Source organism: Tasmannia lanceolata, unplaced genomic scaffold, assembly GCF_043159265.1.
Source record: "Tasmannia lanceolata isolate RefF3 unplaced genomic scaffold, GAP_Taslan_0.1 ptg000013l, whole genome shotgun sequence".
NCBI lineage: Eukaryota > Viridiplantae > Streptophyta > Magnoliopsida > Canellales > Winteraceae > Tasmannia > Tasmannia lanceolata.
This window is the reverse complement of record NW_027518690.1, coordinates 30343259-30487437: the sequence shown is the minus strand read 5'-3', so window position 1 is coordinate 30487437 and position 144179 is coordinate 30343259. Positions and strand designations below refer to the sequence as shown.

Here is a 144179-nt window from a genome sequence, read left to right as displayed (position 1 = left end):
GGTGGCCGGAGGTGCGGCAGAAAATGGCGTAACCCTAATCCTCTACAAATGAGGGTATTGTTTTCCTCAAAATATTAACCATGGTTAGTTTTAGTCATTCCGTTAGGTTAAGCTAACGAACCATCAACTGAGGGGATCTACTTTAAAATGTCAGAAAGTTGAGTGGGTGTCTTTGATAACTTTCAAACCATAGGGTTTAAAGCAGAATATGGCCAAACCACAGGGGGTCTATATGTAATTTTCCCTAGTTTTAATTCATTAAAAATTGATTTTCTTGAAATATGGGTTAAAATTAACTTTTCAAAGAAAGTGGTCTAAATCTTCATGTTTTTCAGAATATTATTTTTTCTAAGTTTAATTCATATTGAAAAATAACTAAAAAACCAAATTTCCAGTCATATTTGGTTTATTTTGATGTTGGCTTTGTTCTTCGAAGATAGCCAAGAAAGGGCGTATTTTTCGTAGAATAAATTCGATGTATAGTAAAATAAGTCAAAAATGGATGGAAATTTTTCTCCAGTAGTTTTTTCAGGTTTTTAGATCATACAAGAAATTTCATGATTTTTTGGATTTATTTAATACTATTTTTAATTGCTTTAAAAAGTATTTTTATCATAATAAATATCAAACGAATTCAAAAAGCTATGAAACTTTTCAGATCTTTATCTCATATGTATTTAAAGGGTTTTGTGGTATAAAACATGAAAAATCCGTTTCCTTCATTATTTTGCACCCAAAACATCGTTTTGGTGCGATAATGATTTTTTATGCTTAAAGTAATATTTTCAAAAATTTTCTTTTCAAAGCAATTAAATATGTTACTGGAATGATGTATACAAATTTTTATTAATTATCTATGAGTTTTGGTGTTAATTACTAATTTCCATGATAATTCGGCCTAAAATATTGAGGAAATTGTTGTTTCTCCAATGAATATTGAGATTTCGATCAATTACTAATTTTCCAGAGCTGAAATTTAGTGGTATAATACTTTAGTTCATATCTGACCTACCATGAATTTTTCGTAATGATTGGATAACAGTAGATATTTTTTATGATTTTGCTTCCAAATCAGCCAGATTTTGTTAGGTCTATAATAGATAGTAAATTACAGTACAAATTGTTAAAAAATTTACAGTAACTGACTGCTATTATTATCTGTAGACACCCCATTTTGACCGGACCCAAGTTCGCTATGATTGGGAGAAACCCTATCCGATCATTTCCGCCATGTTTCGCATTTTTCCGTTTAGTGTTGAGAGGTTGAGAGAGATTATTCATAAGAATCCAAGCGAGGGAGAATTTGGACCCGTTTGGTGGGCCCGCATTGAACATTTGTTTAAAATTCGAATCAACCGAGGGCCCACATTGTGGGGCCCACGTTGTGGGGCCCGCGTTGTGGGGCCCACATTGTGGGGCCTCAGTAGGGCCTCTTGTGAGGCCTCTTATGAAGAACAATAATGATGGATTCTCCACTAAAGAAACATGATGGGCCCTCCACTAAGAACAATAATGATGGATTCTCCACTAAGAAACATGATGGGCCCTCCACTAAGAAGAATGATGGTGGATTCTCCACTAAGAAACATGATGGGCCCTCCACTAAGAAGAATGATGATGGATTCTCCACTAAGAAACATGATGGGCCCTCCACTAAGAAGAATGATGATGGATTCTCCACTAAGAAACATGATGGGCCCTCCACTAAGAAGAATGATGATGGATTCTCCACTAAGAGGGACAACATGATGAGCTCTCCACCAACACATCTCTCTCTCTCTTTCTCTCCCTATATATATCTTCCTTCCCATCCATAAAAAAGAGGAGAAAAAAAGGAGAGATTTATCTTCCATTATCTTTTTCTCTTCCATTATCTCTTCCAATCACTCCCTCCAATCCCTTTCCCTATATTCTTCTTCCATTAGCTCTCCCAATCACCTCCCAATCCTTCCCTCTAAGAGAAAGTGAAGACGGCGGAACGGATCGGCGGCAACATTTTCTTTGCTAATTGAAAGGGTAAGACAAAGCGTATATCCGAGGATTACTTACCCTAGAGACAAGGAGAGCTAGCAAGGTTGGTATTCCAAAACCCTCTTTCATATATCTTAAACTAGAAGCATGCTAGGATTGAATTTGTGATTTATTTTTATTTTTTCTTATTGTTATTCAAAATATGTTTTTTTCAATCTCTGAGTGTTTTGAACATTAAGAAGTGTAGAAATCTGGAATTTCGAAGAATTTTGACTTCGTTTTGACCGTAATTTGACCTTTTGAACTTTACCCTCAAAGGGGTAAAATTCTAAAGATTGAATTTAAGAAGATGTCAACATAGATCCAAAATCAATGAAAATTTAAACATAACATAATTGTAAGATTTTGAATTAGTACGAATTTCTTTATGAATTCTTGATTTGATTTAAAGGGTTTAAAAATTCATTTAACTCTAGGGGTATTTTTGGAAAAAACCAATTTTCAAAAACTCTATAATGTTTTCAAAAGTGAAATTTGGATGAGATGCAAATTAAAGCTAATCTAATCTCCCGTGAATTTTTCAAGATTTTTGGTTTCTGTTGGATATTTGTTTATGATTTTTTACGTAAAATCATGCATGCTGTATTAAATCTGATAAAAATAGTAAATTGCAATGAAAACTTCTGAAAATATTTGTTTGATAATTACTACTGGAATTACATGTTTTCATAAAGTTTAAACTGATTTGGATTTGATTTACTATGTGTTTCTTTGTTAATTCATAATCTGGATGGATATTTGTAAAATCGTAAATTAATAGTAAATCATTTTTAAAATTTATGAAACTTTTACAGTAATCCTTTCTTATTGTAATACACATACTATAGAAATTTCATATTGTTTTGAATTGATTTGCTATACGTTACTGTGTTAATTCACAATCTGGACAGAAACTTTCAACATTGAAAAACTAATAGCAAATCACATTTAAAATCTATGAAATTTTTATTATAATCTTATATAATTAAGGAGAAGTTACTGTAAAAATTTCATCTTGTTCTGAAAAGATTTGTTATATGTTGATGTGTAAATCTACAATCTGAATTGAAACCTTTTAAAATCCTTGAGTAAATTGAATTAAAATCAAATTGTTTTAAAAATTTCCAGATCATAATATTCCATCACATATTCAATCATTAAATTATCAAAATAGAAACCTTAGGAATCACTGATTTCCTTTGTAAAATCCTGATGCTGTGATTAGTTTGTATGTTTTATTTTCTCATCACATTTACTCAAACTTAATCTAACAAAACCTGAAGGCATCATAGATTGCGCGAACTTATTGCACACACTTACATCACTTGCATCTAAACCCCTGCATCTCACATGCACACACGTCCTATTTTAGGAACCCGGAGTGTTATCTAGCATGGTTGACTGGGATTTCATCACCTGGTGCCTCTGTGCTAGAGAAGCATTCCACCCTTAGCCTAGTACCTTTATGGTACGTAAACGGATCTCTTGTTCACGTACTGATACGCCGGACACTGGTACAGTATATCGAACATGGATTCGCGCTAAGGGAACTCTTGGCCTTACCCCTAGATTAACCCACACATGCATGTAGTATACGAACACATGTGCATCACGTGTGTGAGCCTAGTTTAGGATATCCTACCCATTTGTGTCTAGATTAGGCCGTAGTCCATCTTCCAATGGCTACGATCGGTCCTAGGTACACAAACAAAGTCATGAGTCGAGATCCTTTCTCCACTCCGCTAGATTAGGGTTAGGGTTGATGCCTTCAGGTAACACTGATAAAATGTGCGAAGATTAAAAAAAACTTTTCCTTTGGGGTTAGGATGTAAATCCCATTCATTTCCAAAGATCTCATAGGATTAGTCATTCATGATCCATCCGTTGAAAGCAATCTTATGCTATCTCATTTCATCTTGATCACAGATTTTCAATCTTATATTATCTGATTTGACTCGTGTTTTCATCTCTTTTAGAGAGTCTTTGACTCATTTATCCTTTAGTTGGTGTTAGTGGAGTCTTTGACTCGTGTTTCTTTTCCTTTAGAGAGTCTTTGACTCATATATCCTTTAGTTGGTGTTAGTAGAGTCTTTGACTCGTGTTTTCATCTCTTTTAGAGAGTCTTTGACTCATTTATCCTTTAGTTGGTGTTAGTAGAGTCTTCGACTCATGTTTCTTTTCCTTTAGAGAGTCTTTGACTCATTTAGCCTTTAGTTGGTGTTAGTAGAGTCTTTGACTGTGTTTCTTTTCCTTTAGAGAGTCTTTGACTCATATATCCTTTAGTTGGTGTTAGTGGAGTCTTTGACTCGTATTTTCATCTCTTTTAGAAAGTCTTTGACTCATTTATCCTTTAGTTGGTGTTAGTGGAGTCTTTGACTCGTATTTCTTTTCCTTTAGAGAGTCTTTGACTCATATATCCTTTAGTTGGTGTTAGTGGAGTCTTTGACTCGTATTTTCATCTCTTTTAGAGAGTCTTTGACTCATTTATCCTTTAGTTGGTGTTAGTGGAGTCTTTGACTCGTATTTCTTTTCCTTTAGAGAGTCTTTGACTCATATATCCTTTAGTTGGTGTTAGTGGAGTCTTTGACTCGTGTTTTTCATCTCTTTTAGAGAGTCTTTACTCATTAATCCTTTAGTTAATGTTAGTGGAGTCTTTGACTCGTGTTTCTTTTCCTTTAGAGAGTCTTTGACTCATTTATCTTTTAGTTGGTGTCATTGGAGTCTTTGACTCGTGTTTCCGTTTTTAGAGAGTCTTTGACTCATCTGTTTCATTTGCAGTATTATTAGAGAGTCTTTGACTTCGTTATCTCATTTCAGTGTTATCAGTTGCTCTTATTAGAGAGTCTTTGACTCGTTTATCCTTTAGTCGCTTTTATTATAGAGTCTTTGACTCATTTATTCTCCAGTTACTGTCATTAGAGAGTCTTTGACTCATTTGCTCTTATAATAGTATTATTAGAGCATAGTTGATTTGCCGTAAGTGTTTGATAGGTAGAGAGTTCGTTTCGAACTACGTTGGCTTGATCCTCTTCCACGAGGTACGTAGTGCAGCTTGGGATCCACATCCCAAGTCCAGCCAAACCTTTAAAAATAAAAATTTTAAATCTTTCAAAGTTACAAAAATATTCAAACCATTTTCAAAAAGATCTTCCTCTAGAGTTAGGAGTATGTCCTAGCTGTTTAGGTAGTGTTCTAGAGTTAGGAGTTTGTCTTGATTTGTATTGATATGGTATGTCCTGTCGTGTGAGTGTCCCTAGAGTTAGGAGGCCTCGAGTCGATCGGTTAGACATTTAGTCGAACCGATGGCTAGACTAGGCATATAGTCATCCCGTGGTTTTCATTAGGTTGCACGGCCTAGTTACACATAGGATTGTAGGAACCACCTGCATTAGCTTAAGGCTAATCAATCTGCATTTAGTTAGGGCATATAGGATGTCCTAAAATCCACCATTCATTGGAATTTAAATAATAGTTCAAGAAGCTTTAATAACTAGTCCGGTCTTTTAGATCGAGTCTAGGATAGAGGTCTAGGTGTCTTAGGCATCATAATTTTGAATAGGGCATCGAACTACGTGGGCTCCGATTCTTCCCGAGGCCGGGATACGTAGTGCAGCTAGGATGGATGGCCATTCTGGTCCGAGTCCAGTCCTGCATTAGAGTTAGGACTTGTCTTGTCCCGTCATACATAGCATAGATTTGTGTCTCATGTTTTGATATGTTTTCTTACTTTCTTGTACTGATACTATACCTTTGGTTGTAGCTTGCATGTGCGTGTCCACCAGAAACTTAGACACCCATTAGGCATGTCACTCATAACCTAGCTTTGCTTAGGTGACACATTTTTCATTTCATTTTACGTGTTTATTTCTCCATTCTCAGGAAATGCATGCTTAGGTAGACGATTCCTGAGGATTGTTCCCATTTCACATGATTTTTACTCAAACTTCTTTGGAATTAATGAAAATGGCATAAGAGACCAAGTGCTTGCACTCGGGCGAATTGGGGGTGCTCTCAGACCTTCCCCATTCGTAACCAGGCACGAACCCATATATATTTCTGGTTATCCATTGCACAGAGGATTTGATTTTAGGGTTCCATGGCCTATCCATGGATGGCGACTCTGAGTTTATTTTGGGTATGTCTCGGTTTCGAACCTCGGTTCCGAATCAAGACATATCCCTTTCTTTTTATATCGCCACTCGTGCTATGCAATGAGGGTGGCATCCGTTTCGAGAGTTCCTTGGCAGAGCTCTCCTTCACATTGTGGAGATCTTAGAGGATTGCTGTGGGGACCTCGCGTCCCTCGCCGCACTCGTCCTCTCCGGATCGGGGTCCACAGGCTGGCGACTCTGCTGGGGAGTTCTTGAAATATTGCCTAACTCTATATAAATGCCATTTTTGCTAACTTCGGAGAAATTTGAGCTAAAATCATTTTAAATGGGAATTCTATCGTTAGAATCCAGGGGCACCAGGTAGGTGCGTAATTAAAACAAAGGATTCACACACTGCACATCATGCATTGTCATATTTTTTTTATTTCTTTTATTGTTTTTCATTGTTTTTCATTATTGGCTCCATGGGATAGATTCAATGCGTGCCTGACTGGGATGTTATTACATCCTGATGGTACTGTTGAATCTGTTTCCAAGCTATGCGCCAGCGCTGCAGCATATTAAGTATATTTCATACGCATAGTACCCATTAGATTGAGTCCGGAGCCCTACTTTGTTTTATATATATTATATATATACTTACTGACCTAGTGAAGCCCAACTAGGGAGTACCCGTGTGTATATTGCATTCATATAGGGTCGAACATGTGTTGCTTACACATGTGGAGCCTAGAGGAGCTTTGCCCCATTTGTAGACTAGGGTAGCTCATTTTTACATGGCTACAACATTGTCCTAGTACACTCACCAGTCTGTCTTGAGTCGAGACTTCCTTGACTCCTTTAGATTAGAATTAGGGCTGGTGCCCCTGGTTAGGATTTGTGTGTATGTGTATTTATTTATATATACTGATTATGTATATTATGGTTCTCCTCTTAGTCAGAGATTCCTTATTCCTTTCAGTCGGTTATATCCATTCCGAATTTAGATCTAGATCTAGTCAGTGGATTTTGACCGTCATTACCTTGGCCGGGTTTAGCCCTTGATCTGTTGATTATAGGGTTTGACCCATTGTTGTATATTCTCACCTTTGGTTAGTCCATCTGTTGATCACGCTTCTCTTGTAACCGTTATTCATACCTTTCGATTGAGCTAGGGTGATCCCTTGTATAGTCGTTATGCTGCCGGATTTTATCCAGAACATTTTGAGCATGACGGCTACTCTTTAGAGTCAGTTTACTTAGTCTGGACCTTGACCTCCTCGTATAGCCGTTGTGCTGCCGAATTTTTCGCAACACATGTTGAGCATGATTGCTATCCTTTGGAGTCAGTCTGCCTTGTTTTGATTCTCATGTATACATCATTCAGTAGGATTAGATCCTTACCCGTTTTGTCTTGAGATCTGGCCGATAGCTCGTTTGCTGTCCTTATGACCATGATCTACCATTTCATCTCATATTGATCGTACAGTTGTTGATATCCATCATTCAGATTTTAGATCTGGTCTTTGACCCTACTTTTGTCATTCTTATGGCCATGGTCTATTATCTGAGCCATTGATTTTTCATTGATCCATGTTTACCTATCATATATCTTTTACCCTTGGATCATATCGAAATCATTAATGGGAAAGTTTGATCTTACCTGTATTCTTTGAGTGCATGATCATTGCTGAGATCGAAACTTATTTAGATTATGGATGTTTATCGTTCCTGACTCTTTCATTCCCAAAAGAAGAGCATTTATACTCAAATGAGACTTCAAGGTGTGGATTGAGAATTCATTGAAACCCTGTTGATGTAGGTCATAATATCACTGTCTATTTCGCTTTGACCTTCATAGACAATATTTCTTTGATTTTTAGAATAAAATACCCTTTGGTGTATTTCAAGATTACTCTTTTCTCTGTTTGTTCAGAATCTTTATCCCATGACTATTGATCTAGTGTGTGTGCTTCCAAGTCAAGAGTCTATGTTTAGCGAAAGACCATTTTTTCTAAAGACTGACTATTTCTAATCATACTTGATCCAGGCAGTCTATTGTTTTACCCACATTGTCAACATAAGCCTTTTGTTGCCCCATTTAACCTAGACCTTGTGGAGTTGCCTTTTCTGTGATTTCTACTCCGGGATTGAACTTTATAGTTATCATTATCATGAGGAAAGGTGTATCACCTATAAGCTTTCAGTGTCAGTTCACTACCTTTGAAGAAGTGTCCTGTATCTTTAGATTTGTCTTTGAGCGTACATCAACTTTCTTCTCTCTAAGTTGAAAAAGTTCAGTCATGTGGATGTTAAAAGAAAAAAAAAGAAGTCATGTCTGTCAATCTTTCTTATATGGAGTCAGTATTCTGTTTTCTATCAGAACTGATGAAGAGCCCAATGAGGTGTGTCAAAAATCATCAATGTACTTACAGTCTTCAATTCAATAAAATTGTTGATTTCATATCTTTGATACTCTATGATTCACTCTTAGATCTAATGTTTAAACAACTAAAGACCCCCTTCTCAGATGAGAATGCAAACGAAATTCACCTCGAGATCTGAAAGATGGTCGAACGAGAGGAAGCGCGTCGAGCATAGCCACTTAAAGAAGAAATCAAAGCCATTGATAGTGGTATCGAAATCCGAAACTCGGGATGGATGGATTGGAAAAACTTTATCTCCTAAGGAGCGCAAAGAATTGATAAACCTGTTTAGATGGATTTGAGGTAGTTTTGCTTGATCCTATAAGGATAAACCAGGGGACTGCCCTGTCGTTGAGCAAAGCAAGACTTCATCTGCTTTAGACATCCAGTTGAAGAGTAAAATTTTAAAGAGATACGCGTCAGGCATCCTGTGGAGCTGATGAGATATTGAGAGAAGATTTTCAGACAGAGTTGTGGAATCTTGAGCATAAATTCAAGATCTTTGAGACGGGAGTGGAGCACAGTGGTTGAAGTTTTGCCAGAAAACCACCAGACTCCTCAAAAAAAAAAAAAAAAAAAATTCAAAGGCTTTGAACCTTAAACAAAAGGGCTTGTACATCAAATACATCAGGAGGCCATCCTTGATCGTTTGAGCTTTTATAGCCAAAATCCTAATGTTTTAAAATCCATTTGTAAACCCTTTGGGCCAAAAGCAAAATTAAAACAACTTCTTTTCAAACACATTATAAACCCGGGGCATTTATGCACCCGAACTACGTCGGACCTGATCCCCACCTCTTCAGGGGTACGTAGGCAACTTGATTAATTCAAGTTCGGTCAAACCTTGGGATAAAATCCCCTTTGAAAATTTTGAAGCTAAATGCTAAACCATTCTTTGAAAAATCCCAAAGCGAACTACGCGGATCTGATCCTCCATCTTTGGGTTATGTAGGTAGTCTGGCTAGACCAGATTCGGTTCAAATCTTTAGAACCTTAGGTATTCAACCCTTTCGAACCCAAGCCCACCTAGAAAGTCCTTCTGGTGAAACAAGCAAAGGTTCGAGGCGAATGAAAAGAAAAACAGAAAGAAAAGAATGAGAGTCTGAAGACCCACTAGGTTGAAAACCCGAAAGGGCGGCCTAGAGATATACATTTGCTAAGTTAACAGCCAAAAGAGTTAGCTTATGCAAAAAGTCAGGGTAGTGGTCTGCTGGATTGAAAACTTGAAGAGGTAATCCAGTCAAGGGCAAAGACTTCCCATGAATAGTTGAGTTGAATAGAAGCAGAAGGAGTTCCTCAGTTACGTAGAATTCCCAAGTTTGAGTACAAGCAAAAGTTGAGATAAGTGGTCTTTCAGACTGAAAGCTTGGAAAGCAAAAGTTATGACTTCTTTTGAAGAGAGAAATCAGGGAGACGGAGAAGCCACCTCTGCACAGGGCAGAATCCTGGAATCCGAGTAGTGTCAGCGAGACTTATTTTGACACCTTTTTAAACTAGGGGCATTAAGACCGAGCAATCCGAAAGGGGTAACAACCATGACGGAGATCCCGATGGAGGAAATTAGGTCATCTTGACATAGTTTTTGAGAGTGCTCTAAGAGTGGCTAACCTTACCATAACAAAATAACACATTTTATCTAAGGGTGAATCAAAATTTAGTCAAGTCCCTTGAATATTGTAAGTCTTCTTTGAAAGAGTCATCAGAAGTCTGTTTCTGGTTTATCATTGTTTTTCTTTTAGAATCAAAAGTGTTTGGCACTGGAGAGAATGGGTGTATACCTTCCAAAGTGAAAAGAAAATTCAAAGTAGATCCTGGTTTAAGAATCAAAGAAGGGCAAGAGATTTGTTATTCAGACCTGCCTGAAACATCAAAGCCTCAAGCACTGAGCAAAATGAAGAATTCTTACGTTCAGCCTTTGTAGAGTTGGTTTTACCACTATACCAAAGAAAGAACCCATGCAAACTCAAATTTTTTCTACTTACCTTGGTTCTGCCTTCTTAAGACTTTGTCATGGAAGCACATCATACTAGGGGCATCTTTTATGACTTGCGTCATAAAAGATATTACACAATGATAACTGGGATATCTATTCTTAGCAAATAGAAACCAGAGAAGCTTGAACATACTCTTTGAGTTGAATTCCTTGATCCAATTGTTTCTTTTGGAGTCAGTTTCAGAAACTTTAATTCCCAGCGGAGTATAAAATCTACTCCTGCATCCTTCAAACCTCATCAGAATGCTTCTCACCTGTTAAAGAGAGTCAGCACCTGAAAATCTCATCAATCTATTTGAGTTTTGCTTTCAGCAAAGATCATGCGCTCCTAGTTATTCTTGGTAAGAGATGACTGGCCCATTAGTGAAATTGATCAAAGATGGTAAATTCTTCATTCCTTTGGAAAGATTTTAACAGAGTTTGAAATTACCGAACTTGCGTTACGCGGTTTGGTCTTTTTGAAAGATTTTAACAGAGTTTGAAATTACCGAACCTGTGTTACACAGTTTGGTCGTTTTGAAAGTTTTTAACAGAGATAGAAATTACCGAACCTGTGTTACACGGTTTGGTCTTTTTGAAAGATTTTAACAGAGATAAAAATTACCGAACCTGTGTTACACGGTTTGGTCTTTTTGAAAGATTTTAATAGAGATGGAAATTACCGAACCTGTGTTACACGGTTTGGTCTTTTTGAAATGTTTTAATAGGGAAAAAATTTTCGATCCTGTGTTACACGGATTGGTCTTTTCTTCCTTCTCCCGGGTATTTAGTACCCCGATGATTAGTAGTGTAATGTCAAGTGGTGACTTACCTAATCATCGTCCCGCAATGTGCAGCTTCCTAACGTGTTAGGAGTCATGTGTATCTGCGAAGAGGTTTGTAGGGGACTGTTTAGCAGGACCTACGAATTTGGATTTACGTGGAACTGTTTAGCAGAACCGCGTGATCCGGAGTGATTCGCTACCTTGAAAGAGAGGAGTCAGAGTTACTCGGATAGTTAAACAGATTTATTTTCAGTAATGATCTGTATAACTATCGCTAGGCTTGAGACTTAGTCTCGCCTCTGGTACTTAGTACCCAGATGATTAGTAGTGTAATGTCAAGTGGTGACTTACCTAATCATCGTCCCGCAATGTGCAGCTTCCTAACGTGTTAGGAGTCATGTGTATCTGCGAAGAGGTTTGTAGGGGACTGTTTAGCAGGACCTACGAATTTGGATTTACGTGAAACTGTTTAGCAGAACCGCGTGATCCGGAGTGATTCGCTACCTTGAAAGAGAGGAGTCAGAGTTACTCGGATAGTTACACAGATTTATTTTCAGCAATGATATGTATAACTATCGCTGGGCTTGAGACTTAGTCTCGCCTCGGGTATTAGAAGTTTGAGTTTAGCTTGAATATTCGATTACCCTAATAATTGGTCGAGTCTTTGACTGATCGGCATGATTTAAAAAAAAAAAAAAAACTCTTTGAGTGTTTGGTTTTGAACTTGTTTTGGACGAGTTTCAATACATTGGTCTTTGGCCTATTTTTGCAGGTTTCTAAAAAGAAAAAAACTCTTTGAGTGTTTGGTTTTGAACTTGTTTTGGACGAGTTTCAATACATTGGTCTTTGGCCTATTTTTGCAGGTTTCTAAAAAGGAAAAACTCTTTGAGTGTTTGGTTTTGAACTTGTTTTGGACGAGTTTCAATACATTGGTCTTTGGCCTATTTTTGCAGGTTTCTAAAAAGGAAAAACTCTTTGAGTGTTTGGTTTTGAACTTGTTTTGGACGAGTTTCAATACATTGGTCTTTGGCCTATTTTTGCAGGTTTCTAAAAAGGAAAAACTCTTTAAGTGTTTGAGTTTGTGCTTGTCTTAGACAAATTGCAACGTGGTTTCTAAGAAAAAAAAAATGAAAGCTCTTTGAGTAATTGAAGTGATTGGTTTGTTTGTTTGGTTTGTGCTCTTTGAGCAATTGTTATGTTTACTTTGGCTTAGCCTGATATATAAAAAAATGGAAACTCTTTGAGTAATTAAAATGATTATTTTGTTTGTTTGGTTGATGCTCTTTGAGCAATTGTTATGTTTACTTTGGCTTAGCCTGATAAAAAAAAAATGTGTGTTTGTGTTTTTTGCAATCGTTCGTTCGTCTTTTGTTAACTAGTTTAGATAGTTGAGTCATGAGTATTAGGGAGAGACTATCTCTTTGAGATGTCTTAGTTACAGAGTTAAGAGTCAGTGAGAGGCTATCTCCCTATTGTTGGTAGAGTTTTATCTTTGTGAATATCGTTTTAAAACTGAAAACCTAAAAATTGGCTTTGTTTTCGGGTCAGTCAAAATGTGTCGTCTATTCAGCTTTGCCATTCGCGTGTTGCACACGCTCTGCCAAAGAGGGGCATCTGTAGACACCCCATTTTGACCGGACCCAAGTTCGCTATGATTGGGAGAAACCCTATCCGATCATTTCCGCCATGTTTCGCATTTTTCCGTTTAGTGTTGAGAGGTTGAGAGAGATTATTCATAAGAATCCAAGCGAGGGAGAATTTGGACCCGTTTGGTGGGCCCGCATTGAACATTTGTTTAAAATTCGAATCAACCGAGGGCCCACATTGTGGGGCCCACGTTGTGGGGCCCGCGTTGTGGGGCCCACATTGTGGGGCCTCAGTAGGGCCTCTTGTGAGGCCTCTTATGAAGAACAATAATGATGGATTCTCCACTAAAGAAACATGATGGGCCCTCCACTAAGAACAATAATGATGGATTCTCCACTAAGAAACATGATGGGCCCTCCACTAAGAAGAATGATGGTGGATTCTCCACTAAGAAACATGATGGGCCCTCCACTAAGAAGAATGATGATGGATTCTCCACTAAGAAACATGATGGGCCCTCCACTAAGAAGAATGATGATGGATTCTCCACTAAGAAACATGATGGGCCCTCCACTAAGAAGAATGATGATGGATTCTCCACTAAGAGGGACAACATGATGAGCTCTCCACCAACACATCTCTCTCTCTCTTTCTCTCCCTATATATATCTTCCTTCCCATCCATAAAAAAGAGGAGAAAAAAAGGAGAGATTTATCTTCCATTATCTTTTTCTCTTCCATTATCTCTTCCAATCACTCCCTCCAATCCCTTTCCCTATATTCTTCTTCCATTAGCTCTCCCAATCACCTCCCAATCCTTCCCTCTAAGAGAAAGTGAAGACGGCGGAACGGATCGGCGGCAACATTTTCTTTGCTAATTGAAAGGGTAAGACAAAGCGTATATCCGAGGATTACTTACCCTAGAGACAAGGAGAGCTAGCAAGGTTGGTATTCCAAAACCCTCTTTCATATATCTTAAACTAGAAGCATGCTAGGATTGAATTTGTGATTTATTTTTATTTTTTCTTATTGTTATTCAAAATATGTTTTTTTCAATCTCTGAGTGTTTTGAACATTAAGAAGTGTAGAAATCTGGAATTTCGAAGAATTTTGACTTCGTTTTGACCGTAATTTGACCTTTTGAACTTTACCCTCAAAGGGGTAAAATTCTAAAGATTGAATTTAAGAAGATGTCAACATAGATCCAAAATCAATGAAAATTTAAACATAACATAATTGTAAGATTTTGAATTAGTACGAATTTCTTTATGAATTCTTGATTTGATTTAAAGGGTTTAAAAATTCATTTAACTCTAGGGGTATTTTTGGAAAAAACCAATTTTCAAAAACTCTATAATGTTTTCAAAAGTGAAATTTGGATGAGATGCAAATTAAAGCTAATCTAATCTCCCGTGAATTTTTCAAGATTTTTGGTTTCTGTTGGATATTTGTTTATGATTTTTTACGTAAAATCATGCATGCTGTATTAAATCTGATAAAAATAGTAAATTGCAATGAAAACTTCTGAAAATATTTGTTTGATAATTACTACTGGAATTACATGTTTTCATAAAGTTTAAACTGATTTGGATTTGATTTACTATGTGTTTCTTTGTTAATTCATAATCTGGATGGATATTTGTAAAATCGTAAATTAATAGTAAATCATTTTTAAAATTTATGAAACTTTTACAGTAATCCTTTCTTATTGTAATACACATACTATAGAAATTTCATATTGTTTTGAATTGATTTGCTATACGTTACTGTGTTAATTCACAATCTGGACAGAAACTTTCAACATTGAAAAACTAATAGCAAATCACATTTAAAATCTATGAAATTTTTATTATAATCTTATATAATTAAGGAGAAGTTACTGTAAAAATTTCATCTTGTTCTGAAAAGATTTGTTATATGTTGATGTGTAAATCTACAATCTGAATTGAAACCTTTTAAAATCCTTGAGTAAATTGAATTAAAATCAAATTGTTTTAAAAATTTCCAGATCATAATATTCCATCACATATTCAATCATTAAATTATCAAAATAGAAACCTTAGGAATCACTGATTTCCTTTGTAAAATCCTGATGCTGTGATTAGTTTGTATGTTTTATTTTCTCATCACATTTACTCAAACTTAATCTAACAAAACCTGAAGGCATCATAGATTGCGCGAACTTATTGCACACACTTACATCACTTGCATCTAAACCCCTGCATCTCACATGCACACACGTCCTATTTTAGGAACCCGGAGTGTTATCTAGCATGGTTGACTGGGATTTCATCACCTGGTGCCTCTGTGCTAGAGAAGCATTCCACCCTTAGCCTAGTACCTTTATGGTACGTAAACGGATCTCTTGTTCACGTACTGATACGCCGGACACTGGTACAGTATATCGAACATGGATTCGCGCTAAGGGAACTCTTGGCCTTACCCCTAGATTAACCCACACATGCATGTAGTATACGAACACATGTGCATCACGTGTGTGAGCCTAGTTTAGGATATCCTACCCATTTGTGTCTAGATTAGGCCGTAGTCCATCTTCCAATGGCTACGATCGGTCCTAGGTACACAAACAAAGTCATGAGTCGAGATCCTTTCTCCACTCCGCTAGATTAGGGTTAGGGTTGATGCCTTCAGGTAACACTGATAAAATGTGCGAAGATTAAAAAAAACTTTTCCTTTGGGGTTAGGATGTAAATCCCATTCATTTCCAAAGATCTCATAGGATTAGTCATTCATGATCCATCCGTTGAAAGCAATCTTATGCTATCTCATTTCATCTTGATCACAGATTTTCAATCTTATATTATCTGATTTGACTCGTGTTTTCATCTCTTTTAGAGAGTCTTTGACTCATTTATCCTTTAGTTGGTGTTAGTGGAGTCTTTGACTCGTGTTTCTTTTCCTTTAGAGAGTCTTTGACTCATATATCCTTTAGTTGGTGTTAGTAGAGTCTTTGACTCGTGTTTTCATCTCTTTTAGAGAGTCTTTGACTCATTTATCCTTTAGTTGGTGTTAGTAGAGTCTTCGACTCATGTTTCTTTTCCTTTAGAGAGTCTTTGACTCATTTAGCCTTTAGTTGGTGTTAGTAGAGTCTTTGACTGTGTTTCTTTTCCTTTAGAGAGTCTTTGACTCATATATCCTTTAGTTGGTGTTAGTGAAGTCTTTGACTCGTATTTTCATCTCTTTTAGAAAGTCTTTGACTCATTTATCCTTTAGTTGGTGTTAGTGGAGTCTTTGACTCGTATTTCTTTTCCTTTAGAGAGTCTTTGACTCATATATCCTTTAGTTGGTGTTAGTGGAGTCTTTGACTCGTATTTTCATCTCTTTTAGAGAGTCTTTGACTCATTTATCCTTTAGTTGGTGTTAGTGGAGTCTTTGACTCGTATTTCTTTTCCTTTAGAGAGTCTTTGACTCATATATCCTTTAGTTGGTGTTAGTGGAGTCTTTGACTCGTGTTTTTCATCTCTTTTAGAGAGTCTTTACTCATTAATCCTTTAGTTAATGTTAGTGGAGTCTTTGACTCGTGTTTCTTTTCCTTTAGAGAGTCTTTGACTCATTTATCTTTTAGTTGGTGTCATTGGAGTCTTTGACTCGTGTTTCCGTTTTTAGAGAGTCTTTGACTCATCTGTTTCATTTGCAGTATTATTAGAGAGTCTTTGACTTCGTTATCTCATTTCAGTGTTATCAGTTGCTCTTATTAGAGAGTCTTTGACTCGTTTATCCTTTAGTCGCTTTTATTATAGAGTCTTTGACTCATTTATTCTCCAGTTACTGTCATTAGAGAGTCTTTGACTCATTTGCTCTTATAATAGTATTATTAGAGCATAGTTGATTTGCCGTAAGTGTTTGATAGGTAGAGAGTTCGTTTCGAACTACGTTGGCTTGATCCTCTTCCACGAGGTACGTAGTGCAGCTTGGGATCCACATCCCAAGTCCAGCCAAACCTTTAAAAATAAAAATTTTAAATCTTTCAAAGTTACAAAAATATTCAAACCATTTTCAAAAAGATCTTCCTCTAGAGTTAGGAGTATGTCCTAGCTGTTTAGGTAGTGTTCTAGAGTTAGGAGTTTGTCTTGATTTGTATTGATATGGTATGTCCTGTCGTGTGAGTGTCCCTAGAGTTAGGAGGCCTCGAGTCGATCGGTTAGACATTTAGTCGAACCGATGGCTAGACTAGGCATATAGTCATCCCGTGGTTTTCATTAGGTTGCACGGCCTAGTTACACATAGGATTGTAGGAACCACCTGCATTAGCTTAAGGCTAATCAATCTGCATTTAGTTAGGGCATATAGGATGTCCTAAAATCCACCATTCATTGGAATTTAAATAATAGTTCAAGAAGCTTTAATAACTAGTCCGGTCTTTTAGATCGAGTCTAGGATAGAGGTCTAGGTGTCTTAGGCATCATAATTTTGAATAGGGCATCGAACTACGTGGGCTCCGATTCTTCCCGAGGCCGGGATACGTAGTGCAGCTAGGATGGATGGCCATTCTGGTCCGAGTCCAGTCCTGCATTAGAGTTAGGACTTGTCTTGTCCCGTCATACATAGCATAGATTTGTGTCTCATGTTTTGATATGTTTTCTTACTTTCTTGTACTGATACTATACCTTTGGTTGTAGCTTGCATGTGCGTGTCCACCAGAAACTTAGACACCCATTAGGCATGTCACTCATAACCTAGCTTTGCTTAGGTGACACATTTTTCATTTCATTTTACGTGTTTATTTCTCCATTCTCAGGAAATGCATGCTTAGGTAGACGATTCCTGAGGATTGTTCCCATTTCACATGATTTTTACTCAAACTTCTTTGGAATTAATGAAAATGGCATAAGAGACCAAGTGCTTGCACTCGGGCGAATTGGGGGTGCTCTCAGACCTTCCCCATTCGTAACCAGGCACGAACCCATATATATTTCTGGTTATCCATTGCACAGAGGATTTGATTTTAGGGTTCCATGGCCTATCCATGGATGGCGACTCTGAGTTTATTTTGGGTATGTCTCGGTTTCGAACCTCGGTTCCGAATCAAGACATATCCCTTTCTTTTTATATCGCCACTCGTGCTATGCAATGAGGGTGGCATCCGTTTCGAGAGTTCCTTGGCAGAGCTCTCCTTCACATTGTGGAGATCTTAGAGGATTGCTGTGGGGACCTCGCGTCCCTCGCCGCACTCGTCCTCTCCGGATCGGGGTCCACATTATCATGTTGTCATAGAATTGTGAGCCAATTTGGAGCACGTTTGCTGTATGTTGCTATGTAACACCACTGAAACAGCCTAATTTAATTAAAATCATTAAAAATTTATTTTAATACTAAAAATAGTGAAAAATTTCATAATTTTATAATTTTTCAGAATGCAAGTAATCCTTAAATTGCTGGAAAAGAAACCTTAAAGATCATCAATTTCCTTCATAACTTGCTATTCTAGGTCATCTTAAATGCGAGGGTTGTATTCATAATCGTTTCTTCATTGCAGTCGACTCTGGACATTTTAGCATCTAAATTTAAATATATTGTTGAATCCGAGGGTTTTGTCCATGGAAATCCTGAGAAAATACCAGACAACAGTATATCATAATTTATTTGTCGAATAGTGTAAGGGTAGAAAGCACGATTTCCTTCCATAAATCCAACCCAAGCATGGAAATAGCCAACTCTTAGAGCCTTAGATCTTTTCTAAATTCTAGGTGTTAGAAAACCTTAAAAGACGAAAAATCATTAACTTAATAATTTGGGTTGGGCAAACCCAAGTTCAAATCAATTTCAGAACCTTTTGATCATGGTCACATCTCGTAGGAGTCCTTAGAGCCCCTTTAGGAACACTTACTTTACGTCGTGTTCTAGGTCTTAGGGAGTCTTAGAGTTAGGAGTCCAGTTAGCCACATCACGGCCGGATGCTATTGATAGCAACTGAGCCATATATTAGGATTCACTAGTTAACCGCTTTTCCCTATAAGACATGCCTAGTTAACCTAGGATGTAGGCCCCACCTGCATTAGTCTAGGGATCGTCTTGCACTTAGATAGGATCATATAGCATCTTAGATGTAGTCCTAGGATAATAAAAAATAATTAACTTGAAGTAAATAATCTCTCTAAAACTGTTAAAATGGTCAATCCAGTCTAGATCGATGTTCTAGATGAGTTAGGCATATAGCTTAGTTTAGGCCACCGAACTGCGTCGACTCTAATCCTAGTGAGGCTTGGGTATGTAGATAACTTGGATGTTTGGATGGCATACCAAGCACGAGTCGACCTTACACACATTTAAGTAGAGTTTTAGGATTTATTTTGTATATTTCATTATCATTTTCCAACCCTAAATTAAATTGATTACATTACTTAGGATTTATCCCAAATTAGAATTTTAGGAGGACTTTCACATAGATTGAATCTGAAAAAATCAAGAAAATCAAAAGGCATATCTATGAATCACATCGAAATTACACAATCTAGGATCCATGCCATGTAGTTTGCACATTAAGAGAGTTTAAATGAGCCTTTTAAAGAAATTTAAATGAGTTATTCATTGGAATTGAAGATCGGATTATCGGGCAAGAATGGTACATATGGTGGTAATCTTTCATACCTTCCATTCTCATAATCATGTAATAAATCTAGAATTTTGGGATCGTAGATCATTGCAGTGACACTTATGGGTCTTAGGTCCTTTACCTAGGTGGTGACTCTGGTCATTCTCTTTTGCGTGAAATTCGAATTTCTTTTGTGATCCCAAGTTCACGAAAAAGATGATTTATTTTTATAACAACAAGCACACACAATTCCCGTGGGTACAAGAGACAAAGAGAGAGGCGGGTCGTGCCCCTCTCGCGGGATCGCGTCCCACAGCTATAAATTCAAAACTCCTTTCAAGATGCCTTCAAGCCATGAACTACGCGGACCTGATCCCAACCACTTTGTGGTACGTAGGCAGCCTGACAAACCCAGGTTCGGTCACCCTTTGGCGAAGCCAACAAAACCCTTCATATTACCCCCTTCGATCTTTTCCCCACAGAAAAGCCTCGAACTACGCGGGCCTGATCCCAACATTTCTTTAGGGTACGTAGGCAGTCTGATCCTTTCAGGTTCGGTCTCATTTGGCGAAGCCAAACACCCAACTAGTTTCCCCGCATAAAGCCTCGAACTACACGGACCTGATCCCAATCCTTCTTTGGGGTACATAGGCAACCTGATCATTTTAGGTTTTGTCACCATTGGTGAAACCATCAAACATTTTCAGGATCCCCACAAGTCTTCCCAATGTCCAAAACAAGAAGATCTGAAGACCCGCTAAGTCAAAAACCTGAAAGGGCGGCTTAGGCAAAAATTAGATTCATCGTGCCTATAGAAACAAACCCAAAAACATGTTTCTAACAAAAGTTAAGGTACAAGTGGTCCTTTAAGTTGAAAATCCGCAAAGGAAAACTTAATTGTTGACAAGGCATACCTTTGAAAAGACCAGACAAAGAATTCTTTGGTCCAAAACAAGATGAGTTAATACTTCAAACAATCTAGGACCATAATTGAAAACTAGAGGCAGGGAGCACTGCCTACGCGTAAGAACATTTAAACTCATCTATTTAGGGTTCGACTTACCTAAATAAATAAAAAATATTTGTTTTAGTAAAATCGAGTCTCCCTCCTTTTCTCCCTATATGGGAATTCAGAAAAGAAAATCTCATTTCCATCAGCTGAGTCAGTTGCCCAGCAAAGGTAATCATACGTTGAAGGAAAGCATAGAGAATTCTTATATCTCAAAAGATCAAGATCCAGCTCAGTACTCCGTGTACAGAAGACCAAATCAGCATCAGCTCGGTACTCCATGTACAGAACAAGAATGTTCAGAAAGATGTCACCTCATGATCAGGAGCACTCAGAAAGACCCCCACTGTCATTGCAATGAAATTGCTCTCTCGTTTCTTACCTTTTATTAGCTTTCTCTTGTCTATGAGAATAAATACACTAGGGGCATTTTGTATAATTAGTCATAGAAATATGACTAATAACACAAAAAGCATGATCAAATCATTAAGAAACCATGCAAGAGGCATTTTTGCATTATTAGACTTCGCTAATAATGCAAAATGCTCAAAATCAATTTACCCTTCGCTAATAATACAAAATGCTCAAATCAAGTTGTTCCAAAGAATTAAAGTAGGGGGCATTTTTGTATAAATATCCACCTAGGACGGGTGTCTATTTATACAATAATACACTTTGTTTCAATTCAATAACACAAACAACTACAGATAAAAGCAAACAAACAAAACCGATCCGTGAATAAATGTATGTCTGATCAATACAAAAATCTTCAAACTGGGGGAACCAAAAAAGAAAATAACCACTAGGGTCTGTCAGAGGTGGACGACGGGTCTACTCTAGGTTGGAAAACTGAAGACTTCCCTGACTCTCGGGATCCCTCAGCCGGCCTCTTTACATGGTGGTGCTCTAGCAAGCTCACAATCAAATCAAGAAGTCTTGGAACTCTCGCCGTTTTCGGCTCATTTCATTGATGTTTCATCTATGAATTCCTGGAATCTTTCGATAGATCAATCAACTCTTTGGGCACTCCCTGAGTCTTCCAAGCACATTTATTCAGTGTCCTCCCAGCAGAGTTGAGTTGTTTTTGCTCCCGAATAACCAAGAATTCGTATATCTTTCCCCACGGGTTCTGTATAAAGCATGCTCAAGGCAACCAATGCATCCCAAAAATCTTTTCCATCGGGATTCTGAGACCCTTGTAGACAATCCAATATATCTTGCATCATCCGTGGCAGAATCCAATCACTGTAAAGGAGTCTCACACCATGTCAAAACCTAATCCAGGGCACAAAATTGTCCTGATGTCTCCCCAGCTGAGTGTATCAGCATTCACTCCCCATTGGAAATATTCCAAGGCAATTGTCTGCCATATGAAGCTTGTACAACAGAGCCCAGTTTACCCTCCAATGTCACTCAGAGACTCTCATGAGAGTCTTCATCATCGTGACACTTACCCAAAAGATTGGTAAACCCTGGTTTATCTCTCGCACGATCAAATACCAAAGCCCTTCTCCTCAGTAGAGTCAACCCTTTCTCGGGCAATACGTCAGCCAACGGATTCATCAAGTCATGCTCGAACACAACTGATTCTGACACTGATTAATGGATGTTTACATCCCCTTCAGAATCAATTCTCCAATCAGTCGGTATAACATTGGTTCCCTCGACATAGTCGAATCCATATCATCAGGATCAATTGACTCTCAGCCGATTTACGGCATCCAAAGTCATTTTCAAAAATAATTTTGAAAACTCTTGCAACCACACTTGACATTTGATCTCAAATCAATCTATACTTATGTGATCCCTTGAATGAGATATCCTTGACCTTCATGTTCATGCATGGCTTTGATCTTCACTTTGGCTTGGCTTGCATGAGGTTCACCTTGATCAATCTTTACTCGTAACTTTGAACCATGGTCTTGATTTTTGAATAATAAAATCTTGAATTGATCTATCATGCATAAGATTTGTCTTAGTCAATCTTCCTTGATTGATCTTGACTTGTTTTTCGAGTAATGTTGCCTTGAATTGTCCTTCTTGGTACCTTTCTTTGCCTGGGCATTCTTATCAAAGGTAAAACATTAGTACCAACCTACTTTGATCAATTTGAGTTTGTTATCATTAAAATCATGATTAGGGTCACACTAAGGAACCCTTAGGCCAACATTCTTCCCCTTTTTGATGATGACAAACACATATTGATCAGAGGCAAGGAGCTCCCCCTAATGGGTTGATAAAAATATATTATGCTCCCCCTCAATTTTTAATCCATTTTATATTAATCATGAGATATATGATATTCCAAAGATAAGACAATCATGTAAGTTTATGTGACAAGGAAAGATCAATTTGCAAGTAGGCATAAGCTCCCCCTAAATCTATGCACGGTAACATGATATACAATTAAGCTCAAACTCCCCCTCAATCTTTGCTAATTAGAATGATATAGGAAAGAGTAAAATTGGAACTTAGCATAGAGACAAGCACTTCAATATTTCTCCTCCTTTTGGCATCACCAAAAAGGGTGGATAAGCAAGTTAAGCACAATATATAAGCAGGTATTCAATAAGCACAATAATGAATCCATGACCCATTTAGCGATAAGTTTAGATTCATTTTATATTAATCACCATAGAAGTAATAGCAATTCAAAGTATAGCATGATGACCTCTCCATTTTCCTTCCTCCTATTTGTTGTGAATTCCTTACGGATCTTATCATGTTGCTATAGAGATATCATTTCAAGTATATCATGATAAGCAAGAATAGATTATATTCGAGTTAAATACTCCTCCTTTAAATTTTTTATTCATAAAAATGAACTTTAGTATTTCATGGTATGAATAAAAGCTTTATCATGAATATATGGTAAATAAGTTGAGGCACACATGAAAAACATTCAAATCCATTGTAATTTACATAAGCAGGATTCACTCACTCCTATGAATATTGATCTAGAATGATAAACAAGTTAAGTTCTTATCTAAGAGATTTATCATGATTATATTTGTCTTCCCTTGAATGCACATGATAAGCATATAAGCTATGATTAAAGATATTCAAGTTCAATTCAATCCTATGAGTGTATTTCTAAAGAGATACTCAGGTTAAGCTCATATTAGCATATGTATCATGAACAGTATGTAAGCATAGAAGTACATACATGATCCACATATACTAGAAATAGATTTATCATTTAAAGCTCCCCCTTTGAAAATGATTTTTACAACTAGTGAGATCAAAGGATTTTCCTAAGAGCATTTTCCAAGAGGTCATGGATAGCAATTTAGGTTTAACCTTTGGGCTTCAATGATATTTGCTCTCAAAGTATCGGTTTGTCATGATACAAGTTATAGCCATAATGAAGTTCTTCATGATAAACAGTTTTTAGCTCAAAAGATTTACACTTTTAGCTCATGCTCCACTATAATAAGATTCTTAAAACTTCAAACTTTGCTCTCTTAAATATATACCATATATAAATAACTAGGGAGAACAAATATACCTGTCTTTGTTTGAGATGTTGGCCGAAAGCCACATTGTTAAGTGTTTTAATTAATATGAAGGTACATTTCCCTTGAAGAGGGCATGAGCACCAATTGAATAGCTTTTATTTTAAAGGTTTGACATCTCATACATGCAGATACTACCAAACATGGGTGATAACTGTAAGTAAAATGTATAATCCAATTAAGCACTTTTTTTTTACAAAAGTCAGACACGAACATCATGTCTGATAGACATCCATGGCTCAAGCAACAGAGTATAAACATTCAAATCTACATGAGCAAGATCAACATATATGGATAGTGTATCATGTTGGACACAAAAAATCATGACAAATGAATTTCATTGTTCAAACATTTACATCTAAACTCACAAAAGTAAGCCTATGAAACGCATATTACCTCTTACATAGAAAACCAAAATATGTGAGAGCCAACAGCTCTCATGCCCCACAAAAATGAATGTGTGCCCAAAGATGAGTTTTAATTTTCAATTTAGTTCAAGCGCTATTTATAGGGTTTTGTAAATGAGATTCCAAATTGATTTTTTTTTAATGTTTAAAACCCTTTTTATTAATTTTCTTTATTTATCATACAATGATAGCTAAGCATAAGCCTATGAGTCAATGCAAATTCTTTTCTTCCCTTACCTTAATGACATATGATGTTCTCATTTAAGATCATTAAGATTTATACTCCATAAAAGAATAAACATATTAAGATTTATGGATATAATAGTTCAATGATTAATGAGAATAAGTCATATAAGTTTTATGCATTGAACCTAGTTTCAAGGGATCTTTCAATAACCCAAGGATCTTTATAAAATTTCCTATATATGGTGAACCTTTGTCTAACAAATTCCAACCTTGTATCTCATGAAGTAGCAAGTTAAGATCTTTAGAATCCATTTCTTTTGAACCCATATTCCTCATTTTATTTTCACAAGTGTTTGATCATTATATCCACAATACATGTATGGGAATCTATGATTTCTAAATGTATAGATATTTCCATAGAGAATTGTTTATCTAGAATAAATTTAGCTTAAACATGTCATTAATAAAGCACATTTTATATCACTTTGAGTTCAACACTTCTTGAAAATTTTCAATCTTTTATGGATCATATTTAAATTTCATTTCATATTTTCAAAGGTTTTATACATTTTAAAATTTAAAATTTAGGCTTTTTTCCCTTGAACTGTGCCATTCAAAACTGGGTCAGTCAATTGGGAGAATCTCAGTCGACTGCATATAGGCAACCACAAAAAAAGGAGGTTTTACAGTAAAAGCATAAAATATAATGCCATGATGTGCAATGAACACTCTCCCTATCTACTTATCATGAATATAAGATTATAAAGTTGAAGTATGCATGATAAGAAATAAAACATATAGATGTAATCATGAGCGATTGTAAGTCACTGCTATGTTTAGGTTGGATGGGCACATGAAAAGAGTATAAAGTGAATAAATACTTCAAAATAACTCTGTGACCCATGAAAGATGAATTATATATCAATTTAAGCTCTACCTAATGCTTATCATAAGTAGATTTAGAAGCAAAGTGAAAATAAGGCATGATAAGCAGGTTATTTTTTACATTAAGAATGTGTAAAGATTTACAGTTTATGCTCAACTATAGGGGTAATGGAGCATGCAAACATAATACAATGGTCCATATAAACATAAGAATGAGACATTTAACCACTCCCCCTAAGGATGTGTTATTGACCTTGGATGAGATACAAGAAGCAACGCATGACAAGAGAAGATGGCTAAGGATATGAAAGTGATTGCTTAGCTAGAGAAGTTTATAATGGAGATTTGATGGAAATGACTTAACAGACACATGATAAGTAGGCAAATTCATAGAAAATAAAATAATCCAATGATATGAGTGGAGTTCTAGAATATATGCTAGATTAGTCTCAAGATCAACAGGGTACTTATCAATGGTAAGGGTAATAATTAACATAAGACCATCCAAGATAAGTCCAAAAACCTAAGAATGATATGTCATTAAGGCACAAGTTTGGGGTTTTTGTCTAATACCAAACACTAGAGATACTCTACAATAGGAACACTAGACAACCTTGACATCATGAATGAAACAAAGAAGTTTCAACTAAGAGTATTTATCACATGTATGAAGATACACATATTAAAAGTCATATAATAAGCCTCAAAGACATATTTTACATGTAGCTCCCCCTTTGTTGGAGACTCAAACATGGTATGAATCTAAAGCACTATCCAAACATAGTCTCTAAGGGTTTTCATGTGACTAGTTGAAGAACTACCCTTGGGCGACAATTGCATGTTTGCCAATGATCAAAATATCAAATGAAATCATGGGATAACTTGGAAAAGCATGCTCCCCTTGGATATGTGCATATAATATATATGTATATTCTAATCAAGTAGAGTGAGATACACACACACACACACACATATATAAAATGATCTATACACCACTTTTAGCTCAATTTGTTGAGAAACTCAAACATAATGTTGTCATTAGACTTCGGAGAGATAACCATGGTTCATATGAAGGAATATACCATTTCAACTATGTCTGAGTAAGGTTAATCCATAGCTAGTTATGGATAGCCAATTCATGGTTGGACAAAGCGACTCATGACCGATGAGATGCATTGTCCAAATGCTCACATCCACACATGGAAAAGATTACCAACGAAGCATAGATTATGTGTTTCATAGAAAACCAAGTATGTGATGGACAGAGGCTCTTATTTTCACACAAAATCAACAACCATTAGATGAATATAAACCCAAGGATGATATTTCTCATTTGACTCAAGTGCCATTTGTAGGGTTTGCTACATATGCTTTCACTTTCATGCCTTAAATTCATTTTATCAAACTTGTGCCATTGGCCATCCAAAGATAACTAAGTTTTATGAACCAATGCACTTTCTTTTCATCCCTTGCTTTAAAGGCATATAGATTTTATCTAAAATCATCAAGAATTGTATGTCATAATAGAGTATGGTTATTAACGAGGGATATTTCAAGAAACCAAGGATTTTGAATAATCTTTATTAATGGCCAACCTCGGGCTAATGAATTCCAACTTATAAATTAATTTGCAAGACAAAGCTTTGGCATTCATTTATCAATGATCCATATAGTTAATCCATTTTGAAATCATGTTCCCAATGAAGGCATGAATTTACAATGACATTTAGATGTATTGGATCATACCAAGATATTTAAGCATCTCAATCCCTGAGGATAATCAATAAAATGGGATTTCCTTTTTCCTGTTTGGACATATCCTTTTATTATGGCACAATATGTATTTTCTTTTTAAAACACTTTTCTAGATTTCGCTAACATGATAGATTTTTAGCAAAATCTTATTCTTTCCAATTTGGGTTCATATTCAAGGATATCAAATCATCTCACTTGAACTCATGTGAAAGATATAAGGTTGTTTCTCAAGTATACCCAATCATGATTTTCTGATGGTTTTCTCATTTAAATTTCTATTTATGGATGATCTTATATGCATAGAACTAATGAGCACTTAGAATAGAGTTTTTCAAAGTTTTATATTCAACTAATCTCATATATAACTACAAAATGACATATACAATGATGATCAATCAAGAGGAAGCATTGGACTTTATCCAAACATGTTCTAAAGGAGATATACACATTAAGGCATACCAATGCATGGGGGTTAAAAACAATAAGCACATGTGTAGATTTTCACTTGATATGGGCAATTTAAGCTCAATATTCATTGAAGATAAGTATATGATATCTATACTATCATAAATTCAAAAAGTATATGACATCTATAAATATAGTGATTGATATACAATAGTCAAAAAATAATAAAACATGTATCAAAGAAACTTATTTTCAAATATTATGCAATTTAAGGCATATAACATGTTGATATACAAGTAGCAATTCAAGTTAAACATGTGAATCAATTTTATCACTTCAAATGATATGTTCAATGTAGCTCATCCCCAAAATCTAAGATCTTCAAGTTGGAGATTTTGGAACCCAAACCATCTTGGTTCCACCCAAGTTTGTTCTATATAGTTCATTTTTCTTAACCCAAACAAAGTTATTTGATTTTACAAATCTAAGTTTGCATTTCATCTTGTAGTGTCATATTCTACCACAATAATCACATGTGTTAGAAGACCAAGTAGAAGAGCAAGATGTTCTACAAGAATGGTTATGATGGTGAGCATATTTTGTATTTTCTTGTAATTTATGATTTTCCAAAACAAGTTTGTCATTTTCAATTTCCATCTCTTTAATTTTATTTTTCAAGTTACTAACTTCAAGTGATGAGAAAAGTTTGATCATTTTTTCTTCTTCTTTTAGGAGTTTGTTTTCATGTTTAAGTTCCTCAATTTTCACATTTAATTTATCAATTTCAAAACTAAACTTTTCATTTTCTATATTAAGAAATTCATGATCTTTTTCTAACCAACCATACTCTGTTTCAATACTAGCAAGAGAATTTTTCAAGGTTATGTTCTTGGCTAGTTGATCCTCAAGTTCTTTGTGTAAGTTTTGGAAGGCATCGTAGAGTTCTTCAAAAGTGAAGTCTACTTTATCTAGGATGCTTTCATTAGATTCATCGGTTGAAGCCATTAAGCACATGTTTTGATTGTAAAGATTTTCAATTGTATTCAAAACATTTATAGCATTGATACATGAGGACACATTATCATATAAGCTAGATGATAAGGCACAACAAATAGTGATTAGGGCTTTTGTATTTAGTGAAAATAATCTTTTATCATATTCATTCAATTTTCTAGATTTAAAGTTCAAAATAAATCCATTTTCTATTACCTTTAACATATCTTTATCTAGACTTTTTAAATAGGACTTCATATGGATAAACCAAGATCCATAGTCCGATCCATCCAAAGAAGGTAGTCTAGATCCCATCTTGTAAAGTTGTCAAATGTGATCTTTAACTCTAAACCGGTTAAGGTTATAATTCTAGAGCCCAAGATCTGATACCAATTGAATTCCTATTTGGGCAACCAAGAGGGGGGTGAAATGGATGGGTATTAAAAATTTCCCTCTTAAAATAAGCTTTATAAGATTGATTCCTAAAACTTACGTTATGGATTTCACTTAGGCCTTTTGACTAACACTTTGTTAGTTGCTTTGGAAAATCTTTGTTGGTTCTTTCTTTTAGACCTTTTATCAAATACTTAGTGGATTACTTTCAAAAACTACGTTGATTATCTCTTTTAGACCTTTCAACAAACACTTGGTAGGTTACTTTAAAAACCTTTGTTGATTCTCTCTTTTGGGCTTTTTATCAAACACTTGGTGGATTAAATAAGGTAACTTAAGAGAAAAGAACAATCACCACAATAATAAGAAGGAAATGAGAGAGAGAAAGAGATAGAGAGATACACAAAAGGGTTTATAGTGGTTTGGTCTTAAAACTCCAAGACCTACTCCTCTCTTCTCAAGTTTTGCTCCTTGAGGAAATCCACTAGTGATATTTGATTATAATGAAGATGGCTCCACGTCTTCTCCACTTGCCCATAAAGATGGCTCCGTGTCTCCAAGCACTCGCCAATACAATCTCCAAGGGATCTTCCAACTTTACAATGTATAAACCGAGGATGGCTCCGCGTCCTCCACACTCGCCCATACAATGTCCAAGGGTTTTAACTACAGTCCCCTTCCACCATTACAATGTTTGAATGTGTTGTGCCTTTCTTAAGGCTAATACACCTCTTCAATACAATCTTCTTCTTCTTCTTAAATGGATGAACAAGTTTGCTTTGATGAGAACTTCTTCAATCTAGAGTTTGAATGAGCATGAATGATCTTTTCCTTATATAGATGATTGCCAAAGAGAGCTTGAGTGGAACTTTCTTCAATAGAGATAACAACTAAGTTTGAGAGATCTTCTTCAATGGTGATTGCAAGATTAAAAGCAAGGAAGAAGATAAATCTTGGAGAAAACCCTTTTGAATGCTTGAAGACCTTTTGATAACAAGAGATTTGATTTTCAAGATTGGAAGAAGTTGTTAAATGCTTCATTTAATGTTATATTTATAGGGTAACCCATATATGACCGTTCAGGGGTAATATCGTAATTTTTCAGCCCAAAAACTCAAATTTCGAATAAGTCTAGAAGCCCAACGGTCATATTTTTAAAACTGCGTAGACGTCTATGTAGTCTGCATAGACGTCTACAAATTTTCAGGTTGTAAAAACTCTATTTTCTGGTTCTGTAGATCTTTGGTAGAGCTTTTACCAACGATCTATAAATTTCCAGGTTGTATATATTTGACGGTTTTTGTTCGTTTTTCTTCCACTTTTAATATGACTTAAAATGGATTTTTAGGGAATCATTAACATAAAAAATCACATATTTTGAAGATGTTTTGACTCCATAAAACATGATTAAACTCGATAAAATCCACTAAGTTCTAAGGTGAAGTGTTGGGACATCGAGAAGTCATTTTCAAAAACGATTTTGAAAACTCTTGCAACCGCACTTGACATTTGATCTCAAATCAATCTATACTTGTGTGATCCCTTGAATGAGCTATCCTTGACCTTGATGTTCATGCATGGCTTTGATCTTCACTTTGGCTTGGCTTGCATGAGGTTCACCTTGATCAATCTTCACTCCTAGCTTTGAGCCATGGTCTTGATCTTTGAATAGGCAAATCTTGAATTGATCTATCATGCATAAGGTTTGCCTTAGTCCATCTTTCATGATTGATCTTGACTTTCTTTTTGAGTAACGTTGCCTTGAATTGTCCTTCTTGGTACCTTTCTTTGCCTGGGCATTCTTATCAAAAGTAAAACAGTAGTACCAACCTACTTTGATCAATTTGGGATTGTTATCATCAAAATCATGATTAGGGTCACACTAGGGAACCCTTGGGCTAACAGGTCCCGACTCCTCAAGTAGCGCAGATCAAATAACACACCTTTTAGAAACCCAATGTGGTGATCCCCTGTCGTCCTACGCAACACAGGAAAAAACCGGCTCCCACAATCACTTGTTCTCACTGGACCATCCAAAGGCCTACGTTGGATATGCCTAAACCATCTTAAACGGTGCTCTCTCATCATCTCCTCAAATTTAAAAATACAGAAATGGAAAATAAGTATCAAAAGAATTAACAAATAGAAAGGGATGAATTATAATAGTAAGGAGTTGTGGGTCTTTGTAGGGAGGTAAGTCAAAAATGGAATATTAGTAAATGTCTTGTGCGATTTTCTGAATGATGGAAAATCTTCAATTCACAAAAAATAATTTAATTAAAAATGAGTTAACCATACACTTCGAAACTCATTTCCAAGGGAACAATTTTTCCAAGAATTATTTCCCTAACTAGCTTTTAATTTCTAAAATGTTATCATGCTCTAATTTGAAAAGTGTGTAATAAGTAGAGAAGTTTCATTTTCAAAAAACTAGGGGTTTGTAGGCACCTAATTTTGTCAAGGTGGTTCTAATGATAGGTTGTCGTGAGGATGAGTCCTATGACGAGCCGAAGGCACCTGTTACCTTTCTCTCGATCTCTCTCTGGTTTGTAAAATAGAAAACATTTCCCAAAAATGATTTTCTCTAGAAGTTAAAACCAAAAGCCCGCTTTTACATGGCACTCGCCTTTTACGGCACAACCGAAAAGCCTGTTTTTAAATGAGATTTAACCAAATTTAACTTTGAGTCAAAACGTACCCAAATTGCTCACACAAATTCAAAGCACGAAACTAGGTTTGTTGGATTCTCCTTGCCGCAAGGAGTCCAACAGAAGAATATACGGGATGAGAAGTCCATTGTACTTGGTAAGTTTTTACCCTCGTTTGTGCCCTCCAGCAAACCGAATGGCAACATCAACCAACCCCTGATGGCAGCTGAGAAACCCACCAAACCTAATGATCCAAATAGCTCAGGCAAGACAGTATTAAATGACAAACATGTCACTATGAAACTCGATGCCACTGATTTGTCTATTAAAAATGACACTAAGCATGATGTGACTTATGTTATGAAGTTCGGCTCTCTCTGTATTGATTCTAAGGGAGGCAACACTAGCAATTCAGGATCTGTGACAGTAAGTAATGTGACTTTTAATGTTGTCGCTGTGGGTTCCATGCCTGTCAAGGTTAGTGGGTATGGTGAACCTTCCTCTGGGATTTTAACTATAGGGACTATTCCCATCAACCCGAAACCATTGACGCTAATAAATCAGGTGTTGTTTCCACCGATGGAACTCCTCTCCAGTAGAGCAGATGTACTGTGCATTACTTTTCTTCAGCAATCTAGTTGCTAAAGTTTGCATGGGTCAGTGTATTATGGAAGGTGGGTGTGAATGTGAGCGGATCAGTGCTATATTCAATAGAGTGGGTGCAGGTGCGAGTACAAGCCTTCAACCTGTTTGCCGAACTGTACCATACTTCTGTTACTAGGTTATAGTACTACATCAATTGGAATGCCACCTAGTTTATTTTTTTTTGTTTTTTCTTATTTATTCTGCTGCAGCTGAAACTGCCAACCTTTGGGGAATATTCGGTAAACTTTTTTTGTTCTGTTCTCACTTCATCTGGTCAATAGGGATGGTTTAGTCTTGTGGGGATTCTTCATGTTGGACCTGACATTTAGTTGGAAATTTACAGTTGTAAGTTTTTTTTTTTTTTTTTTTTTTTTTTTCGTCAATAGATTTCAAATACAGATGGATTTTCTTCTGGCCCAATTGTCAATTGCTTCTCTTATTCTCTAAACCCTTTTCTATGGGGGCATAAATTGCAGTTGGCACCATTGGGTGGCATCCAGGTCCTTGTGCTCCCATGTTTTTTGTTTACTATTGTTCCTGCTTTCTTTGCTTTTTATATATGGAACATTGTAGTTCTAAGGCTAATGAAAGGCGGTTAATCATACTATAAGTACGCTTAGTCAATGATTACAGCAAAGCCAGAACCTTCAAACAAATCCTGGGCCACTGGTATTTTCTGCCTTAATTGATATGGTTGGGTGTACATTGTGCCATTTGATGCAATTGGTGCTGGATGTAGGATTTATTAACTGGGCCTGGTTCCGGTGCTATCAAAGGTTTTCCTTGTCTCTTTATGTGGAAACCAAGTTTAATAATGTACTCATGATTCGAATTTTAGTCATGAAATGAATGTTACGAGAAAATAAGTTGGGTCTGGTTCACATTTTTGTCTCTGGTCACAGAAAGCATGTGAAATATGCTGAGATGGTGATAGGTAATCCAACTCTTCTTCCTGTTGAGGTAGTTGTAGGTGGATTGGGACATTGCATCTGTAGTGATTATAATATTATTGGACACTCTTCTATATTTCTTCAGGCAAAGGCACTAAGCCTCATCTAACTGAGTCAAGAAAAACGATCAAGCAGGATTCTTCGACATATTATTATTATGACTCTAATTTTCACTCTGATAAATGGGATTTTCACACCCTTGATTCAACAATGACACTACGCACTTAGTCTTTTCTAAGTAGCTTTGAATGATTTTAATAATTTGCAGAATGCTCTTGCAAAATGCTCTCAGCAACCAAATTTAAAAAGTGTGAAGTAAAAAGTAGAGTGCCATTATTGAAAAAAAGGTATGGGAATATTATATTCATTTCACACCGAGTGTCTTGTCAAAGCAACAGGTAGCCACAAGTCCATAATAAATAGGACTTGTTTCTGGATCGGCGCATCAGCCCTTCACATTATATTTATACATAGATCTTTTGAAGTTCATTGATATATTCTTACCCTGATGCTTTCAAGTTCCCAAAATTATGTTATTGAATGAATGTGTTGAAAATATTTTGGCCTTAATTTCAAAAAGTACACACATCTCTTAAAAAAATCCTATTAAAATGATACTTCGTTGGAAAAATTATTAAAAAAATGTAAACATTTGCTGAAATTATTATTAATCAAGGGCAAAGTTCTCAAAATCATGAGAAAGGGGTGTCAGGTACTGTCAACGGTGTTTTAGGACAAGAATACCCTTCTCTTTCTTTTCCCTGGCCGGGTGCAACTTGGGTCTGGTCGGGTCAAACTTTTGCTAAAAATGAATTGGAATCAAGCAGTGTGGGATAGGGGTGCAACTCAGGTCGGGTCGGGTTGAAGCCAACCCTTACCCAACCCGAGATAGCATTCCCTCAACCCTAACCCGACCCAACCCGAGCCTCGAGTTGAGGATAGGCAACCCTAACCCAACCCGCCTCCAAATCGAGTCGGGTTGATTCAGGTTGGGTTCGGGTTGAGTCGGGTTGGGATCGGGTCATCTACGACCAAACAGAAAAATAAAAGAATGAAAAACATAATAATAAGAGATTCATGATAGAATTAGAAGACGGTGGTCGGGTTCAGGTTGCCAAGGCCTCAACCCTAACCCAACCCGAATCTAAATCAGGTTGGATTTTCCTAACCCTAACCCAACCCAACCCGAGAGAATGCCCACCCAACCCGAGCCAACCCAAGTTGCACCCCTAGTGTAGGACACTACAATTGATTGTTAGTGTTGATCCTGAGCGTAGAATTTGAATATGGGCCTTCACTCTTTTTCCTAGCAGTCCATTGGCAAGCCATATATTAACGTTTGGGATTATCTGATAAGGGAAGAGGGCACGTGGGTGGGCCCACATAGACTTATATTATAAATCTCTCTCTCTCTTCACGTGCATCATCACAGTCATGCACTACATACCAACACTCTCCGCATCCACTCTAGAATTCAGAAAGAGAGATGGGGAGAAAAGGAGTGCTTTTTCTTCATCGCCTACCAATACCATGTCTTTCGGTTTTGCTATTATTTGGATCTTATTTCCCATCGAAACTCACTCGAAATGCGTGAAAAAGCAAATCATTTTCAATTTCGGAGACTCCAACTCCGACACGGGAGGCCTGGTCGCCAGCCTCGGATTCCCAGTGAATCTACCCAACGGCCGTCTCTTCTTCCGTTGATCTACCGGCCGTCTCTCCGACGGCCGCCTACTCATCGATTTCCTCTGTATGTACTATGTCATCTCTTTCTTCTTCTTCTTCTTCTTCCATCTAGATATTATCATCTCTTTGTTATATCCACTCTCTTTTCAATAATTAATTGCCACTTTTTCCTTTAGGCGTGGGAGTGGGACCCATCTTATAAAATGTCGTTTCCGAGCCATTGCAATGCCACAAGGTTTCGATTCTCTGTTGGGCCCAATCTTTGCTGGCCACGTCATCCATGTCATTTACTTGGTGGGTCCTACGGTGGTGGGACCAAATCCAATTTGTCTACATTCATTGAGAATGGATCATCTGTTTTGGGTCCACGACAGAGCCCACTTGATGAACAGTCTGGATTGCTTGGCAATGGGCCCCATATGTGTACATTTGTTTAATCCGGTCTTAGACGGTTAGACCCACCTATATTACAACCGTTCATCTAGTGGACCCCATGTTGGAAATGCCATATACAAGAAATCTCACCTCGGATAAGCCAATTTCGGATCATCATTGATGGGGTATAAAAACAGCAGCCTATTAGCTGTGACACGTGGCCCAAGGGTGGCCCACCGCAGATCTCACGTCAGCAGGGGTAGTTTGGTAATTACAGCAGAGTAGGTGAGCTCGAACCTATAGCTGGCCGACACCTGTCCTGGAGTAATAACTCCCCAACTACCCCAGTTTTCCCTCTATAAAAGGGCTTCCAAAGCTCATAAAAAGGGTAATAACTTCTCACCCACCATTCTTAAACTCGCTCTGCACTCCTGCTCATACTGACTTGAGTGTCGAAGAGCCTGTCCGGAGTAACACTCCGGGTTGGTCATTCAGACCTCGTTTGCTCTTTACGCAGGGCTCAGCTACTCATTCCCTTCACTTCTCTTCCTCAAGACTCAGTTCCTTCACCTCGGCTCCTCGGGTCCTCCAGCTCGGCTCTTACGTCACTGCCATATCTGTTACCGATTTTAGGCCTAACAGATTGGCGCAATCCGTGGGACCCCGAACTAAAAGCTGTTTAGATCCCCTATAAACAAAATGGCAGGGCGCAAGAGTGCTCGAGTACCAACTGCACGGACAACTCGAGTCACGCTACCGCGCAGGACTCGTAGTGAGCGAATCCTCTCACAGGTGGTGGCTACTTCCGCTACAGCCGAACAAAGTCCGGCCGTTCGGATCACCTCAATCATACACCTACTCCGGATCAAGTGCAAGCCCTCTTTCAACAGATGACAGCACTTGTCGGTCAATACCAGCAACTACTCCAGGCGCCTCCCCAACATCCTCCAAAAGCTCCACGACCTGTCCTGGAAAGGTCAAATGTCCACCGGGGAGAGTCAGCGCGCCACGGTGAGGACCAAACTCACCACTCCACGAGACAAGTCCAGCACTTTAGAGCTCGGCACGCCCACACAGAACCTCACCACCGCCGGAGATCACGGTCCCGCTCTGCACGAAAGCATCGAGCCCAGGAAGACCGCTCGCCACAGGAAAAACTCCGACCTCATCGTAGGAGTCCGGAAAGCCAGTCCGGCTCCGCGACGAGCCAATCCGTGGAGAGAAACAGGTCACTAGACCGGCCAGACCGTAGAGCTGATTCGATGCTACGGAGGATGGAAGAGATGGACCACCGAATAGAAGAGCTGGCAAAGGATCAGAGCCGGCCCGCTTCTAGGGCGTTCTCAAGCAAAACGCTGTTCACCGACGACGTCATGGATGCCCCAGCACCCAGAGGATTTAAAATGCCAATCATCCAGCAATACGACGGGACCACTGACCCTGTGGACCACTTGGAGACGTTCAGGACAATGATGCTCCTCCACGGTGCGTCAGACGGCTTCCTCTGCAGAGCATTCCCGACGATCCTGACTGGTGCGGCAAGGGACTGGTACTCTAGGATCAAACCGAACTCCATCAACAACTTCGATGACTTCGAGGAAGATCTGATCCGCCACTTCATGAGCAGCCGCAGGCCAAGGAAAACAACAGCATCCTTGATGGCCTTGCGGCAGGAGGATAATGAACCTCTGAAAGCCTTCGTCAGCCGCTTCAACAGGGAGGCACTCCAAGTGCCGAATCTAGGTCCCTCAGCCGCTACAAACGCGCTTCTCGCAGGTGCTAGATCTAATGATTTCCACCGAGCAGTGGCCCGCCGGAATCCGCACTCTCTAGCAGATCTAATGGCCTGGGTAGAGGAATATATATCAGTGGAAGAAACACTGGCTGCCCTGGATTCAAATTGGAGGAGAACCTTTGAAGACAAGAACCCTACTAAACAGCGTAGGGATGAGAAGATCGCCAAAAGAGAGAAATCCCTCCAGAGGAGGGAAGAGAACTTCACCCCTCTCAACACCTCCCGGAGACATATATTGGTCGCTATCAGCAGAGAAGAGTTCGTGCAGTGGCCGACCAAAATGATCTCCAAGGGAAATAGAAGAGACAAGTCGAAGTACTGTCGGTTCCACAGGGACCACGGTCACGACACGGACGAATTCTGGCAGCTCAAGGAAGAAATCCAGCAGTTGATTGGTCGGGATTATTTGAAAAAATACATCCGAAGTGACGGCCACAGAAGTGATCGCAAGGGGAAAAGTCACCAGGGCCGGAGTTCTCGACGGTCACCGCCGCCCCCTGCCCGGGGTCAATCTCCTCCGCCATCCAGTCCACCACCAGAGGAACACAATTCCCGGCCAAGGGGAGTCATTGGCACAATTATGGGCAGACCAGCCGCTGGGGGCACATCGTCTGCTGCTCGAAAAGCATATGCACGCCGAGTCAACGCCGTGCACACATGCAGTAAAAAGATGAAGACGGAGAATGAGATCTCCTTTTCAGATGCGGATCTCGACAACCTGATACTGCCACACGACGACGCACTGGTCATAACCATGCTTGTCGCAAACTGGGAGTTGAAGAAAATCCTGGTCGACAATGGGAGTTCGGCCGATATTTTGTACTATCATGCTTTCGAGAGAATGATGATAGGTGACGACCGCTTAAGGCCGGCGAACTCCGATCTGTTCGGTTTCTCGGGGGAAGTCGTGAAAATGGAAGGGCAGATTGAACTCCCAATCCTCGTCGGAGAGCCACCCTGCCAAGCTTTCGCCATGGTCAACTTCCTGGTAGTGAGGGCCACTTCGGTCTATAATGCTATCTTGGGACGGCCTGGCCAGAACCTGATCCGCTCCGTCGTGTCAGCATATCACCAAAAGATGAAGTTTATTATGCCAAACAGTGTGGGAGAAGTCCGGGGGGACCAGCCGCAATCCAGGGAGTGTTATGCAATGGCACTCAAGGGCAAAAATGCGGTGGAATCACTGTCGATTGAGATGCCCGATCTGAGGAATGAAGCCCAGGAAACTCAGCCCGCCGAAGACCTCATCTTCATCCCCTTGTGCAAAAATGATGATGAGAAAGTCGTTCAGATCGGCTCCTCTCTAGACAGCGGCACCCGGCACAGCCTCACCCAATTTCTTCAGGACAACACAGATGTCTTCGCGTGGGCTCCCGTGGACATGCCCGGTATAGACCCGGAGGTCAGCACGCACAGGCTTGGTGTCAACCCAACCTGCAGGCCGGTGAAGCAGAAAAGAAAACACTTCGCCCTCGAAAGGCGGCAAGCGATAAAAGAAGAAGTGGAGAGGCTCTTAAAGGCCGACTTCATTCAAGAAATCCAATACTCGGACTGGTTGGCAAACTTGGTCCTGGTAAAAAAGACAAATGGAAAGTGGAGGACTTGCGTTGATTTCACTGATCTGAACAAGGCCTGTCCCAAGGACAGCTACCCGCTCCCAAAAATCGATCAGCTCATTGACGCCACTGCAGGTCACGAACTACTGACTTCATGGACGCCTTCTCCGGATACAACCAAATCAGGATGTACGAGTCCGACATACCAAAGACTTCCTTTGTGACGCATCAGGGGACGTACTGCTACCATGTCATGCCCTTCGGCTTAAAAAATGCCGGGGCCACGTATCAGAGGCTCGTGAACAGACTCTTCCGGAACCAGATCGGCCGCAACATGGAAGTTTATGTCGACAATATGCTGGTCAAAAGCCAAAGTGCGCAAGATCACGTCTCCGACTTGAAAGAGACATTTCAGGTCCTGAGAGAGCATAAGATGAAGCTCAATCCCACCAAGTGCACCTTCGGCGTCAGCTCAGGAAAGTTCTTGGGGTTTATGGTAAGCCAGAGAGGGATAGAGGCCAATCCAGAGAAGATCAAGGCAGTGGTGGAGCTCACTCCACCGAAAACCATCAGAGAAGTGCAACGGCTGATAGGAATGTTGGCCACTCTAGGGCGCTTCATCTCAAAATCCGCCGAGAGGTGCCTGCCCTTTTTCAATGCGGTCAAAGGACTCAAGACTGCGCCCTGGACAGAGGAGTGTCAGGCGGCATTCGAAGAGCTAAAGCAGTATTTGTCCTCTCCACCACTGTTAACAAAGCCAGAACCGGGTAAGGAGCTACTCCTGTATCTGTCCGTGAGCAACATGGCTCTAGCAGCTGTCCTAGTTCGTGAAGAGCACGGCCAACAAAAGCCGGTCTACTATGTTAGCAAGGTCTTGCATGATGCCAAAATCAAATACCAGCGGGTCGAGAAATTGGCATGCGCCCTGATCATGGCAGCCCGGAAGTTGAGGCCGTATTTTCAATCCCACACAATAAAGGTCCTGACTTATCAGCCGCTCCGGCAAGTTCTCCATAAGCCAGACACCTCGGGACGACTCGTGAAATAGGGTGTGGAGCTTAGCGAATTTGATATCCAGTACGTGCCAAGACCAGCAATCAAGGCTCAAGTACTGACAGACTTCGTGGCTGAATGCACCATCCCCCAGCAGATCACCAAACCCGAAATTGTCCAAACCCCAGCTGTGGAAAAGGTAATCACAAATGAGGAGCGACCAGAAGATGGAACTGAAGAAGAAATCATCTCCATACCAGCAGGACAGGATCCATCGCCTGCCGGACCGCTCTGGGAAGTATACGTGGACGGATCTTCAAACAAGGGTGGGTGTGGAGCCGGTTTGGTTTTAACCGGGCCGGACAACTTCACTATAGACTACGCCCTGAGGTTTGGATTCCGCGCATCCAACAACGAGGTTGAATATGAAGCCCTCCTAGCCGGAATGAATCTCGCAGTCCAGACCGGCGCCCAAAGACTGAAAGCCTACTGTGACTCCTAGTTGGTTGCAAACCAGATTCAAGAAATCTACGTGGCCCGCGAAGAGCGTATGATCAAATACCTCTCCAAGGTCCGTCAGTTATCCACTAAGTTAAAAAGCTTTGAGGTCATCAGAATCCCCAGAACAGAAAACACAAAAGCAGATGTGCTGTCTAAGCTGGCTGCATCCGGCTACACAACTCTCGAGAATATATGCATGGAATTTCTCCAAAAATCTAGTATAGAAAATAAGGCCGCTGAAGTGATGCAGGTGGAGCACGAGTCCTGCTGGATGGACGAGATCATCGACTACCTACGTAGTGGGAAACTACCCGAAGCCAAGAAAGAAGCCCGCAAAGTGACACAAAGAGCAGCCCGGTTTTCCCTGGATGGTGAGAACCTGTTCCAAAGGTCCTACACCCTCCCGTACCTAAAGTGCCTCCGGCCCAGCGATGCCGCGTACGCCCTGCAAGAGACACACGAAGGTATTTGCGCGGAGCATCTAGGGGGCAAGGCCCTGGCGATCAAAGTGTTGCTGAGAGGTCTGTACTGGCCCACATTAAGACAAGACGCACTGACCCTAGTCAAGAAGTGCGAGAGATGCCAGAAGTTCTCTCCCACCATTCACCAGCCTGCTGTGTCTATGGCCCCAATCATCAGCCCACTCCCCTTCGCAGTTTGGGGGATGGACATCCTGAGCCCCTTTCCACCGGCCTCCGGAAGGCGCGCGTTCGTAGTAGTGGCCATCGATTATTTTACCAAGTAGGTGGAGGCTGAACCTCTAGCCCAGATCACGGAGCAGAACTTCTTTTGGAAGTCAATGGTTTGCAGATTCGGGATCCCACGCGTCTTGATAACAGATAACGGTAAACAGTTCGACTGCCGGAACTTTCGAAAGTTCTGCTCCGACTTGAAGATCGAGCAGAGGTTTACTTCAGTAGCGCACCAACAGACCAATGGGCAGACAGAGGTGACGAATAGAATCCTATTGCAGGGGATAAAGAAGAGGCTGGACGAAAAAGCTGGCCGGTGGGCAGACGAGCTCTATCATGTCTTGTGGGCGTACCGCACCACCCCGCACACCAACGGGTGAATCACCATTCAACCTGTCCTTCGGAACAGAGGCAGTAATACCGATCGATGTAGGCACCCCGTCTCCCAGAGTCACCAACTTCAATGAACAGCTCAATGGCGACGGGCTCCGCGCAAATCTCAACTTATTGAAGGAAGCCAGGGAAGAATCCCGAATCAGAGTCGCCGCCTACAAGCAGAAAGTGTCCAACTATCATGACTCCAATGTGTGCCCCAGAGAATTCCGAGCAGGGGATCTGGTCTTAAAGAAAGCTGCTATCTCCCAACCAAAGAAGGCCGGAAAACTCTCCCCAACCTGGGAGGGCCCGTACCGAATAAAAGAGGTGATTCGCCGGGGACCAGCTACTACCCCATGCCTGGAACTCAAAGAACATCCGCAAATACTATCAGTAGTAAGCTACCCGGCGTGAAAGTGACTTTGTAAATATATACTGAAATATGAATGAAAGAGGCTCTTTTGCAAATCTCTTCGTACTCTTTGGAAACCCAGTTCGTGAAAACTTGGGTACTCATCAAATTGGAAACCCAGTTCACTAAAACTAGGGTACTCGACGCTTGGTTCGCCACGGCTCGTCTCCGTAAAGACCGGGAGCGCACTCCTGGTCCGGAACCAGTCCGGATGCAAAAACCAGCACTCTTTGGAAACCCAGTTCGCGAAAACTTGGGTACTCATCAAATTGGAAACCCAGTTCGCTAAAACTTTGGTACTCACCAAATTGGAAACCCAGTTCACTAAAACTAGGGTACTCGACGCTTGGTTCGCCACGGCTCGTCTCCATAAAGACCAGGAGCGCACTCCTAGTCCGGAACCAGTCCGGATGCAAAAATCAGCACTTTTTGAAAACCCAGTTCGCAAAAACTTGGGTACTCATCACTAGGGAACCTAGTCGCTGAAGCTAGGGTACTCGATGGTTAGTTCACCACGGTTTGCCCCCGCAAGGACTAGGTTCAACTTAAACTCGAGACGCCTGTCTAGAGTGTTATCGACACAGCATAGAACCAAACAGTATAAACCAGAAATAGACAAGTGGGGAAGGGGTGGACAGTAAAATTTACTTTCCATTCATGAAGTAGGGCCTCGAATGGCCATTACAAAAATAAGGCCTCAAAAGGCTGTTACAAAAGTTGGGCCTCCAAGGGACCATTACAAAAAGAAATCGTCAAAAGAGAAGAAAGAAGCGAGCTCAAGGCACCCCCTTGCTACCATCCCGTGCTGGATCCGCCTCCGGGGCCACAGGTGCAGCAGTAGTGGCCGACTCGTCACCACCAATCGTAGGTGGGTCAGGGAGAACCAATCCCGTCAAAACCACGGCCGGATTGGATTCCTTAACCTGCACAAGGCAGTCAAAAAACCCGATCTTGTAGGCCTCGCTGGACAGAATAAAGTGTTCGTCCTCCCGTTTCTGAACGGCCGCTATCTGCCTCTCTCGGGCTCTCTCTCTCTGAGTGTTGAGAGCCTCTGCTGCCTTCTCCTTCTGTGCGGCCAGCTAAGCGGCAAACTCTTCTATGATCCGCTTGTTTTCCTCGACCGTCTTCTCAACGGACCTCTGAAGCTCTTTTGCCTCCTGCATCAATTTCCCGTTCTTCTCCTCGGACTTTGTTATTGCCTCGAAAAACTTCTGGCTCTTCTCTCGGAGGTCGTTATAGTACAATAAAATCTGCAGACCAGCCAGTGTTAACACAGGAAAGCGAGGCAAGAAATAAAGATAAACAAGCACTCGAGGGCCATCTCACCTGGTAAGCTGACGAAAAGATGGCCTCATCAGCCGCAGCTGGAGGTTCGTTGAGAACCTGAAGCTTGTCATTGCTAAGGAGAACTTTGCTGAGGAGCTCCTTAGCTACTCGGCTCTCACCAAGGCCGGTGTCATTTTTTTGAACGGCCCAATTGGGCCGAAAAACATTGTCTCCGATCCTCACCGAGGGAGGACGGGCTCCAGCAGATGTCCACCCCGACTTCGAGGACGCCGCGCCCCGGCCATAGGCGCGCACCAACCTCACTGTAGTCTTGCCTTTGGGAGGCGGTGGTGCGTCCTGGGTTTGTGCCGGACTCACCATCTCTACGGTCTTTCTTTTCTGGCCCTGCTGGGCCTTCCCGAATGCCCCCTGCCTCATTCTCTCTACCATGGACTACTGCTGCATCTCTGAAAGTCAACATAGACAAACAAAACCAGTCAGAAGCAAGAAAAAGAGGAAACGGAGTTTTAAAGCAAGACTAGCCACATACGTGCCGAGGTCGTCGTACTAAGGCCAAGCCCGACCAGAACCGCTTCCCCAAAAAACTATGAGCAATGAATGGGGCCCCTCGTTCCACCTCCTCGCGGATTAAGGCAAACATCCTCACATCCTTGCCCTCAAGTAACGGCTTGCGGCTCAGCGCAATTGTGTCCGGGACGTCCCATCTTAAAGGAACGGGCCAGGGCTCGGTGGACTCCCTATCTTCGATGTAGAAGAACCTGTTCTTCCATAAGTGAATGGAAGAAAGAATGCCAGTGATCATTTTCACCTCCGGACGCTGGCTAATGTAAATCTAGCCCCCCTCCTTATGCCTCTTCAAATGTGCACAAGCGCGGAATAGCAATACCGACACATTTCTCTCAAGCCGGCCATGGACGAGGTACATGAACCCAGTCAGCATCCTCCATGAGTTCGGCGCAACTTGGGCCGGAGCCAGTCCATAATGTCGGAGGACCCCGGTGAAGAACGGGTGCAAGGGGAACCTGAGTCCAGCCCTCAGCGATTCATCGTAAATACAAACATCTGAGCTTTCATTACAGGCCCTATCTCCCTCTGTCGCCTCCCTCAGCCCAAACCTGGGGGGAACACAGTACCTATCCCTGATGTCCACCATCATGGACTCATCAAGGGAATTCTCCTCATGAAGAGCCCGTACGTTGTATTTAGGATTGGCGTCCATCCGGGCCCTAGCTACGACCTCAAAGGCCCGGCCAGGAAAAAACATTGTGGACGCCTCGGCGGTATCACTACCAACACTCCCCTCTGCTCGGAGTAGCTATCCGTTGGGAGCGGAGTGGTGTTCAGATCCAAAATCACTTCGTCCCCAACCACCTCGTCATCACTATCTACGATATTCACACTGACATCAGGACTTGCCATTTGTGGGGCTAGTGTCCAGATCGGCCTATCCTGGGTACTAATCGACGACCTAGACCCTGAGCTACTCGAAGACGACCCTGAACCGGACTCAGAACTAGAGCTACTACTTGACATGAAAGCAGGAAAAGAAACGAATGAAAGGCGCGCTCAAGAAGATTACCAGACAGAATTGAAATCTCCGTTTCGAACTGAAAGCCCCAAATCCGCAGCCGTTCACAACCACGAACTACGCGAGCCGAACTGGCAGAAGGAGAGTAAAAAGTGAAAAGTAGGAAATGAAGGGTGAAAACCCTCCTTTTATAAACCTTGGCAATGGGGGTCTGCATTTAATAAAGGGCACGCGCGTCGAGGGTGCCTACATGGTGCCACGTGTCTTTCATTAATGACGGGCACGAACTTCGAGGCAAGGGCGTAGGTAAAAATACGCGCGTATCTCCAAAAGACTAAGGGCATCCGTGAAGGTGCTCGTGTGAAGGATAGCTCTCGAAAGGGGATAGCTCTCAAAAGGGGATTGAGTCCGGCCCAAGCCGGACTGGATATGATGCGTCTCGCAAGACGACAAAAATCAGTCCGGCCCAAGCCGGACTGGATATGACGCGTCTCGCTACACGACAAAAATCAGTCTGGCCCAAGCCGGACTGGATATGACGCGTCTCGCAAGACGACAAAAATCAGTCCGGCCCAAGCCGGACTGGATATGACGCGTCTCGCAAGAAGACAAAAATCAGTCCGGCCCAAGCCGGACTGGGTGAGACGCGTCTCGCTGGACTGACAAATTCTGGACTGACTCCCAGGCCGGACTGACAAATTCTGAACTGATTCTCAAGCCGGAATGACAAATTCCGGACTAACTCCCAAGCCGGACTGACAAATTCCGGACTGACTCCCAGGCCGGACTGACAAATTCCGGACTGATTCTCAAGCCGGACTGAATCCCAGGCCAGACTGACAAATTCCGGACTGACTCCTAGGCCGGACTGACAAATTCCTGACTGATTCTCAAGCCGAACTGACAAATTCCGGACTGACTCCCAGGCCGGACTGACAAATTCCGGACTGATTCTCAAGCCGGACTGACAAATTCCGGACTGACTCCCAGGCCGGACTGACAGGTTTCCGAACAGAGATGTAACTCACCACACTTCCCCAAGTCACCACTATGGCTTGGAAAACTGGGGGGCAACTGATGGGGTATAAAAACAGCAGCCTATTAGCTGTCGACACGTGGCCCAAGGGTGGCCCACCGCAGATCTCACGTCAGCAGGGGTAGTTTGGTAATTACAGCAGAATAGGTGAGCTCGAACCTATAGCTGGCCGACACCTGTCCTGGAGTAATAATTCCCCAACTACCCCAGTTTTCCCTCTATAAAAGGGCTTCCAAAGCTCATAAAAAGGGTAATAACTTCTCACCCACCACTCTTAAACTCGCTCTGCACTCCTGCTCATACTGACTTGAGTGTCGAAGGGCCTGTCCGGAGTAACACTCCGGGTTGGTCATTCTGACCTCGTTTGCTCTTTACGCTGGGCTCAGCTACTCATTCCCTTCACTTCTCTTCCTCGAGACTTAGTTCCTTCACCTTGGCTCCTCGGGTCCTCCAGCTCGGCTCTTACGTCACTGCCATATCTGTTACCGATTTTAGGCCTAACAATCTTACTAGTGTTATTCTTGGGCTGGCTATGGCATCTCCATGGTAGCACTCACAGATCAACAGTCAGATCTCCTGATTGGGCCAAGAAGATCTTAAAATCCAATTTTACTCCTATTATCAGAGGTGGGATTTCTCAGATATGGCATTTCCACCATGGGGTCCACTAGATGAACGGTCCATATCATGCTCATGCCAGATGAATAGGCTCAGTCACAGGGTTTGTCAAAGCCATTTTTCTTTCTTTTTGATATATATATATATATATCTTTTAAGTATTGTTAGGTCTAAAATTGGTAACAGGTTATGGTAGGGCCGGAAGGGCTGATCTGGGCCTGAAGGGCTGATCTGTGCCTGAAGGGCTGATCTGTGCCTGAAGGGCTGATCTGTGCCTGAAGGGCTGATCTGTGCCTGAAGGGCTGATCTATGTCTGAAGGGCTGATCTGGGCCTGAAGGGCTGATCTGGGCCTGAAGGGCTGATGGAGTCCTGCGCTGCACAAGGGCACAGACAAGAAGACAAAGGGTCAGAAGACCAACCCGGAGTGGTGCTCCGGACGGGCGCTTCGACACTCAAGTCAGTATGAGCAGGAGTGCAGAGCAATGTCAGAGCAAAAGCTTAGGGTATTGATTTTTCAGATCCCTCACCTTAGCACAAGTGAAGGCTATTTATAGTGATTCTGAGCCACCTGTCCAGGACAGGTGGTGGTTCTGAGCCACCTGTCCAGGACAGGTGGTGGCCTCTGTATGGACCAGGTCTCATACCTAGGAGGGGCAGGTGGAAGTCCCTGATTGGTCCAGGTGTCACACCTAGCAGGGACAGGTGTTGGCTTTGCAGCGGTCCCTGTGAGGGCCACGTGTCAACAGCCAATTGGTTGCTGAGTTCGGACCTCATCAATGCTGAGTTCGGACCTCATCAGTGCTGAGTTCGGACCCATCAGTGCTGAATCCGGACCCCATCAGTTGCCCCCTGGTTCTCCGAGTCGTGACAGCGGCTAGGGGAAGCAAAAAGAGGGTTAAAGCAGCATCTGGCCGGCCTTGAGGCCTCTGGGCAGCTGAGGCCGGCGTCAGGCAGGGGCCAAAAAAAACCGCGGTGGCCAGGGGCCTCTGGGCGGCCTGGTCCGGCCTTGAGACTTGGCCTGAAGTCTGGTCGAAATTTGAACCAAAAGTCTGGCCGGCCAAACCTCCTGGGCGTTGTGGCCGGGCAGATCTCCTGGACGGGGCGGCTAGGCCGGGCAGGTCCTCTGTCGCCTAGTGAGTGCGCCGTATCCTGTCCGGCCCGAGCCCTTCTGGGCGGCTCGGCCGGGCAGACTTTTTGTCTTCTTCAGATGACCAGATTTTCTGGTCGGCCTGAGATGACCTCATTTTCTGGTCGGCCCGAGCCCTTCTGGGCGGCTCGGCCGGGCAGACTTTTGGCGTCTAGCGAACGCGTCATATCCTGTCCGGCTAAGCCTTTTGGGCGGCTCGGCCGGGCAGAATTTTGTCTTCTTCAGATGACCAGATTTTCTGGTCGGCCTGAGATGACCTCATTTTCTGGTCGGCTAAGCCTTCTGGGCGGCTAGGCCGGGCAGGTCTTTTGTCGCGTAGCGATTGCGCCATATCCTGTCCGGCTTCGGCTAAGGCGTTGGACGGCCAGGACGGACAGATCTTTTGTCTTCTAGCGAACGCGTCATATCCTGTCCGGCTAAGCCTTCTGGGCGGCTAGGCCGGGTAGACTTTTGTCTTCTTCAGATGACCAGATTTTCTGGTCGGCCTGAGATGACCTCATTTTCTGGTCGGCCCGAGCCCTTCTGTGCGGCTCGGCCGGGCAGACTTTTTGTCTTCTTCAGATGACCAGATTTTCTGGCCGGCCTGAGATGACCTCATTTTCTGGTCGGCTAAGCCTTCTGGGCGGCTAGGCCGGGCAGGTCTTTTGTCGCGTAGCGATTGCGCAATATCCTGTCCGGCTTCGGCTAAGGCGTTGGACGGCCAGGCCGGACAGATCTTTTGTCTTCTAGCGAACGCGTCATATCCTGTCCGGCTAAGCCTTCTGGGCGGCTCGGCCGGGCAGACTTTTTGTCTTCTTCAGATGACCAGATTTTCTGGTCTGCCTGAGATGACCTCATTTTCTGGTCGGCTAAGCCTTTTGGGCGGCTAGGCCGGGCAGGTCTTTTGTCGCGTAGCGATTGCGCCATATCCTGTCCGGCTTCGGCTAAGGCGTTGGACGGCCAGGCCGGAAAGATCTTTTGTCTTCTAGCGAACGCGTCATATCCTGTCCGGCTAAGCCTTCTGGGCGGCTCGGCCGGGCAGACTTTTTGTCTTCTTCAGATGACCAGATTTTCTGGTCGGCCTGAGATGACCTCATTTTCTGGTCGGCCCGAGCCCTTCTGGGCGGCTCGGCCAGGCAGACTTTTTGTCTTCTTCAGATGACCAGATTTTCTGGTCGGCCTGAGATGACCTCATTTTCTGGTCGGCCCGAGCCCTTCTGGGCGGCTCGGGCAGGCAGACTTTTGGCGTCTAGCGAACGCGTCATATCCTGTCCGGCTAAGCCTTCTGGGCGGCTCGGCCGGGCAGAATTTTGTCTTCTTCAGATGGCCAGATTTTCTGGTCGGCCTAAGATGACCTCATTTTCTGGTCGGCTAAGCCTTCTGGGCGGCTAGGCCGGGCAGGTCTTTTGTCGCGTAGCGATTGCGCCATATCCTGTCCGGCTTCGGCTAAGGCGTTGGACGGCCAGGCCGGACAGATCTTTTGTCTTCTAGCGAACGCTTCATATCCTGTCCGGCTAAGCCTTCTGAGCGGCTCGGCCGGGCAGACTTTTTGTCTTCTTCAGATGACCAGATTTTCTGGTCGGCCTGAGATGACCTCATTTTCTGGTCGGCCCGAGCCCTTCTGGGCGGCTCGGCCGGGCAGACTTTTTGTCTTCTTCAGATGACCAGATTTTCTGGTCGGCCTGAGATGACCTCATTTTCTGGTCGGCTAAGCCTTCTAGGCGGCTAGGCCGGGCAGGTCTTTGAGGTGGTTTTCCACTAGGGCGGGTCCATGGTTGGAACTGATCTCCACACCAAATTGGACACGCCGGAGTGCACCACTGCCGCTCTCTAAGTCTGCAAACACTTAGGCTGAGAGCTAAGTCTGCAAACACTTAGAGTCTTTTGGCGTCTAGCGATTGCGTCATATCCTGTCCGGCTTAGGCTATGGATGGCCAGGCCGGGCAGGTCTTTGAGGTGGTTTTCCACTAGGGCGGGTCCATGGTTGGAACTGATCTCCACACCAAATTGGACACGCCGGAGTGCACCACTGCCGCTCTCTAAGTCTGCAAACACTTAGAATGAGAGCTAAGTCTGCAAACACTTAGAGTCTTTTTGGCGTCTAGCGATTGCGCCATATCCTGTCCGGCTTAGGCTGTGGACGGCCAGGCCGGGCAGGTCTTTTAGGTGGTTTCCACTAGGGCGGGTCCATGTGGTCGGAACTGATCTCCACACCAAATTGGACCCGCCGGAGTGCTCCACTGCTGTTCTCTAAGTCTGCAAACACTTAGAATGAGAGCTAAGTCTGCAAACACTTAGAGCTGAGCTGAGGAGGTCTAAGTCTGCAAACACTTAGACTGAGAGCTAAGATTGCAAACACTTAGAATCTTCAAGGTGGGTTTCCACTGGGGCGGGTCCTTGGTTGGAACTGATCTCCAAGCCATTGCGGACGTGCCGGAGTGTACCACCGCTGGGCTGCAGAGGTCTAAGTCTGCAGACAGGTTCTACACTCGGGGGGGCCGTGGCTGGAACTGACCTCCAAGCCATTGCGGACCGGCCGGAGTGAACCTCTGCACCGCTGCTGAGTCTGCACTGCAAACAGGTTCTACACTCGGGGGGCCCTTGGCTAGAACTGACCTCCAAGCCATTGCGGACCGGCCGGAGTGAACCTCTGCACCGCTGCTGAGTCTGCGCTGCAAACAGGTTCTACACTCAGGGGGCCCTTGGCTAGAACTGACCTCCAAGCCATTGCGGACGGGCCGGAGTGAACCTCTGCACCGCTGCTGAGTCTGCGCTACAAACAGGTTCTACACTCGGGGGGCCCTTGGCTAGAAGTGACCTCCAAGCCATTGCGGACCGGCCGGAGTGAACCTCTGCACCGCTGCTGAGTCTGCGCTGCAAACAGGTTCTACACTCGGGGGGCCCTTGACTGGAACTGACCTCCAAGCCATTGCGGACCGGCCGGAGTGAACCTCTGCACCGCTGCTGAGTCTGCGCTGCAAACAGGTTCTACACTCGGGGGGCCCTTGGCTGGAACTGACCTCCAAGCCATTGCGGACCGGCCGGAGTGAACCTCTGCACCGCTGCTGAGTCTGCGCTGCAAACAGGTTCTACACTCGGGGGGCCCTTGGCTGGAACTGACCTCCAAGCCATTGTGGACCGGCCGGAGTGAACCTCTGCACCGCTGCTGAGTCTGCGCTGCAAACAGGTTCTACACTCGGGGGGCCCTTGGCTGGAACTGACCTCCAAACCATTGTGGACCGGCCGGAGTGAACCTCTGCACCGCTCCTGAGGTTTAAGTCTGCAAGCACTGCAAACACTTAGACTCAGGACGCACATGCCTGTCCCGGAGGCTGTTGTCTCATCTTGTGAAATGACGAGTCTGATTCCGGTCCGGGGGCGTGTGCTCTCTGCAGGAGCTTCCCCTCCTCTGAGTGGGCTGAGAGGCCTCGGCTGGGTGCTGCTGGAGTGCGGGGGCCGGATTCCTGAACTGCGCAATCACAGCAGTCATTTCCTGGAAAAGGGCCCGCATCTCCCTCGGGGTCGGGGTAGGGTCTGAACGGTCCGAGCGAGTCGGACTGCGCTCCCCTGGCGCCCCGACCTCTATCTGCGAGGCCAATCGCTCACTTCTTCCTTCGCGGGGGGCCGTAGCCCGGGTCGTCCGGGAGGTTGGCACATGCTTTCCGTTTTTTCCTACCATTGCTTAAGTGAGGTTCCGAACAGCTTTTTGTTGCGGGGTCCCACGGATGGCGCCAAATCTGTTAGGTCTAAAATTGGTAACAGGTTATGGTAGGGCCGGAAGGGCTAATCTGTGCCTGAAGGGCTGATCTGGGCCTGAAGGGCTGATCTGGGCCTGAAGGGCTGATCTATGCTTGAAGGGCTGATCTGTGCCTGAAGGGCTGATCTGTGCCTGAAGGGCTGATCTGTGCCTGAAGGGCTGATCTATGTCTGAAGGGCTGATCTGGGCCTGAAGGGCTGATCTGTGCCTGAAGGGCTGATGGAGTCCTGCGCTGCACAAGGGCACAGACAAGAAGACAAAGGGTCAGAAGACCAACCCGGAGTGGTGCTCCGGACGGGCGCTTCGACACTCAAGTCAGTATGAGCAGGAGTGCAGAGCAATGTCAGAGCAAAAGCTTAGGGTATTGATTTTTCAGATCCCTCACCTTAGCACAAGTGAAGGCTATTTATAGTGATTCTGAGCCACCTGTCCAGGACAGGTGGTGGTTCTGAGCCACCTGTCCAGGACAGGTGGTGGCCTCTGTATGGACCAGGTCTCATACCTAGGAGGGGCAGGTGGAAGTCCCTGATTGGTCCAGGTGTCACACCTAGCAGGGACAGGTGTTGGCTTTGCAGCGGTCCCTGTGAGGGCCACGTGTCAACAGCCAATTGGTTGCTGAGTTCGGACCTCATCAGTGCTGAGTTCGGACCCATCAGTGCTGAATCCGGACCCCATCAGTTGGGGGGCCCTTGGCTGGAACTGACCTCCAAGACATTGCGGACCGGCCGGAGTGAACCTCTGCACCGCTGCTGAGTCTGCGCTGCAAACAGGTTCTACACTCGGGGGGCCCTTGGCTGGAACTGACCTCCAAACCATTGTGGACCGGCCGGAGTGAACCTCTGCACCGCTGCTGAGGTCTAAGTCTGCAAGCACTGCAAACACTTAGACTCAGGACGCACATGCCTGTCCCGGAGGCTGTTGTCTCGTCTTGTGAAATGACGAGTCTGATTCCGGTCCGGGGGCGTGTGCTCTCTGCGCCAATCCGTCCTACCATTTTTGTCTGAGTGAGATTTCGAACAGCTTTTTGTTGCGGGGTCCCACGGATGGCGCCAAATCTGTTAGGCCTAAAATTGGTAACAGGTTATGGTAGGGCCGGAAAGGCTGATCAGCCCTTCAGGCCCAGATCAGCCCTTCAGGCACAGATCAGCCTTTCCGGCCCTACCATAACCTGTTACCAATTTTAGGCCTAACAAGTATCATTCCTTAACTATAATACAACAAGTTGGGTTGACTCAACAACTCAGTGGAGGTCTCAACAATTTTACTTTAATTTTTAAATTGAAGATTAAAGGAACAATTTTACTTTATAGAATTATCAGCCTATTTAGTTGACATTATTATTAACAATTTATTGAAATTATTCCTATCATTTTTCTTGATAAGATATTTTTTTTCTTACAGGTGAAAGTTTGAATATGAGTTATTTGAGCCCATATCTAGAGTCTGTTGGTTCAGATTTTTCAATGGGAGTAAATTTTGCTGTTATTGGTTCAGCCACTCTACCCGAATTTGTTCCCTTTTCATTGAATATTCAAGTCCTACAATTCCTTCGGTTCAAAGCTCGCATTCTTGAAATTGGACGAGGTGTGGCATTACTGTCTGAACTCTGAACTTTTTTAAATATCAGTCAGTATTATAAATGTAGCATTTCAGATCCCTGAAAGTATTATTTTGATACTTTTAGAAGAGTACAACTGATTACTTCACCATACCAACTCTTCTAATTGGATGATAAAAATTGAAAAATTAATTTTTTGAACATGGGCTTGTACATCTTTACTGCATCTTTCAGTTGTTTTCATTTGCAGCACAGCTTGTGTATGTTGGTCAAAACAATTTTTGGAAAATATTTTCTTTAAGTGTGTTTTGGAAAAAGAAAAACTTTTCTTTGGAAATAGTTGCTTTTTGCAAGAGAAAGATAATAGTGTAATGTAGTTAAAAAGATAATCCCAAACCGGATGAGAGAAAAGAAAGAGAAGGGCTTATAAAGCACTACACTTTTCTATTACTTGTTTGATTGCACATTGGGTTGAACCCATGGTTGGACCCGCGGGACGGTGCAACGCACCGTTCGCGCACGCGCACGCGCACACGCACGCGCGGCGTGGGCAATGGGCTATAGGGCGCATAGTGGTGCTTTATTGGCGCTTTTTAAGGTGCACTTTGCACTTCGCACGCCGCATCGTAGCGATTGGAGCCTTTAATTTTTCCAGAGGCTCTATAAAAGGTGCAGAACCCAACCATTTCAAAGTACAATCGAATTTACCCATTTCTGGATAAATTCTTAAGACTTCTAGTGCATTATACTCTCTTTCTTGCTCCCACCCAAATTCATTTTACTAAACTATTTTCTTATTGTTTATCTAATTATTGTTATACTGCAGTAACAGAAATTAGACTGATTCTCTCAGGCTTGTAAGATTCTAAGGGCATTTCGGATTTGACTCCGCTTGTGCATAGCGTCGTCAAATTAGTAGGACATTCCTACTGGCTTCATTGTATCTTGGAGGCAGTTCGCGGATCCCCTTTGCACACTTCTAGTGGGGGCGAAATCTGTCTTAAGGAAAGCGATTTCGCGCCTTGAAGCAAACTGGTTACTACTTTTTCTTTCCAACAGATACAGAATTATTTCTCTAACAGTGTATACTGACTCCCTGTTCGTAATGCCTTAATCAAAACTTGTGTATACTGACTCCCTGTTCATATGTAGAATAAAATGTTTCAAGGCTTGTTACCATCGTCGCTTTCCTTAAGGTAATTTTCACCCCCACCAGTTGGAGAAAAAGGTGTTCACCGGGTTTCCTCGAATTGCCTCCAAGATACAATGACTGATTTCTATCAGCGTAATGCACTAACAAAGATAGAGCCGAATTACCGTATTTAGCTATTATACATTTTCTGACCTGCTCAGTGCTTATCCCACCTACAATTTATTCATAAAATACTATTTATGTATATATACAATTTTCTCTGTATTTTTTTAGTATTTACAGAATCCACAACCTTTTACAGAGGTGCTTTATGTATCTTGGATATTTCTCTATCCTAAAAGATTAAATTTTGAAAGTATTTGTAAGTTATATTTCAGATTCGAGATATTTCATTGATGATGGAGCGTTCCATAATGCACTTTACTCGTTTGACATCGGACAGAATGATCTCACAAGTCACAAGTCATTGGAAGAATCCCATCCACCCTTCGGGAAATAAAGAATGCTGTTAAGGTGAGTTTTGGCTTTTCTGGGTAGTTATTGATCGCTCATGCTGTTTTTCCAACTACTGCATCAATCATAAGTTACTTCTCATAATTGTTAGAAAACCAAAACATAGCTTCTTCTTTTTTTATGAAGGTGTCCACGCTTTGTATAAAAGATTTGAAATAAATGCTTAGGCCATGTATGACAACCATGAAAAAATATTCCATGGAATATTTGAGGGCCAATTGTGAGAGATGGATCGGAAAGAAAGAAATTTGAGAAGGTGGGAGTGAGGGGGCATGAAAAGCTCCTAAAAATCAGGAAAATAAAAAAATCAATTTAAAGTGTAGGTAATTTTTCACTATTGTTTAGGGATTTTTGATGCTCTATCTACTACTAATTCAAGTCTCCCCTCTCCCACTTTTTCGGCTCCTCTCCCACAATTGGGGCCACCAACATTCCAAGGAAAGTTTTTCGTGGTAGTCAAAGATGGCCTTAATGAAAGTTAAAGATATTGATGCAGGTAGTCAATGTAAGTTGAAGAGCATGGCAACACATCTTTAGATTGTTTATTGAAGTCGGAAGGTGAAAGATCATGCAACTCTCCCGTTATGGTTGGTTAAGTGAAGTTAGATGCTTGCTATTTTTTCACTAGGATGATTGTGATGGATATTTTCAAAATATTTTATTTTTAATATAAAAATTTGAAGTATTCAAAGAGATACTTTTTCGCAGTTAAACTTGGGCTGCAGCCCTAGTTCAATACTTGTGGGCATGGTGTCCTCGGAACTTTATTTCATGTAGCCACCTACAAAAGTAGGGGAGTAAAAGTCTTTAAGATAAAGCAGTGTTTATAGAGACATCACATACCCACCTCCAGGAAATCAAGTTAAAAAAGCAGCTACATAAAATACAAAAAATAAAAACTCCATGAATAAAATTCAGGAAGAATGAAAAGAGAAAGTTGGGAAAAAGCTCAATAAAAATAACCCCCTTACCAGAGAAGAGGTTGAGCCATGAAAGGATTGGCTGTTTGGCTTTATTCAGAGCACTAAAAACTTGTTTTTATTTGCTTGATCATAGATTGTACAATATTCTAAGTTCTTTTCATGAGCATGAATATTGAAACAAACTAGCTCTCCTGAGAAGCATTCCTTTTTAATGGGTTTTCTTACACCCGATCGGTACATGAAATTTACAAATCCTCTAGCACTGCTGTTGAGGAAATACTGGCAGATTTTTTTTATTAGATGGGTGTTATTTTCTTTCTCTCTTCAATGCAGACCATATATGAAAATGGTGGCAAGAAATTTTGGATACACAATACCGGGCCCTTGGGCTGTTTGCCTCAAAAGTTTTCCTTATTTAAGAAAGCTAAAGGAGATCTTGATGTGTGTGGATGCATTAATTTTGATTATGTGTGTATGTGTATGGTTTGGGGGTGTGACAGCCTGTGTATAAGGAAATCGACTCAAGCGAGTCGAAAATTCCAGTTTTTACTAACTCATCCTTAAAAAACTAGTCATCAATGGGAAGATACTCAAGCCCTTATAAGTCCATCCACATCTCTCACTTTTCTGATGTGGGATCTTTTCTTTTGCTTGGAACACCAACAAAAATTCGGACTTAAACAAGAACACAACCAAGGTGAAGGGGAGTAGAATCGAATCCCCAATTTTTAACCCTAAATAATCACTCCCTAATCAAATATTTGGGTTTGTACGATCGAATATAATCATCATAGCTATTACGTACATCTTCATGGCAGAACCTCCTATGTCAATGTAGGTGGTGTCAATCACTGGATTTCCATGTGATTTTCCCATGATAAGATCATTTAGTTGTATACGTGTATTCCCACGTTCACCTCCCTTGCATTCACCCTCTCCTCTCCATTTCTGTATCCAAATAGAAATAGGTAACGTGAATGAGAAAAAATGAAAAAATGAAAAAATAAAAAAAGTTTACTAGGCATGAGTTTGACTTCACGTGCTTTATAGATAAGCGTTGTATAAAAAAGGACTTCACACCTAAGCTATCGGAATACTAAGAAACTTATTTTATTTATCAGCCATGGTTGATATAAATTGTATCACTTATTTAAAACTTGAACTCGAAGTAGAACTCAGCTAATTGAGGTAAAATTGAGTCAACTCCGATGGGTGATGACGCAATCAACTTTTCATTTACTCAGGTCAGTCAAAGGAGTTTTGATTGACTTGGCATCAAGGTTTTAAATTTCAGTTTTCAGGGGTAATTTCGGACCTTGCCGAAACCGAAATTTCAGCCGAAATTTGTTAAAGAGACATGAAATTTCGATTTTTTTTTGGGCTGAAATTTTGGCCGAAATTAAAACTCCTTTGATTGACAGTCAAAGGAGTTTTGATTTTATTTTATTTTTAGTAATTTCAGCTGAAATTTGGGAAAAGAATAAAAAATTAATATTTTTTCCAAATTTTGAAGAAATTTCTGAAATTTTCGACCGAAATTTGGTACATTTCGCCAATTTCGGTTTCGGTCTTGATGGAAATCCGAAAAAATTTCGGATTCGGACAAAATTTAAAACCTTGCTTGGCAGAGCATAAGACAGACTCGATGAGAACTAGGAATCGACTGGGTCAACAATGATTGGCTCAATCCACTTATCATTTACTCACACGAGTCAAAGGAGTTCCTGAATGGTCTAGTAGAGCTAACTAGGAGCTGAATGTGAACTCGCCCAATGTAGAAAGGAGTCAACTAGTGCAAATTGATGATTAGAGAGTTTTTAAACAATTTTTTATTTGTATTATTTGTGTTCGAAGGGACCAACATGTTGTACCATATTTAGACCTGGCAAACGGATGGGCCGGGCTGGGTCAACCCGCGGGTGATGCGAGTGCGGGTCACACGGGTCGAGTCAGGAAATGACCCGCATTTTTGCGGGTCAGAATTTACGTGACCCGCGCCCAGTGCGGGTGGGTCGGGTCAACATGTGGGTCACCCGCAAAGTCAAAGCATTATTTAATTTATTATCACTTCAAGGAAAACAAATTTGTCTGAAAAGATGTTTCTTTTATCTGAAATACATTTGGCTCCAGTAGCATCATAATCACTTGTAATATTGAAACAACGTCCTTATTTTACATGGAAATGGCATCTCAAGGACAAGTAAAACTTGTAATATTGAAACAACATCTTTATTTTCCATGGAAATGAGTCATTTGAAGAAGGACTAAAGGACAAGAACTCACAAAGAACAACAAGAAACGGTAAAAGGCATAAAAGACTTTGGATCTTTTTTAGTTTTTTTAAAGAAATAATAAAAACAAAAAAAGGCATAAAACCCGTGGGTTGACCCGACCCAACCCATGTTTTTACTGGTTTGGTGGCCCGCGGGTCGATTTTGGCGGGCCACTAAAACCCGGGCCCGTGCCGGCAAATTTGCGGGTGAGTCAGGTCGACCCACGGGAACAGGTCGGTTTTGCCAGGTCTAACCATATTCCACTGGGTATCTATATTATGATCCAAGTGTAATTTTATCACTTTAAGATAGACTAGCAAGACAATCTCATCGTGATTAACAAAATCGGGTGACTTCATGTACATCAGTACATGTGGCACATATTTTGTGTTTGGAATCTTTGGTACGAGAGACAGCGTTGGGCACTCCAGTAGTGGAGATACCATTCCTTAGAATTGAGGCTTGGAAACAATCAGGGGCTTAAAGACATTTTAAAAAATGTCTTCTTCGATCATCGCCATTGATAAAGGATTTAATCATGTAGTGAAGGTGGGATCAGAGGACATTAGGTTGGACTTACGATGGCTGACGAGATTTATAGACCCAATTAAAGTAGTTCTGGATGTGGGTCCATCTGTACCATGGCCATTTTCATCGAGGAAACGGTGCTCCTTAAGAAAGATATGAGAATTAACGGGAAATCGAACTCAGGTGTGATGCCAATTCTACAATCAACGACTTATCTGATCAAGTTATGTCATCTACAAATTGGATGGTCTCAACTGAAAGATCCGGATCATGCTGACATAATGTGGGTGGGACCAGGTCCAGCTTCTCATCGGAGTAATCCCCCTTTTAATGGTGTTTGAACAACAGGGTCCAGAATCAGGGTTAGAAGCGTTAGAATCACGGGTGTGCAAAGCTGTTCTTTTTTCTGTTTTAAATGACATAAGGAGAGGCCAGAATCATGGCACATGACTGTATTATCACGTTGGTTAGGTCAATTGGTTTGTTAAAAAGATCGTGGTGCTGTCATGTTTCCCTTGAAAAATTCAACCTTTATAATACTACCGACGACCCCCCACCAACCCACTCCCCTTGTTTTATTTGGATATTAAACATGCATTTCATATGGAAGATGACACTCTACCCCCTTTTGCTTGTCTTTTTTCATGAAATTAAGCAGTGGAAATGCAGCATTTTTGAGAAAATAAACAAGAGGGGGGGAATGTTTGAAAAGTTCACATTCCTTATCAGATTGGGATGCCATTATATATGGACTCTCAAACTGATGAAGCTACGAACTCAACTATGTCCGAGTCTGCGTTGAGGTGGAACCAGATTCAGCTCTTCCTGATCAGATTGAAATCAAGAGACTCCCATAGGAACAATCACACACTCTGTTGAGTACAATTGGAAGCCTTTATCATGCCACTCATGCAAAACTTACAGTCATTCACCAGCTTCCTGTCCGAAATTAGAAATCAAGAAAGATCATCCCACCAAAATGGTATGGAGACCCATCCAGAGGAAAGAAATCCATAGCTTTGATGTGGTAGACTTAGGTAAGCAACCAAAACCAGAAAAGAAGATAGCTGATGCAGAGAAGAACATAAAAGTATTCTTCTACATGATAGCCAATTTCTAGGGAGGAATTTGGGCGTTTTCAGGAAGAACATAAAAGTATTCTTCGACATGAAGAGATATCCTGGAGGCAAAAGTCGAGGGTCAAGTGGCTAAAGTAAGGTGATAAAAATACAGCTTACTTTCATGCTATGGCAAGTGCTAGAAGAAGGGGTAATAGGATTGTCTCATTGATGGTGGACGTGTAGACACCCCATTTTGACCGAACCCTAATAGAGTCGTTAGGATAGAAACCCTGTCAAACTAGTGTTTTAATATCCCAAATTTGTTCCCAAGCTAGGTTAGGGTCCCACTAAAATTCCCGTAAATTTTCGTTCGAATCCGAGCACGTTTGCCTATTAAACGAGCCGAGGTAAGTGTCGTGGGCGATTTAGCCAGAAAAGGGGGTGCGCTGGAACCTGGAAAATCAGTTCAAATTTTCCTTAATGGGTTGTCCAGGGAGATACGGGGGGGGTACACGGATTAGTGTGTAACAAAATTAGTTAGGGGAGAATTTTAGGAAGCTTCCTTGGAAGCTTCCTTCCAAGGTGGTTAGAGAGCTTTTGATCTCAACCCTTCATTGATAAAGGCAGTTTGAAGGGTTAAGATCAAAGGAGGAGAGATATTTTGCACAAATTTTCTTCCCCCTGTTTTCTATTTGGTCCCCCCTGCTGGTATAAAAAGTAGTTATAAATACACTAGGGTTGGTTGTCCATGGAAGGAGAGGGGGGGGTCTAATTCATTTTATTTTTTGCTTGGGTTTGTCTTACCCGAAGCACCCCCTTGTAGAATCAAGGTAGGGGGTGGCTTGGAAAGAGAGGGGGAGATCAAATATACCATTTCCTTTGATATAAAAACCTAACGAAATAGGGTTTAGAGAGAGGAGCTCATTTTTTTTCGAAGAAAAATAGAGGGAGAAGAGAGATTGCAGAGAGGAAGAGGGTTTTTGGCTTTCTTCTCCGGCATCAACTCCAGCCGGACCCATCCACCCACCGACCAATTCCACCACCATAACAGCCACCTCCCTTATCAAAACCCCATTTTCTTCTTCGTTCTTCTCCCAGCCACCACCCATCTTCTCCGGTGGGCTTGCCGGAATCCGGCAAAGCCATCAGAACCACCATCCCCTCCACCTCCCAAGACCTTCTCCTTCATTTTTTCTCCTCTTCCCTGCAAAATCCAAAACTCCAATACCCATTTCATTTCCTCCATCAAAGCCACACCCAACCCACTTCCCTCTCAATCACCACCATCCGATCAAACCCCTTCAAATCCGGTCATCCACAACTATCCAAGCCGCCACCATCACTTTCTTCCATCTACATCCATCACAGCCAACACCATCTCCACCTCTGAGAAAACCATCAGAACCCGGCCAACCCCATCACCCTTTCTCTGCAAATCCATTACAAAACCCTCTTCATCATCCTCAACCCCATTTTCTTCCAAAATCTCTCCGACCACCATCAAACCCCATTCCCATTTCTCTGCAAAATCCAGAACCCCAAAACACCCATTTCATCTCCTCCAATCTCCACCTCCAAGAAACCCATCGGAATCCGGCCAGCCACCATTCCGGCCGAATTCATCCATCTGCACCACCACCACCGCCTCTGCAATCCGACCAAACCCCCATCTCTACCATCCGGCCAAGCCACCATCTCATTCCCATCTCTGCAATCCACCATTTCCATCTCCATTTTTGCAATCTCTCACCACCGGACACCATTAAATCCGGCCAGCCACCAATCCCACCCTCATTTTCACTTCTCAAAATCCTCTAAACCCATTTTAAAACCCATCCCCTGTTTTATTCAAAACCCCCATAATCTTCTTCTTCTATATTTTTACCTCTGCAAACCCCTTTTGACCCATCAATAAACCTTCACTATCACCATTTCTACCCAAACCCCAAATACCCAAACCCTAATCCCTTTTCTACAAATCCTAACCCTTGTTAATCTCTTCTACCCCGGTCACTTCTTCCGGCCAAAAGACTCTTTCTTCTGGCAAGCCTTACCGGATTCCGGCAAAAGATCCGCCATTACAATCTTGATTCATCAGTTGGTACGATTATTTGACCATCTCGATTGTGCTCAGGTAACATCTGGATTTTGTCTAATTTCTTTTTATCTTCTCTTTGATGGAATGAGGTTTAAAGTAGGATTAGGTTTCAGGTTATCTTGTGGTTACCGAATGGTTTTCATATTTTGATTGAATGCATGAGGCTCACTGAAATGTTCTACTGATCTGAATCCCTATGCGCTCATTCCTTTCAACCCTATTTTGTTCTCAGTATATTTTCCTGAGCAGGTTTAGATTTCAGTTTCTATACTGGATTTTCATGCTTGCATTTTATGGTTTATGACTCCCAATTCAAGCATGGTGTAGACACCCCATTTTGACCGTACCTTGAGCCTCCCGTGTTTGAGCAAAAAAACCCCATCAAATCAACTAAGTAGGGTCCCAAACTTCACCCTAAGCTAGCTTAATGTCCCACTAAGGTCCCTACAAAATTTTGTTGAAATCCGAACGCATTTGCCTAGCAAACGAGCCGGGAGAGTGTCGTTGTAATAACCGGTAAAATATATATATATATATATATAGAGAGAACGGTTCCTACACATATGTGTAGAGAGTTCTCTACACACTAGCTTAAAATACAGTGGGGGCCCACATTGTTTGGGCGATCCAAGCCATCCATTTTAAAGGCCCTCACATAGATAGGGTGTGTACAAAAAATCAGATCCATAGGATCATCCCAACCCAACGATTTGTGGAGGTAAAATGGATGTCTTTAAACCTTCACAAATTAGTCCATTTTTTGCCTCCACAGTTCGAATGGTTAGGATGATCCTATGGATCTGATTTTTTGTGGACACCCTATCTATGTGAGGGTCTTAAAAATGAATGGTTTGAATCACCCACATAATGTGGCCCCCACTGTATTTTAAGCTAGTGTGTAGATAACTTATCTACACATATGTGTAGGAACCGTTCTCTCATATATATATATATATATATATATATACAAATAAATAAAAATGGCCTCATAGGTGGCTAATCATCGGCCATTATACATTTTTCCCCGAGTTAATCGGGCATGAGGACATCTGGCATAATGGGGCGTACGCGATTCGAACCCAACGCTGAGCGAGGATTGAACGGCTTCCTACCACTAAACCACCGCCCCAGATGTCAACTAAAAATGAGTAGATACTTACACATATTAAAAATTACCAATAGTCACTATTCATAATTACTATTCACAATAGTCACTATGCAAGATTACTATGCAGAAATACTACGTAAGATTACTATGCAGAAATACTATGCAAGTTCACTATTGAGATAAACTATTCAAAATTACTATTCACAGTAGGACCCACCGAGTACTATTCACAAGCGGGTCCCACCAACAGTGGGTCCCACATCAGCGGGCCCCACACAAGCGGGTCCTACCACCAGTGGGACCCACAACAAGCAGGACCCACAAATAGCGGGACCCAACGCCAGCGGGACCCATCACTAGTGGGAACCACTACCAGAAGGACACACCGTAACCACTTTCATTAACTCATTGGTTAAGCGGGTCACTCCACAACCACTATCATTAATGAGTAGTTGCGCTTCACCGACGAAAATAATAATTAAATAATATTAACCATCCTGTTACTATTCAAGCAGCCTTTACTATTCATTTATTTATACCTTTACTATTCCTATATTTTTGTAAAAGCATTTAAGAGAGTAGTTGTGAATTTAAGACTGTAGTTGAAAAAAAAATACCTATAAATAGAGGAAGAGAAGAAGAAGAAAAAATAAAAAAAATAAAAAAAAAGAGAGGGAGAGAAAAGAGAACGAAAGAGAAGAAAGAGTAAGAGAGAGAGGAAAAAAGAGAGAGAGGAGAAGGAAAAGGAAATCCACTTCATCACTACCAAGGTAAGTCTTTCATATAGATAGTTAAAGTATTTATTATGGGTAATATGGTTGATTCTACCACCTATGTAAATATTAGGATAAAGCATGCATAAGAGGCGATAACTCGCTATAGATTATGCAAGTTTTATCATCTTATTTGAACGGTGAAATGCTAGCATAGTAACCGTAAAGTAAACTTTAATCAAAGAAAGGCGAACTGCTGAGCATAGTAGCCCATCTTATTTGAACGGTGAAATGCTAGCATAGTAACCGTAAAGTAAACTTTAATCAAAGAAAGGCGAACTGCTGAGCATAGTAGCCAAGAAATAAACTAAATCAAAGAATGGTGAACTGCTGAGCATAGTAACCTGTGGGGTCCACATGAATAGTAACATGTGGGGTCCATATGAATAGTGCATGCTGGGCCCCATGATCTTAAAAATTTAATAGAAAGAACACTGAACACAGGGAACATTATTTTGGACATAGATGGACATTACCTGGACAGAAAGGACACTGCCTTAAAATATGAATTTGATAAAATTAGAATATATTTACAGGTTATCCACTCCAAGGTGTAAGCTCAAACAAACCTGTGACCAGAAAACTATATGTAAGGGTTTTCTTCCATTGATTCTCTTTTGCTATATGTAAGGGTTTTCTTCCATTGATTCTCTTTTGCTATATGTGAGGGTTTTCTTCCATTGATTCTCTTTTGCTATATGTAAGAGTTTTCTCCATTGATTCTCTTTTGATATACTGGATGTGAATATTTCATATTCTTTGATTCTCTTTATACGCAATTGCTATAAGAGTTTATATCCTTCTAAGATCCACAACTGATGAGAATCCAAGGGGGATCCTTTTTTTCAGACCTCATTCCTTTCAGATAAATGATTTTACTGATAAAGCTATAATTCTATTTTGTATCCTCGAAACTTGTTTCCGTGAGATATGTTTATGTTTAGAGTTTATCTTGTGATACCCTAATTCTGAATATGGACTGAGTTATGATATGATGACGGGTGGACGCGTTATAGTTCTCCATGTGCACGTGGGTAAAGACGACTCTAGAGAGTGTAAATCTAGAGGATTATGAGCCGAAGTATGGCTATGAATGGGCCGAGATATGGCTATGAATGAAAGCATCTATGCTTAATGAAGTCTATATATATAATTCTATATATATAATTCTTGATATCAAGTTCTGTAAGTTTTCTCTATACGTTTGGAAAGTATGTTGTGCTTATTCTTTCTTTCCATGTTTATAATGTGAGATGTCCTATCTGCAAAATATCATGTTCTTATGAGCTTGACAATTCTACATCACTTGTTGTTTATACCCTACTGGGCTATTTGAGCTCACCCCTTTTCTTGTTTTATTGTTCCAACCCCCAGGTGAAGTATAGATGAAAGATGAGGAATGCTAGAGTTAAATACAGAACTGTTATAAAGGGCAAATATGTTTTAAATATGTATCAACTATGTCTTGAATTAAGATGTAATAAGTTAGACCTAATTTCTGTAAAACCTCTAAACGTAGTTGTTGTATTTGAGATCTTGGGAATAATGAAAGTTTTTGAGAAAGATGATGTAATATTCTTCTACGTACCGAGTTGGTATTTCCAAAAATCCGGGGCGTTACAATCGTAGTATAAATTCAAAATGGGGGTGGATTATCCTGGATGGGGCCGAACCTGGGCCGAATAGGACAAAAGTTACCGGCGCGACTTATCATTTTTTTTGTGCGCCCATCAATGGGGTGCCAATATCAATTCTGAAAATTTTCTATAAATACCAAACTCAAGCTTTAAAAAAGAGAAAAAGAAAAAAAGAAAAATTCATTTCAAAAAGAGAGAGAGAGAGAGAGAGTGGGTTTTGCTTGTCTTCTCCGATCATTTCTCCTCTTCTCCCGCTATTTCTCCGGTCGGATCTGTCTTGTCCGGCTAGATGTCGATCACTCATGCCGGAGGTGGGAGCCCTATTTCTTGCTCCGATCAAGTCTTTTCTCCTCCGTTTTGTTAGATTCACGAGATTGCAACAGTTCAAGAGTTTTTATAGGAGATTTCAAGCATAATCCTAACCTATGCCTTTTCCGATCCAAGTTTTTCTTCTCAGGCAAGCCTCCGATCGGACTTCCGGTTTTACTCCGAGAGAGATCTGCGAGCAGAGAAGAGAGAAAGGAGATCTGTGCGAAAAAAAAGATGAGAAAGAGGGTTTTGAAAAAAGGGGAAAATTCGCAGAGATAGAGAAAGAAAATAGATCTGGTTTTAAACTTGAATCTTCCGATCATTTTCCTCCAAATCCCGATCATTTTCCGGTAGGTTTTCCGGCCGTTCACATTCACCGGTAAGAATAATCTATAATCGGCTTATCTCCTTCATCTTTTCACTTCGAAACTCTTATATTCCTCTGTTCCTCTGTGTAAACCCTACCTTTGTTCGTCCTTTCTGATCGTCTTCTCCGGTGGAAATCTGGCGAGATTCCGGTCATGCACCAGCCTGATTCTATTTCTCCAACTAGATGTTCTGGTTTTCCATTGTTTTTCTTCTTCTCTTGCTCTTATTTTTTAAAATTTCTAGTATTATAGAAATCTTAAATCTCTGTTGAAACCCTAGCTTTGCTAAAATCTTAGATTCATTTCATTTCTTTAAGAAATCCTAGTCCAAAGTGTAAATCCATTGTGTTTCATCTTCAGAAGTTATAGATCTGTTCTTTTTTGTGACTAATTAGGGGTTAGTTCACCTTAATAATCCTAGATCTGATCCGATTCTATAAAAAAAAAAAAATCATCTTCAGCAATGATGAGCTCAAACTTCGTTTATGAGATCTTCATCTTCAGCAAGCTTTTCTGAGTTTTGATCTCAAGTTATTTGGTGGATTCTTTATCTACACATTCAATTCTTTGTCAAAGAATTTCAGTAGAAGACTCGCCAGAGCTAATGCAAATTTCAACCAAAAGCAAGCTAGATCAAGCCTTTTACACTTCGATCTGTATATTTCGCTTCAATTCTCAGTTGATCTGTTCAATTAAATTTTGCAGGAGCTCAGGTATGTGTTTTATCAGCTATACCTTTGTAAATAAGGTGTTTTTGTTCATGTTTGATTATGCTTAATGATTTATAAAGTATATCAATGAGCTGATAATTAAGATTTGCAGATTTTTTTTATTTATTTTATTTTATTTTTTATCAATTTTGTTAGAGCTTGTAGTGACGAATCTGCAATTGAGTGTGATTTTAGTCTTGATTAAATAGAAATATTGCTTATCGTGAAAATGAAATTTTGTGATCCAATCCATGATCTGATAATGGCCTCTGGTTCATAGATGTTCAGTACTTTTTGTTGGCTGCGTTAATGATCTTTCTTTATTTCTGTTGCACCCAGATGTTATAGTCATTATGAAACTATAACTAGATTGTAGGGGGTTTTCTTATTTTGGAAATTGAAATAATTCGTTTGATGATGCTAATGGATGAAGTCAGATCATTTTAAATGTGATTGCCAAAGCAGGGCAATGTTGTTATCATATGTTTTTTTTTAAACTGGTATTAGCACTATCGTATTTCGGGAATGGTCTAGCTTTGAACCTATCCTTTCTCTTCATTTCACTTACCAAGGAATTTTGAGTGTTGTAGTTACATTTTAGAATGAAATGATAGCCTTGCTCTTTTTCAAAATGCCCTGACTTATATTGCACTTGTTTGGGTTGGGTAACATGTTATTTTGCTGTTCATTTCCATCCTTACCTGTTTCATAAAACTAGTCAATAGCTATGCTCTATGTTGTTTTCTAGGGCTTTGTTAAGCTTCACAAAGTGTAATGGTTAGTTTAAATGGCTGTGCGAAAGTTGATTCTCACCTGTCATTTGGTGTTGAGTCTTCAATGGTCATAGGTCATAAGCTGCTTGAAATTCCCATCAGCACCATTTCCACCCCTTTTAGAGAGACAAGCTATGTCTCACGAAAACATAATCAAATCCTTTGGAGACAAGCTTTGTTTTATTAGCGAGTCATACATAGGAGACTATCCAAGTCTCAAATAGAACACCTCCTTTAGGTTAAGGACCGACTTGGTCTGTTAAAAATCATACCCTTCTTATCATTGCAAGGGCGATGAAGGCGCTAGCCCAAGCCCATCCTTTGGGGGACGTACACAGTCCTTATAGCGTTCCCCTTTTTATTAGGTAGACTTTCTTAGTCTTTTAGACATCCTTAGACATTGGTCCTCTAACATTGCAAGGGCAATGAAAGAGTTATCTGAAGCCCTCTTAGGAGACAAGCTATGTCTCGTGCAAAAATGTGTTACCCCTTTAGAAGACAAGCTATGTCTCATGTAGAAATGTCACACCCTTTGGAGGAGACAGGCTATGTCTCATGTAGGAAAATTCAAACCTTTTGGAGACAAGCTTTGTCTCATTGGTCCTGCTTTTATTTTAGGAGACATGTCATGTCTCATTAGAGCCCTTCTCAGAGTCATTAGCATAAGAGTCAGTCCTTAGCATAGGAGTCTCTCCTTAGCTAGAGAGTCAATCCTTCATGTTTCAGGAGTTAGTCCTATCATCATAGGGGTTAGATTTTCGTCCAACCTCTTATCAAGTCATATGATTTTTATCCGCTCCTGCAAGGTATAGGATGCTGTCCAACCCTTGCAGAGTTGTTATTCTTTTCATTCCCCCGCAAAACATAGGATGCTGTCCAACCTTCGCGGGATATCAGGAGTTCGTCTTACCCTTATGATGATAGAATTCTATCCTCTTGAGTCAAAAACTCAAAAACATTCAGAAATTTCAAAAATATCAAAACATCTTAAAAACCAAAAATTCTCAAAAATCTTGAGTCCATAGGAGAGTAGTTAGGAAATTATGTTCCGAACTACGTTGGCTTGATCCCTTTCAACAGGGTACGAGTGCAGCTTGGGATTCATATCCCAAGTCCAGCCAAACCTCTAAAAATAAACATTTCAAACCTTCCAAAAATACAAAAATTCTTCAAAACCTTTTTAAAAAAAGATCTTCCCCTAGAGTTAGGGGTCTGTCCTAGTTGTTTGAGTTGTTTTAGAGTTAGGAGTCTGTCCTGATTTGTATTGCTATGGTGTGTCCTGTCGTGTGAATGTCTCTAGAGTTAGGAGGCCTCAAGTTGATCGGTTAGACATTTAGTCGAACCGATGGCTAGACTAAGAAGCATATAGTCAGCCCATGGTTTTCATTAGGATGCACAGCCTAGTTACACATAGGGTATAGGGCCCACCTGCATTAGATTAAGGCTAATCAACTTGCATTAATTAGGGCATATAGAGAGTCCTAAAAATTACAATTCACTTGAATTTAAGCAATCGTATAAAAAAGTTTTAAAAATCAGTCGAGTCTAGTGGATTGAGTCTAGGATATCGGTTCTAGATGGTTAGGCATTGTAGTTTAGAATAGGGCATCGAACTACGTTGACTCCGATTCTTCCCGAGGCCGGGATACATAGAGCAGCTGGGATGGACGGCCATCTTGGTCCGAGTCAAGTCGCATTAGAGTTAGGATTTGTCTTGTTCTGTCATATATAGGATTGATTTTTGTTTTATGTTTTGATGTGTTTTCTTACTTTCTTGTACTGATACTATACCTTTAGCTGTAGCTTGCATGTGTATGTCTACCAGAACTTAGACACCAATTAGGTATGACATTCATAATCTAGCTACTTTTAGGGGACACTTATTTTATTTCTTTTTAAGTGTGTTCATTAATCGTCTCCGAGACATGCATGATTAGGTAGACGTCTTTTCGGAGATATTCGTCCCCATTTCATATGACTTTCGCCCAAAACTCTTCAAAATCAATAATAAATGGCATAAGAGACCAGGTATTTGCACTTGGGCGGATGAGGTGCTCTTTAGACCTTCCGAATTCGTAACCAGGCACGAACCTTATTTTATATCTCTGGTTATCCGTTGCAACAAAGCATAGTATGGGATCCTTGGCCCACTTCCTTGGATGGCGACTCTTCTTTGTTTAAAGGTACGCCTCGAATCTGAGCTACTCCCCGAATTGAGAGGTATCTCACCTTTGTATCGCCACTCATGCTGTGAGAGGCATTCTTCTTTCGAGAGTTCCTTGGTAGAGCTCTCCATTCACGTGGATGATCCATAGAGACTAGTGTGAGGCACGTCCCCCGCCCCTCTCTCAGATCGGGGTCCACATATGGCTATTGGTTTTGTGGTTGCATGTTGAAACTTCCAGGATACCTTGGTTATCTGTCAAATGTTTTGTGAACAAAGGCTTGAATGCATGTGGTAAAATATCATCCACTAGAACACTTGATGGGAGTTGGGCATGATGATTTTGCTTGCCGGTTGAGTGGTAGAAGGTCAAGAACTACTTTGATAAATTCCTATTAGAACTCAACCACTTTGTTTGCTCATAGTATTACTTTTGGTTTCCTTTTGAGCTTTAGAAAGATCATTAAGTGCAGAGATACTACTAATTAATTCCATCCCTGGCTTTTGTCACTCCTATTTCATTTCTCACTCTTTTCCCTTACAAATAATTATGCTTCTGCAATCTAATATAAACCAGCAGTATATAGAAGCTCCCCATTTTTAACAGCATGCATCATCTCATGATTTAAATCTTCTTAATCTTTTAAAAGGAATGTAGTTCATGATTTTTTTTATTTTTATTTTATGTTCGTTTGTGAAGCTGGTGACATTTCTATTACTTCCAAATGCAGTTTGTGAGAATCTTTTTAGGAGCAGTAAGAACCCGGATTCCGATTGTTGTTATAGCATGCGAGTTCAAAGAAAATTGGGATAATTCTTTTGTGTTTGGATTATTTATACTATTTTGTCTTACCTCCCTTCATTAGAAAATGGAAATAGTCCATCCATGTTTTGAGTGGCTTTCACTGAAAATTTTAAGTTTCGCTCATCATTCTCTTGTTAATAGCTGAGTCTACAAAATTTTTAATTGGTGCATAAGTTAATCCTTAGCTGTGTGACCATGTTCATGTAGAATTTTTGTGTAAGTGCTTGATCCTTAGATTTTGCAGTCGCGTTTTGGTGTTCGCGCGATCATTGGCTATTCCTTCCTTTCAATGAGCATGCAAGGGTAATGGGAATTGTAATAGCGTTTTAATCATCCTTTAGTCATTAAAGGGTAGATTATTCTGGTGTATGAGTCAAAGAAAGGGAGTGTTTACATCTTTTCATTACCAGTACCATCACATTTTTTATACCAATTCAGCCCATTCCTGCCCCTGTTTTGGCACAATACTGTGATTGGTTATGCCCCCTGTTTTATGCACATTCCTAAGCACATTTCAGTCCCATTTTTTAAGCACATTTCAGCCCTTGTTTGAAACACATTTCAGCCCCTGTTTTAGCATATTTCAGCCTCCTCACTGAGCTATAGGTGTTGTCACTAACCATGATCACCTTTTTGACAGCCCTTGAGCAAATGTCTGAGTATGTATATCACCTTATCCCATTCTTATATTTCTCAGATGTGGGTCTCTTAATACATGTATATCCTTTGATGGTATATCCTGATGGCTTAGATTATATTTTAATCTACTGCTCTGTCATACAAGATGTTGCATGCTTATATATATATATATATATATATATATATATGAGGAATATGATTGTGAGCTTGAAGCTCATATAACTTATATGAGCTTGAGGCCCAAACACATGTGGCCCCACATTGTTAGGATGATCCAAAGCATTTATTTGAAAGGCCCTTACATAGATAGGATGTGTACAAAAAATCAGCTCCATAGGATCATCCTAACCCATCCAAAAGTGGAGGGCAAAATGGACAGACACCGTTTGCCACAAATCTGCCCATTTTTGCCCTCCGCTTTTGGAGGGGTTAGGATGATCCAATGGAGTTGATTTTTTGTACACACCTTCTCTATGATGGGGTCTTGTAAATGAATGGTTTGGATCACCACAAAAAATGTGGGACCCATGTGTTTGGGCCCTCACGCTCATATAAGCTATATGAGCTTCAAGCTCACAATCATTTTCCTCTATATATATATATATATATATATATATATATATATATATATATATATGCGTCTGCGAATTATTTTAATTGGCAGAGTGATGGTCATACATTTGTTGCCACTTATGTTTGATTAAAGGACATTCGTTAAAAGATATTTAGGAGTGTGGCAGAATTTGGTTGTTACTAAATGATGTAGTGTTCATATCATTATTCCGCACTGTCTACTTTTGACATGGGCATCAAGTTATCTTTACTTTATGCATGTTAGAAATATCTTTCATCAGGTGAGGGTCAGAATTTTAAGGATAATGACTGAAACAGAGGATGTAGATCAAGCTGAGTGTGTGTACTGTATAAAAAAGTGGTGATGCTCATAGCAGCTTATCTGACGAGAGCACTGTCATGCCTCGGTAGTTTTTCTTCATGGTGATAGCTTCAAATAGAGAGTGGGTTGTGTGATGCTTGAAGTCTTTAAACATAGCTAGAAGTTCTCTACTCCATCTCAGTTTAGTTCTTGGGTATTCTCTTGTTTTCTTGTAGCTATTTGCAATAGTTGGTAGTAGTGAGCCTTTGATCTTTGGAAATGGCGATTTCTCCATGTTCTTTAAGTGGTTGTGTATAGCGGCTTCCAGATCTAATTATGCTATTAGAAGTAACAACCCCCTAATGACTTGGCCATTGGATGTGTCGATGACAAAGTGCTTTTGCTGAATTGGATCAAAGACTTTACCTCAAATTGATACCTCTCCTATTATCGATCCCGGCCTCGCAAGATTCTCTGGTTCGTTACTTATCCGTGCCCAATAGTTTAGTCCACGCAGTGGAGTCTTTGTCAATGTTGAGGTGTGACGAGAATCAGAGACAAAGGGAGGATAAAACATGAGGTGGATTGAGAGGAAGGAAACCTTTTACTTATCAAAAAGTAGTAGTGGGCTGAAGCAAACTTCATCAAATCCCATTCATTTTACCTCTTGAGATCATCATGACCTCTTCCTAGATACAAGCAAATAATGTACAAATCAACTCAGAAGCTACAACAAGAAGGGAATAATGGCGATAGTCGGAGCCTCCCCTTTAGAGAGACCATTTATGTCTCTATAAAAAAAGCCCATCCTTATGGGACTTGCTCAGTCCAAGTAGATCTCCTCTCTGTATTCTAGTAGACTAGCCTCAGTCTTTTAGACACCTGTAGAAATTAAAGCTCACCCTTTGGGAGATGAGCCATGTCTTCCATAAGTAAAATCCCTTTTTTTAAGGAGACAAGCTTTGTCTCATTTAGAGAGAGTTCCTTTTAGGAGGCCTACCTAGCCTCATGTTAGAGTTTTTCCTTTTCTAGAGCGAGTCTTTGACTCATTTCCCCTTTTGGTAGAATTATTAGAGGGTCTTTGACTCAGTTGTCTCTTTAGGTAGTTATTAGAGAGTCTTTGACTCATTTGTTATTATTAGAGAGTCTTTGACTCATTCGTCTGTTAGCGGTATTATTAAAGAGTCTTTGACTCACTCGTCCTTTAAGTGGTGTTATTAGAGTCTTTTGACTCATTTGCCTTTTAGCATTTTTTATTAGAGAGTTTTTGACTCATTTGTTTTTTTAAGAGGTATTATTAGAGTCTTTGACTCATCTATCTTTGTAATGGCATTAGTAAGGAGTCTTTGACTCATTCGTCCTTTTGATAGTGTCATTTGAGAGTCTCTAACTCATTTGCGCCCTTTCTTTAGTATCAGTAGCTGGGTGTTTCTCCTTAGTGTTGTCGTCACTCTTATTCTTTAAAGAGTAGCACAGTCTCATTAGAGCTTTAGCTTTTGGGATCTTAGACCATTTCTTTATCTTTGATAATTAGCTTACCTGGTTTAGGGGTTTCCCCTATTTGACCCTAGGGTTTGGCTCTAAGGTGTTGCTTTGTGTATTCCCTTAGGTCTTTGACCAAAAGGGTGAAAACTCTTTAAGCTTCAAAAACATTTGAAAAGCTTTAAAACCCAAAACAATTGAATATTTTAAAACTCAAAAATATTAGAAATCTAAAACATCAAAAACATTGGAAACCTTAAAAAAAAATCTAAAGTGTTGAGTGTTTTGAAGTAGTAATTAGGAGAGTTCTTTCGAACTACGTTGGCTTGATCCTCTTCCACGAGGTACGTAGTGCAGCTTGGGATACATATCCCAAGTCCAGCCAAACTTTGTAAATAAATCATTTAACCATTTTACAAATACCAAAAATCTTCCAAAACATTATTTTTCGAAAAAATCTTCTTCTAGAGTTAGGACTTTGTCTTAGATAGAGAGTTTTAGAGTTAGGGTTTTGTCTTTGATTTGTTGTCTGATTGTTGTGTGCTTGTTTTAGAATTAGGAGTTTGTCCTAGAGTTATAGGAGCGCCTCCGTCCAGTCAGCTGGAGATCTACATCGCCGACTGATGACTAGAATAGGATGCGTTAGTCCCCCCTTTATTTTTCTTAAGAAACACAGCCTAGTTACACATAGGTTGTAGGAACCACCTGCATTAGCTTAGGGCTAACCTGCATTTAGTTAGGGCATATAGGGTGTCCTAAAATCTACAATCCATTGGAATTTAAATAATCGCACCAGAAGCTTTAAGAACTAGTCCGGTCTTTTAGATCGAGTCTAAGATAGAGGTCTAAGTGTCTTAGGCATCATAGTTTAGAATAGGTGCGAAGAACTACGTTGCCTTGATTCTCGTAGAGGCGGGGATACGTAGGCTTCTTTGGATGAACATCAGACCATCCAAGGACTCGGGCTAAATCGTTTGGAATCTTAGGATTTGTTGTGTTGTTATATTGTATATTTTATTGTGTTTTCTTACTTTCTTGTGCAGACCTATACCTTTAGCTGTATCATGTATGTGTTTGTTCACCAGAACTTAGATACCAGTTAGGCATGTCACTCATAACCTAGTTGTCATCAGGTGACGCATCTTTTATTTTATTTTGTGTGTGCTTATTATTTTATCCCCTGGTCATGCATGATTAGGTAGACGTCTTCCCGGGGATATTTTGTTCCCATTTCACATGATTTTGCCCAAAATTCTTTGGAGTTAATGAAAATGGCATAAGAGACCAAGTGCTTGCACTCGGACGAATTGGGGGTGCTCTTCGGACCTTCTCGATTCGTAATCAGGCACGAGCCCATATATATTTCTGGTTATCCATTGCACGGAGGATTTAATTTTGGGGTTCCATGGCCTATCCATGGATGGCGACTCTGAGTTTTTTTTAGGTATATCTTGGTTTCGAGCCTTCGCTCCGGATCAAGATGTATCTCTTTCTTTTTTATATCGCCACTCGTGCTATGCTATGAGAGTGGCACCTATTTTGAGAGTTCCTTGGTAGAGCTCTCCTTCACATGTGGAGATCTTAGAGGATTGCAGGCGGATCTCACGTCCCTCGCCGCACCTGTCCTCTCAGGATCGGGGTCCACAGGATGGGGCGGTGGTTTCCAGAAAGGAAGATATTTTGAGTGCTATATTGAGCTTTTATAATGCCTTATATACATCAGATGGTATATTGAAGCCTATTCCGGAGGGGGTGGATTTTAACCATTTAGAATGTGATCAGAGTAGGAAATTGGAGGATCCGTTTGAGGTCGACGAGATTGAGAGGGCTGTTTTCTCTTTGGGCTATAAGGCTCCCAGGCCGGATGGATTTTGGGAATATGTCAAGGGTGACCTAGTGATGTTTTTCCATGAGTTCCATCAAGGTATGGAGTTGGATAGAGGTTCGGGGGCTACTTTCATTGCTCTAATTCCTAAGGTGGAAGGTGCTAGTAGGATATCCGAGTTTGGCCTATCAGTCTTGTGGGATGCCTTTATAAGGTTTTGGCTAAAGTTTTAGTGGATCGCTTAAAAAGGGTACTTCCATCAATCATATCGGATTATCAATGTGCTTTCGTAGAAAAAAGACAAATTTTAGATTGCTCCTTGATTGCAAATGAGGCTATTGACTCATATCGCAAACTTCGTAAGCAAGGCATCTTGTGTAAGTTGGACATGGAGAAAGCTTATGATAGAGTGGATTGGGGATGTCTGGATTACTCTCTTGAGCGTATGGGATTCGGATGTCTATGGCGTTCGTGGATGAAGAGTTGTGTGTCATCTGCTTGGTTTTCTATTCTCATTAATGGATCTCCAAAGGGTTTCTTCAAGTCATCTAGAGGGCTTAGACATGGGGATCCTTTATCCCCTTTCTTGTTTGTCATTGTGGCGGAAATCCTTAGTAGGTCACTGGTGATGGGAAGCAGCCTTGATCTTTTTAGAGGATTCAGGATCGGCTTGGAGGAGGTGGAGGTCTCCCACTTGCAATTTGATGATGATACATTATTATTTTGTGAGCCGGAGATTGGGCAAGTGAGAAACTTAAAAGCCATTTTGAGATGCTATGAGCTCATTTCGGGCCAAAAATCGAATTTCCACAAGTCTAAAATTTTTGCTTTGAATATTCCCGAGGAGAGGGCTCAGGAAATTGCTGTGATTCTGGGATGGTAAACCGAATAAAGATCGGTGAGTTCCTATCGTTGAGAGGATCGAGAGAAGATTAGTACATGGAAAAGGAATCTTGTTTCTTGTGGTGGTAAGCTTGTGCTGGTTAAGGCGGTATTGTCCAATATACCTATATACTTCATGTCTTTATTTAAATGTCCTGTTAGTGTCTCCCTTAGGATTGAACAGATCCAGAGGAGATTCTTGTTAGGTGGGAATGAGGATAAGAGAGGAATTGCTTTGGTCAAATGGGAGGGGGTTTGTGTCCCCATCAAGTTGGGTGGTTTGGGTATCAGGAGAATTAGAGATTTTAATCATGCGCTCTTGGGTAAATGGTTATGGAGATTTGGGGATGAGCATGATTGTTGGTGGGTCAAGGTCATTAGAAGTAAGTATGGATGTGATATGGGAAAATGGGAATCCTTGGACTTGTTTGCAAAAAAAGGGTTGTCGGTTTGGAGAGACATTCTAAAAATGTCTTTTCTTTTCATGTTAAATGTTAGATTTAGAGTGTACGGGGGTGCTAGAATATCATTCTGGCAGGATGTGTGGTGTGGGGATGTGTCCTTTAAGTGTCGATTTCCGAGATTATTCAGTATGGCTTCAAATAGGGAGGCCTTTGTTAGCGATTGCTTTGAGTGGAATGAGGGTGTTCTTGTGTAGAACCCTGGGTTTAGAAGATCATTTTTTGAATGGGAGGTGGAATTGGTCTCTAGCCTGCGGGCCCTTCTTGAGGGTTGTTACATTAAAAGGAATGGGGAGGATAAAAGGCTTTGGATTGAGGAACCTTCTGGGACTTTCTTGGTTAAATCTTTCTTTAAAAGTATTATGCCCATTTCTAACCCTTCATGTTCGGCAAAGGTATGGAAATTTCATTGCCCACCTAGAGTTTGTATCTTTGGTTGGGCGGTTTGTCGTGATAGAATACAAACTATTAATTTTCTGAGAAACCATGGTATGTGGCTTATTCATCATTGCCCACTATGTCTGCATGATGGGGAATCTGTGGATCATTTGTTTATGCATTGTTCGTTCACTAGGATCATATGGCGATTCATCTTCATGAGATTTGGGATTTGTTGGGTTTTTCCAAAATCTATTCTGTCGCTATTGCACCAATGGGGAGGGGTTCCTTGGAAGGAAAAAGGAAAAACCTTGTGGAATTTTTGTTTACTAGCTACGTGGTGGTCTATATGGAAGAGAGGAACTCTAGAGTCTTTGAGGGGAAAGCCATGAATCCTCATTGGATTTACTTGAAGATCATCACCTTGGTTATATCTTGGGTGAGATGCCTCCCATCCTTCCGGTTTGTATCGGCTTTTGATCTTTGGGAAGGTTGGCGGGAGGTGTGCTTTAGTGTTGAGCGCAGATATCTTATTTTGCAAAGGTGGAAGCCCCCTGCTCAAAACATGTATAAGGTTAATTTCGATGGTGCGAGTTCCGGCAATCCGGGTCCGGCAGGAGTGGGAGGGGTTTGTCACAATGATAAGGGGGATGTTGTGTGGGCATACTACGGCTCTATTGGTGTGTCTGATTCCTCAGATGCAGAAGTGAGGGCGGCACATTTTGGCATTTTGAATATCGATAGAAGGTTGATGGATCAGACAATTGTTGAGGGAGATTCGTTAAATGTGATTTGTTGGCTGAAAGGTGGGGTGGCTCCTCCGTGGAGATTTCTTTCCATTTTTGATGAGATTGAGGACTTAATTGTAGGGTCCGCTATAGGCTTTCAACATGTTAGAAGATCAGCAAATGATAAGGCGGATGCGCTAGCTAAGCGTGGTGTCTCCGGTGGTTCTATTATGTAGTTCGACCACCTTCCTCCCTGAGAAGGGGTTTTCTCTGTATTTTGTTTTTTCTTCGTTCCTGTTTCTTTCTTGCTTCCTATTGTAGATATGGGTGGTCCATCTCAGCCTCCTAAATTTGCTATATATAATTATTGCCATTTCAAAAAAAAGAAAGATAGCTGATGCAGAATCGAATGTCTGAGCCATTCAATTAGAAAAGGATGCAAATCCCCCATATATCCAAATCCACAAGTCATACCTATCCTAGGCATGCTAGAAACCCTGGAGGAAGGGATACCCCACATCGAAGAAGAAAATCAGAATATGGAAGTACCATCCTTCCAATTGGAATCCAATCCCAGTGAAGAAGAGGAAAACATACCTCCCTCTTCTCCCAATCTTCATAGACAGGTGGGCCATTTTGTCATCCCCCAATGGTTCAAGAGTCGAGGAAAAGTCAAAAAATAAGGAAATATAGCTAGAAGATGATAGATCTCCTAGATCACAGTAAACAGGGCTTCACCTAAGTATGGAGTCCTGCTCTAGGGATCACATGTCCATCTCGTGTATTCTCTTTTCTCTTGATTGTTTTGAGTTTGTCTTCAGTGGTACCATGACCCCTGTTATTCTGCCCTTTACCTTAGACTTTGTTCTAAAGATTGGACAATGGTCTCGTTCATGCTATTATGTCATCTTTCTTTATTTAATATACTAGTAGGGGTCCGCCTAACCCTAGCTTACTCATCAAAAAAAAGTTCTTATTCCTCGTAAGAAGATTAAAGAGGACTGACATCCGCACAAGTAGAATTAATGGCTCTTGGCCGATGGTGGCCCTACTCACTAGAAGGAGGTGAATAGAATACCATGTACAATAATGGATGTGGAATATACACTGTGACAAGTGGGCCCAAAACCTTGTGGTGAAAATGAGAAGTCAGGTTATGTGGGCCCCAAACCTTGTGGTAGAAAAATGAGCAGTCAGGATATGTGGGTCTCAACCTTGAGATCATAGCTTCAACCCCATCTCATCCACCCAAAGGGTTTCGAAGGTAACAATGATGTGGGACTCCAATTAAGTGGTGGGGCCAATAATTGGATGGCAGTTGATGGTATATACACCGAATTCTGAGTATATGTTCCCATCCGCAAGTTTCTGCCCTGAATTTGGTCTATTGGGTCCTGCTTTCGGTTTCTTTACTTTCGAATATGCATTTTCTTTTTCTAGGGTAATGATATTTCCACTACTTTTGTTTGTGGTTTCCTAAAATGACCACATTTCCACCCTTTTATTTTGTTTCCTTCCTAAAAATGAATTTCTTTTCCAGGAAAAGATAAACAAAAGGGGGTGGAATTATCATTTCCCCTACTAGGAAATTTTTCGGAGGAGGAATGTGGGTTCATCGAGACCGTTGATCTCGTGGACTACCACTAGAACATCACCGTTCATAGGACCTTTGGGTCATGCCGAAGGAAAATCGCTTTTGTTCAATCAACACCTACAAATATCAATGGTTGAATTATGGGGGAAAAAACTCCGGCCCGTAATTTTATCGAAGGGCCAAGATTGTCACGCCACCTAGATGAATGGCCATGATCACCATGCCCACCTTTGCCACTTGGAAGATGTAGCCCGATAGAGAATTACAGTGTGAAACACTTCTTTTATCCACACGTTTAGGAGATCGAGCCTGCTCATTTGGTGAGTCCGATTAGCAATCCAAACTTTGAATTGGAGGATTGCAAATGGGGGCTTAAAAAAAGAAACATTAACTAACGGACCCTTATTCAATAGGTAAAGGGAATTGTTATTAGCACTACCATATTTTGATGATCGCACTCTTCACTTTATTAAAAAGTAAGGTGTGGTCTGCACCATAGGATGATCCAAACCGTCCATTAGATGGGCCACAGCTTAAATAGGTTGTGTCCCAAAAATCATTTCCACAGGTTGATCCTAACCCTCCAATCTATTGAGGGACTGAATCTTTGAGGGTAGATCCTAACCCTCTATAGATCAGAGGGTTAAGATCAACCTATGGAAATGATTTTTGGGGCACAACCGATTTAGGCTGTGGCTCATCTAACGGACGGTTTGGATCATTTTATAGTGCGGGCCATTCTGTACTTTTTAATAAATTGAGGAGTGCCATCATCAAAATACAATAGTGCTGATAACACTTCCCTTTATTTGTCTTTTCTTCATTTTTAGGAAAAGACAAACAAATGAAAGGGGGTGAAAATATCATTTCCTATTTACTTTTTGGGAATATTACATTTACACCCCCTCTAGTTTCTCACACATCCACTTCCACCCCTATAGTTTAAAACGTGACAAATACACCCCTGTAGTTTCAATTTGTTTAAGGTAGGCCCCCTCAGCTGAAGGTTCGTCATAGATTGAAGGGTTAGGATGATCCGATGGAGCTGATTTTTTGGGCACACCCTATCTATGTCAGGACCCATCAAATGAACGCTTTGGATCATCCAAACAATGTGGGCCCACATTATTTGGATGATTTTTTGGTAGTGTTTGGATTCAGGTATGGGCCCACATTATTTGGATGATCCAAAGCGTTCATTTGATGCGTCCTGACATAGATAGGGTGTGCCCAAAAAATCAGCTCCATCGGATCATCCTAACCCTTCAATCTATGGACGAACCTTCAGCTGAGGGGGCAAACCTTAAACAAATTGAAACTACAGGGGTGTATTTGTCACGTTTTAAACTATAGGGGTGGAAGTGGATGTGTCAGAAACTAGAGGGGGTGTAAATGTAACTATCCCTTAATTTTTTATCTTTCAAAAGGTCTGAAAATACCCTTCACATTGACTGAGTAGAGGGGTATTTTGGTCATCCTAAAAACAACCTAACCCAGTTTTTATTAAAAAAAATACAGTAGAAGATGGTTGGCTACTTCCAGCCAGCTTATTATGGACTGGCAAGCTTTTGAAGCTCTACAGATCCCTCTTTCTCCCCATAGCCAGAAAAAAAAGTCTCAGTTCTTTTTTCTTCTTTTTTTAGACCCATAGAGTATATGCATTCTACATTTCCATTCACTAAAACCTCCTGCTTTGTCAAATTTTTCACTTCTTTTTTCTTGTTTCTTTTGGGGTCCTCATTTTTCTAATGTTTTTGCTTTTGTGAGTTGATAGTGAAGTTTTTTCATTCCCTTTTGACCATACTGCACTCACATTGTCTCTGCATCAAATCTACAGTTACCTTTTTAACCTTTTCAAGCTTATATATTTGGAGCTTTCCTCTCAGACCTCTATAGTTTTTCATCCTCCATTGATTAAAAACTTCAAAGTAAGCAGAAGGGTTGGTTTATTTAGGGTTGAATCATCCAATGCTGATGTGATTTTTAAATCTTCTACATTTTTTGGGTTTTGGGTTTTGAAGCTTAGGTTGTCTTATTGAGCAGAAGTCTAGTGTTCTTGAGTCAGTGGTTCTTATTCTGGGCATCTTGTCCCTAAATATTTTCTTTTGTTTCTTATGTGTCCTTTCGCTTTATAAGATCCAATGTATATATTTTCTAAGAAGTATCCTCAATTCAAGTGACCCATAAGCTACTCTTACAACTTGACATTACACATCTGATTCGTTCCCTCTAGGTTGTGAGACTCAAATAATGTAGTTCATCACCTTTTCATTCAAACCAATAAAGAAGGATATTCTGTTGTCTCAATTAATTAATCATGGAGGAGACATTTGTACCATTCCGCGGAATCAAGAATGATATTCAAGGAAGATTGATGTGTTACAAGCAAGACTGGACTAGTGGTTTTAGTGAAGGATTCAGGTACTAGTTTCTGCTATGAAGAAACAATCTATATTTATCTGGTATCTCTAGAGTAGGTGTTCATAAGAACACCATATTATCTGAATTCTAGAATAATAGTATTCAAATAGATGGACTGTGATTTAAACCTGGTAAATGTTTAATTTTATCCTACGGTCATGGCAATATGGGACTGGTATGTATAACTATTCAAATCAGCCATGTTCTTCGAACTTTTCGTATTCTTAAGAAAATCTATCTGTATGCGGTGAAAATGAACATTTTCATGTTCTGCATAATATATATGAACAAGGAAGTGTTTGCAGGATGGCTGCGAGGGTGGAGGGTTTATCGCAGATTGCGGGGTGCCATTGATGGTTGTGGTCTGGACTGCGGTTTCTTATATACCTTCCGGTAATATTCCAAGTGGTATCCCTAGGCACCTTTTCAGCCCAAATCCTTGGTCACCTGGTGCATATGCAAACTGGACAGTCATAAAGGCATGCCCTTACTTCTATTCTTTATTCTTGATAGAAATGCCTGATCTGTTGATCTTGGGCCTAGTAATTTCCATAAAATGGCAGATTTCTCTCATTCTACTCGATAACCTATTAATATTAGAAAGAATGACTTGATAATTTCACATTTAAACTGACAGGAAATGCTAGATGTTCCCGTTCTCTATATTCTGGTAGCTTTTATTCCAGCAACGATGATTGCAGTTCTGTACTATTTTGACCACAGCGTAGCATCTCAACTTGCTCAGCAGAAAGAATTCAATTTGAGAAAGCCATCTTCATTTCATTATGATTTACTTCTCTTGGGGTTTATGGTATACAAATATTTCTCTATTTTTTCATTCAACTTGATTGAGGCTAGAACGTATGGTTTTGAGTGTTGTTCTTGATCATTACATTTCTTTGGAGCCAATTTTTAAAAAACAGAACCATTTGTGGTAGATTGAAAATCAATGTGTGATCAGTTCGTTTACTATTTTGTAAAAGTCACGTGATCTACAATATAATTACATGATTGGCTTATTGTGTCAGGTAATATTGTGTGGTCTGCTTGGAATCCCTCCATCGAATGGTGTCATTCCACAGTCTCCAGTGCACACAAAGAGTCTGGCTACTCTTAAGCACCAGGTTAGCCATCCAAACCGCCAATGTCTTGGCTGAGCCAATTGATATTTAAGTTCTCACATAAGTAATTTCTGCAGCTGCTTTGTAACCGGCTTGTCAATACGGCACACGAAAGTATGAATAAGAATGCCAGCTTGGGACAATTGTATGGAAGTATGCAAGAAGCTTATAAACAAATGCAAACCCCATTGATCTACCAAGAGCCATCTTCCCGAGTATGGAAACTATATCATGATGGAGTTGAAAGATATAATTAAATTCAATGCTTTGTTTTATCTCTAAAACATGAGTTTCTTGAGCAGGGACTGAGGGAGTTGAAAGATACAACAATCCAATTGTCTTCGAGCATGGGGAATATTGATGCACCAGTTGATGAGTCCGTATTTGATGTTGAGAAGGAACTCGATGATCTTTTACCCATAGAAGTTAAAGAGCAGCGCGTGAACAACTTGTTGCAGGCTATGATGGTGGGAGGCTGTGTTGCAGCCATGCCATTTCTTCGAAAGATTCCTACCTCTGTACTTTGGGGTTACTTAGCCTTCTTGGCCCTCGAAAGCTTACCGGGTAACCAGTTTTGGGAAAGGATATTATTGCTTTTCACTGCTCCAAGTAGAAGATACAAGTAAGTCTCAATTCTGTTTTCTTTCTCTTATTGAGTTACATTTTGAAAGAGTTCAACGTATATCAATACTGGTTTGTGATTCTAAATAATCTTCGCAGGGTGCTTGAGGAGTATCACTCAACCTTTGTGGAAACTGTGCCTTTTAAGACGATCGCAGCATTTACTGTTTTCCAAACAGCTTACTTGCTGACATGTTTTGGGATCACATGGATTCCTATAGCTGGGGTTCTGTTCCCTTTGATGATCATGCTACTTGTTCCTGTAAGGCAACACATTCTACCTAAATTTTACAAAGGGGCACACCTTCAATATCTAGATGCGGCTGAGTATGAAGAGGCGCGGGCTTTCTTTTCATGAAGGGTTCCATGAACAATGTCTGATTGAATGCTAGGTATCTCAACAAATATGAACCTACGAAACTAAAATAAGTATTATTACTTGTTTCCATAAATTCATGCCCAGTCTTTGTTTTTCTTCTATGTGTCTTGTTTTGCATTTTACTGATAGTTCTATCTCCAGTTGATGTCTTGAACCCCCTCTATGATGAACCCATAATTACTCTAGAAATGCTATAAATCATGTTAACCTCTTTTTTTCAATTATTTTACTATTTTTGGCATTCTTACTTCACTAGTTGGACTGTGCATGCTGGGTTTGGATCATTTTCATTGATTGGTGGCAAGGATGCCTTATTGAAACACACACAATTTATTAACACTATGTAATGTCACTGGCATCGCTTTGTTAGCTTATCCTTGTTACATTTTTCCTCTGTTCATAACAGGAGGGAACCAGAGGTATGAGAGTTTCTTTTGCAGATGATGGAGAGGTTCTGGATGAGATGATTACTCGAAGTCGCGGAGAGATCAGGCATATGTATAGTCCAAAAGTAACTAGCTCAACTGGAACCCCAATTGCAGATTCGAAAGGCCTTCACAGCCCACGTTATTCAGAGAAAGCATACAGTCCCCGTGTCAGTGAGTTGAAACAAGCACAAAGTCCTCGGATCAGTGGAAAGGGACCATACAGTCCCAGCACTGGAGAAGTGAAACCATATAATTTGGGAAAGGATACTCGGGATTCGACTCCGAAGTAGAATGGAGATCCCATTGTTGCTGATATGTTGATACTTAGGCAGCATGTCACATGTTTTCATCTGTGTAGTTTTTGTGTGGGCTTTGTGATTTGGAACTCCCTGTGGTTGAATCTACTGCTATCTCTTTTTGTTTCTCGTTCTATATATATTAGGGAGATGCGGTACTCATTAAATCAAATTAATAATAGAGATCATGCTGAGAATATTTTTTTCTGAATTTGTTTCGCATTGCAACATAAACTCTCTATTACACGGGAACTGGTTTAGTCCTTTGCAATTCTACAGAACTGATCCAAGGTGTTGAAATGCACTCAGATACAGAACCTTCTGGTATCTTAATCTGGAATGAAAGCATATATCAAGTTTACCTGTGATTTTCTCAACATGCAACAATATTGAGGATAATGTCTAACTAGTTTTTTTTTTACATCAAAGAAATTAAATATTTTAAAGAACATACTTATATTACATCAAAGAAATTAAATATTTTAAAGAACATGAATATCAATAGTTTTTTTTTTTTTTTTTTGACTTGTAGATGCATTAAGCAGCCAAAAACAGTCCAAGCCCGAGGTGGTCCAAAGAGAAACAAAGAAAGCACAACAACAAAAACACAAACACAAACAAGAAATGTCTAACTAGCCTGAAAAGTCCAAGATCAAGGTGGTATGGAGAAACAAAGAAAGAAAAACAACAAAAAGCAAAAAAGTAAATAGGAAAAGAAAAAACTAAGCCAAAAAAGGTGGGCCCTGCACAACACCCATACATGCCGAAAAACACAAGGTGAGAAATCAGGAGGGAGAAGAAAGTCGAATAGCATCATCTCTTCCCTATCAAACCTCGTTCTACCGAGTCGATCTGCCTTGTTATTATCCAACTGTCATACGTGTCAAACCTCAACATCGTGCTCTACCGTTGCCTAAAGAATCTTCTTTTCAAAAAAAAAAAAAAATCCCTCAAGACTCTCCTCTATAGCTTCCACAAATCCCCCAAGAAAAACCAATACCCCTTAGACCCATCTTACCACATTTAGAGAGTCCCCTCAGTGATGAAACTATCCTTCTAACTCTTACCCACCTGACATATATCTCAAAAAAGAGCTTGAACCTCTGCTTTGTTAGTCTTTGAAACCTATAAGCCTAGAGAATGTCCGCTGACCACATTCTATGAGCGCCTAAGCAGATTCGAACTCCCACTGGACCTGGAGTGCCAAGACTTGAACCATCAAAATTCAGCTTCAAGAACCTTGGAGGAGAAGGGATTCATATGGGGCGCGGCTTCTTCTCTACAACCGCTCATATGAATCCGTTCCCAGGATCTGCAGAAAGTAGAAACCGAAATACCTATGAAGCTGCGTAGGCATGAAAAGAGTTAGCTACAATAGTTTTTTTTGGTAGGTAAGTTGGGTTTTGGAGGGGATCCCTACCGGTTTATTAAAAAAAAAAAAAAGATGTCACATTCAAGTATGCTAAACACCAGCCCTATCACAGAAACACAGAAGATAGGGAAGAGAAAAGGACTCTGATGAACCCAGAAGAGTGCACCAATGAACTATGAGCTTACCAATGACATAGACTCAGATCTTATAGGCGTTAAGATCATCTACATAGTATCAAATATGCACAATTATCGGAAATTCTTGTTAGCCTTTCTTCATGTCTGCTTGAGCAATTTGGGGGAGGCTTCGAGAAGTACATTTTTTCCTTGGAACCTTATAGTCTTATACCAGATTCCTCCTTATGTGACGTTGGAGTCAATAGTGTCTACATGATCATATCATCCAATCCTGTTCACTTCATGCATTTTCTCATAAGTAGATTTTCCCCATCGTCCCTTTCTGGAAAATTCTCTGTTCTTTCTTCAACAAACAGGAGATTAGATCTTGCTATAAGAAGAGTAAACTTAAAATAATTTTAGGGGACTGATTTCTGCAGAACCCTGTTTTGATAATGGGACGAACTCATCTTATTTTACATGTTGTAACCAGCTGTCAAAGGTTATTGCAATTCCCAAAAAAAACTCTCAGCAGCCAATCAGAGAAGTGTAAAACAAAGTGAGTCGCTTCATTATCCAAACATGGTCGTGCGGATATCAGTAGCCTAATTTTATTTGCAAATAAGCATCAATATCCAGTAAGAGTCTAGTCTCCATACAATCATCTTCTACATTTTCTGAAGAGCATCTTTCTTGCTTTGCAAGATTTTTCTGATTAGTGAGAGCTCATAATTGCATCATTCTCCTTTTCTCCTGATTTTGACTTGGGCATTCTTCATCTGAGGAGGGTGGCTCTGTGAATGTAGCATTACATTACTTTTTATTTTAATCAGATCTACATGTTCACTAAAAGTAAAGTCATTCAGTGGAGATTCGGACTTGTAACAGCCACACACTTGTCAAAAATTGACCGAAGGATCAACTGTTTGTGCCATTATCAGCAGTAGAAAATATGCTCGTAGAGACAGCAACCTAATAAGCTGAAAGCATCAAAAGCAGTATGTGGGAGAAGCTCCTTTATATAACTCATCCCATCCATTAAAAAAGCCACATAAAGAGAAGAAATGGAAATCCTTCTCTTCATGCTAGTTCCTCTCCATCCTACTCTAATGGCCCTAAAGTCCCAATGCAAGGCTTCCATGTGGAATAATGTAGCTTTTCACATCACTCACTTCTTAGTGGAGCATTCTCCATAGTTGTTGAGGCTTGTAGTTTGAATAATGTAGTTTTCACATCATTGACTTCTTAGTGGAGCATTCTCCAATCTCCATACTTCTTGAGGGTTGTAGGCCCCTTTCTAATTATTTCAGTATCCAACAGCTTGCTTTTGAAATACTGGTTCTCTAACTTCATCAGTGAGAAAATTGAGTAGCTAATATCACTCTTTGTTGGACTCTGAATTTGACTGATTTGAATGAATTTCGTACACTAGTTGATCATACTTGTCTCTTATTCTCTCCCTCCTCCTTACATGTATGTGCTTTTACATGTGCTTTCAGATATTATCCTTTATGTATCATGTATGTACTTTTGTCTATTCTTACAAAGAGATTACTTGTTCAGTCCTTTAGATTTATACCATCTAATATAACCACTTACAATTTCTGCTCTTAAGTCTCTAACAGCGTGTTCTGGCTACGCTTATCCAATGTTTGGTAACCCATTTTTCAGCTAAACATTTGTGATTAAAAAAAAAACAGGCTATAGCTATCTCCTTTTTCCTGGGAAGTATTATTCATTACTTTTTTAAGAAAACTAATTTTTTTCTGCCTAAAGGTTGATACTTTCTTCTTAATACAAAAGCATCTGCTATTTCACCTTTTCTATATTGGACACTTATTTCTAGGACCAAATGACTACTAATTCACATCAATAGACATTAAAAAACAAATACACTTATTTTGCCAAGTTCTGCTTAGTTCTTTTTACACTTTAAAATTTTGGGTTTTTTTTCTCCATTACAGAAAACCAGCTGCACTAAACAATTTCTATATGAGGTTGGCTTGATAGCAATCTCGAAAGTGTGACAGTATTTAAAAGCTATTTGAAATGGTTTAAATAAAGAGGGGTGAAATTATTGACAAAGAAGTGCCGATGTCATTTCCCATATAGTTTTGCATAAGTTGGGCTATATTTTCACTTAGGAGTTGGGTACTTAAACATCAAATGTTTCATTTTAGTTAACATCTGATGCTGTGATCTACAAATATCCTAATGGATTTTTATTTTCCCTTATTAACAACTAATAATTTTCTGTTAACAAACGATTTCGGGTGCGGGGGACCCGCAAGGAATATTTTCAGGTAAATGCTCTTTGCCATTGTTGGACAGTGATCGTGGGCAAGCTTAATTACATTTGAACTCTCTTAAAAAAAGATTTTGATTGGCTAGCATGTGTGTGCTTTGTAGAAAAAGAGGAAGAATCAATGGATCATTTATTTAAAGAATTTGTGGAAGATATTGTCTTGTTTTTTAAAGGAAAAAAAAGTCTCTAAGGTCCGATTGGACAGATCCTCATGTGATAAATTGATGGTCATTTGATGTATGTCATGTCATCGCCACATGGACTTCTTGATCACAATGATAGAGTTTTGACAGGTCTTTACCTTCATCTTACTTGTTCTTCTTCCTCTGTCACAAAAATCGAATGGGAAAGAGACCCTATGAGTGTTGTTATTTTCATCAAAGAATGTGTATTATTATTATGTTCATCAAAGGTTCTTTTATTTTTCTCCAACCAAATGAAACAACATTGAGCAGACAATGAAATTTTATCTAACAATACAATTAAGCCCAACTTGGATGGTATCTCATGTGGGACTGAGTCCAACTCATTGGGAATATAGAGGCAAGGGATGCAGAGGTAAGATCTTAGGCCCCAAGCGTTTTAGATTTTGAGAATTGATTTTGAGTTCAGAACTTTTTATTGGACTCAAAATTGCATTTAAGTAGTACAAAATTGATTATTGGATTCAAATTTCAGTCTAATAATCAGTTTTGGACTCTGATCAATTCTCAAAATCTAAAACAAATAGTGTTATCAGCACAGCCATATTTTGATATTTGCACAAACCTGGCCGTCTTTTCTTCATTAACTGGCTTTGAGAGCTTTTTGGGAACAGAAGTGATATATTTGCCCCTTTTGATTTCCTAGGACACCCAGTGCCAATGTACATGGCAATCAGCCCCATTGAATTCTTCTGACATGTACATTAGCCCCACTTTAGTCAGTGATGCACTGGCTCTGGGTGTCCTGGTAATCAAAAGGGGCGGATGTCACTTCCCTTTGGGAAATGCAATAACCTTTTGACAGCTCTTTATATACTAAAAGACAGATTGTGAAAATATCAAAAATGCATGTGAGGAGAAGATGATGCAAATTCATATGAGCCATTATGTTCTCAGAATATTCTTTTTGATGAATGTTGATTGTGATAGTTTTAAGGTTGCAGAACATTTATGGAATTCCACACAACATGAGCACTTTCAATATTCACTGCGTAAGCAGCTTCGAGTCACAGGCCACTATTTTCACTCTCCCAACATTTTCCTGAGTTTCCTCGTTCTTGAAAAATGCATCCTGTAAGATGAAGGTCCACACATTGTCGCAGAACCTGTAGGTGTGCAAATGTCCCTGTAACAAAGCAAGCAACGGAGTTTAGGATCGACATATGCTCACCCATCAACAACCAAAGAAAAGATAAATAGATAGAAAACTGAGGGTCAGCAAATACTATGTTGACTTTCACAAAATGCAATACAGTTGGGGCTCTAACAATTACTATTGTTAGTGGCCGCATTTTATATAAGAAGTTAGAGAGAATTAATTATCAGATAAGATAGGTGTTCCCTCACCGCCACCCCTGACCCCAAGCCGCACTTCCTTCGATTAACTCTTTTTCCTTGCCCGGCCTACGTTTCTAGTGTGCTAGGCTTTATACATGTGTCTAGCAAGAAGAAAACCATGTGACTTACTACCATTGACAGACAACAGTCTTGCTACCTACATCTTCCATGGGTGCTGCTGTCATTACCAAGCCAGACTCCATGGATGTTGCGACCGCCTCAATGGATACCGGTGAAAAAACTGATACGTTTCCTATGTACCTACCTAAACACAGTATGTACTTAAGTACTTTGAAGTTTGAACAGTATTAATGTACACCTGTATGTAATTTGAACAACATTTCCTAATAAGATACCTTATTATATCTTTGTAATGAGTTTAGAAATAATAGGGTATAAAATATCACAGGAACAGTTTTGGTTCCTAGTCGAGCAATAAGATAAAAGATATTATAAATTTATGAAGCATTAATTATTAGAGCCCCAAATGTAGTTAGTTGATGGAGAAATCATGCTAAATCACAAAAGTTACATTATTTAAAGCACACATGCACAAGCATAATTCGTGCCAAAAATATGCTTTTACGACTAATGTTGTTTTGTGGGGCCAAATACTCTGGCCTTGGGTCCCACATAGCACAGTGGGACCAAATGATTGTGACTCCCACAAAGCATATTTGTGTGGTCCCACCGATTGATGTACATGGTCTTGATCCCATTGCCACATTAATGCCCCATCTAACATCATTAGAAACAAAAAACCACAGTTTAACTTTTCTAGGCAGATACTCAAAGACGCTCTAGGATCATACAATCAGGATGGGACAAACTGCAATGGGCTAGACTCATGGTTGCCAACCATATCAATGAATGTGTATGTACATGTGACATGCATGGGGTTTACAGGCTCCCTTTTTTTACTTGCATCTATTTCAATCACACTTTAGTATAGTTTATATATATATATACATATATATGAGAAAAGTGTTTCTAAGCACGTGCTTAGATAAACTTATCTAAGCACCTGCTAAAAAACACGTGGCCCACATTTTTTGGAGAAAAGTGTTTCTAAGCACCTGCTAAAAAACACGTGGCCCACATTTTTTGGGAGATCCAAAGCATTCATTTGGAAGGCCCTTCTATGGATAGGGTGTGTACCAAAAATCAGCCCTATAGGATCATCCTAACCCAATCAAAGTTGGAGTGGAAAATGGACAGACACTGTGTGTCCATGTTTCTGCCCATTTTCCCCTCCACAAATGGCAGGGTTAGGACGATCCCATAGGGCTGATTTTCGGTACACACCCTATCCATGGAAAGGCCTTCCAAATGAATGCTTTGGATCCCCGAAAAAATGTGAGCCATATGTATTTTTGAGCATGTGCTTAGATAAGCTTATCTAAGCATGTGCTTAGAAACACTTTCCTCTCTCTCTCTCTCTCTCTCTCTCTCTCTCTCTCTCTCTCTCTCTCTCTCTCTCTCTATATATATATATATATATGAATGATAGATACAAGGGAGTCCTTGCATAAAGAGCTGCAAAAGGGCTCTTGATTTGATCCACGTCATCCTAATGTAACTGATTTTACTTTTTCAATTGATTTTAAAATGCAACTGAAAATGACGTGGATCCAATGAAAGGCCCTTTTGCAGCTCTTTATGCAAGGGCTCCCTTGTATCTATCAATGCTCATACATACATATATATATATATATATATATATATATATATATATATATATATTCCGTTTGTGACTAAGGGTTTCAATTTTGGCTCGGGCTCGGAAGCTCGCTCGAGCTCGGCTCAGAAAAAGCTCGGCTCGAATCCTTAACGAGCCGAGCCAAGCTGGCCAGGCTCGTTAAGCTTAACGAGCCGAGCCCGAGCTAGGCCAGGCTCGGCTTGGCTCGGCTCGTTAGGAATTTAATGTATTTAAATATATATATTATATATTAATATATACACTAAAAGGGTTGTCCAGGGAGTGAAAGGGGGAGGCAAAATATGTCACTTCTTTTTTGGAACCCCATTTGTTACTTGGACCACCCCCCGTAGTGTAAAAAAAGAGTAGTCAAATTACAATAGATACGGCTGTCCAAGGAAGATGAGGGGTGTGAATTTAATATAACCCGAGCTCGATAAGGCTCGCGAGCCTGACCGAGCCGAGCCGAGCCGAGCTCGAGCGTGGTTCGAGCCCGAGCCGAGCTTTTGAGCTTAACGAGCCGATGCCAAGCCTGGCCAAGCTCGGCTCGGCTCGGCTCGTTTACACCCCTATTTGTGACTGTTGTGTAAGGTATTCCATATCTAGAGAAATTATTCATAAGGTTTTTAATAACCTCCTTTTTGTTATATAAGTATTTAAAATATAGAAAAGATTTACATTTATAACGTTTTAAATAACCTAGGAGCATGCGTGCATGATACCCAAGTTTTCTCATTTCTTTCCTTTCCATTTGGTATTAAAGATTCTGGGCTGTTCATGCAACCCCAGTTTTCTGGTTAGATATAGTATAGATATGCAAATGGATTAAATATAAATATGATTTTTTATTTTTTGAGTTTTATTTGTTTGAGTTTTAATATAAATATTTAGCTGAAATATTTTATTACAATAATTTTAGATTAAATTAAAATAACCTTATTTGCAAATAGGAAACAAATCGAGTGGCATAAAAGAGGCCGTCTTGGTGCTTTGGCATTTAGAGATTAGGGAGTATTATTTCTTTGGGAAGGCCCAAAATGAAATCCTCAGTAACTTGACATTGTGGGGTCACATTATTTCCAAGGTTTTAAATGCCGGTTTTGGTGTTGATGACCACCACCAAAACAGAAATATTTCAGTTTTGGTGGAAATTTCAGCCGAAATCATGTAAAAATTGGACAAAATTTTGGGTTTTCATAAAATTTCCACTGAAAAGTACAAAATTTCGGTGGAAATTTCGGACATTTCGGTGGGAATTTTAATAATTTTGGTGGAAATCTTTTACATTTCGATAGAAATTTTGTAAATATGGGTGAAAAATGAAATTTCCAAAATTTCAAATTCGGCAAAATTTCGGGAAACTCATGTAAAAATCAGATTCAATGTAATTTCAGTTTTGGTCCAAACCGATTTGTTTCGGCAAAAAATTAAACTATGATTATTTCTTCAAATCACGAGAAACTAAGGCTACTTTTGGCTACGGTCCTAATTCTAATCTTGTTTTGATTCTAGTCTTGATTCTATTTGTTATTATGATATAAAGAATTAGAATCATGTTTCATACCCTAGATAAAAAATTTATTTCTCTTCTTTTTAGAATAGAATCGAGCTGATAAAATTGATTATGAGCTACAAGTAGAGAATCAAGAGTAACACATGCTTACAAGAGTGTGACATAAAAAATGAGGTCGGTCCAAGTGTTAGTATTATCAATCAATCAACCAAGTAGTAGCGAATCAAGAGTAATAATACATGCCTTACTATCATCAATCACCGAAAGTTAATAAAAAGTCAAAGGAAATGTATGCTCAATATCATCCAAAAAAAAATATTTGCAATCATCTAAACCCTGGTACCCCTTCGGATATACCCTGTTCATTCGCAAAGAAGTCCCTAACAAGTGACATCTCCTGACCGACGTGTTTCATTGGAAAATGACCAAAATATCCATATCTCTAAAAAAAATTGTCAAAGTACCCCTATCTAATAGAAAATAACCAAAATACCGTGAATCCCTACAAGGTGAGGGTGAATGAAAGATGAGAGTATTTTTGGTCATTTTCTATGAGCTAGGGTATTTTGGTAATTTTATGAAAGATGGGTTTCATGATCATTTATGATGAGATATGGGTATTTTGCTAATTTCTATGAGATAAAGGCAGTTCATTTTTTATGATGTCGGGCATTTTGGTCTTTTTTCATGAGATAAGGATATTTTAGTCATTTGTTATGAGAATGGGTACTTTGGTCATTTCCTATGATAGAGTATTTATGTCATTTCCAATGAAATAGTGGTGATTTAAGATTCCCTTTTCTTTTTTAAGATGTTTTAATTTTTTCTATTAGCATCATTTTTCAAATTTACACTGATTTGTGGATACAGACACAAGTGTCGGGTGTCGACACTGACGCAGAGTGTCGAGCACGGCAAACCCCCAAAAATTAGAAATGGGAACACAGCTAAAATAGAAAGCATATATAGTCATGATTTGTTGATACGGATTCGTGTGTCGAGTTCGACACGGATAAGAGTCTGAGAGGATAACATCTAACTCAACTACTTAACAAAGCCTTTTATCCCAACCAGTTGGGGTCGGCTGATAGGATAACATCTAAAAATCTAGAAATTGTGACACATGCACACACATAAATAATTTTATGTGTATGCACGTGTCACAATTTATTACTATCATAATTTGAAACAATATAAATATGGTATTTATTTAATAAACTAATAAATTTTAGAATTAATCATTCTGGGAAAATGAAACTTCGATGGAAAAGAAGCAAATGAAACACTTTCATAAAAATTCTTGTAGAATTGAGAATGAAGTTTTCATTCTGCACATGCCCAGATCATCAGCTTGAAGCCTGACACCATTGCTTGGTCTGGACTTACTCATCCTAGTTCTTCTGGTGTATTTGGGGAGGTACTCCTTGAAGCAGGTCTATCAGCGCAAGCTTAATGATGACGATTACATTCCGGGATAACAATTAGAGAAGGTCCTTGAAAGCCAGTCCCGTTCATCTCTGACCAAAGAAATGAGGTTACGTAGACCAACACGCAGCTTCTATCTCAATACACACTTGCTTTCCTTCTCAGGTTCGGTATTCTAGCCAGCTAAATATAATCTAAAAGTCTAAAACAAACATGAGATAATCAAATAACAACACTGTTTAAGCTTAACTTTGCTTAACTATGACGGCTCAAGCTTGTTAGAGACTCAAGTGGTAACATCATCTCCGCCTTTTCGGGTCTTATTGGGAATGCAGACACCAGACACAAGTGAGGCGTAGGTTAGAGCCGTTTATCAGGGTATAAAATGTATGGACAAAGCATGGTTGGATAAGGTGATCGTGGAGGGTGATTCCAAGAACATCATAGGGTGGTTGTGCGGACCAGTAGTCCCTCCGCGGAGATTTGCCCATTTCTTTGACAAGATTTCAGATCATGTGCTCATCTATTATACTTAAAACACATTAGAAGATCTGCCAATTGTGCGGCGGGCAGGCTTGCGAGGGATGGTGTGGGGAAGTTGGGGCTTGAAATGTTTGATTTCCTCCCCTTGGTCTTATCTTCTTTTTTCTGTCATTGTATTTTAATTACATTGGTGTTCCATGTTGTATCCTCATGCGGACCACCTCAGTCACCATGGGAGGTTCTAAACAAAGATTTAGGTCAAAAGAACAAAATTTTCTTGGACAAAGGATTTCTACACCAAACTTGCAAACTTTAAATATATATAATATCATATACACCAAAACAAGCAGAGAATGCCTAATGACGAGAACACCTTTATGGAACAGGAAAAGTGTTATTACAACAAATTAAATAGATTATAATAAAAACAAATCCCATCTCAAGACAATGAAAGGATAAAGGATAAGTATATCACAATGAGTTAATGAGAATCGCAAGGGCCCACTGAAAGACACAAAAGGTGAAGTAAAATTGAATGAGAGATGGGCGTGTTCCTTTTTCTTCTCAAAAAAATAAGATATGGAAGCAACGGCGCACCATGTAACATGATAGCCATAATTCTGCTTGAGAAACTATCAGCAGCAAACAGATAAGGAGCTCCCAGTTGCTTTGATTATCTTTTTATGACATTATCAATTAAGATCATATGAGAAAATTTGAAGGACCAGACAGACCTCAGGAGATTATGGTCATTGGTTAAAGAACTAAGATTAATAAGTGATGAAGACTATTGTCATAAATAAGAACAGATACAGGGTATGTAATTTTAAGTTTACAGCCAGGCTTGTTGAAGCCCATGTGGGACACATCACGGAGCCATGGGGTGCACATCATGGTGTTTTGATCTAATAATCAACGTCACTATGTTCTAATCTAAAATCACAAATATAAAGAGGAACTCACCTTCTGGAAAACCTGAAAATGGTTTTTGCAGATTTTAACTCTAATATCTCCAAGGATTTATTCTATTCCATTGGCTGCACATCATGGTGTTTTGATCTAATAATCAACGTCACTACGTTCTAATCTACAATCACAAATATAAAGAGGAACTCACCTTCTGGAAAACCTGAAAATGGTTTTTGCAGATTTTGACTCTAATATCTCCAAGGATTTATTCTATTCCATTTCATTAATCCAGACACACACATGAGAGCATAAAATGGAATTTCTTTTTTAGAGGCAGATTTTGTTATGTGGGAAAAAAAGGGTTGTCCAACTCAACCACCAGCAGAAAGCATTAAAAAGCTTCAATGACTTAATCATATAAAACATGGATTACCCGTTTTCAGTCACTCTCCACTGGTACCATCTATCTTTCAAAAGAATGAGTATTTTTTTTTCTTTTTTGAATGATTTCAAAAGAATGACTATTTGGTTGCCTAATTCCTCCTTTAGAGCCAACATGGATGTGTTTAGGATTTGAACGTGCAATGATTAACCACATTATGGGTCATTTCTCTAACATCCTAATTCCAGATATAGGTTTCCTCCAAGTCACCAAAACTCCATGCCACCTGATTAGGATTTAGAAGGGCTCTTTTTAAGACACACACTCCTCGATTTTTCACATTATACGAGGGTGCACGTATCGTCAGTTACACAAAATGACCACATACATCTTATTTTATCCATTTCATTAGCAAGTACTTTAGATTGTATTGGTATTTTGGAAACCCTTTAAGCTGGTATGTTGGATAATATGACCATGGCTAGGGTCATCCAAGGCACGTTAAAAAAGAAACCACCTTCCAGTACAGATATTTTGAGAATATGGATGATTGCAATATCCTACTGCGAATGCTCACAGGGTATATTTAGAGAGGGAACCCACGGGATTTGAGAATGTAGAGCCTGGATACTCCACAAAGAAAAGATGCTTAGGGAAAATAATCCAATTGTAACATACTAAAGGATGTTGATTAAATCCAAATCTACGGCTGAAACTATGGACCACTTAACAGGTGTGAGATTAACTTGCTAATAATTTCAAGTTTTCAACCATGATCATGTAAAAGCTAGAGAGAGGGCATCCATTGCCACAACCTTAAGGCATATTGAAGAATCTAAACAATGGTGCGCTATAGGGACTAATGAAAACAATCTTGTTGAGAAGCACGCTTTAATCCAACCACAATGTAGCTTTCAAAATCCTGCATGATTTGTCGTACATTCCATCCGCTGAGAAGCATGATTTAATCCATCCACGCCATAGCTTTCAAAGACAACATCAAAAAACAAAAATTAAATAAGTCCCTCGGGGGGAGCTGATCAGACATCGACATCTCATCCCTCTTCAGTCTTCACTCCACTCCTAGCCATGGAATCCAACACGTTATTGGCAAAGCAAGGAAAATGTTGACATATCGTCACATACTAGTTGACCAAGAATCTCCTCAAAAGCAACCGAAAATCGCCACAAGAAATCAATGATGCCACTAGCCTAGTGGATGATGTTGAGGGAGTCTCCATCGACCACTAGGACATCAGGGAGAGAAGAGTCTATGAGACAGATCCCCTATCCCAAAGCACAGATCTCAGCCTTGTTGGAATTGGCAACTCCTATAGGGCCACTGGCTGGAGAAGGCCCAACTTACCATACCGTCAAAACTATGGAGTAGCCCACAAATGTTCGCACATTTGCGCTCTACATTCACACTTGTGCATCTTCCCCTTTCTACTAATAATTATTTCGACTCTATATTACTATGAATAAGGTATAGAAACCTCTTTCCAAATGACCAAATAAACATACGTTAACCTTTTGCTTCTCTGCAGGAAAAATCAAACAATGCATTGCTACTTACGATGTTTGAATCAAAACAATGAAATAAAATATAATAATTAATTTACAAACATTGCACTGGTTACCATCATCCTAGGAAAGATGAGAGGATTTTTAACCATGAGGATAATCTTGATAAAAGATGCTCAATAACTAGACTATACCATGCTCTAACAACATGCCCTTTTTAAGTGGACAACCTCACTGCCGGAATAAATGGAAAGGTACTACCTAGTGGTACAGTCAAAATAGGAGATCTCAGCATGCGAGTTACGAGAAGTGTAAGCTATAGAGGAGTTGATGGACCACATTTTTTATTCATTTCACAGTGGTAAAATAGTATGCACCCTAAAGGTGGCAAAGTTGATGGGAAGGTCGGGCGGGGCGGGGTATTGGGTGACTTGGGTGACATCTTGCATTGAGGATATATCATGTAGACGATGCTCCTACTCGTAATTGTGTAGGAGATTTGGAAAGGAAGAAACAAAGGATATTCAAGAACCAGCTTGTGTCAAAGAAGATGGTGGAGAAAATAAAATAAAATAAAATCATCATACAACGGCAGATAACAAGGTATCTTGGGGTATCACAGTTAGTGACATGCTAAGAGACTGGAAGATAGTGAACACTAGCGGAAGGAAAAAAGAATGCACTGTTTTTGTCAGCAAACCCTTCAATTTGATCTTTAAAGATTGATGGGTGGTCAAGCAGGGTTCTGAGGGCTTTTATTACTGGTGATATCATTAGGTGAGGGGAAATTGAGGTGCTATACATGGGCAAGTTGAGATTAATAATTCAAATGAGATCGAAGAGATCTATTTGAGGGCATAAAGATTTTTCTCATCATCATTGCCCAGACCCATTATATAGAATAGAAACCAAGTATATGTGATGCAGACATAGTCAACGGTACCAATGTGCCATCCCTTGGAGGTTAGCTTTCATTTTTATTTTTATTTTTCTGAATGGTTGGAGGTAAGCTTTCATAATCAAGAAATGTCTAGATTAGGCAATGACCCTTGAGGTCTTTCTCCTCTGTTCTAAGAGAGGTAAAAATCCCACCAATAACTTCTAACTCTCGTTTAGGGGCTCATTCAACAGTAGGGGACAGAGAGAGGGGCTAATCATTTCCATTTTCCTGATTAAATTCTTTCTTTTGCACAATTTTCAATTAGGAGAGGATCCCTTCTTTCGGTCCCTCACCCCAAATGAGGATACGTAATTTCCATGGAAGAAAGTGCGGAAATATGCACGTTCTAAACAAAAGTGTGGAAGAAAATTTATACACATGACAGAGGTTGAAGCCAAGGATGCTCCATATGGAAATCAGGAGCATCATATGTAAGGAGGAAGACGAACGGAGCATATGACTGATTCAGGATGGAGAGGGTTCAGCCAAACTCGGTACAGAAGCTCCTGGAAAGTTGGAAGTGTCAACGCTTAGGCGCTATGGGGTGGATTGGTGGAGGCGGTAAGGAAAGAGATCATAGACTATTCCATTGAGATTATATTCTAGGTGGAGTGAGATCCTAGTGGGGAGAGCCCAATACAAGCTTTCGTCTAGACAGCAGTGCTGCAAAAAATTAATACCAGGACAGGATGAAGCAAAGGAGGTTCCATTTGGCTCGTAGGTGCATCACATAAAAGGAGGAAGAAGAGAAGAAGGTATGTGACTGGTTCAGGATGAATAGGGCTCAGCCAAACTCGGTAGGGAAGGTGCTGGAAGGATGGAAATGTCGACACTTAGGCCCTGTGAGGTGAGCATTGTGGGCCATGGTCACATTTTGCAGTTTCGTGGGGCATAAAGAATGAGTGTAATGCACGTACATTCAAAAGAAAAGTCTGCTCCTCCAACTGCATGGAAGATCAAGTTCTCAATAGTCCAGGCATCAGTTAGGAAAGAGTTCATGGAGTATTCCTTTGATATTACCCCCAGGAAATGGAGTGAGACACTAGTGGGGAGATCCCTAAGGAGAAAATCAGGTTCAGATGGATTCCCCCACCCCCAACCTCATCAAGCAAAATTCTGACGGAGGAATCACAGCTCGCATCGAGGAATCACGATTCCGAATAGGGAATCTCAATACTTCCCCAAAAAGTGGGAATCGCGCTTCCATTCATGCTTCCCCTGACGCTTCCCCAGACATTTCACGCTTCCCACTTCCACCATCCAGGGAGCCTTCGCTTCCCGCTCCGCCAACCTTGGGCTGAACAGACTTAACAGAGGTGACGGTCAAGGTGTTCTTCATTGGAATCAGACTGTTCTAGGCATAACTGACTCGAGGTTAATTGTTGAGGGAGATTCGGCAAATGCTATTACATGGACAAAAGGAGATAAAACAGGTTCTTGTAGACTATATCAATATGTTAGTGAAACTACGAGTCTTGTAAGGGCCGAATTGAGAACTTCATTCAAATCTCAAGGAGTGCCAATGAGCGTGCTAATAAGCTCACAGAATCCGGGGTGCCTAGACCTGCAATGCACTCACGGAAACTAGGGGTCCAACAATGGTCTAGTTGGGTCGGGTTGAAACCAGCTCGAACCCGACCCGAAACTCTACACTGTCAACCCAAACCAGACCCGACTCTCAACCCGATGAAGGTGAACCCGACCCAGACCGAAATATTAATATCTCAACCCGAACCCGACACGATTTCCCAATTCGGGTCGGGCTGAGTTGGTTATGGTGATATCTTTCCCCTTTAGGTATTTATGTTCTAAAACAACATAAAAGAAATATCATTATACAAAAAATGTTGGGTTTTGATGTGGGTCGAGTCAACCCGAACCCGACTCAAACACAGCACAACACGTGATTTTTCCAGGTGGAAGCAGAACCAAGATGCACCCCTAACGAAAACTACTGCTTGGTGAGCTTTGACAGTAAAACTTAGCTTAGCTATATTAACAAATTTCTACGTTTTCAAAAAAAAAAAAAAAATTGTAGGAGAGGATGTACTACTTTGAAGGAGTTTCAATCACATTTTAGTAATGCCAAACCAACCAAGTTCGTCAAGATGTAGCCTCTTGCACACCTAGGAACTCTGTTCTTGTAAAGCGCCTCAATCCTGCAGAAGATTAAAGACCTTTTTCCTTGCATTCTTACAAAATGGAGATACTTGAGGATGACATGTAAATGCAACACACATAGCACATAGCAAGACAACTCTTTTTTCTAAAAGGGGCTAATCTTCATACATCTAATCAAGGATGATCACTCCTTGGAAAAAATGGTACAAGTATACGAAACTCCACTGTGTTACTCATATTATTAATGTGGCGTACAACCTTACTTATTAGGGCTACCACCACAAGATGTTTTTGTGATTGCAAGAACATATGAATGGATGTTAATTCATAAGAACTCAATATATAAAATTACCAACAGCAATAACAACAATAGATAAGAATTCCCTCCAGTAGTTATAAAAATATATAGAATCAGTTCAAAACACAATTCCAAGGAGCCTGCCCAAACGCTTACCTTAATAGTAACCTTGCTCTTCACTTGGGTTTCCAGCGCTTCCGTCATAGACTGCAATCCACCAACAAACAAAACTAAATTAGACAAAACAAAATTTGCAGTTCCCCTATAAGGAAAACTAGCCATGATCTCACCTTGTCAAATTGAACCAGAACTTGGATCGCAAGCTCCGGACTTAGAGTTCCATTAGAGACCATCTCATCCAAGGTCTCCGTCAAACACATGCCAATAGTTGACCGCCGGTACAGCTCGAACGTCGCCATCTCTTCACTCGATCTGCCAATTGCCTACTAAAAACTCAGAACATTCCATCAAATTTACATTCCCGTCTATGTAACCCTATAATTATCAGAAATTCAAATAAAACAACAAAACAAAACAAAGAAAAAAATGAGAGAAAATCCAAGGGAACTGACTTTTCCTTAAAGTATCAGATCAATTTCTCAAATTTACATTCCCATCTACGTAACCCTATAATTATCGGGAAGTCAAGAAAAACAACAAAACAAAAAAACAAAAAAGAGAAAAAAATCCAATGGAACTGAACTTGCCTTAAAGTTACAGATCAATATCTCAAAACAGAGTACAGGAACCTTTTATTCTGATTGAAGTACCGTGTGTGCAGAAATCGAAACCCTAGAATTTCAGAGAAGTGTAGAAGGTGAAAAAGATAGAAAAGTTTAATGGAACTAAAATTGCCTTGAATATCAGATCAATATCGCATGATAGAGTATGTGAATCTTTTAATTTATTTGGATTGAACTATAGTCAGTTCAGAAATCGAAACCCTAGGAATTCATAAAAGTTGAGAAGGTGATTAAAAAGAGGCAAAAATAGAGAGCGGGGAAAATCACCTCGAAAGTCGTTTGAATTTCTGTTGATGGCAGTTGGAAGATAAGGAGAGGGAGAACAGAATTTTCTTCTCGCCCTTTTATAGTCTCGGAGATCTTAAACGCTCCTTATATATGCATCCCAGAATTCCCCTGCTTATGTATGGGGGCTTAATTCTCGCAAGAGTCACCTGACAGACCAAATGCTTGTGTAAACCCTCTTACCTCGTTACACGTGGCAAGTTGTTAGGCACAGCGCTCGTGCAGCCGAAAAATGAAGTGGGGCAGATGTGAATGAATGATCTGAACCATTCACTTTTGGGGCTATTGGATGATCTAACCCTTCGATTTGTTAGTCCCATATTTGGATGGCACCATCATGAAAACTTCTGATATCCAATCGTTTAGGATCATCCAATGGCCCTCATTTTTTTAAGGTACGGCTTATTTACTATGGAGCCTGAAAAAGAAATGGTTTTCTTCGCATAGAACTAAGAAATTATAACTCAAACTAAAAAGGAAGAGTCTACATAAATAAACCTAACCTTAGAAAGTGTATTGAAAAATCATATTGGGCTGACATAGCAGCAAAAATAATGGCCAGAAACTCAAATAACTCTAGGGAAAAAATGAAAATTTAAACAGGGTGGCAAAGGACCTCTCTGATAGACGGCCCGCAGAAGGAAGATGCCAAGGCGGAGTGACAATGGTTCGAACTCTCGCCCAGCATTCCTCCCCGAATGGAGGCCTCCTGAAGTGCATGACGCCATCTCCTGAAAAGACCACTTAACATCTTGTCAGTATCCAGCGCTGCCACCGCCAGCTATTGTGTTAGATCCCGCACCTGCTAGCCACCAACGTGTCACCACATGGAGAGGCACAGCAATATCCCGTCGAAATCATCCTCTAGGGTCGTACGCGCATAGCCTGCAACGCCGGCGTCTCCAGCGATATTCACAGCTCTATTCTAAAAGGCGGCCGCCTAAGCGCTGGGAACAGAAAAAAAAGCCTCGCCCAGGCCCTGGGCGTTTAAAAAAGCGGTCTCACCACCTGGGCGTTATTAGGCGGCCGCCCAGGCGATGAGGCGGCGCCTAGGCGCTGAGCGTGAACCTGGGCGGGTTTAAAGACTTGGATGAAGATAGAGTCTTGGTCTTGGAGGGAGAGGACAATGATTGGTGAAGACTGAAGAAGTGCTTCAATTTTAATCTTTTTTTTGTCATGGATTTGTGTTGTATTGTTAAATACTTAAATTATTAAGTACTTTATGCTTAATTTCTTATTATGTTTTTGACTTTTTGTTATTATTTAATATTTAGTGCTTATGCATAAAATGGTTTGGATTGTTATGTATTCAAGTATTTATATTTTATATAAAAAAATACAAGATATTATGAAAATATATTAATATCTAAAAAAATGAAAAACGCCTAAAAATGCCTGGGCTTCGCCTTTTATATTAATAAAAATGGAGGTCAGTCAGCCGTCCAGCGCTTTTTAGAACACTGATACACAGTGCCACGTTACTGTCACTTCGCCCAAGAACTCAAAACCTCCATAGTAAGGAGAACTCCCCCTTAAAAGAAAGTAGAGAGGGACAACATAGCTCTCTCTCTCTCTCTCTCTCTCTCTCTCTCTCTCTCTCTCTCTCTCTCTCTCTCTCTCTCCAAGAAACTTCACTCTACAAGTCTACAGACTAACCAGGCAACTTCCCTCCGTAAACACATTCTCATGCGTGCCCCCGCCCCAACATACGACGATTTCTCGTTTCTCCTTTGTTTAGCTCTCCTATTCTGCGTCTCAGTCTGACTTGGGTGTCAAAGGATGCCCCGAAGTTCCGACTTTGAGTGGTCCTTAACCAAACTAACCTTCCTACCATCGGAACCAGCACATTCGGACCATTCGCACTCACGCACAAAATTCGAGTAGCATCAGGAAACAGTAGTACGACATGACCTGTGTCGATACCAATCACTCTCGCAAAAAATTCAAGCAGCATCATGAAACGATAGCACGGCATGAGACAATCCGTTCCTGTAACCAAATTAGGAAGATTCTGCTTGCCAGCTCTGTGTCGATACCAATCTTCATCACGAGGTCCTGCAAAGCTGCAACCGTGAGTGGGGTTGAATGATCAATGTTAAATTTTCATTTTTTCCCCAGAGTTATTTGAGTTTTTGGCCATTATTTTTGCTGCCCAGTATGATTTTTCAGTACACTTTCTAAAGTTAGGTTTATTTATGTAGACTCTTCCTTTTAAGTTTGAGTTATAATTTCTTAGTTCTATGTGAAGAAAACCATTTCTTCAGGCTCCATAGTAAATAGGCGTACCATAAAAAAATGAGGGCCATTGGATGATCCTACACGATTGGATATCAGAAGTTTTCATGATGGTGCCATACAAATATGGGACTAACAAATCGAAGGGTTAGATCATCCAATAGCCCCAAAAGTGAATGGTTCAGATCATTCATTCACATAAGCCCCACTTCATTTTTCGGTTGTAGGAGCGTTGTGCCGAACAACTTGCCATGTGTAACGAGGTAAGAGGGTTTACACAAGCACGTGGTCTGTCAGGTGACTCTTGCGAGGATTAAGCCCCCATACATAAGTAGGGGAATTCTTGGATGCATATATAAGGAGTGTTCAAGATCTCGGAGATTATAATGTTGTGTTCTTTTGTTTACTTTTCCCCCTCTTTTCCGTGGAAACATGCCTTTTATCTGCAGAAAACCCAAAAAAGTGTGTTTCGTTAGTTTCCACAGAAACTAACTTAAATGACGTGGAATTTGAAAAAAAATAAGTGTAAAATCCACTTTCGGACTTTACCCCTTCTCGTTCCCGACCTTTGCTATCGGAAACCCCATCTTTCTCTGACGTTTCCACGACTCAAACCCTTGAAAGCCTCTCTCGCTTCTCTCTCTCACAACGAACGAAGACCTCCCTCGACGGCTTTGGCTCTCCGGCTCTCCCTCGACGGCTCTCGGCTCTCCGACTCCAACCCTCTGGTACTCTCGCTCCAGCTGTCTCTCTCTCTCTCTCTCTCTCTCTCTCTCTATTTGTGCGTAGGGTTTCAAAGATTTTTTTTGGTCTGTGATTTTGTAGTCTCAGATTTGGGGTTTGTGATGGGTTTCGAACTAGGGTTTATGATTTAATGGGGTTTCTGATTTATGGTAGGGTTAGGGTTTCGAATTTTGGATGGTAGGGTTTATGTTGTGCTAATTGGTTATTTCTAGGGTTTTGCTAAAATGAGTTGGTTATTTGTAAGGTTAATTATATTTGTAGGTTTATGTAACTGATTTGTTTGGTCTGTAATTTTTTTGGTCTGTTTTTTTGTAGGTTTATGTAAACTGATTTGTTATTTGTAGGGTTTATGTTAAAATCAATTTTAGGATGGTAAGAAATCATTATTTGTTTTTCATGTTGGGTTTATGAGAAGGGACTTGTGCTAACAATTTTATGGGGTTTATGCTATTGATGCTAACTGTTAGACATATAGATTTGTGAAAACTAATTTGGGTTTCAGATAGGTATGGATTTGGGTTTCGGATATGTGAGTGATGTAATGTTTTTGGTTATGCCATTCTCCTGTTGCATTATCATCTTTCTTAATCAAAGCCCCCTTCAACCCTTGTTCTTGTTAATCATATTTTTTTGTTCTTTTCCAGGTAACCATCCTACTGTCGATTTCCCTCCTATATTTCCTAAGGTTTGTTCTAAATTTCCTTTTTATAGTCTTGATTTTTTCTATAATTTTTCTTTTGTGTTACAAGCCCCATTCCATGTCGTGTTTGGGGCTTGGTATTGCGTTTAATGTATTGTAAGCCCCATTCCATGTCATGTTTGGTGCTTCTTTTTTATTTGCTAGGTGGTATTTGTGACAACTTGATTGGCATTGTTATTTTTCATCTTTTGTTTGTGATAGTTTTCTTATTTTGATATGCAAATTGTAAAACATATGTTGGACCCACTTATTTTAAACTAGGTTTTATGTAGGCATCATTCTGCATGTTAGTTTGTCACAGTTTCTATTTAACAAGTTTCTATTGAGTTTCCCTGCAACGAAACACATATTTCTGTTAGTTTCTGTCAGCTTTCTGTTAGGTTTCTGTGCAACGAAACGCTCATCTGACAGGTTTTCTATCAGATTTCTTTTCCTTTCCTTTCCTTTCTGCCACGTCAGTTTCCTTCACTTCCCCCTTCCCTTCCCTTTCCCGACAAGAGAAACCGAACTTGCCTAAAAGTTACAGATCAATATCTCAAAACAGAGTACAGGAACCTTTTATTCGGATTGAAGTATCGTGTGTGCAGAAATCAAAACCCTAGAATTTCAGAGAAATGTAGAAGGTGAAAAAGATAGAAAAGTTTAATGGAACTAAAATTGCCTTGAATATCAGATCAATATCGCATGATAAAGTATGTGAATCTTTTAATTTATTTGGATTGAAGTATAGTCAGTGTAGAAATCGAAACCCTAGAAATTCAGAAAAGTGGAGAAGGTGATTAAAAAGAGGAGAAAATGGAGAGCGGGAAAAATCACGTCGAAAGTCGTTTGAATTTCTGTTGATGGCAGTTGGGAGATGAGGAGAGAGAGAAGAAGAGAATTTTCTTCTCGCCCTTTTTATAGTCTCCGAGATCTTGAACGCTCCTTATATATGCATCACAGAATTCCCCTACTTATGTATGGGGGCTTAATCCTCTCAAGAGTCACCTGACAGACCACGTGCTTGTGTAAACCCTCTTACCTCGTTACATGTGGCAAGTAGTTCAACACAACGCTCGTGCAGCCGAATAATGAAGTGGAACCGATGTGAATTAATGATCTGAACCATTCACTTTTGGAGCTATTGGATGATCTAACCCTTCGATTTGTTAGTCCCATATTTGGATGGCACCATCATGAAAACTTCTGATATCCAATCGTTTAGGATCATCCAACCTCATTTATTTAAGGTACGGCATATTTACTATGGAGCCTGAAAAATAAATGATTTTCTTCACATAGAACTAAGAAATTATAACACAAACTTAAAAGGAAGAGTCTACATAAATAAACCTAACCTTAGAAAGTGTATTGAAAAATCATACTGGGCTGACATAGCAGCAAAAATAAAGGCTAGAAACTCAAATAACTCTGGGGATAAAATGAAAATTTAACATTGATCATTCAACCTCACTCACGGCTGCAGCTTTGCAGGACTTCGTGATGAAGATTGGTATCGACACAGAGCTGGCAGGCGGAATCTTCCTAATTTGGTTAAAGGAACGGACTGTCTCATGTCGTGCTATCGTTTCCTGATGCTGCTCGAAGTTTTTGCGTGAGTGATTGGTATCGACACAGGAGCTGGCAGGCGGAATCTTCCTAATTTGGTTACAGGAACGGATTGTCTCATGTCATGCTATCGTTTCCTGATGCTGCTCGAATTTTGTGCGTGAGTGCGAATCGTCCGAATGTGCTAGTTCTGATGGTAGGAAGGTTAGTTTGACATGTGATCTGAGCTCACGGACAAAGGTTAAGGACCACTCAAAGTCGGAACTTCGGGGCATCCTTTGACACCCAAGTCAGACTGAGGCGCAGAAAAGGAGAGCTAAACAGAGGAGAAACGAGAAATCGGCGTATGTTGGGGCGCGGGCACGCATGAGAATGTGTTTAAGGAGGGAAGTTGCCTGGTTGGTCTGTAGGCTTGTAGAGTGGAGTTTCTTGGAGAAGATGGAGAGAGAGAGAGAGAGAGAGCTATGTTGTCCTTATCTACTTTCTTTTAAGGGTGAGTTCTCCTTACTATGGAGGTTTTGAGTTCTTGGGCGCGAAGTGACAATGACGTGGCACTGTGCATATCGCTGGAGACGTCGGCATTGCAAATCATGCGTGTACGACCCTAGAGGATGATTTTGACAAGATATGCATTGTGCCTCTCCATGTCGTGACAAGTTGGTGGCTACCAGGTGTGGGATCTTGTACTATGGGGGCAGGATCTAACACAATAGCTGGCGGTGGCAGCGCCGGATACTGATTAGACGTTAAGTGGTCTTTTCAGGAGATGGCGTCATGCGCTTCAGGAGGCCTCCATTCGGGGAGAAATGTTGGGCGAGGGTTCGAACCAATGTCACTCTGCCTTGGCATCTTCCTTCTACGGGCCGTCTATCGGAGAGGTCCTTTGCCACCCAGTTTAAATTTTCATTTTTTCCCCAGAGTTATTTGAGTTTCTGGCCATTATTTTTGCTGCTAAGGTTAGGTTTATTTATGTAGACTCTTCCTTTTAAGTTTGAGTTATAATTTCTTAGTTCTTTGTGAAGAAAACCATATCTTTTTCAGGCTCCATAGTAAATAGGCCGTACCTTAAAACAATGAGGGCCATTGGATGATCCTAAACGATTGGATATCAGAAGTTTTCATGATGGTGCCATCCAAATATGGGACTAACAAATCAAAGGGTTAGATCATCCAATAGCCCCAAAAGTGAATGGTTCAGATCATTCATTCACATCGGCCCTCACTTCATTTTTCGGCTGCACGAGCGCTATGCCGAACAACTTGCCACGTGTAACGAGGTAAGAGGGTTTACACAAGCACGTGATCTGTCAGGTGACTTGCGAGGATTAAACCTCCATACATAAGCAGGGGAATTCTAGCATGCATATATAAGGAGCGTTCAAGATCTCAGAGACTATAAAAAGGGCGAGAAGCAAATTCTCTTCTTCTCCCTCTCCTCATCTTCCAACTGCCATCAACAGAAATTAAACAACTTTCGAGGTGATTTTCCCCACTCTCCATTTTCGCCTCTTTTTAATCACCTTCTCCACTTTTCTGAAATTCTAGGGTTTCGATTTCTGCACTCACTGTACTTCAATGTAAATAAATTAAAAGATTCACTTACTTTATCATGCGATATTGATCTGATATTCAAGGCAATTTTAGTTCCATTAAACTTTTCTATCTTTTCACCTTCTACACTTCTCTGAAATTCTAGGGTTTCGATTTCTGCACACACGGTACTTCAATCCGAATAAAGGTTCTTGTACTCTGTTTTGAGATATTGATCTGTAACTTCAAGGTAAGTTCAGTTCTATTGGATTTTTTCTCTATTTTGTTTAGTTGTTTTTCTTGACTTCCCGATAATTATAGGGTTACGTAGATGGGAATGTAAATTTGAGAAATTGATCTGATACTTTAAGGAAATGTCAGTTCCATTGGATTTTCTCTCCTTTTTTTCTTCGTTTTGTTTTGTTGTTTTATTTGAATTTCTGATAATTATAGGGTTACATAGATGGTAATGTAAATTTGATGGAATGTTCTGAGTTTTTAGTAGGCAATTGGCAAATCGAGTGAAGAGATGGCGACGTTCGAGCTGTACCGGCGGTCAACTATTGGCATGTGTTTGACGGAGACCTTGGATGAGATGGTCTCTAATGGGACTCTAAGTCCAGAGCTTACGATCCAAGTTCTGGTTCAATTTGACAAGGTGAGATCATGGCTAGTTTTCCTTATTGGGGAACTGCAAATTTTGTTTTGTCTAATTTAGTTTTGTTTGTTGGTGGATTGCAGTCTATGACGGAAGAGCTAGAAACCCAAGTGAAGAGCAAGGTTACTATTAAGGTAAGCGTCTGGGCAGGCTCCTTGGAATTGTGTTTTGAATTTCTGATTCTATATATTTTTATAACTACTTGAGGGAATTTTTATCTATTGTTGTTATTGCTGTTGGTAATTTTATATATTGAGTTCTTATGAATTAACATCCATTCATATGTTCTTGCAATCACAAAGACATCTTGTGGTGGTAGCCCTAATAAATAAGGTTGTACACCACATTAATAATATGAGTAACGCAGTGGAGTTTCGTGTGCTTGTACCATCTTTTTCAAGGAGAGATCATCCTTGATTAGATGTATGAAGATTGGCCCCTTTTAGAAAAAAAGAGTTGTCTTGCTATGTTATGTGTGTTGCATTTACATGTCATCCTCAAGTATCTCCATTTTGTAAGAATGCAAGGAAAAAGGTCTTTAATCTTCGGCAGGATTGAGGCGCTTTACAAGAACAGAGTTCCTAGGTGTGCAAGAGGCTACATCTTAACGAACTTGGTTGGTTTGGCATCACTAAAATGTGGTTGAAACTCCTTCAAAGTAGTACATCCTCTCCTACAATTTTTTTTTTTTTTTTTGAAAACGTAGAAATTTGTTAACATAGCTAAGCTAAGTTTTACTGTCAAAGCTCACCAGGAAGTAGTTTTCGTTAGGGGTGCATCTCGGTTTTGGTTCCACCTGGAAATATCACGTCTTGGGTTGTGTTTGAATCGGGTTCGGGTTGAGGTGGCGGGTTGACCTGACCCCACATCAAAACCCTACATTTTTTTATAATGATATTTCTGTTATGTTGTTTTAGAACATAAATACCTAAAGGGGAAAGATATCACCATAACTGACTCAGTCCGACCTGAATTGGTAAATCGGGTCAGGTTCGGATTGGGCTCGGGTTGAGATATTAATTTTTCGGTCTGGGTCGAGTTCACCTTCATCGGTTTGAGAGTCGGGTCGGGTTTGGGTTGGCAGTGTAGAGTTTCGGGTAGGGTTCGGGCTGGCTTCAACCCGACCCAACCCGACCGGAGTTGCACCCCTAGTTTCCGTGAGTGCATTGCAGGTCTAGGCACCCGAATTCTGTGAGCTTATTAGCACGCTCATTGGCACTCCTTGGGATTTGAATGAAGTTCTCAATTCGGCCCTTGCAAGACTCGTAGTTCCACTAACATATTGATATAGTCTACAGGAACCTGTTTTATCTCCTTTTGTGACTCTGTTCTAAAAGGCGGCCGCCTAGGTGCTGGGCGCAGAAAAAACGCACCGCCCAGGCCCTGGGCGATTAAAAAAGCGGTCTCACCACCTGGGCGTTATTAGGCGGCCGCCCAGGCAATGAAGCGGCACCTGGGCGCTGAGCGTGGGCCTGGGCAGGGTGGGTTTGAAGACTCTGATGAAGAAAGAATCTTGGTCTTGGAGGGAGAGGACGATGATCGGTGAGACTGAAGAAGTGCTTAGATTTTAATCTTTTTTTTGTCATGGATTTGTGTGGTATTGTTAAATACTTAAATTATTAAGTACTTTATGCTTAATTTCTTATTATATTTTTGACTTTTTGTTATTATTTAATGTTTAGTGCTTATGCATAAAATGGTTTGGATTGTTATGTATTCAAGTATTTATATTTTATATAAAAAATACAAAATATTATGAAAATATATTAATATCTAAAAAAAAATCAAAAAGCCTAAAAATGCCTGAGCGGCCTGGGCGCTGGGAGGTCAGTCAGTCGCCCAGCGCTTTTTAGAACACTGCTTTTGTCCATGTAATAGCATTTGCCGAATCTCCCTCAACAATTAACCTGGACTCAGTTATGCCTAGAACAGTCTGATTCCAATGAAGAGCACCTTGATTGTCACCTCTGTTGAGTCTGTTCAGCCCAAGGTTGCCGGAGCGGGAAGCGAAGGCTCCCTGGATGATGGAAGTGGGAAGCGTGAAGGCTCGGGGGAAGCTTCAGGGGAAGCATGAATGGAAGCGTGATTCCCACTTTTTGGGGAAGTATTGAGATTCCCTATTCGGAATCGAGATTCCTCGATGCAAGCTGCGATTCCTCCGTCAGAATTTAGCTGGATGAGGTTGGGGGTGGGCGAATCCATCTGAACCTGATTTTCTCCTTAGGGATCTCCCACTCTCACTCCATTTCCTGAGGGTCATAGCAAAGGAATACTCCATGAACTCTTTCCTAACTGATGCCCCGACTACTGAGAACTTGATCTTCCATGCAGTTGGAGGAAAGATGCTGACTTTTCATTTGAATGTACGTGCATTACTCATTCTATATGCCCCACGAAACTGCAAAATGAGGCCATGGCCCACAGTGCTCAACTCACAGGGCCTAAGTGTCGACATTTCCATCCTTCCAGCACCTTCCCTACCGAGTATTTGCTGAGCCCTATCCATCCTGAACCAGTCACATACCTTCTTCTCTTCTTCCTCCTTATATATGATGCACCTACAAGCCAAATGGAACCTCCTTTGCTTCATCCTGTTCTGGTATTAATTTTTGGCAGTACTGCTGTCTAAACGAATGCTTGTATTGAGCTCCCCACTAGGATCTCACTCCACCGAGAATATAATCTCAATGGAATAGTCTATGATCTCTTTCCTTACCGCCTCCACCAATACACCCCATAGGGCTTAAGCGTTGGCACTTCCATCTTTCTAGCAGCTTTTGTACCGAGTTTGGCTGAACCCTCTCCATCTTGAATCAGTCATATGCTCCGTTCTTCTTCCTCCTTACATATGATGCTCCTGATTGCCATATGGAGCATCCTTTGCTTCAACCTCTGTCCTATGTATAAATTTTCTTCCACACTTCTGTTTGAAACGTGCATATTTCCGCACTTTCTTCCATGGAAATTACGTATCCTCATTTGGGGTGAGGGACCGAAAGAATGAATCCTCTCCTAATTGAAAATTGTGCAAAAGAAAGAATTTAATCAGGAAAATGGAAATGATTAGCCCCTCTCTCTGTCCCCTACTGTTGAAAGAGCCCCTAAACGAGAGTTAGAAGTTATTGGAGGTATTTTTACCTCTCTTAGAACAGAGGAGAAAGACCTCAAGGGTCATTGCCTAATCTAGACATTTCTTGATTATGAAAGCTTACCTCCAACCATAAAAAAAAATAAAAATAAAAATGAAAGCTAACCTCCAAGGGATCGCTCATTGGTACCGTTGACTATGTCTGCATCACATACACTTGGTTTTTATTCTATATAATGGGTCTGGGCAAGGATGATGAGAAAAATCTTTATGCCCTCAAATCGATCTCTTCTATCTCATTTGAATTGTTTATCTCAACTTGCCCATGTATAGCACCTCAATCTTCCCTCACCTCTAATGACATCACCAGTCATAAAAGCCCTCAGAACCCTGCTTGACCACCCATCAATCTTTAAAGATCAAATTGAAGGGTTTGCGCCGACAAAAACAGTGCATTCTTTTTTCCTTCCGCCAGTGTTCATTACCTTCCAGTCTCTTAGCATGTCACTAACTGTGATACCCCAAGATACCTTGTTATATGCCGTTGTATGATGATTTTATTTTATTTTCTCCACCATCTTCTTTGACACAATCTGGTCCTTGAATATCCTTTGTTTCTTCCTTTCTAAATCTCCTACATAATTGCAAGTAGGAGCATCGTCCACATGATATATATCCTCAATGCAAGAAGTCACCCAATACCCCGCCCTGCCCGCCCATCAACTTGGCCAACTTTAGGGTGCATACCATTTTACCATTGTTAAATGAATAAAAGATGTGGTCCATCAACTCCTCTATAGCTGTCTTCTTCGTGTAACTCGCATATTGAGATCTCCTATTTTGATTGTACCACTAGTTAGTACCTTTCCATTTACTCCGGCAGTGAGGTTGTCCACTTAAAAAGGGCATGTTGTTAGAGCATGGAATGGTCTAGTTATTGAGCATCTTTTATCAAGATTATCCTCATGGTTAAAAATCCTCTCATCTTTCCTAGGATGATGGTAACCAGCGCAATGTTTGTAAATTAATTATTATATTTTATTTCATTGTTTGATTTTTCCTGCAGAGAAGTAAAAGGTTAACGTATGTTTATTTGGTCCTTTGGAAAGAGGTTTCTATACCTTATTCATAGTAATATATAGTCGAAATAATTATTAGTAGAAGGGAGAAGACGTACAAGTGTGGATGTAGAGCACAAATGTGCGAACATTTGTAGGCTACTCCATAGTTTTGACGGTATGGTAAGTTGGGCCTTCTCCGGCCAGTGGCCCTATAGGAGTTGCTAATTCCAACAAGGCTGAGATCTGTGCTTTGGGATAGGGGATCTGCCTCATAGATTCTTCTCTCCCTAATGTCCTAGTGGTCGATGGAGACTCCCTCAACATCATCCACTTGGCTAGTGGCATCATTGATTTTCTTATGGCGATTTGCGGTTGCTTTTGAGGAGATTCTTGGTCAATTAATATGTGATGATATGTCAACATTTTCCTTGCTTTGCCAATAACGCCTTGGATTCCATGGCTAGGAGTGGAGTGAAGACTGAAGAGGGATGAGATGCCGATGTCTGATCAGCTCCCCCCGAGGGACTTATTTAATTTTGCTTTTTTGATGTTGTCTTTGAAATCTATGACGTAGATGGATTAAATCATGCTTCTCAGCAGATGGATCGTACGACAAATCATGCAGGACTTTGAAAGCTACATTGTGGTTGGATTAAAGCATGCTTCTCAACAAGATTTTCTTCATCAATCCCTATAACGCACCACTGTTTAGATTCTTCAATATGCCCTAAGGCTGTGACAATGGATGCCCTCTCCCTAGCTTTTACATGATCATGGTTGAAAACTTGAAATTATTAGCAAGTTAATCTCACACCTGTTAAGTGGTCCATAGTTTCAGACGTAGATTTGGATTTAATCAACATCCTCTAGTATGTTAGAGTTGGATTATTTTCCCTAAGCATCTCTTCTTTGTGGAGTATCCAAGCTCTACATTCTCAAATCCCATGGATACTCTCTCTAAATATACCCTATGAGCATTCGCAGTAGGATAATGCAATCATCCATATTCTCAAAATATTTGTACTAGAAGGTGGTTTCTTTTTTCACGTGCCTTGGATGGCCCTGGCCATGGTCATATTATCCAACATACCAGCTTAAAAGGTTTCCAAAATACCAATACAATCTGAAGTACTTCATAAGAATACGCATCTCTTTCTTGGCAAAAAGCCGACTGAAAAGCTTGGTGAAAGACAGCCCCATCTTTGTGTCTGATGGGAAAAAAAATAAAAAAAATCAAATCCATCAAATGTTAATTATACAAGTAACGTGCATTCATGGTTGTGCATGAAGTTTTTTAATATCTTCACGACATACAATGAGAGATTGCCGTTGCTTGTGAGATAGATTTATAACACCAGCTTTTAGAGGTTCAGCTCCCCATCTTTGTGTCTGATGGGAAAAAAAATAAAAAAAATCAAATCCATCAAATGTTAATTATACAAGTAACGTGCATTCATGGTTGTGCATGAAGTTTTTTAATATCTTCACGACATACAATGAGAGATTGCCGTTGCTTGTGAGATAGATTTATAACATCAGCTTTTAGAGGTTCAGCTCACATCTCAATTGGACAGTACTCCGTGTCACAACTCACAGGACTCACAACCTTGAGGCCATGAGTTTGATCGCATTTTACACCCGGGGGGGGCACTGTACTGAGGCAGCCAGTTGAAACAGTTTCTTAATAATGGACAACTTTGGCCTTTCAAACATTCTCTCCTCAAAAACAGATAGTGCAGTGACCAAACTCAAACAAAAATCAAATCAGCACATATACTCTGATTTTATCTAATTGCAGGCAACAAATGAGCATGAGGTATAGTGATTGCATGAGGAATATCAATTAAACACGACACTCATATGCATCAGCTCATCCTTGAAATTTCATATACTATTCAATAACAAAAAAAAAGGAAGTTGAGCTAGTTAATGAATGAATATAAATGTAAATTGCAAATCAAATCCTAACCATTGCCAATGCATGTAAATGTTAGTAAATGAATGCACCAACCAAAACTTAAAAAAATGGAAAAAGAAAACAAGAGGAAAGTACTGGAATCTAAAATCATAGAGAAGATAAACGACAGGTCAAATCTAATTACAAAGAAAAATCATTTCAACCAATGACTTGCACAAAGGAACAGCAAGCAAGATAAATTTTGCCAAACATTATAATTAGAGTGGATTTCACCTCCGTCGTGACTAAGTGTGTTGCATGAAATCAGTCCATTCACTTTCCCATGAATGACTGAGATTAAAAAACCTGCTTTCAGTAAGACTAATCTCAGCCATGCAGGTGAAAGTGACCGGGTTGATTCCTCAAGACGCACTTAGTCACAACGGAGATGAAACGGCCTCTTACAAATAATATAATTTAGACGTCCAATTCTATACGACGACGTATGGGAATAAAAAAAACAATTAAAAGTCATTTCATATCTTACTCTATTAAAAAAAAACCTGTTACACCCTGAACAGAAGTAGATCTTCAGCAATTGAAGTTTTAAACAACATTGATTGAAAATTTTTTTGTTTCTTAAACAAAAAGAAATTTAAAAACATAACTTGGACTAACAATTTGAAAAGGACAGTACCTATTAATGGATCTTTATAAATTTAAAAACAAAAAAAACCGATTAATTAACGAATAATAAATAACATCGATTAATTAACGAATAATAAATAACATCCATCCCGAAACATAAAGAAACCATCAAAAAGTATTATTTTTGTGCACCAGCTTGCAGAAAAATCAAATAAAAAATACAATCTAACAACATGCACCAAATCCAACAAGAAAATCGACATCCTTGTATTCAAGGCATCAAATCATGCCCAAAGAATTGAAGCTCATCAACATGAACATAACATGAAAAATAACATTGCCACACAATCACCAATTACGAAAAAAGCCTTCAAAACACCAAATCAAGCCCAAAATTAAACCTCGTTTGCAGCAATCAAACAGTCAAAACACCATTTCGTCCATCAAAAAGAAAATCAAGCGACTAGACAATAAATTCAGTAAAATAAAAGAATAAACAACGGATTTTACACAAAATAAGACCTCATCCCACAACTGAGGGCTAAATATTCATTCCAGACCCTCGGGTAATACAAAAGAATCAAATCAGGCAGGAAATCCCACATACACAAAAGAAAAACCAACCAAAACCGGATCGAGCATGAAATTCAACCACAAACATGCAAATCCAGCAATAAAAAAACCTCTCCGTCCAACAAAAAGCAAATCAACTGAATCCAGCAAAAAATTCGATTAGATCAAAACAAAAATCCTAGCATAAAACCGAATCAGCCACGTAATTCACCTCATTTCCACAGATCGAACAGTCAAAACATGATTTCCAAACATTCCAAACACAAATCAGGCATGAAATACAATCAGATCGATATCCTTACACAGAATAAAGCACCAGATCTCAACGGGATATGCTTGAATAGAATTGCAAAACCCTAGAAATAGCTAGAAAAAAAAAAGAACGGGAAGAAAGCAGGAAAGAGATCTAGGGCTTACATGAGAGAAAAAGAAATTACAGGCGATCCGGGAGAGCAGATCTGAAAGAGCTGTCCTCTACAACCAAATTCTACGCAAATGAATGGGGGAGATTTTATAAGAGATTGGCCTAACGGCCGTTAACTCACCGTAAGTATTACTGGCCAAAACTGACGTACTACCCGACGGTCACCGTTAGCATTTGCTGGCTATCTTACGCTTCGCTTCAATAGTGTTGAAGATTCGAAAGTTCCAACTTGAGAAACTTTTTTTGGAAAAATGTCGAAAATGCCACTACTTGTTTTAAGGCTGGCCCACTGCCACGTGTTCCGTGATAGGATCTACGAATATAATTGGCTTGCGAAAATAAACAGCTGGACGCACTGCCACGTATTCCATGATCTCCGTGAAATCTTAAGCCCCTTTGATTGCCCCACCAAGATTTGCCATTACTCATAGATAAGTTTATTTTAGGGAAAATGACTAAAAAATAGGGCTTTCTACTGGTTATGACGTGGCAAGGGGACACTTTTCCAAATTACAAATTTGAAGTAATGTTGACTAGTTTTGATGGGTTTGGGACAAAAATGCCCTCACTGTAAATTACGTTAGTTTTATTCTCTTTTTTTTTTACATTCTCTCTCTCTCTACAAATACCTATTGCAGGCGAAAAATTTTCGGTAACTCTCTCTCTCTCGCTGCGAATACCCCTTGCTGGCGGGAATTTTCTGCCAACTCTCTCCCTCTCTCGCTACGAATACCCCTTACCGGCGGAAATTTTTTGGCAACTCTATCCGTCTCTCTCTCGCTGCAAATACCCCTTGCCGGTGGAAATTTTCCGGCAACTCTCTCCGTCTCTCTCTCTGCAAATCTCACCGGCAAATCTCTAAGAAAAAAAATTTCTCGGAACTCCGATATTTCCTCTCGGAATTCCGCAGTAAACAACACAGAAAAAAAAATTTGTTCGGAAGTCTGAGCTTTTCTCTCGGAATTCCGCAGCAAACATCACAGTTAGAAAAAAAAAATTTGTTCGGAAGTCTGAGCTTTTCTCTCGGAATTCCGCAGCAAACATCACAGTTAGAAAAAAAAAAGTTCTCGGAATTCCGAGAACTGTTCCAGGCGTGTTTAAAGCCCTGGTACGTGCGATTTTTTTTCAATTGCCCCTTCTATTTTTCATTCTTTTTTCCTTCTCTCTTAAACCCTAACTCCATTAACCATTTTCCCTCAAAATCTAACCCTAATACATCATCTTCTTCCTCCAAAACCCTCTTTTTTACTAAAAAACTCAAAACCATTGGTAATCCTAAATAAACAACTTATAAACACTCTAAAACCACTGCTAAGCCTATATAAACCACTTACAGACATTCTAAACTACTGATTACGTTATATAAACAACTTGTAAATACTCTAAACCACTGCTTGCCCCTATATAAACCACTTACAAACAATATAAACCACTGCTTACACTGTATAAACAACTTGTAAACACTTTAAACCACTGCTAAGCCTATATAAACCATTTACAAACACTCTAAACCACTGTTTAGCTTATATAAATCACTTATAAATACTATAAACCACTGCTTACACCTATATAAACCACTTACAAACACTATAAACCACTGCTTCACTTTGTCAACAACTTATAAACACTCTAAACCACTACTAAGCCTATATAAACCACTTATAAATATTCTAAACCACTGCTAGTCTTATATACCACATATTATACACTTATAAACCCTCTAAACTACTGTACGCTTATATAAACCACTTATAAACACTGTAAACATTGTTTACCCTATATAAACCACTTGTAAACACTCTAAACCACTGTTTATCATATATAAACAACTTATAAACACTATAAACTACTGCTTACCCTGTATAAATCACTTATAAAGACTCTAAACCACTGATAAGCTTATATAAACCAATTATAAATACTCTAAACCACTGCTAGGCTTATATAAACCATTGCTAGGCTTATATAAACCACTGTTTACCCTATATAAACCACTTGTAAAAACTCTAAACCACTTACAAACACTATAAACCACTGCTTACACTGTATAAACAACTTATAAACACTCTAAACCACTATTTACCCTATATAAATCACTTGTAAATACTCTAAACCACTGCTTACCCCTATATAAACCACTTACAAACACTTATAAACAACTTATAAACACTCTAAACCACTGTTAAACCTATATAAACCAGTTATAAACAATCTAAACCACTGTTAGGCTTATATAAACAACTTATAAACACTCTAAACCATTGTTTACCATATATTATACACTTATAAACTCTCTAAACCACTGCTAGGCTTATATAAAACACTTATGAACACCCTAAACCACTGTTTACCCTATATAAACCACTTGTAAACACTATAAACCACTGCTCACCTATATAAACCACTTATAAACATATAAACTACTGTTTATCCTGCATAAACCACTTATAAACACTTTAAACCATTGATAAACCTATATAAACCACTTATAAACACTATAAACCACTTGTAAACACTCTAAACCACTGCTTACCCTGTATAAACCACTTATAAGCACTATAAACTACTCCTTATCCTGTATAAACCATGTATAAACACTCTAAATCACTGATAAGCCTATATAAACCACTTATAAACACTTTAAACCAGTGATAGGCTTAGATAAACCACTGTTTACCCTATATAAACCAGTTGTAAACACTCTAAATCACTGCTTACCTTATATAAACTACTTATAAACACTATAAACTACTGCTTACCCTATATAAACCACTTATAAACACTTTAAACTATTGTTAAGCCATATAAACCAATTATAAACATTCTAAACCACTGATAAGCATAAATAAATCACTACTTAGGATTATAAACCACTACTGAGGATTCTTAACCAAAGAAACTATATAAACCACTTATAAACACCCACTTAGTGACCTTCAATAGTGGTTTATCGTAGTGAAATAGTGGTTTAACTTAAGAAATTAGTGGTTTACAGTAAAATAACAATGATTATAAAGTGTTTAAAGTAATTTAAATGTGATTAAATAGTGATTGAAGGCTTTGTGCAATGAAAGATAGTAGTTTAACGTGGAGAACTTTTATTCAAGTTTGTAAACATGCCTTATAATGGAAAGAGAAGGGAGAGGGCTAGAAATACACACATTTCCATTGAATGGAGGCTTTGTGCAATGGAATGGTGGTTTGAAGTGAAGATTTTTGCGATTTCAGAATCCAATGACGTTTTTTTGCAATAGTTGTTGCAAATGGAGGCGTTGTACAATGCAAGGAAGGGTTTGACATCTAAAAATGAGGTTTTCAGTAATAGAATAGAGCTTTTTGCATCTAACAATGGAGGTTTTTGGATTTTTCAGACGTATGTTTTTTTTTTGTAGGTGGGAGGAAGAAGAAGAAGAGGGAAAAAGGTGGGTTTTGGGATTTGTATTGTAAATGTAATCATTTCAAAAAAGGTGATTTGATAGGGAGAGAGAGAGAGAGAGAATCAAGGGCACTTTAGTCATATGCACTCTTGATTGATGATTTAGAAAACACCTCTCTTGAAACGTCATAGTCAGTAGAAAGCCCATTTATTTGGTCATTTTCCCTTTATTTTAATGAGAACGACCAGAACACTAAGGCTTGATGGATAACCAGATCAAGGTAATCTCAAAGTCATTGAAAGAACAGATTTGATTACATAAACAAGGCAGAGTTGGGGCCATAAATATCTTTAGAAATTAGCAGAAAAGTAACTTTCTTGTTAGCAATTTGCTACTTTAATTTGATCATAGGCATTATAGTCTCCTTATAAGCAATCATTATTTGCAAATAATCATATTCTACTTTAGAGGATTGATACATTTTTTTTAATGATATTTAGAGGATTGATATATCATTTGCATAAAATATTAAAATCTTAGGGAATTCGACTATTGGACTCAAATTGAGTTTAATTTTGAGTCCAATAATCAGTTTTGGACTATAAAATCAATTCTCAACTGAGACCAGCATCTCTTCTTCTTTAACCCATGTCACAGAGGAAAATAAATGATCAAAAAATCCCCAATTTCATATTTTTCAAACCTACCACAGCCTTCATGTTGCCTCGCCATATCCTGGCTGGCTTGGGACAACCAGATTTTTGTTGTCTTGTGCATGCGCCATATCCTGGCGTATACACATACGTCTATATACGTATGTATACATGTATACATACGCGTCGCCTCGTGCCTTGTGCCCTGCTCCATTAATGAAAGGCACGTGGCAGCCCTGGGTTCGCGAATGTGAGCCGCCTCAAGCCTTCAAGGCTATAAGAGGCGTTGCTTACCTACTCATTCTTCATTTTCCTGTTGCCTCATTTATGCTCCGCCTGCTCGGGTTTGTGATTAGCTTTGGGGTCGTGGTCGTCGCTGAGTTAGGTGCGTTTCCCTTCGGACCGGTAACCTTCTTTCGGTGGGTCTTTCCTTTATTTGTCTCTATTTTTTTATTTTTTTTGTATTCTTGATGTTCAGTAGTAGTAGTTCTGGGTCTACGCCGAACTCTAGATCGTCCCCAGTGGGATCCGCTTCTCCTAGTAGTTCAGGGTCTAGTTCGTCGGAGAGGACCAGATCCAACCCGATTAAGATTCCCGGCCCTTACATGGCCGGTCATAGGGGAGATATAATTGACCTTGACGAGTCCGTAGATATTGGGGACGAGGTGATTTTAGATTTAAACACCACTCCAGTCCGAGTAGATAGCCCAGACCGAGCAGAGGCAAGTGAGGGGAGTTATATAGCCGAGGCGTCCACATCCTTCATCCCGGGGCGGGCAGCTGAGGCTTGGATGAATGCCAATCCGCAATATGATATTCAGGCTCTGTACGAGGAGAACTTCCTTGATGAGTCCAAACTAGGGGAGGTTAGGGATAGGTGTTGTATCCCTGAGCGGTTCAGATTGAGAGCGGCAATCGAAGGAGATAGGGCTAGTAACGACAGTTCTGATGTCTGAGTGTACGAGGAGGCCCTTAGAGTCGGACTTAGGTCCCCCTAAACCCATTCTTTGCTGAGGTTCTCCGATATTATGGTATGGCCCCGGCTCTGGTGGTGCCGAACTCATGGAGAACGCTGATCGGCTTTATGTACTTGGTTCGAGGTCATCTCCAAAGGAACTTATCCATACCCCTGTTCCGTATGTGCGCGCATTTGAAGAGGCATCAGGACGGAGGTTGGATCTATATCAGCCAACGGCCTAAAGTGAAGATGATCATAGGCATTCCAACCTCCATACACAAGTGGAAAAATAGGTTCCTGTATGTCGAGGACAATGAGCTTACTAGGGTTTGGCCGGTTCCTCTAAAATGGCCCACTGCAGATACGCTTGCCTTAAGTCGCAAACCACTCCTAGAGGGTGAGGACAAGTCGACGTTTGCCCAAATCTGTGAGGAGCTGCAACGAGAGGGCTTGATTCATTGTGCGGAGTTTTCTAGGGAGGATATTCTGGTCGGGCTTGGCATTAGTACTACAACCCGAGCACGTAAGTGGCTTTAGGCTAGCCTTCGTATCCCTTTGCTTTCTTTCTCTTTCGTTCAGTTACTGATGCTGGTTGTATTCTTGGTGGATTTCAGAGATGCAGAAGCAGTCAGCACTGGAGAAGGTGAGGCAGATAGCTCTTGGCAGGGGCCAGAAAAGGAAGGCCCCGGAAACCTCTAATCCCGTTGCTGCCCAGGACGTTAAACCCACGGTGAAGATCGTCGACACTTATGGCCGGGGAAGTGGGTCCGACCAGAACGTGATTTCTGCCATTGTGTCCTCCACTGCACGGCCCGGGGACAACGTTTTCTGCCCCAACTGGAGCGTTCAGAAGAATGAGACCGGCTTGGGAGACAGTCGGGTGCTAGAGAGATTATCACCAAGGGCTTGCTGACGGAGGACAAGCTCAAGGTTATGAGCGAGCCTCCGGGCACGGCGGAGGAGGCTATGTTCACTTCCATCTACCAAGTACTTCAAATTTTAATTTAGCTCATATTCATTCATTTCCCGGCCTGTTATTCATCTCATTTCCTTTTATTGGCAGATCAGATGCTATTATAATGATATTTACGAGAAGGGCCGGGGCTTGTCCAAAGTGATCACCCAATCCGAGATAGAAATTGGCAAGCTGAAACAGGAGGCCGTAGAGCTGAAAAAGCCCATTGAGGATAGGGGCAAGGAGATCAGAAGGCTGAATAGTAACATGACCACCCAAGGGGAGAAGGCCCTCGACACCCTCAACAAGCAGAGAGAGAGGTCCCAAAAGCGGTAGAAGGAGGCCGTGCGGAAAAAGGAGGATGAGCTCGTCAACCTGTCCATTAACTCCTACATGCTGGGTTTCACAGATTGCCTTGAGCGAGCCAAGGAGGCCCACCCAAATGTCATCCTGGACGGCATTTCCCTGCCTGAGCTGGGACGGAGGAAGTGGGTGAGCAGAGCGCCCTTCCAGTCGTGGATGCTTCAGATGCAAATGACCCTCAAGGGGACAGTAGTCACGAAGATTCCTGATCTTCTTGTTTCCCCTTTTTTGTTTGGGACTAATTCTTTTTGTTAGTATAGCCCTTGGAGGCTTATTTTTTGTACACTTGCCCGTCTGGGCTTTTATGAATAGAGATGGTTATATTTTCTGAATGTCAATCATTATTTTTGCTTGTGTTCATCTCTGTTTGAAACAAACTGTGCTTAATTTCTGGGTTCTTTGGGCTCATGGGCTTAGATCTTTACCTAGAACAATGGTTTTCTACCCCGGTTTGTTCCCGACTAGAAGTGTGCTTCCGGTTTTGTTGGGACGACCCCAGGTGAACCAGTTAATCTTTAACCCGAGCTTAAAAACTAGGATTTTATTTGAAGCATTGGTTTTCTACCCCAGTTTCTTCCCTACCAGAAGTGTGCTTCCAGTTTTGTTGGGACGGCCCGAGGTGAACCAGTTAATCTTTAACCCGAGCTTAAAAACTAGGATCTTATTTGAAGCATTGGTTTTCTACCCCGGTTTCTTCCCTACCAGAAGTGTGCTTCCAGTTTTGTTGGGACGGCCTTAGGTGAACAAGTTAATCTTTAACCCGAGCTTGAAAACTAGGAGAGCTTGCAAAAGATGTGGTCTTTTCCATTAACTACAAAAGTCTTGCATGATTACAATGGTGTTTGGGGCTTTGAGGATGATGAGCTATTGGTAGTATCTCCTCAGGTTTTTGGAGTTCCAAGCGTGGGGGAGCTGGTGCTCGCCTAGCGTCTCCAGTTTTTAGCTTCCTGGGCGTATGACTTCTTTCACCCGATACGGTCCCTCCCAGATCGGGGAGAGTTTGCCTACCCTTCTTGGTTGAGATACTGCCACTTTCCTTAGGACTAGATCATCCACGTGATACTCTCTTGGGTGTATTTTAGCGTCGTGGTAGTTGGACACTTTCTGCTTATAGGCCGCCGCCCTTATGCTGGATTCTTCTCGGATTTCTTCTAGCAGGTCTAGGTTCGCACGGAGTCCATCCCCGTTGAACTGCTCACTGAAGTTGGGGACTCCGGGAGATGGGATGCCGATGTCCACTAGGATTACTGCCTCCGCTCCAAAGGCTAAGTTGAAGGGAGACTCTCCTGTCGCGGTGCGCGGTGTGGTTCGGTATGCCCATAGGACATGGTATACCTCGTTCGCCCATCGTCCCGCTTTCTCATCCAACCTCTTCTTGATCCCCTAGAGTAGGATCCTGTTTGTGACCTCTGTCTGTCCGTTGGTCTGGGGATGTGCTATAGACGTAAATCTTTGTTCGATTTTCAGATCTGAATAGAATCTTCGGAAGTTCCGGCCGTCAAACTGTTTACCATTGTCTGTTATCAGTATACGGGGTATCCCAAACCTGCAAATCACCGACTTCCAAAGAAGGTCTGTATGCTTTGCTCTGTGATTCTGGCTAGAGGTTCAGCCTCCGCCCACTTGGTGAAGTAGTCTATTGAGACTATGACGAATTCGCGTCCTTCGGAGGCTGGCGGGGAAGGTCCGAGAATGTCCATCCCCCATACAGCAAATGGGAGCGGACTTACGACCGCAGGCATGGGTACAGCCAGTTGGTGAATAGTAGGAGAAAATTTCTAACACCTCTTGCACTTTCTAACATGGTTCAGCACGTCTAGCCTTAAGGTTGGCCAATATAGGCCTCTTAGAAGCACCTTGATTGCCAGGGCCTGTAGACACCCCATTTTGACCGGACCCAAGTTCGCTATGCTTGGACGTGTAGACACCCCATTTTGCTCTGCCTTAAGAAATTAGGGTTTTTCCATCGGTTTTCCAATGTCTTTCCTTTCCGCGTCCGTTTGTTACATTTCTAAATATTTTTGGTCGTTTCCGCCATGTTTCGTATTTTTCTGTTGAATATTGAGAAGGGTTATTCATGAGAATCCGAGCAAAAGAGAATGTGGGACCCACTGGTGTGGGACCCGTTTGTGTGGGACCCGTTAGTGTGGGACCCGTTTGTGTGGGACCCGCTGATATGGGACCCGCTGGTGTGGGACCCGCTTGTGTGGGACCCGCTTGTGTGGGACCCGCTTGTGTGGGACCCGCTGATGTGGGACCCGCTTGTGCGGAACCCACAAAGTGGGACTCACCATTAGCATGACTTAACTTTCTCTACCATTTCCACTAACTTCATTTTTCCCTTTAAAATAACATCATTATCTCCATTACCATTATATATTCCATTATTCCCACCACCATTCCCACCATTACCATTATATATTCCATTATCCCCACCACCATTCCCACCATTACCATTATATATTCCATTATCCCCACCACCATTCCCACCATTACCATTATATATTCCATTATTCTCACCACCATTCCCACCATTACCATTATATATTCCATTATTCTCCACCACACCCACCATTCTCATTATTTATTTCCACCTCTCCACTAAGTTTTTCACTATATAAAGAGAGGTGATGAGGAGAAAAAAAAGGAGGAGAGAAGGAAGAGGGGAGAAAAAAAAGAAGAGAAAAAAAAAGAGGAGAAGGAAAAAAAAAGAAGAGAAAAAAAAAGAGAGAAAGAGAGAGAGGAAAATATAAAAACAAAGAAGGAAGCGGAGCGGATCGCACGTCGGCCGGATTTTTGGATTTCTTCGGCTCTTGGATTCGGCGAGGAACTCATCACAGGTAGGTACACTGTTTTCGGAATTTTTTAGAATTATTTGGTATATTTTCGGATTTTTGCATGATTTTTAACAAAGAAAACTAAAAGATATACTAAACAGATTCCACAAATAATGAAATTTCGTGGGAAAATAATATGATAATGATACATTCTACCATGAATTTGTGAGAATTTTTGGATTTTGTTTGGTATATTATTTTATGCATTCTTTGAAAATTATCAGATTTTGGGAGAATTGTTACTGATGTCAAATCACAGATACAATTCTCCAAATTTTTACAGTAGTCTTAAATTCTATACTTCTTGCTTCTGTAAAATTTTCAAGTGATTTTGATCTTGTTTCATATGAGCTGTAGTGTTAATTCATAATCTGGTTTGAAATTTAAAAAATCCGAAACTGATAGTAAATAGTTTTCTAAATTCATGGAAATCTTACAGCATGCTATTTTCACTTATATCTTACTAATGTAGAAATTTCATGGAATTTAGATTTCTATTTCTAGTAGTTTCTGTGTTATTTTTGCAATCTGGTCTTATTGTTGTTAAATCAAAATTAAATATGAGCTTAATGTACAAATCCACAAAATTCATCCCGTAAGCTGCATGGATACCCATCTTACTGCTGTAGAAATTTTGATTCATTTCGAATTCGTTTGCTACAGTTTCACTTGTAAAAACACTCATATGTTTAAAATTGATAAAATCCATTGAAAATCCGAAATTAATTGAAAATCATCTGAAAATTTCTAAAGAACCTTAAATCTCTGTCACATGTTAACTCATTAATCCATTGAAACAGAAATCTTAGGGTCTTTAGATTTCCCTCGAAAAATGGCCAGTGCATCCATAATCGTATCCCAATTGCAACCAATCTTTGACAATTTAGATATTTAAGCTATAACATGTTATTGGCTCCGAGGTTACTGTCCACGGAAATCCTGAGATCTGCCAGGCAATAAGATGCTATAACCTAAGTATTAAATTGCGCAAGGAAAGAGCGCACGATTCCCTCCCTTGGATGCCATTCTGGGCCGAAATTGGTGTACCCATAGGAGGCATGCTTTGCCTCATATAAAAGTCTTTGACTCATTTGTTTGTGTGATGTTGTTGTCAGTGAGTCTTTGACTTGTGTTTCCATCTCTTTTAGGGAGTCTTTGACTCGTCTATCCTTTAGTTGTTATCAGTGGAGTCTTTGACTCGTTTTTCCACCGCTATTAGAGAGTCATTGACTCATTTGCTCATTTGTACCCTTCTTTAATATTTTTAGTTAGGAGTTTCTCCTTTAGAGTTGTTGATTACTTCGCTTTAATTAGAGGCTAACTCAGTCTTATTAGAGCTTTGCTTGCTTGGGATCTTGGATCATTTTCTCTCTTCTTGGGACGCTATCTTTCTTGTTATGGTTCGTCTCTTTGAGACGTTAGTTGTTTGTTCGGGGTTTCCCCTTTTGGATTTAGGGCTTTGCCCTAGTTTGTGGTTGTTCTTGCGTGTTCCCTTTAAGATTGAAAACATCTAAAGGTCCTGAGCATTGGAAAAGCTTTAAAATCCAAAAACATTAGAAATTTAAAACTCAAAAACATTTGAAAACTTTAAAAATATCAAAAACATTTGAAAATATAAAAAAACCTTAAAAAATCTGAAGTGTGAGTGTTTCTTTTAGAAGCGTAGTTTGAGAGTTCGTTTTCGAACTACGTTGGCTTGATCCTCTTCCGAGGTACGTAGTGCAGCTTGGGATTTATATCCCAAGTCCAGCCAAACCTTTTTTGTAAATAATATCTTAAACTTTCTTCAAAAACCTTTAAAATCTTATTTTCAAAAGATCTTCCTCTAGAGTTAGGAGTTTCTCCTAGATAGAGAGTTTTAGAGTTAGGGTTTTTCTTTTGATAGGTAGTTTGATTGTTTGTTTGTTGTGTGCTTGTTTTTAGAGTTAGGGGTCTGTCCTAGAGTTATAGGAGCGCCTCCGTCCGGTCAGTCGGCGATCCATATCGCCGAGTGATGACTAGAGTAGGATACGCTAGTCCACCCTTGGTTTTCCTTAGGAAATACAGCCTAGTCACACATAGGTTGTAAGAACCACCTGCATTAGCTTAGGGCTAATCTGCATTTAGTTAGGGCATATAGGGTGTCATAAAATCCACAATTCACTGAAATTTAAATAATCGTACAAGAAACTTTAATAACCGGTTCGGTCTTTTAGATCGAGTCTAGGATAGAAGTCTAGGTGTCTTAGGCATCCTAGCTTAGAATAGGCGCGAAGAACTACGTTGCCTTGATTCTCGTGGAGGCGGGGATACGTAGGCTTCTTTGGATGAATACCAGATCATCTGAGGACTCGGGCTAATCACTTTTAAAACTGTTGAAACAATCAAATCACTTAGGATTTTCCATGAAATTAGAATTTTAGGAGAACTTTCACTTAGATTGAATCCAAACCAATTAAGAAATCAAGATACACATTTAGGATTCACATTGAAATTAGATCATAGGATGCATGTCACATAGATAGCACATTAACAGAGAGTTGAATGAGCCATTAAAAATGAATTTAAAAGAGTTAACTTTTGGAATTGAAGACCGATTATCGGGCAGGAATGGTGCATGTGGTGGATAAATCCCCATACCTTCCGTTCTTGTAACCAGGTAGCGAGTCTAGATTTCTGGTTAATTATGGGTCCTAGATCCCACATCTAGGTGGCGACTCTGTCAGTCTCTTTTGTGTGGAATTCGGATTGCCTTAGTGATCCCAAGTTCACATAAAAGATGAATTAAAATTAATAATAAAAGGCACACGCCAATCGCGTGGGTACGAGAGACCAAGAGATAGTGCGTGGCGGCTCTCGCGCCACCACCCCTCTCGCGGGATCGGGTCCCACAGACTGGCGACTCTGCTGGGGACCACCTAACTTCATTACAATTCCAAAGGATAACTCATTTGAATCTATTTCAACTGGCTCATGAAAACTCTATCTCTTTTATGCTTGTTAGATTAGTTTGTATGCTTTATTTTCTCATCACATTTACTCAAACTTAATCTAACAAAACCTGAAGGCATCATAGATTGCGCGAACTTATTGCACACACTTACATCACTTTCATCTAAACCCCTGCATCTCACATGCACACACGTCCTATTTTAGGAACCCGGAGTGTTATCTAGCATGGTTGACTGGGATTTCATCACCTGGTGCCTCTGTGCTAGAGAAGCATTCCACCCTTAGCCTAGTACCTTTATGGTACGTAAACGGATCTCTTGTTCACGTACTGATACGCCGGACACTGGTACAGTATATCGAACATGGATTCGCGCTAAGGGAACTCTTGGCCTTACCCCTAGATTAACCCACACATGCATGTAGTATACGAACACATGTGCATCACGTGTGTGAGCCTAGTTTAGGATATCTTACCCAATTGTGTGTGTGAGCCTAGTTTAGGATATCCTACCCATTTGTGTCTAGATTAGGCCGTAGTCCATCTTTCAATGGCTACGATCGGTCCTAGGTACACAAACAAAGTCATGAGTCGAGATCCTCTCTCCACTCCGCTAGATTAGGGTTAGGGTTGATGCCTTCAGGTAACACTGATAAAATGTGCGAAAATTAAAAAAACTTTTCCTTTGGGGTTAGGATGTAAATCCCATTCATTTCCAAAGATCTCATAGGATTAGTCATTCATGATCCATCTGTTGAAAGCAATCTTATGCTATCTCATCTCATCTTGATCTCATCTTGTTGTTGATATCCATCATTCAGATTTTAGATCTGGTCCTTGACCCGACTTTTGTCATTCTTATGGCCATGGTCTATTATCTGAGCCATTGATTGATCCATGTTTATCATATATCTTTTACCCCTGGATCATATCGAAATCATTGATGAAAAAGTTTGATCTCACCTGTATTCTTTGAGTGCATGATCGTTGCTGAGATCGAAACTTATTTTGATTAGGGATGTTTATCGTTCCTGACTCTTTCATTCCCAAAAGAAGAACGGTTATACCCTTAAGGAATAGATTGAGGATTCTTTCCAAATTAACATACCCGTTGATGTATTTCAAGATTACTCTTTTCTCTATTTGTTCAGAATCTTTATCTCATGATTATTGATCTAGTATGTTAACTTCCAATCAGGATTCTGAAAGATAGCAACCATCGCTTCAAAAAAGGGCACCCAAGCTAAACCTACCTGGTCTAGACCTACCTCAATATCTAGACTTGTTCGTCACTTTGATCCCACTGTGTCACCAACAGCACCTTTACCATCTTCACCAGAGTTGTCAGGTTCTTTTGAAGTCAACCAAATGGCTAATGATCCAGTGGACCCCATGATAACTATACAGGAAATGTTGAGAAATATGTGTCAAGATATAGCAGGGTTGAAAGATGAGGTGACTCATCTAAAAGACCAGAGTACTCAAAAGGTCTCTACTTCTAAAGATCCCGCCATTCAGCCTCCTCCGGCCACATCTCCTAACCTCACCAGACCAGTCATCTCTCCCGTAGAGATCGATCTAAAAGATGAGCAATATGCTGGGGAATACTTTGTCCCTCCGGTTAACAAGGAGAATGAGTTGTTCGATAAGTATGAGAAGATGGCTCGTGACATTGAGAGCATGAAGGTTCAAGCGTCCAAGGGATTCGATATTTCTGAATTTCTGATGTCCCCTAATGCCATATTCCCGCCTAAGTTCAAGGCACCAGACTATGACAAATATGATGGAACTGGGTGTCCGAGAAACCACGTCAGATGGTTCATCACTCTTTCCCAGCAGCATGGCTTAAGTCGAGAGCAGATGGCTCATTTGTTTCCTATGTCTCTTATAGGGGTAGCCAAAAGATGGTTTTTGAGGTTGAAACCAGAAGAGATTAGGACATTAGAAGAAATCTCTAACCGATTCGTAGAACAATTCTCCATGGAGGAAGGGATCGAGGTCACTAAAAGAGATCTGAAGCTGTTGAAGCAGAATCCTCAGGAGACATTCACATCTTTCATTAGGCGCTGGAGGCGCAAGTCTGCCCAACTGAGCCATAGAATGTCAGAGGAAGACCAGATAAAGTTGGTCCTCAAGAGCTTGTCCCCGCAGTACTTTCACTTCATGGCGCCGCAGCACTATCAGAATTTCGATCATTTGATTAAGACCGGCACCCAGATCGAGGATGCTATTGCTAAGGGCCTCCGAGCCAAAACGCTATCTGATGTCCGAGAGGGGAAGAGGCCTATGATCCAACCGAAGGAAGTACAAGCAGTCAGTTATACCAGACCAGTGGCCAAGCCTGTTGATGAAGTTGTTAGACCAATGGTGACGAAGCAGTTCAGGCAGTTTGACCCATTACCATTTCCACTGCCCATGATACTTAAGAAGTTGATCAGAGACAAGAAGATCAGACTTCCGGATGTCAAACCTGTACCTAATCCGCTGCCCGGAAACTGGAGAAGGGATCAATACTGTGAATATCACAGGGGCCCGGGACACATGACTGAGAACTGTTTGGCCTTGAAGCACGCGATTCAGAACATGATCGATAAAGATGAGCTTGCAGTTGAAAGGCCGAATATCACTCAGAATCCTCTCCCCAACCACCGTGCTGTTGCTCCTCCCACTACAAACGCTATCTTTGTAGATGAGCCCATCCTTGATCCCTCTGCTCTCATTTGCGCTATTACATCTGATAAAACATATGTTTTGAACTTTGACGATGAAGAGCTCAGAGAATTCAGAGAAAAAGAACCTTATGTGCTGTCGTTTGACGATGCTGAACTCGCTGAGTCATCTTCAGCCCAGTCATATGCGCTTCAGAATGTTGGTCTGGAAGAAGCAAAGGAAGCCACCTATGTTCTAAGGATGGAGGACTTTGAAGAGGATGTCAGTAATGCACCTTATGTTTTCAGAACGGACGAAGACGAACTGCTATTGCTGGATGATCAGTGTAACGAGATGCGTCACATGACCCGAGGTGGGCGAGTGTTCAAACCACCAGAATTGAGTGTAGAAAACCCGGCAGGGGTTGCAAGAAACTCAGAAAATCAGAGGCAGAATAAAGTGAGCGCAGACGAAGAAGATGAGAGCCTGTTAAAGCAGCTGAAGAAGACTCAGGCTAATATCTCGGTATGGGGTTTACTAATGGCCTCATCGAAGCACAGAAAGCTAGTCCTTCAAGAGCTTAATGCAGCACAAGTTTCTGTTAATACCTCACCTGACGAGCTTGTCAGTCTCGTAGCCATGGCCAGAGCTGCGAAAACATTGTCATTCGCTGATGACGATTTACCTCCTGAGGGCCGAGACCATACTAAGCCTCTTAAAATCACAGTCTTCTGTAACAAGAAGAAGGTGCCAGAGGTGTTGGTTGACAACGGCTCTGCACTGAATGTTTGCCCATTAAGCACCGCAGCAACCCTGGGGTTCAGTCCTGAGAATTTTATTCCATCCGAGCAGGGTATTCTAGCATATGATGGCACTCGCCGAGATGTAATCGGGACTTTGGTCACTGAGATACAGATTGGCGGAGAAGACTTTGAGGTAGAATTTCAAGTCTTAGATATTAAGGCTTCATTCTTACTGTTGCTTGGCCGTCCTTGGATGCACAAGGTCGGGGTTGTTCCGTCTACTCTCCACCAAAAACTGAAGTTCATTCGCAGGAACAGAGTGATAACAGTAAAGGGGGATCCTGATCTCGAGATAGGGCAGATCACTCCGGACATAACTGGGGAAAGATCCAAAGATGTCAATTTGACGGGGTTTTCACTAGAGGTAACTACGATCACTTTCAAAGAGGCTTTGAATGAGGAAATTTGTTTCCTGACCAGTACGAATTCGAATGTCATCAGAATGATTCGCCGACAGGGCTATATGCCAGGCGCCGGGTTAGGCAAATATCATCAAGGTTTGACCGAGTTTCCTGTGTTCAAAACATTCAATGGTTTGTTCGGACTGGGTTACAAGCCTACAAAGAAGGAAATTGTAGAGATGAAGCAGTTGATGCTGAAATGGGCAGAAAACCGTCGTCGGGGCTTGGGGCTACCAATGGCACCCATTGATTTGAAAATGAACGGTCGATTCCGAAAAGAAGGCGCAGCCTTTCCTTTCTGTGGCTTTGCAGAGTTTTGGTTGGATGAGAGCACAGGTCAGATGCTTCCGGGGTTTGAGATTTTCTTCGATCTTGAGCTAGAAGATGAGCCAGTGGGTATGCAGATTGTAGAGACAGAGTCTGAGGCTGATTGGACAGAACACATAGAGCCGAGTCTTCTGAATTCACTTTTCCAAGAAGGGTCACAGACTGTGGCCGTGATTGGCAGGAGCCCGCTGATACTTGACCCAACTCGTCTTATCACCCCGGCTGAGGAACCTCTGACTAACTGGACTTCTCAAGTCCTACCCCAGGTTATTTTTCAGTACAAACGAATCCCTTCAGAAGAGTCAGTCGTCCATAAATACGTGTCAGTCTCCGGGTTTGATTCAGAGTCTATATCTTCTAATGAGTCTTTTGATGCAGGTACCATAGAGGACCATTCACCTAAGATCGGCGACGTTTCTTCCTTTTCAAGCGAGATTGAGTTGGAGTCTGTTCATAATAAAGCATCTGTTGCTGTTTCCTTTTATAGTTCTGAGTCAGTTGACGCAGGTGTCAACATTTCCATCGAGTCTGTAAAAATGAGTCCAAAGTTCATTGTACCCCCCGATGAGGGTAATTCGTCTGTTGATGTATATGATTCAAATTTCAATGAAATGAAGGATTTTTCTTTTGAGTACATTCCTGTCTCTATTTCATCTGCTGAATCTGCTATAAAATCTGATAATCTTAATAATAACAATCAAGACTCCCCCTCTGATGAGGATGCCGACAAAACTCCCCCTGAAATCAGACATATGATCCAACAGGAGGAGAGTCGCCGAGCAAAACCACTTGATGAGGAAGTTGAAACTGTGAATATTGGTGATGAAACCTCAATTAAGGAAATAAAGATTGGCAAAACTTTATCCCCTGAAGAACGCGAGGAATTGATCACCCTGCTTAAAGAGTTCAAAGAAGTTTTTGCTTGGTCTTACGATGATATGCCAGGATTAAGTGAGGAAATCGTCCAGCACAGATTACCCTTAATCCTTGGTGCTAAGCCAAAGAAGCAAAAACTCCGAAAGCTCAAAACAGAATGGGAGTTGAAAGTCTATGAAGAAGTGAAGAAATTGTTAGAAGTAAAATTCATCCAGGTGGTGGAATATCCTGAATGGCTCGCTAACATAGTACCGGTGCCCAAAAAGGACGGGAAAGTCAGAATGTGTGTTGATTTTAGAGATTTAAACAAAGCAAGTCCTAAAGATGACTTTCCTCTTCCAAGCATTGATCTCCTGGTGGATAACACTGCTGGGCATGCTCTTTTATCCTTTATGGATGGATTCTCAGGGTACAATCAGATTAAAATGGCACCTGAAGACATGTTGAAGACAGCGTTCATCACTCAGTGGGGTACATATTGCTACAGAGTGATGCCGTTTGGCTTGAAAAATGCTGGTGCTACATATCAGAGAGCCGCCACGACTCTTCTTCATGATATGATTCACAAAGAGGTTGAAGTTTACGTTGATGACATGATCGTAAAGGGGAAGACTCGGCCTGAGCACACTGTTGCCCTGAGAAAGTTTTTTGAGCGGATCAGGAAGTATCAGCTTCGTCTGAACCCGAGTAAATGTGTATTTGGCGTTACGTCAGGGAAACTCTTGGGGTTTATGGTCAGCGAAAGAGGGATCGAAGTGGACCCGCAGAAGATCAAGGCGATTCAAGAAATGCAGCCGCCGAAGACAGAAAGGCAGATCAGAGGTTTCCTTGGCAAAGTTCAGTATCTGAGACGGTTCATAGCACATCTGACGATGACATGTGAACCCATTTTCAAGCTTCTGAAGAAGAATTCCTCGAAGAAGTGGAATGAAGAGTGTCAGGAGGCTTTTGAAAAGGTTAAGCAATGCCTATCCTTGCCCCCTGTTCTTTCACCAGTTATTCCAGGCCAGCCGTTGCTGTTGTACTTATCTATCACGGATACAGCGATGGGTTGCATGCTTGCTCAGCAGGATCTTGAGTCTAAGAAAGAAAGACCCATTTACTACATCAGCAAGAAGATGCTAGAGTATGAATTAAAATACACTGTTTTGGAGAAGACTTGTCTCGCATTAGTTTGGGCAACCCAGAGGCTTAGACATTATTTGCTTTCAAACAAGGTTCTTCTGCTTTCACGAATGGACCCTCTAAAGTACTTGTTTGAGAAACCTGCCCTTACAGGAAGGACTGCAAGGTGGTTATTGTTATTGTCTGAGTTCGACATCAGTTATGTCACTCAGAAATCAGTTAAGGGGCGGGTTATAGCTGAACAATTGGCCGATGCTCCAGTTGAGGAGAATGCTGTTCTAAGAGCCGAATTCCCTGATGAAGAAATTATGGATATCGAAGAAGAAGAGGTTCTCAGTACCAAGTGGTTAATGTACTTTGATGGAGCCGTAAACAGTCGTGGGCAAGGAGTAGGTGCAGTCTTGGTCTCTCCGAAGAAAGAATACATTCCTATCTCCATCAAGTTGCAGTTCGAGTGCACCAACAACATGGCAGAGTACGAAGCCTGTATTGCCGGACTTGAAGCAGCCTTAGCATTGCAGATTCAAGATATTGATGTGTTCGGGGATTCCATCCTGATCATTTACCAGATTAATGGGCAATGGAAAACTCGAGAAGATAGATTGATCCCTTATAATATGTATTTGGAATCTCTAGTCCAAAAATTCAAGAGCGTCACATTTACTCACTTATCAAGGACCAGAAATCATTTTGCTGATGCTTTGGCCACTTTGGCCTCGATGTTAGATATCTCCGCTACAATGGAAGTTCAACCGTTAGCCATCAGACTGCAATGGGCCCCTGCGCACGTAAATGCTATAGAGATTTCAGCTAGATGTCCAGATGGGAAGCCTTGGTACACAGATATCAGAAACCTCATTTCAGGCAAGGGTCATCCTCCGGAAGCTTCAAGCAAGGAAAGGAAAACTCTCCAGAAGTTATCTGCGAATTTCATCATTTGCGGTGGAGAGCTATATAGAAGGTCATTTGATGGCATACAACTCCTTTGTGTTGATGAAGATAAAGCTGCAGAACTTATTGAGCAGACTCATGAGGGTGTTTGTGGACCTCATATGAACGGGAAGATGCTATCTAGAAAGATCCTTAGACTTGGATTCTATTGGCCTACAATGGAAACAGACTGCTTCGCATTTGTAAGAAAATGCCATAAGTGTCAAGTCTATGCGAATCTTATTCATGTTCCTCCTTCGGAGTTGCACTCCCTGACTTCGCCGTGGCCGTTTTCGGTATGGGGAATAGACATCATTGGGAAGATTTATCCGAGATCCTCGAGCGGACATGAGTACATTCTGGTGGCTATTGATTATTTCACAAAGTGGATAGAGGCTGCATCTTATGCTTCCATCACTTCGAACACAGTTGCGAAGTTCATCCGTACCAATATAATTTGCAGATACGGAGTACCTCACGAGTTGATTTCAGATAATGGATCACATTTCAAGAAAGAAGTGTTACACCTGTGTGAAGAGTTCAGGATAAGGCATCACAAGTCGTCTCCTTACAGGCCGCAGACGAATGGGGCCGTTGAAGCAGCAAATAAGAACATCAAAGTCATTATCAGTAAGATGACTGAGACATATAAGGACTGGTCGAACAAACTTCCTTATGCCTTATGGGCTTATAGAACATCGATCAGGTCTTCAACAGGCGTGACTCCGTATTCTTTGGTGTACGGAATGGAGGCTGTTCTCCCTGTTGAGTTAAGAATCCCCTCTTTGAGAGTGATGGTGGAGGCCGATCTGCCAGAGTCAGAATGGGCGAAGGCCAGACACAATGAGCTACAGATGATAGATGAGAAGAGGCTGAGAGCCTTATATCATATCCAAGGATATCAGAGACGGATTGAGAGAGCTTTCAATAAGAAGGTTCGTGTCCGAGATTTGAAGCCTGGAGATCTTGTATTGAAGTCCTACAGGGCACCGGTATTTGACCCAAGAGGAAAGTTCAGGCCAAACTGGTCTGGTCCTTACATTGTTGATGAAGTCCTGCCTGGAAAAGCCGTAAGACTGCTCAATGAAAATGGAGAAAAATTAAATGAACCTACAAACCTGGATCAATTAAAAAAATATTATGCTTAAGTACACCAGGAGGCCATCCTTGGACGATTTGAGCTTCAAGCCAATACCCAAATGTTTTAAACTATTTGCAAACCCGTTGGGCCTAGAAAAAAATGAATAATGAAACCCCTTTCCGCTGAAAGAACCTGTGAGCCAAAAGCAAAATCAAAATTTCTTTGTTAAACTTAAACCAGGGGCATCTTTTATGACTTTCGTCATAAAAGATTTTAAACCCGAACTACGCGTGACCTGATTCCCAATTTCTTTAAGGATACGTAGGCAGTCTGGAGGATCCAGATTCGGTCCAGATACATGCAAACATACCAAAGTCTAACCGGTTTGAACCTAAGCCCACCCGAAAGTCCTTCTGGTGTACTCAGGCCCAGGTTTGTAGAGAAACAGAAAGAAAGAAAAATGATGGAGTCTTAGACCCGCTAGACTGAAAACCCGCAAGGGCGGTCTAGGCAAAAGTTAGGGTCATTCACCCGCTAAGCTGAAAACCCGAAAGGGCGGCTTAGGCAAAAATCAGGGTGCTGAGCCTGCTGGATGGAAAATCTGCAAGGGCAGACAGTCCAGGCAAAAATTAAGGCATATGGTCCGCCGAATCGAAAACCTGAAAAGGCGATTTGGTCATGGCAGTGACTTCATGGAGAGAGGACAAGGCTTTAAAAAGCCAGCTAAACTTTCGATTTTCTCTGGCACCTTCTCAAAGTCTAAGTAAGCACCATCAAGACTTCTTTTGGTACTCTTTGAGCCAGAGAAGTTGAAATCGAGCAATCTGAAGGGAGGATAACCATGGCAGAAATCCTGAAAAGAGGGTTGAAACACCTTTAAACACGGTATTCAAAAGACTCTAAGAGAGTGGCTTTTACCATTTTTTTTGTTTAAAAAAAAAAAAAAAAAAAAAACCCTATCAGACTAAGAAGCAGATTTCAGTCTATCTTGGTATTTGAGTCAGGTGTCCGTCAATGTCCTCGTTCGTTGTTTGTCAAAGTCTTTCCTTTGTCAAGTCGAGTTCAATTCTTCAGAGTCCTGTTCCTCCCCAAGCCGGGGTGGCAAAAAAAAAAAAAAAAAAAAAAGAGAGAGGAGGGAAAGCAGAACTCTCAGAGAAGCAGAGAATTTATGGCCCCTGTGAACAAGTGCAAAGCAGAGCAATTCAGAGGTTGATAGGCTTTCAGCCCAATTCCAGCATTAGCAGATGGTAGTGATGAAGCAGGATTTTGAGCAGAACCATGTTCTTGTATTTTTAAGAGCCTTATAAGCCCAAGTGTTCATCAGAAAAGTTTGTAACCCCAAGTGTACATTAATGAAAGCCTTTGGCCCATTTTTCTTGTGTTGCTCTCCAAATGAATTTTGTTATGGAAGTAATCATACTAGGGGCATCTTTTATGACTCACGTCATAAAAGATGTCAAATACACATTGATATTTGAAATGGACATTCTCCTCAAATAAGACTAGAGAGTTTGAACACGCTCTTTTTGTTCAAGCTCTCCTGTCGAGTATTTGGCTCGTGTTGCTTTGGTAAAGCTTCAATCTCTAAAAATAAAAAATAAAATAAAAAAAAAATAATAATAATAATAAGAATGACTCTTTGAGTGTGGCATTTGGGACTTTTTAAGTGTCCGCAGCGTGTCCCTACCTAACAAGTTGGGAGTCAGGCATACCTGCGAGGGGGTTTGTATGGATCCGTGTTGCATGACGGGCATACAAATCTGGATTTATATGGAACCGTGTTACACCACGGGCATATAAATCTGGGGTCTTATGAGATAATTTAGCAATTCCTTTGTTGATGTGAGACTCTTTGAGTAGTTGAGACCCTTCGAGTGTTACAGACTCTTCGGGTAGTTGAGACTCTTTGAGTATAAATGTTTTGTGTTGATTTGAGACTCTTTGAGTAGTTGAGACCCTTCGAGTGTTACAGACTCTTCGGGTAGTTGAGACTCTTTGAGTATTAAATGTTTTGTGTTGATTTGAGACTCTTTGAGTAGTTGAGACCCTTCGAGTGTTACAGACTCTTCGGGTAATTGAGACTCTTTGAGTATAAATGTTTGGTGTTGATTTGAGACTCTTTGAGTAGTTGAGACCCTTCGAGTGTTACAGATTCTTCGGGTAGTTGAGACTCTTTGAGTATAAATGTTTTGTGTTGATTTGAGACTCTTTGAGTAGTTGAGACCCTTCGAGTGTTGCAGACTCTTCGGGTAATTGAGACTCTTTGAGTATAAATGTTTGGTGTTGATTTGAGACTCTTTGAGTAGTTGAGACCCTTCGAGTGTTACAGATTCTTCGGGTAGTTGAGACTCTTTGAGTATAAATGTTTTGTGTTGATTTGAGACTCTTTGAGTAGTTGAGACCCTTTGAGTGTTACAGACTCTTCGGGTAGTTGAGACTCTTTGAGTATAAATGTTTTTATGTTGTAATTTGAGACTCTTTGAGAAGTTGAGACCCTTTGAGTGTTACAGACTCTTCGGGAAGTTGAGACTCTTTGAGTATAAATGTTTTTTTTGGTGTATTTAAGACTCTTTGAGTAGTTGAGACCCTTTGAGTGTTACAGACTCTTCGGGTAGTTGAGACTCTTTGAGTATAAATGTTTTTGTGTTGGTTTGAGACTCTTTGAGTAGTTGAGACCCTTTGAGTGTTACAGACTCTTCGGGTAGTTGAGACTCTTTGAGTATAAATATTTTCGTGTCGGTTTGAGACTCTTTGAGTAGTTAAGACCCTTTGAGTGTTACAGACTCTTCGGGTAGTTGAGACTTTTTGAGTATAAAGGTTTTTTGTGTGTATTTGAGACTCTTTGAGTAGTTGAGACCCTTTGAGTGTTACAGACTCTTCGGGTAGTTGAGACTCTTTGAGTATAAATGTTTTTGTGTTGATTTGAGACTCTTTGAGTAGTTGAGACCCTTTGAGTGTTATAGACTCTTCGGGTAGTTGAGACTCCTTGAGTATAAATGTTTTGTGTTGGTTTGAGACTCTTTGAGTAGTTGAGACCCTTTGAGTGTTACAGACTCTTCGGGTAGTTGAGACTCTTTGAGTATAAATAGTTTCTTTGATGTGTTTGAGACTCTTTGAGTAGTTGAGACCCTTTGAGTGTTACAGACTCTTCGGGTAGTTGAGGCTCTTTGAGTATAAAGGTTTCTCTATGTAGTTGAGACTCTTTCGAGTATAAAGGTTTTTGCATGTGTTTGAGACTCTTTGAGTAGTTGAGACCCTTTGAGTGTTACAGACTCTTCGGGTGGTTGAGGCTCTTTGAGTATAAAGATTTCTATGTGTTTGAAGCTCTCTGAGTGTTTGATTTGAGACTCTATGAGTGTTACATACTCTTTGAGTAATTTGATTTGATATTCTTTGAAGGGTTGATTTACGTCTGCATCGATAGTGGTCTGCTTTCTTTGAGGTAATTTTATTGGGTTCGTTTTCTTAAAAGCTTTGTTTTAACAGAGTATGTTTGTGTTTGCTTTAATAGAGTCTTTGCGTATTGATTTAAACAGTTGAGTCATGAGTATTAGGGAGAGACTATCTCTTTGAGTTGTCGTTGCCGAGTTAAGAGTCGGTGAGAGGCTATCTCCCTATTGTTGGTAGAGTTTTATCTCTGTGAATATCGTTTTAAAACTAAAAACCCAAAAATTTGCTTTGCTTTCGGGTCAGTCAAAATGTGTCGTCTGTTCAGCTTTGCCATTCGCGTGTTACACACGCTTTGCCAAAGAGGGGCATCTGTAGACACCCCATTTTGACCGGACCCAAGTTCGCTATGCTTGGACGTGTAGACACCCCATTTTGCTCTGCCTTAAGAAATTAGGGTTTTTCCATCGGTTTTCCAATGTCTTTCCTTTCCGCGTCCGTTTGTTACATTTCTAAATATTTTTGGTCGTTTCCGCCATGTTTCGTATTTTTCTGTTGAATATTGAGAAGGGTTATTCATGAGAATCCGAGCAAAAGAGAATGTGGGACCCACTGGTGTGGGACCCGTTTGTGTGGGACCCGTTAGTGTGGGACCCGTTTGTGTGGGACCCGCTGATATGGGACCCGCTGGTGTGGGACCCGCTTGTGTGGGACCCGCTTGTGTGGGACCCGCTTGTGTGGGACCCGCTGATGTGGGACCCGCTTGTGCGGAACCCACAAAGTGGGACTCACCATTAGCATGACTTAACTTTCTCTACCATTTCCACTAACTTCATTTTTCCCTTTAAAATAACATCATTATCTCCATTACCATTATATATTCCATTATTCCCACCACCATTCCCACCATTACCATTATATATTCCATTATCCCCACCACCATTCCCACCATTACCATTATATATTCCATTATCCCCACCACCATTCCCACCATTACCATTATATATTCCATTATTCTCACCACCATTCCCACCATTACCATTATATATTCCATTATTCTCCACCACACCCACCATTCTCATTATTTATTTCCACCTCTCCACTAAGTTTTTCACTATATAAAGAGAGGTGATGAGGAGAAAAAAAAGGAGGAGAGAAGGAAGAGGGGAGAAAAAAAAGAAGAGAAAAAAAAAGAGGAGAAGGAAAAAAAAAGAAGAGAAAAAAAAAGAGAGAAAGAGAGAGAGGAAAATATAAAAACAAAGAAGGAAGCGGAGCGGATCGCACGTCGGCCGGATTTTTGGATTTCTTCGGCTCTTGGATTCGGCGAGGAACTCATCACAGGTAGGTACACTGTTTTCGGAATTTTTTAGAATTATTTGGTATATTTTCGGATTTTTGCATGATTTTTAACAAAGAAAACTAAAAGATATACTAAACAGATTCCACAAATAATGAAATTTCGTGGGAAAATAATATGATAATGATACATTCTACCATGAATTTGTGAGAATTTTTGGATTTTGTTTGGTATATTATTTTATGCATTCTTTGAAAATTATCAGATTTTGGGAGAATTGTTACTGATGTCAAATCACAGATACAATTCTCCAAATTTTTACAGTAGTCTTAAATTCTATACTTCTTGCTTCTGTAAAATTTTCAAGTGATTTTGATCTTGTTTCATATGAGCTGTAGTGTTAATTCATAATCTGGTTTGAAATTTAAAAAATCCGAAACTGATAGTAAATAGTTTTCTAAATTCATGGAAATCTTACAGCATGCTATTTTCACTTATATCTTACTAATGTAGAAATTTCATGGAATTTAGATTTCTATTTCTAGTAGTTTCTGTGTTATTTTTGCAATCTGGTCTTATTGTTGTTAAATCAAAATTAAATATGAGCTTAATGTACAAATCCACAAAATTCATCCCGTAAGCTGCATGGATACCCATCTTACTGCTGTAGAAATTTTGATTCATTTCGAATTCGTTTGCTACAGTTTCACTTGTAAAAACACTCATATGTTTAAAATTGATAAAATCCATTGAAAATCCGAAATTAATTGAAAATCATCTGAAAATTTCTAAAGAACCTTAAATCTCTGTCACATGTTAACTCATTAATCCATTGAAACAGAAATCTTAGGGTCTTTAGATTTCCCTCGAAAAATGGCCAGTGCATCCATAATCGTATCCCAATTGCAACCAATCTTTGACAATTTAGATATTTAAGCTATAACATGTTATTGGCTCCGAGGTTACTGTCCACGGAAATCCTGAGATCTGCCAGGCAATAAGATGCTATAACCTAAGTATTAAATTGCGCAAGGAAAGAGCGCACGATTCCCTCCCTTGGATGCCATTCTGGGCCGAAATTGGTGTACCCATAGGAGGCATGCTTTGCCTCATATAAAAGTCTTTGACTCATTTGTTTGTGTGATGTTGTTGTCAGTGAGTCTTTGACTTGTGTTTCCATCTCTTTTAGGGAGTCTTTGACTCGTCTATCCTTTAGTTGTTATCAGTGGAGTCTTTGACTCGTTTTTCCACCGCTATTAGAGAGTCATTGACTCATTTGCTCATTTGTACCCTTCTTTAATATTTTTAGTTAGGAGTTTCTCCTTTAGAGTTGTTGATTACTTCGCTTTAATTAGAGGCTAACTCAGTCTTATTAGAGCTTTGCTTGCTTGGGATCTTGGATCATTTTCTCTCTTCTTGGGACGCTATCTTTCTTGTTATGGTTCGTCTCTTTGAGACGTTAGTTGTTTGTTCGGGGTTTCCCCTTTTGGATTTAGGGCTTTGCCCTAGTTTGTGGTTGTTCTTGCGTGTTCCCTTTAAGATTGAAAACATCTAAAGGTCCTGAGCATTGGAAAAGCTTTAAAATCCAAAAACATTAGAAATTTAAAACTCAAAAACATTTGAAAACTTTAAAAATATCAAAAACATTTGAAAATATAAAAAAACCTTAAAAAATCTGAAGTGTGAGTGTTTCTTTTAGAAGCGTAGTTTGAGAGTTCGTTTTCGAACTACGTTGGCTTGATCCTCTTCCGAGGTACGTAGTGCAGCTTGGGATTTATATCCCAAGTCCAGCCAAACCTTTTTTGTAAATAATATCTTAAACTTTCTTCAAAAACCTTTAAAATCTTATTTTCAAAAGATCTTCCTCTAGAGTTAGGAGTTTCTCCTAGATAGAGAGTTTTAGAGTTAGGGTTTTTCTTTTGATAGGTAGTTTGATTGTTTGTTTGTTGTGTGCTTGTTTTTAGAGTTAGGGGTCTGTCCTAGAGTTATAGGAGCGCCTCCGTCCGGTCAGTCGGCGATCCATATCGCCGAGTGATGACTAGAGTAGGATACGCTAGTCCACCCTTGGTTTTCCTTAGGAAATACAGCCTAGTCACACATAGGTTGTAAGAACCACCTGCATTAGCTTAGGGCTAATCTGCATTTAGTTAGGGCATATAGGGTGTCATAAAATCCACAATTCACTGAAATTTAAATAATCGTACAAGAAACTTTAATAACCGGTTCGGTCTTTTAGATCGAGTCTAGGATAGAAGTCTAGGTGTCTTAGGCATCCTAGCTTAGAATAGGCGCGAAGAACTACGTTGCCTTGATTCTCGTGGAGGCGGGGATACGTAGGCTTCTTTGGATGAATACCAGATCATCTGAGGACTCGGGCTAATCACTTTTAAAACTGTTGAAACAATCAAATCACTTAGGATTTTCCATGAAATTAGAATTTTAGGAGAACTTTCACTTAGATTGAATCCAAACCAATTAAGAAATCAAGATACACATTTAGGATTCACATTGAAATTAGATCATAGGATGCATGTCACATAGATAGCACATTAACAGAGAGTTGAATGAGCCATTAAAAATGAATTTAAAAGAGTTAACTTTTGGAATTGAAGACCGATTATCGGGCAGGAATGG

General features: G+C 40.5%; 3 protein-coding genes and 1 pseudogene across 8 annotated transcripts; 3 read left to right on the top strand and 1 right to left on the bottom strand.

The window, feature by feature from the left end:
• Window positions 1–34663: 34663 nt before the first annotated feature.
• On the top strand, window positions 34664–74759 carry LOC143891154 (GDSL esterase/lipase LIP-4-like; annotated as a pseudogene).
• Window positions 74760–74914: 155 nt separating this feature from the next.
• On the top strand, window positions 74915–76066 carry LOC143891153 (uncharacterized). The gene is made up of 2 exons (XM_077395792.1): window positions 74915–75405; window positions 75571–76066. The coding sequence occupies exons 1-2, from the start codon at window positions 74915–74917 to the stop codon at window positions 76064–76066; spliced, it is 987 nt and encodes a 328-aa protein (XP_077251907.1).
• Window positions 76067–81293: 5227 nt separating this feature from the next.
• Window positions 81294–83961, top strand: LOC143891395 (putative boron transporter 2). Its single transcript, XM_077395968.1, has 5 exons — window positions 81294–81801; window positions 82019–82114; window positions 82189–82326; window positions 82414–82733; window positions 82832–83961. The coding sequence occupies exons 1-5, from the start codon at window positions 81631–81633 to the stop codon at window positions 83088–83090; spliced, it is 984 nt and encodes a 327-aa protein (XP_077252083.1). The 5' UTR covers window positions 81294–81630; the 3' UTR covers window positions 83091–83961.
• A 4733-nt stretch (window positions 83962–88694) lies between these two features.
• LOC143890004 (transcription initiation factor IIA subunit 2) lies at window positions 88695–116748 on the bottom strand. 6 transcript variants are annotated; one of them, XM_077394475.1, is made up of 4 exons: window positions 116591–116748; window positions 100754–100909; window positions 100620–100670; window positions 88695–88957 (listed from the first exon to the last, which is right to left on the bottom strand). In XM_077394475.1, the coding sequence occupies exons 2-4, from the start codon at window positions 100880–100882 to the stop codon at window positions 88817–88819; spliced, it is 321 nt and encodes a 106-aa protein (XP_077250590.1). In that variant the 5' UTR covers window positions 100883–100909; window positions 116591–116748; the 3' UTR covers window positions 88695–88816. The 6 variants fall into 6 exon arrangements, with proteins under 6 accessions (XP_077250590.1, XP_077250592.1, XP_077250591.1 ...); XM_077394477.1 differs by having other exon boundaries at window positions 100754–100895; window positions 116591–116742; XM_077394476.1 differs by having other exon boundaries at window positions 100754–100906; window positions 116591–116741.
• Window positions 116749–144179: the final 27431 nt, after the last annotated feature.

Excerpts from the sequence above, each read along its gene's own strand:
- LOC143890004 (XM_077394475.1), bottom strand. The coding sequence starts at position 100,882 with ATGGCGACGTTCGAGCTGTACCGGCGGTCAACTATTGGCATGTGTTTG. Across the intron at positions 100,671-100,753 it reads TTCTGGTTCAATTTGACAAG|TCTATGACGGAAGCGCTGGA; the intron begins GTGAGATCATGG and ends GGTGGATTGCAG. Across the intron at positions 88,958-100,619 it reads AGAGCAAGGTTACTATTAAG|GGACATTTGCACACCTACAG; the intron begins GTAAGCGTTTGG and ends GCTTTGTTACAG.
- LOC143891395 (XM_077395968.1), top strand. The coding sequence starts at position 81,631 with ATGCTAGATGTTCCCGTTCTCTATATTCTGGTAGCTTTTATTCCAGCA. Across the intron at positions 81,802-82,018 it reads TACTTCTCTTGGGGTTTATG|GTAATATTGTGTGGTCTGCT; the intron begins GTATACAAATAT and ends TTATTGTGTCAG. Across the intron at positions 82,734-82,831 it reads GCTCCAAGTAGAAGATACAA|GGTGCTTGAGGAGTATCACT; the intron begins GTAAGTCTCAAT and ends TAATCTTCGCAG.
- LOC143891153 (XM_077395792.1), top strand. The coding sequence starts at position 74,915 with ATGGAGAAAGCTTATGATAGAGTGGATTGGGGATGTCTGGATTACTCT. Across the intron at positions 75,406-75,570 it reads ATTGCTGTGATTCTGGGATG|TGTCTCCCTTAGGATTGAAC; the intron begins GTAAACCGAATA and ends ATGTCCTGTTAG.